At 45.9% G+C, this 129,370-nt stretch overlaps 16 protein-coding genes and 2 long non-coding RNA genes across 25 annotated transcripts; 9 read left to right on the forward strand and 9 right to left on the reverse strand.

Annotated features, from left to right (window-relative positions):
- Positions 1 to 24,099: 24,099 nt before the first annotated feature.
- LOC4339423 (RGG repeats nuclear RNA binding protein A) lies at positions 24,100 to 27,226 on the forward strand. The gene is made up of 6 exons (XM_015784583.3): positions 24,100 to 24,598; positions 24,871 to 25,243; positions 25,322 to 25,463; positions 26,163 to 26,321; positions 26,406 to 26,468; positions 26,799 to 27,226. The coding sequence occupies exons 1-6, from the start codon at positions 24,394 to 24,396 to the stop codon at positions 26,985 to 26,987; spliced, it is 1,131 nt and encodes a 376-aa protein (XP_015640069.1). The 5' UTR covers positions 24,100 to 24,393; the 3' UTR covers positions 26,988 to 27,226.
- LOC107277309 (uncharacterized) lies at positions 27,054 to 29,166 on the reverse strand. The gene has a single exon (XM_066310500.1). The coding sequence runs from the start codon at positions 28,986 to 28,988 to the stop codon at positions 28,215 to 28,217; it is 774 nt and encodes a 257-aa protein (XP_066166597.1). The 5' UTR covers positions 28,989 to 29,166; the 3' UTR covers positions 27,054 to 28,214.
- Positions 29,167 to 31,969: 2,803 nt separating this feature from the next.
- LOC4339424 (disease resistance protein RGA2) lies at positions 31,970 to 33,839 on the reverse strand. The gene is made up of 2 exons (XM_015782913.3): positions 33,421 to 33,839; positions 31,970 to 33,336 (listed from the first exon to the last, which is right to left on the reverse strand). The coding sequence occupies exons 1-2, from the start codon at positions 33,727 to 33,729 to the stop codon at positions 32,266 to 32,268; spliced, it is 1,380 nt and encodes a 459-aa protein (XP_015638399.1). The 5' UTR covers positions 33,730 to 33,839; the 3' UTR covers positions 31,970 to 32,265.
- A 1,893-nt stretch (positions 33,840 to 35,732) lies between these two features.
- On the reverse strand, positions 35,733 to 39,061 carry LOC107278434 (disease resistance protein RGA2). The gene has a single exon (XM_066310501.1). It carries the CDS (start codon positions 37,258 to 37,260, stop codon positions 36,283 to 36,285), a length of 978 nt encoding a protein of 325 aa, XP_066166598.1. The 5' UTR covers positions 37,261 to 39,061; the 3' UTR covers positions 35,733 to 36,282.
- Positions 39,062 to 40,076: 1,015 nt separating this feature from the next.
- Positions 40,077 to 41,475, reverse strand: LOC4339425 (probable serine acetyltransferase 5). Its single transcript, NM_001420758.1, has one exon. It carries the CDS (start codon positions 41,425 to 41,427, stop codon positions 40,405 to 40,407), a length of 1,023 nt encoding a protein of 340 aa, NP_001407687.1. The 5' UTR covers positions 41,428 to 41,475; the 3' UTR covers positions 40,077 to 40,404.
- Positions 41,476 to 45,824: 4,349 nt separating this feature from the next.
- On the forward strand, positions 45,825 to 54,130 carry LOC4339426 (probable starch synthase 4, chloroplastic/amyloplastic). 2 transcript variants are annotated; one of them, XM_015783519.3, is made up of 16 exons: positions 45,825 to 46,035; positions 46,531 to 46,639; positions 47,168 to 47,243; positions 47,333 to 48,278; positions 48,370 to 48,421; positions 48,751 to 48,873; positions 48,950 to 49,025; positions 49,114 to 49,298; positions 49,421 to 49,612; positions 49,701 to 49,769; positions 50,551 to 50,760; positions 51,039 to 51,164; positions 52,408 to 52,557; positions 53,089 to 53,150; positions 53,234 to 53,309; positions 53,381 to 54,130. In XM_015783519.3, the coding sequence occupies exons 1-16, from the start codon at positions 45,911 to 45,913 to the stop codon at positions 53,549 to 53,551; spliced, it is 2,748 nt and encodes a 915-aa protein (XP_015639005.1). In that variant the 5' UTR covers positions 45,825 to 45,910; the 3' UTR covers positions 53,552 to 54,130. The 2 variants fall into 2 exon arrangements, with proteins under 2 accessions (XP_015639005.1, XP_025881246.1); XM_026025461.2 differs by lacking the exon at positions 51,039 to 51,164.
- A 432-nt stretch (positions 54,131 to 54,562) lies between these two features.
- LOC4339427 (uncharacterized) lies at positions 54,563 to 57,218 on the forward strand. The gene is made up of 2 exons (XM_015783523.3): positions 54,563 to 55,039; positions 56,616 to 57,218. Exons 1-2 carry the CDS (start codon positions 54,660 to 54,662, stop codon positions 56,848 to 56,850), a joined length of 615 nt encoding a protein of 204 aa, XP_015639009.1. The 5' UTR covers positions 54,563 to 54,659; the 3' UTR covers positions 56,851 to 57,218.
- A 518-nt stretch (positions 57,219 to 57,736) lies between these two features.
- On the forward strand, positions 57,737 to 59,630 carry LOC4339428 (uncharacterized). The gene is made up of 3 exons (XM_015783530.3): positions 57,737 to 57,808; positions 57,927 to 58,122; positions 59,238 to 59,630. Exons 2-3 carry the CDS (start codon positions 57,932 to 57,934, stop codon positions 59,422 to 59,424), a joined length of 378 nt encoding a protein of 125 aa, XP_015639016.1. The 5' UTR covers positions 57,737 to 57,808; positions 57,927 to 57,931; the 3' UTR covers positions 59,425 to 59,630.
- Positions 59,631 to 60,617: 987 nt separating this feature from the next.
- LOC4339429 (CLP protease regulatory subunit CLPX1, mitochondrial) lies at positions 60,618 to 64,278 on the forward strand. 3 transcript variants are annotated; one of them, XR_010741368.1, is made up of 14 exons: positions 60,618 to 60,898; positions 61,123 to 61,181; positions 61,260 to 61,360; positions 61,444 to 61,523; positions 61,662 to 61,712; positions 62,031 to 62,105; positions 62,192 to 62,269; positions 62,506 to 62,562; positions 63,032 to 63,102; positions 63,184 to 63,300; positions 63,380 to 63,484; positions 63,569 to 63,631; positions 63,746 to 63,868; positions 63,935 to 64,278. XR_010741368.1 is itself a non-coding variant. In XM_015783526.3 (14 exons), the coding sequence occupies exons 1-14, from the start codon at positions 60,695 to 60,697 to the stop codon at positions 64,253 to 64,255; spliced, it is 1,488 nt and encodes a 495-aa protein (XP_015639012.1). In that variant the 5' UTR covers positions 60,618 to 60,694; the 3' UTR covers positions 64,256 to 64,278. The 3 variants fall into 3 exon arrangements, 2 of the variants coding, with proteins under 2 accessions (XP_015639012.1, XP_015639011.1); XM_015783526.3 differs by having other exon boundaries at positions 63,201 to 63,300; XM_015783525.3 differs by lacking the exon at positions 61,444 to 61,523 and having other exon boundaries at positions 61,260 to 61,443; positions 63,201 to 63,300.
- Positions 64,279 to 64,498: 220 nt separating this feature from the next.
- On the reverse strand, positions 64,499 to 66,740 carry LOC4339430 (pentatricopeptide repeat-containing protein At3g49240, mitochondrial). The gene has a single exon (XM_015783524.3). It carries the CDS (start codon positions 66,643 to 66,645, stop codon positions 64,723 to 64,725), a length of 1,923 nt encoding a protein of 640 aa, XP_015639010.1. The 5' UTR covers positions 66,646 to 66,740; the 3' UTR covers positions 64,499 to 64,722.
- An 887-nt stretch (positions 66,741 to 67,627) lies between these two features.
- Positions 67,628 to 70,264, forward strand: LOC4339431 (uncharacterized). The gene is made up of 2 exons (XM_015783529.3): positions 67,628 to 68,325; positions 69,745 to 70,264. The coding sequence occupies exons 1-2, from the start codon at positions 67,678 to 67,680 to the stop codon at positions 69,904 to 69,906; spliced, it is 810 nt and encodes a 269-aa protein (XP_015639015.1). The 5' UTR covers positions 67,628 to 67,677; the 3' UTR covers positions 69,907 to 70,264.
- A 25,472-nt stretch (positions 70,265 to 95,736) lies between these two features.
- Positions 95,737 to 97,949, forward strand: LOC4339432 (calcineurin B-like protein 4). Of its 2 annotated transcripts, none has more exons than NM_001420871.1 (8): positions 95,737 to 96,095; positions 96,288 to 96,370; positions 96,497 to 96,556; positions 96,677 to 96,785; positions 96,871 to 96,923; positions 97,050 to 97,130; positions 97,235 to 97,347; positions 97,443 to 97,929. In NM_001420871.1, the coding sequence occupies exons 1-8, from the start codon at positions 96,017 to 96,019 to the stop codon at positions 97,495 to 97,497; spliced, it is 633 nt and encodes a 210-aa protein (NP_001407800.1). In that variant the 5' UTR covers positions 95,737 to 96,016; the 3' UTR covers positions 97,498 to 97,929. The 2 variants fall into 2 exon arrangements, with proteins under 2 accessions (NP_001407800.1, XP_015637955.1); XM_015782469.3 differs by having other exon boundaries at positions 95,874 to 96,095; positions 96,277 to 96,370; positions 97,443 to 97,949.
- A 55-nt stretch (positions 97,950 to 98,004) lies between these two features.
- On the reverse strand, positions 98,005 to 101,987 carry LOC4339433 (protein SODIUM POTASSIUM ROOT DEFECTIVE 3). The gene is made up of 3 exons (XM_015782471.3): positions 101,480 to 101,987; positions 101,271 to 101,346; positions 98,005 to 98,930 (listed from the first exon to the last, which is right to left on the reverse strand). Exons 1-3 carry the CDS (start codon positions 101,723 to 101,725, stop codon positions 98,770 to 98,772), a joined length of 483 nt encoding a protein of 160 aa, XP_015637957.1. The 5' UTR covers positions 101,726 to 101,987; the 3' UTR covers positions 98,005 to 98,769.
- Positions 101,988 to 104,681: 2,694 nt separating this feature from the next.
- Positions 104,682 to 111,960, reverse strand: LOC4339434 (protein MLN51 homolog). Of its 2 annotated transcripts, XM_015785062.3 has the most exons (11): positions 111,447 to 111,960; positions 109,603 to 109,705; positions 109,110 to 109,516; positions 108,252 to 109,012; positions 107,815 to 107,929; positions 107,534 to 107,656; positions 106,547 to 106,590; positions 106,384 to 106,429; positions 106,128 to 106,299; positions 105,246 to 105,328; positions 104,682 to 105,170 (listed from the first exon to the last, which is right to left on the reverse strand). In XM_015785062.3, the coding sequence occupies exons 1-9, from the start codon at positions 111,947 to 111,949 to the stop codon at positions 106,272 to 106,274; spliced, it is 2,130 nt and encodes a 709-aa protein (XP_015640548.2). In that variant the 5' UTR covers positions 111,950 to 111,960; the 3' UTR covers positions 104,682 to 105,170; positions 105,246 to 105,328; positions 106,128 to 106,271. The 2 variants fall into 2 exon arrangements, with proteins under 2 accessions (XP_015640548.2, XP_015640549.2); XM_015785063.3 differs by lacking the exon at positions 105,246 to 105,328 and having other exon boundaries at positions 104,682 to 105,245.
- A 3,046-nt stretch (positions 111,961 to 115,006) lies between these two features.
- On the forward strand, positions 115,007 to 120,044 carry LOC4339435 (uncharacterized). The gene is made up of 11 exons (XM_015784874.3): positions 115,007 to 115,263; positions 116,389 to 116,450; positions 116,613 to 116,700; positions 116,790 to 116,851; positions 116,935 to 117,028; positions 117,128 to 117,535; positions 117,895 to 118,326; positions 118,417 to 118,560; positions 118,629 to 118,745; positions 119,395 to 119,533; positions 119,642 to 120,044. The coding sequence occupies exons 1-11, from the start codon at positions 115,165 to 115,167 to the stop codon at positions 119,752 to 119,754; spliced, it is 1,758 nt and encodes a 585-aa protein (XP_015640360.1). The 5' UTR covers positions 115,007 to 115,164; the 3' UTR covers positions 119,755 to 120,044.
- Positions 116,681 to 117,498, reverse strand: LOC112938972 (uncharacterized). Its single transcript, XR_003242247.2, has 3 exons — positions 117,356 to 117,498; positions 117,149 to 117,284; positions 116,681 to 117,058 (listed from the first exon to the last, which is right to left on the reverse strand). It is a non-coding gene; the product is annotated as an uncharacterized lncRNA (long non-coding RNA).
- Positions 117,940 to 120,780, reverse strand: LOC136356564 (uncharacterized). The gene is made up of 2 exons (XR_010741482.1): positions 120,584 to 120,780; positions 117,940 to 119,781 (listed from the first exon to the last, which is right to left on the reverse strand). It is a non-coding gene; the product is annotated as an uncharacterized lncRNA (long non-coding RNA).
- A 216-nt stretch (positions 120,781 to 120,996) lies between these two features.
- On the forward strand, positions 120,997 to 126,594 carry LOC4339436 (pentatricopeptide repeat-containing protein At3g16610). 3 transcript variants are annotated; one of them, XM_066310664.1, is made up of 6 exons: positions 120,997 to 124,090; positions 124,187 to 124,262; positions 125,038 to 125,075; positions 125,158 to 125,294; positions 125,676 to 126,054; positions 126,157 to 126,594. In XM_066310664.1, the coding sequence occupies exon 1, from the start codon at positions 121,124 to 121,126 to the stop codon at positions 123,770 to 123,772; it is 2,649 nt and encodes an 882-aa protein (XP_066166761.1). In that variant the 5' UTR covers positions 120,997 to 121,123; the 3' UTR covers positions 123,773 to 124,090; positions 124,187 to 124,262; positions 125,038 to 125,075; positions 125,158 to 125,294; positions 125,676 to 126,054; positions 126,157 to 126,594. The 3 variants fall into 3 exon arrangements, with proteins under 3 accessions (XP_066166761.1, XP_015640810.1, XP_015640809.1); XM_015785324.3 differs by lacking the exon at positions 125,038 to 125,075; XM_015785323.3 differs by lacking the exon at positions 125,038 to 125,075 and having other exon boundaries at positions 125,158 to 125,286.
- The last annotated feature ends 2,776 nt before the right edge of the window (positions 126,595 to 129,370 follow it).

The following is a 129,370-nucleotide window of genomic DNA, read 5'->3' on the forward strand; positions in this document are numbered from 1 at the left end:
CTGGCCGCGGCCCCTACCCATGAGGCGACGCGGCGGGCGCGATGGTCGGAGGTGGCCCTCACCTTCGACCAGACGGACCACCCGCCGTGCGTTGCCCGGGGAGGACAGATCGCGATGGTGGTTTCCCCCACCATTTGCAATGTGAAGTTGGGGCGTGCCCTCATTGACGGGGGTGCAGCCCTCAACATCCTTTCTCCCGCAGCCTTTGACGCCATCAAGGCCCCGGGGATGGTGCTCCGGCCGTCCCAGCCAATCATCGGTGTGACGCCGGGGCACACTTGGCCGCTAGGTCATATCGACCTCCCGGTCACCTTTGGTGGTTCCGCCAATTTCCGCACGGAGCGGGTGAACTTTGATGTGGCGGACCTCAGTCTGCCCTACAACGCGGTCCTGGGGAGACCCGCGTTGGTGAAGTTCATGGCGGCAGTCCACTACGCCTATCTCCAGATGAAGATGCCGGGCCCTGGTGGCCCCATCACCGTCCATGGCGACCTCCAAGTCGCGCTTGCTTGTATGGAGCAGCGTTCGGACCAGCTCGCCGCGGCGTCCAAGCCCGAGGGTGGCGACGAGAGGCTCAGCGCCCCCGTCCCGGCTGCCCCGAGGCAGCGGATGGTCACGTGCGACGAGGTCCCGGTCAAGGAGGTTGCCCTGGGCGACGGCCCGTCCAAGACCACATGAATCGGTGGTCTTCTGGACGACAAATAGGAAGACGCGCTCGTCTCCTTCCTGCGGGCAAACGCCGACGTCTTTGCCTGGAGACCGGCGGACATGCCCGGGGTCCCCAGGGAGGTGATTGAGCACCGTCTCGCCGTGCGGCCGGGCGCAAGGCCGGTCCGGCAGAAAGTGCGGCGGCAGGCCCCGGAACGTCAAGCCTTCATCCGCGAGGAGGTGGCGCGACTTCTGGAGGCCGGATTCATCTGTGAGGTCATCCATCCGGAGTGGCTGGCGAACCCGGTCGTCGTCCCCAAGGCGAACGGCAAGCTTCAGATGTGCATCGACTACACCGACCTCAACAAGGCATGTCCTAAGGACCCTTACCCCTTACCACGTATAGATCAGATTGTCGACTCCACCGCGGGGTGCGACCTTTTGTGTTTTCTAGATGCATACTCTGGTTATCATCAGATTCGCATGGTTAGGGAGGATGAGGAAAAAACTGCATTCATCACCCCCATAGGAACTTATTGTTATACGACAATGCCCTTCGGGTTAAAGAATGCAGGTTCTACTTTTCAACGTACTACTCGAATTTCTTTGGGTAGCCAGTTAGGACGCAACGTTGAGGCTTATGTTGATGACTTGGTTGTGAAGACGCGCAACCAAGAGACCTTACTCTTGGATCTAGCGGAAACTTTCGAAAGTCTCCGCTCCGCCCGCATAAAGCTGAACCCCGACAAGTGCGTGTTCGGCGTGCCTGCGGGCAAGCTTCTCGGGTTTTTGGTCACTGCCCGAGGCATCGAGGCCAACCCCGAGAAGATACGAGCTATAGAGCGAATGCGCCCCCCCAGCAAACTTAGGGATGTGCAATGCGTCACCGTCTGCATGGCCGCCCTAAGTCGGTTCATATCGAGGCTGGGAGAGAAGGCGCTACCCCTGTTTAAGCTCCTCAAACGTTCCGGGCCGTTTACCTGGACGGAGGAGGCTGAACGGGCCCTCTCTCAGTTGAAGGCGTACCTCAGTTCTCCCCCGGTCCTGGTCGCCCCGAAACCAGATGAACCGTTGCTACTTTACCTGGCGGCAACCCCGCAGGTGGTCAGCGCGGCGTTGGTCGTGGAGCGCGACGAGGACAACCCTCGCTCCGCGCACCCCCACCCTGTGTCGGTTCGACCCGGGAGAGAGCAGGGAGGAGAGGCCCCCGAGCCGAACGGCGGCCCGAGGCCCCCGACGGCCGGAGCTGGCCCTCTGCCCGCTTGTCCGACGTTGCCAGGCGCCCCCGACCCACAGGATGGCCCCGGGGCCACTGCGGGAAGGCCGCGCCCGTTGCCCTCCGACCCCGAGGTCGACGACACAGAAGCCGAGTGCGCCCCGCGCGGCCTCTCGGACGAAAAGCGCCCTGGAGATGCGGCCCCTGACGAAGGGGATCGGCCCCGCCGAAAGGTGCAGCGGCCCGTCTATTTCGTTAGCGAGGCCCTCCGGGACGCCAAGACCTGATACCCTCAGGCCCAGAAGATGCTTTACGCTATTCTGATGGCTTCGAGGAAGTTGCGCCATTATTTTCAGGCGCATCGGGTCTCGGTGGTTACGTCTTACCCCCTCGGCCAAATCTTGCATAACCGAGAGGGTACTGGACGGGTGGTGAAATGGGCAATAGAACTCTCTGAGTTCGATTTGCACTTTGAACCACGCCACGCGATCAAGAGCCAGGCCCTCGCCGACTTTGTGGCAGAGTGGACCCCAGCTCCCGAGCCCGTCTCCGTCCCCGAGGCCAGCTCGGGCCCCTCGCAGCTGCCTCACACCGCCTACTGGGTGATGCAGTTCAACGGGTCCTTGTCTCTTCAGGGTGCCGGTGCGGGAGTCACATTGACCTCACCGAGCGGAGACGTCCTCAGATACCTGGTCCGCCTCGACTTTCGGGCGACCAACAATATGGCACAGTACGAGGGACTCCTTGCGGGACTCAGGGTGGCAGCTGGACTGGGGATCCGCCGCCTCCTGGTGTTAGGCGACTCCCAACTGGTCGTTAACCAGGTCTGTAAGGGGTACCGGTGCTCTGACCCGCAGATGGACGCTTACGTGCGTCAGGTGCGGCGTATGGAGCGCCATTTCGACGGGATAGAGCTTCGGCACGTTCCCAGACGGGATAACGCGGTCGCCGACGAGCTCTCAAGGCTCGCTTCCTCGCGAGCCCAGACCACCCCGGGCACTTTTGAAGAAAGGCTTGCCCAGCCGTCGGCGCGACCCGACTGTCACGCCCAGAAATTCTCGAACCAGAATTTCTAAGCTGAATGTGCATTAAATCCCTGTCCAGGACCAGCCAGGGTACACAAACGACAATTGTTGACATACAGATCCACGTCTTACAAAAATAGAAAAGATTACAAATGCAGCGGAAAAGATAAAAGCGAGCTAAACCGGGAAGCTTGACTTCAGCAGCGGGCGACTCCACTCCACAGGCAATCCTTGACGGCAGCGACGAAACCAACTTTGACAAAACAGCTCCAACTAGGAAGATCTTCAGCTCTGGTGTGGGGGAAAAGAGAGCAAGACTGAGTACTACCCACTGTACTCAGCAAGTCATACCGGAAGAGGAGGTATGATGCAAGATATAACCAAAGGAAGCTAGAGGTTCTTTTGCATAAAGCTAGCATTTAAAAACGGTAGTTGAAGGCAGTAAAACAGTTGTAGTAATTAATCAACATTAACCAAACACTGTCCAACGCTACACCACGTTGCAACAGGCCCAACCAACCACCTGAACTACACCAGTTCATTAAGCTAAACTAGGGGTGAGACTAATCACGGTGAATCTGGTTGATCGCCCATAACCGCGGGCACGGCTATTCGAATAGTTTTACTCTGGCCAGAGGTGTACAACTGTACCCACAAGACACGATTCCACACATGTCGCCATGCCCCGAAGTATCACCATGATACTGCAAAGGGGGAAATCGTGACAAGACCCTCCACATAACCCTCCCCTAACCATCCACACCACGCTAAGGTTTCACCCCCACTCCTCAAAAGGCAGTGGGCGGTCCCCTCTTGCGCCGCGGTGAATCCGGCAGCTGGACAACCGGACACCCCGGCCGACCCAACTCCATCACGCCCACCCTCGCCACCGGTGCCTAGGAAAGGGTCGAGCTATACTTCAGATCAAGCAGTTACCCACTCCCGCTTGTGGTAAGCACGGTAAGTCTCCCAGGGTTTCCCGTGAACCGGTCCTTAACTGCCATGGGTGCGACCAGCAAAACCATGCACCCACAGCCCACCATTCAGTGTATTTTAATTAACTCACACCATTGCGGTGGCACCAATCCAAAGCTATGCTCATAGTCAAAGTCTATGTAATAATGTGATCCCCATGTGTGTGCTAGTTGAACTAAGCATGGCTAAGTATTTCCTAAACCAACATCTAGTCATTTTGATACCCAAGTTATCAATGGCATAAGGTAAACAATAAATGGCTGAGTATTAGGACCTATCCCACATGACATTGTAAAAGGATGCAACATTTAATAGAAATGCGGGATATTTGTAAATTGGGTACAATATGATCAAACGTATTGCATGACTTGCCTTGCTCTCGAACTGATGAGACCTCAGCAACGTCTTCGAGAAACCGCGGATCGACGAAACGGCCGAAGCCTACGCGACAAACAAAGCACACAAGCAAAACATGCTATAAGACTACAGAAACAGGAAACAAAACCATTTTTAATGGATTCTTTGCATTTTTCTTGATTTACTGAGACTTGAATGGACTTAAACGGAGCTCGGATGAATTACTTATGAATTTTAGAAGATAAACTGTGTTTTTACTAATAAAGAAAAGTCCTTAATCAATTTATTGCGCAATAAAGCCCAGGGCTGACGTCAGCGGAAGGGGGGGCGGCGCCGACAGGCGGGGCCCGCATGTCAGCGGTTCAAGAGAGAGGAAGGGGGCGCCGGCAAGCGGGCCCCATGGGTCAGCGGCACAAGGTGGCCGGTCCACCGTGGACCGGGACCACGCGGGGGGGGGGGGGGGCCACCGCCGGTCCCCGGGCCCGACGGTCCGGATCGGCCGGGAGGCCGATCGGACGGCACGGCGGCGGCTAGGCACGGCTCGGCTCGGCTTCAAAACCGGCCGGCCGGCCATGGCAACCGGCGGCGACACGCACGGTCGCCGGCGACGGCAATCGGCGGCGCGGGAAGCGACGGCGGACGGGGCGAAAAGCGGCGGCAGCGGCTGAAGGCGACGGCGCACGCGCGAAGGACGGCGGCGCACACGGGAGAGAGGGAAAAAGGGGAGCGGAGGGGAGCCTCACCGGTGAGCACGGCGACCAAAGCGGAGGATGAAAGGCGGCGGCGATGACCGGCGACGCGGAGGCACGGACGGCGGCGGCGACACCCTAGGAGAAGATGGAGAGGCGTTAGGAGAGGAGACGACGACCACGGCGGCTTGAATTGCCGGCCGGAGATGGAGGGGAGGGAAGAACTCACCGGCTCGCGAGGGGAGAAGCGCTCCGGCGGGATTCCGGCGACGCGAGGCGGCGGCCGGGAAAGCTCTTGCGGCGGCGAAGCTAACGGCGGCGGCGGTTTGGCGCGGCGGCGACTCTAGCGGCGGCGGCTCGCGGCCGAAGGCGGCGGCAAGCGGCGGAGCTCGGGTGTGACGGCGCGGGCGCGGTAGGGGGCGTGGGAGAGGACGGCAAATGGGGGAAACGAGGGAGGGGACTCGGGGGAGTGCTTTTATGGGCGAGGGAGGGGAGGACGTGGCCGGGAACCCTCCCGATTTGGCCGGCGACGTGGGGAGGAGAGAGAGAGAGAGGTGGATTCAAATCGATTCCCGCCCATTTGCGGGCGCGCATGCGGGCCGGGAGATGCGGGGGAGAGGGCGGCGACGTGGGCGCGAGGTGCGGGCGGAGTGGGGCGCGGAGAACGGCGGGAAACGGCAGCGGCGACGAGGGCGGTTTCGACGGCAGCAGCGGTTGCCGGAGGAAGGAGACGACCGACAGGTGGGGCCCACCTGTCGGCGTCCCGAGAGAGGAGGGAGGGGCGGCTTGGGCCGGCCCAACAAAGGGGAGGCCGGGCGCGGGAGGGAGTGGGCCGACGGCCCAACAGAGAAAGAAGGAAAAGAAAAAGAAAAGGAAGAAAGGATTTTTCCTGGGATTAAAAATTGCACTTTGGTGATTTTTAATTGGTAAAAATTATTTCCAAGGCTCTGAAAATTCCACTAAAAATCCTGTTAATATATTGTGACATGTGGAACCCAAGAAAAATCCCACAATGCCAATTCCAATTATTAATTGCATTTATTAATTAGGGAATTAGCTCTAGGTTAATTAAGATAATTTCTTCGGACGATTTATTTAGCCAATTTTTAAAGCAAGGAGAGGGGGAAACTTCAGGGCGTGACAAACCTACCCCCCTTAAACGGAATCTCGACCCCGAGATTCGGAAGGGCTGGCGAAGAGGTGCGGGTGGGTGGCCTTCAACTCATCTTCTCTTTCCCAAGTGGCCTCTTCCTCTGAGTGGTGGCTCCACTGAACCTTGCAGAATCTTATTACTTTGTTTCTGGTCTTTCTCTCGCTGGTTTCGAGGATACGAGTTGGCTTCTCCACATACGTCAAGTCTTCCTGAATTTCGATGTGATCCGGACTTGCCTGTTCCTCAGGAACTCTCAAACATTTTTTCAACTGAGAGACGTGGAACACATTGTGGATGCCAAGCATGTTGGAGGGAAGTTCGAGCTGGTAAGCAACTTCACCTCTACGTTCCAAGATCCTGTATGGTCCCACAAAGCGTGGTGCCAACTTTCCTTTGGTTTGGAAGCGATGTACTCCCCTGAGCGGAGTGACACGGAGATACACATAATCCCCTGTTTCGAAAGCGAGCTCCCTTCGGCGGTTGTCTGCATAGCTTTTCTGCCGAGATTGCGCGATTCTCAATCTTTCCCTGACAGCTCTGACTTTCTCTTCTGCCTCATTTAAAACTTCTGTACCAAACAACTGGCGTTCCCCTGTCTGATCCCAGAAGAGCGGAGTACGACACCTTCGTCCATACAGTGCTTCAAACGGTGCCATCTGCAGACTAGCTTGGTAACTGTTGTTGTACGAGAACTCAGCATACGGTAAGCTTTTGTCCCATGCTCCACCAAAGTCAAGCGCACAGGCTCTCAACATATCCTCTAGTATTTGATTGACTCGCTCGGTCTGGCCATCTGTTTGTGGATGGTAAGCAGTGCTGAAGTTTAGACGGGTTCCCAATTCTTCTTGCAATTTCTGCCAGAACTTTGAAGTGAATTGACTTCCTCGATCAGACACGATCTTCTTAGGTACACCATGTAAACACATGATTCTTGCCAGATAGAGTTCTGCTAATTTCTTCCCTGAGTAGGTAGTGTGCACCGGAATGAAGTGAGCCATTTTGGTGAGTCGGTCAACGACTACCCAAATAGAATCATGCCCCGATGACGTCCTGGGCAAACCGGTGATGAAATCCATTCCGATTTCTTCCCACTTCCATTCTGGAATCTGAAGTGGCTGTAGCAAACCTGCTGGCCTTTGGTGTTCTGCCTTTACTCGTTGACAGACGTCGCAGAGTGCTACGAATTCAGCTATTTCCCTTCTCATGCTGACCCACCAGAACTTTTCTTTGAGGTCTTGGTACATTTTGGTACTGCCGGGATGAATGGAATATTGAGTTTGATGAGCCTCGGTTAGTATTAGGTCTTTTAATTCCTTGTTTTCGGGTACACACAATCTTTCTCCCATCCAGATTGTTCCTTGTTCGTCCTCAACAAAACCTCGGGCTTTTCCAACCCTCATGTTCTTTTTGAGCTCTGCTATTTCAGGATCACTTGCTTGAGCTATGCGAACCTGCTCCACCAGTGTGGGCTGTGCCTCTAGGGCAGCCACGAATCCGTGCTCAACTATACCAAGGTTCAAATGTCCCAAATCACGTTGAACCTCACAGCATAGTTCCTCTACCCATGCGACGTTGCAGTGACTCTTCCTGCTCAAGGCATCTGCAACCACATTAGCCTTGCCGGGATGATAATGTATTCCCATATCATAATCCTTGATCAGCTCCAACCATCTTCGCTGTCTAAGATTCAAATCAGGTTGAGTAAAGATGTACTTTAGACTTTTGTGATCTGTATATACCTCACAACGGTTACCGATGAGATAGTGCCGCCAAATCTTTAAAGCATGAACAACTGCGGCTAATTCCAGATCATGCGTCGGGTAGTTGCCTTCATGAGGACGCAACTGCCGTGAAGCATAAGAAACCACTTTGCCATCCTGCATCAACACACATCCTAGCCCCTGGCGAGATGCATCACAATAGACCTGGAAATCTTTCGTCTGATCAGGCAGGATTAAGACTGGTGCAGACACCAACCGTCGTTTGAGTTCTTCAAAACTCCTATTGCATTCAGCAGACCAGATAAACTTTTCTTCCTTCTTCAATAGCTGTGTCATTGGCTTAGCAATTTTAGAGAAGTTCTCAATGAACCGGCGGTAATAGCCCGCAAGTCCTAAGAAACTCCGAACCTGAGTGACTGTCCTTGGTGGGGTCCATTTGGTAACTGACTCCACATTTGCTGGATCCACAGCTACTCCTTGAGCATTCACGATGTGACCGAGAAACTGAACTTCCTTAAGCCAGAAGTCGCACTTGCTGAACTTGGCATATAGTTGGTGCTCTTTTAACTTTTCAAGTACCAGCCGAAGATGCTGCTCATGTTCTTCCTCGGACTTGGAGTAGATAAGTATGTCATCGATAAAAACCACGACAAACTTGTCTAGAAATTCCATAAACACCTTGTTCATCAAATTCATGAAGAAGGCAGGTGCATTAGTGAGTCCGAAAGACATAACTGTGCATTCGAACAACCCGTACCGAGTGATGAATGCTGTCTTTGGAATATCCTCTTCGCGGATCCTCAACTGGTGATAGCCTGACCGAAGGTCTATCTTAGAGAACACAGTAGCTCCTTTCAGCTGATCGAACAGATCATCAATCCTTGGCAAAGGATACTTGTTCTTGATGGTGACCTCATTGAGTGCGCGGTAGTCAACACACATCCTCTTGGTTTTGTCTTTCTTCTCCACAAAGATAACCGGAGCACCCCAAGGCGACGTGCTCGGGCGGATGTATCCCTTCTGTAACTGTTCATCAACTTGCTTCTTGACTTCCGCCAACTCGTTGGCTCCCATTCTGTAAGGCCTCTTGTGGATCGGTGCAGTTCCAGGTACCAAGTCAATCCGGAACTCGATATCCCTTTTTGGTGGCATTGTGGTCAGATCGTCCGGAAAAACCTCTGGATACTCTCTGACTATGGGAATATCCTCCAGCTTCTTAGTGGTTTTCTCCACTGCTACCTCTTGTTCTTCACCAGCAGCCTGGTTTAAACTGATCCTTGGCTTCTGCGGCACTGGGGACTGGAAGGTTACCACCTCTCCTTTTGCATTGGTCAACTTGATGGTGCGGCTGGCGCAATCAATCACTCCTCTGTGCCTTGTCAACCAATCCATTCCAAGTATGACATCTAGGTCCTTGGATTCGAGAAGAATGAGGTTGGCTGGAAAAATCGACCCTTGAATTTCAACTGTCACAGATGGGCAGTAGTGAGTTGTGGTCATGCCACCTCCAGGAGTATGAACTCGCATTGGTATCTTAAGCTTCACTAAAGATAACCCATGTGCACCAGCAAAACGCTTGGAAATGAAGGAATGGGTTGCACCAGAATCAAACAATATTACTGCCGGTGTCGAGTTGACGGGGAATGTGCCCAATATAACCTCTGGTGCTGACTGCGCCTCCTCTGCAGATGCATGATTAACACGGGCCTGAACGAACTTGGGTCCAGCACGTCTTGGCTTCGGGCACTTTCCAACCGTGTGTCCGGGTTTGTTACAATTGAAGCAGAGTTCGGGTTTTTCTACCAACCTCTTGGGCTGTTCTGGCAGAGCTGGCTGAACTGATTGAGCTGGAATCTTTAGTGAACTCGGAGTAGGGTTGAGACTGTGCTGCTCACTGTTGTTGTGGCTGCCACTATGGTGGTTCTTGTTGAAGCTACCCGGGTGGTAGGGACGGTGCTGCCGGATAATCATGGTGGAAGGTCCACCGTGATGTCCCATCGTGAACCGAGGCTTCTGACTCTTCCCCTGGGGAGTCCTGAACTGAGCTGCCTTCCTCTTACGGTTTATTTTGTTACAGTGCTCCTCCTGACGGATAGCCTTATCCACCAGCTTCTCAAAGTCCTCATAATCTCTAGAGATCAACTGGTTAGTCAATTCATCATCAAGACCAGACAGAAACTTCTCCTGCCTCTCGGCATCGGTACGCACGTCCTCAGGGGCGTAGCGCGCGAGGCGGTTGAACTCATGCAAATACTCTATAACTGTTCTGGTTCCTTGTTGCAGGGAACGGAACTCTCTCTTCTTTTGTGCCACAATTCCCTCGGGAACCTGTGCTTTATTGAAACTATGACAAAACTCTGTCCAAGTAACTTCTGCCCCAGTTGGACGGGTCACCATGTAGTTGTCCCACCAAATAGAAGCGGGACCTTGTAGCTGGTGTGTAGCAAAAGCAACCTTCTCCTGCTCGTTGCATTGCAAAAGATTCAGCTTCTTCTCAATGGCATGAAGCCAGTCGTGGGCCTCGATTGGGTTGGTGGTGCTTGAGAAAGTGGGCGGCTTGACACGAAGAAATTCTAACAGTTTGGACTGAGGAGGTGGAGGACCAAACTGCAGGTTCTGCTGCTGCAGCTGTGCTTGCTGCTGCACCTGCTGCAACACCTGATGGTACTGTTGCTGCATCTGTTGCATCATCATTGTCATCATCTGAGTCTGATTGTCCAACACCTGAGCAATTGTTGGGTTCTCGGGCGGTGGGGACGGACTGTTGTCAGATGCACCGTTGGCACGTGCTCCATTGATCGGCTCTTCGCTGCCATTGGCGTTGTTCGAGTCGCGTGAACCATTCCTTATCTCCATCTGAAGGGGATAGGTAGAAATATGAGAAAAGGAAGAAAAACAGGGGGCTCAGAAACTAATCTTGCTTATGAATTTAAGTGCAATTATCTTAATCTTGATTAAAACACTGAAAAAGAGGCACGCAACTCCTAATTGAGGCAGTCATACCACTGACACATGATATCGACCGCCGACTAACCCACAAGCAACAAACCTAAACACGAAAACTAGCAAGCAAACAGACTAAGAAGGCGATAAAGCTAAGGGCGGCGACTCTGAAGCTCGAGGCGGCGCTTGCAAACGAGGGATAGGACTGACATCTAAAGTAGACAAGGGATAGGAACCAACTCATGCTCAAATCCAAATTAAACAAAGCAAAAGAAGACTCAAATAAATAACCGAGCATGATGATTTTTATGCATAGAACATTTTTCATGAACTCAAATAAAGACACTAATGCAACTAAACAATAAATTAATGCATAGACTAGTTGCATGGAAAATGATGCGCATAACATTGCCCCCATCGAATATAGACACGACCTAATGCATAACCCCCAATAAATTCCCGACTGACTGTCGAATAAACTCCAACTAAAATTTTTCTAAAGCCCTAGACTGAGCTAATTTTTTTCTTTTTTTTAAAAAAAAAATCCGATCCGAAAGAACGACCAAGATTTTTCCCGCAAACCAAAAAGGCAAAACTCCAAATTTTCCCGAAACAATTCCAGGTGCAAAAGGGCATATGCATATGAAAAAGGGGTTCAGAGGGCTCTTAGGGTTTCCAGTTGGCTTGTCCTACGGTCAAGGTCGGCTCTGATACCAACTTGTCACGCCCAGAAATTCTCGAACCAGAATTTCTAAGCTGAATGTGCATTAAATCCCTGTCCAGGACCAGCCAGGGTACACAAACGACAATTGTTGACATACAGATCCACGTCTTACAAAAATAGAAAAGATTACAAATGCAGCGGAAAAGATAAAAGCGAGCTAAACCGGGAAGCTTGACTTCAGCAGCGGGCGACTCCACTCCACAGGCAATCCTTGACGGCAGCGACGAAACCAACTTTGACAAAACAGCTCCAACTAGGAAGATCTTCAGCTCTGGTGTGGGGGAAAAGAGAGCAAGACTGAGTACTACCCACTGTACTCAGCAAGTCATACCGGAAGAGGAGGTATGATGCAAGATATAACCAAAGGAAGCTAGAGGTTCTTTTGCATAAAGCTAGCATTTAAAAACGGTAGTTGAAGGCAGTAAAACAGTTGTAGTAATTAATCAACATTAACCAAACACTGTCCAACGCTACACCACGTTGCAACAGGCCCAACCAACCACTTGAACTACACCAGTTCATTAAGCTAAACTAGGGGTGAGACTAATCACGGTGAATCTGGTTGATCGCCCATAACCGCGGGCACGGCTATTCGAATAGTTTTACTCTGGCCAGAGGTGTACAACTGTACCCACAAGACACGATTCCACACATGTCGCCATGCCCCGAAGTATCACCATGATACTGCAAAGGGGGAAATCGTGACAAGACCCTCCACATAACCCTCCCCTAACCATCCACACCACGCTAAGGTTTCACCCCCACCCCTCAAAAGGCAGTGGGCGGTCCCCTCTTGCGCCGCGGTGAATCCGGCAGCTGGACAACCGGACACCCCGGCCGACCCAACTCCATCACGCCCACCCTCGCCACCGGTGCCTAGGAAAGGGTCGAGCTATACTTCAGATCAAGCAGTTACCCACTCCCGCTTGTGGTAAGCACGGTAAGTCTCCCAGGGTTTCCCGTGAACCGGTCCTTAACTGCCATGGGTGCGACCAGCAAAACCATGCACCCACAGCCCACCATTCAGTGTATTTTAATTAACTCACACCATTGCGGTGGCACCAATCCAAAGCTATGCTCATAGTCAAAGTCTATGTAATAATGCGATCCCCATGTGTGTGCTAGTTGAACTAAGCATGGCTAAGCATTTCCTAAACCAACATCTAGTCATTTTGATACCCAAGTTATCAATGGCATAAGGTAAACAATAAATGGCTGAGTATTAGGACCCATCCCACATGACATTGTAAAAGGATGCAACATTTAATAGAAATGCAGGATATTTGTAAATTGGGTACAATATGATCAAACGTATTGCATGACTTGCCTTGCTCTCGAACTGATGAGACCTCAGCAACGTCTTCGAGAAACCGCGGATCGACGAAACGGCCGAAGCCTACGCGACAAACAAAGCACACAAGCAAAACATGCTATAAGACTACAGAAACAGGAAACAATACCATTTTTAATGGATTCTTTGCATTTTTCTTGATTTACTGAGACTTGAATGGACTTAAACGGAGCTCGGATGAATTACTTATGAATTTTAGAAGATAAACTGTGTTTTTACTAATAAAGAAAAGTCCTTAATCAATTTATTGCGCAATAAAGCCCAGGGCTGACGTCAGCGGAAGGGGGGGCGGCGCCGACAGGCGGGGCCCGCATGTCAGCGGTTCAAGAGAGAGGAAGGGGGCGCCGGCAAGCGGGCCCCATGGGTCAGCGGCACAAGGTGGCCGGTCCACCGTGGACCGGGACCACGCGGGGGGGGTCCACCGCCGGTCCACGGGACCGACGGTCCGGATCGGCCGGGAGGCCGATCGGACGGCACGGCGGCGGCTAGGCACGGCTCGGCTCGGCTTCAAAACCGGCCGGCCGGCCATGGCAACCGGCGGCGACGCGCACGGTCGCCGGCGACGGCAATCGGCGGCGCAGGAAGCGACACGGACGGGGCGAAAAGCGGCGGCAGCGGCTGAAGGCGACGGCGCACGCGCGAAGGACGGCGGCGCACACGGGAGAGAGGGAAAAAGGGGAGCGGAGGGGAGCCTCACCGGTGAGCACGGCGACCAAAGCGGAGGATGAAAGGCGGCGGCGATGACCGGCGACGCGGAGGCACGGACAGCGGCGGCGACACCCTAGGAGAAGATGGAGAGGCGTTAGGAGAGGAGACGACGACCACGGCGGCTTGAATTGCCGGCCGGAGATGGAGGGGAGGGAAGAACTCACCGGCTCGCGAGGGGAGAAGCGCTCCGGTGGGATTCCGGCGACGCGAGGCGGCGGCCGGGAAAGCTCTTGCGGCGGCGAAGCTAACGGCGGCGGCGGTTTGGCGCGGCGGCGACTCTAGCGGCGGCGGCTCGCGGCCGAAGGCGGCGGCAAGCGGCGGAGCTCGGGTGTGACGGCGCGGGCGCGGTAGGGGGCGTGGGAGAGGACGGCAAATGGGGGAAACGAGGGAGGGGACTCGGGGGAGTGCTTTTATGGGCGAGGGAGGGGAGGACGTGGCCGGGAACCCTCCCGATTTGGCCGGCGACGTGGGGAGGAGAGAGAGAGAGAGGTGGATTCAAATCGATTCCCGCCCATTTGCGAGCGCGCATGCGGGCCGGGAGATGCGGGGGAGAGGGCGGCGACGTGGGCGCGAGGTGCGGGCGGAGTGGGGCGCGGAGAATGGCGGGAAACGGCGGCGGCGACGAGGGCGGTTTCGACGGCAGCAGCAGTTGCCGGAGGAAGGAGACGACCGACAGGTGGGGCCCACCTGTCGGCGTCCCGAGAGAGGAGGGAGGGGCGGCTTGGGCCGGCCCAACAAAGGGGAGGCCGGGCGCGGGAGGGAGTGGGCCGACGGCCCAACAGAGAAAGAAGGAAAAGAAAAAGAAAAGGAAGAAAGGATTTTTCCTGGGATTAAAAATTGCACTTTGGTGATTTTTAATTGGTAAAAATTATTTCCAAGGCTCTGAAAATTCCACTAAAAATCCTGTTAATATATTGTGACATGTGGAACCCAAGAAAAATCCCACAATGCCAATTCCAATTATTAATTGCATTTATTAATTAGGGAATTAGCTCTAGGTTAATTAAGATAATTTCTTCGGACGATTTATTTAGCCAATTTTTAAAGCAAGGAGAGGGGGAAACTTCAGGGCGTGACACCGACCCCCTAGGGGAGACGGACGCGCCTGAACGGCCCCCGAGGCCCGTCGGAGTCCAGGCCTCGGGACCCGAGGAGAGCGCTCCCAGCTCTCTTAGATTGATCGCTTGGATCGTTGAGATCCAGGCGTACCTCACAGATAAGACTCTACCCGAGGACCGCGAAGGGAGTGAACGCGTCCAGCGCATCTCCAAGCGCTACGTGCTGGTGGAAGGGACCCTTTATCGGCGCGCGGCTAACGGAGTCCTCCTGAAGTGCATTCCTCGGGAACAAGGCGTCGAGCTTCTTGCCGATATCCATGAAGGCGAGTGCGGAGCCCACTCCGCCTCACGCACCTTGGTTGGCAAGGCCTTTCGCCAGGGTTTCTATTGGCCAACGGCTCTCAACGATGCGGTCGACTTGGTCCGGCGGTGCAGGGCGTGCCAGTTCCACGCCAGGCAAACCCACCAGCCGGCTCAGGCCCTGCAGATCATACCTCTTTCATGGCCGTTTGCTGTCTGGGGGCTCGATATCCTGGGTCCGTTCAGGCGGGCCCCGGGCGGGTTCGAGTATCTGTATGTCGCTATCGACAAGTTCACTAAGTGGCCCGAGGCTTATCCGGTCATCAAGATCGATAAGCACTCCGCGCTTAAATTCATCAGGGGCATCACTGCTCGGTTTGGGGTGCCTAACCGTATCATTACGGATAACGGCACCCAGTTCACTAGTGAGCTCTTCGGTGGCTACTGCGAAGACATGGGCATCAAGCTCTGCTTCGCCTCACCCGCCCATCCCAGAAGCAACGGCCAAGTGGAGCGCGCCAACGCGGAAATCCTTAAGGGCCTCAAAACCAAGACCTTCAACATCCTCAAGAAGCACGGCGACTCGTGGATCGAGGAGTTGCCAGTGGTGCTCTGGGCAAACCGAACCACGCCAAGCCGAGCAACTGGGGAAACGCCTTTCTTCCTCATCTACGGCGCGGAGGCGGTTCTCCCATCTGAGCTCACCCTGAGGTCCCCTCGGGTCACCATGTATTGCGAGGCTGATCAAGATCAGCTTCGCAGAGATGACCTCGACTATTTGGAAGAGCGAAGGCGGCGCGTGGCTCTCCGAGCCGCGCGCTACCAGCAGAGCCTGCGACGCTACCATCAGCGCCACGTCCGGGCCCGATCACTCTGCGTCGACGACCTCGTCCTACGCCGCGTCCAAACGCGTGCTGGATTGAGCAAGCTCTCACCAATGTGGGAGGGTCCGTATCGAGTGGTCGGCGTCCCCCGGCCGGGCTCCGTTCGGCTGGCCACGGGTGACGGCACAGAGCTGCCTAACCCGTGGAACATCGAACACCTTCGTTGCTTCTACCCCTAGTGGGGGTCGGGTGTTAGGTCTCGGGCTCGGGCCAACCCCGCACCCCCCCCCCGGGCGTGCAGGGTTGGCCGGGGGCTACCACATGCATATACTTATCTTTTTTCTCTTCCGTATTTCAATAAAAGCATTCTCGATTTCCTAAGGACTGTGTCTGTGCCATCGTTTCCTTTTGAAAACTCTTGGCTTGAATTAGCACGCTCGTGCTCGATCCTGCCCACGGTGGCCCGGGCCGGCTAAAATCGCCAAAAGGGGCCCAGAACCGAGCCGTGCCCCGGGGCGTGGTGAACTCCGGGGGGGAATCGGCAAAGGCCCACAATCGGGTCATCCATAACCCTCGGTCACCACGCTCCCGGCCTGGCCAGTCTCGACATGTGGATTTCCCCAGGCACTGGCTCCGACCCGTGCCGTTTGAGGCTGGGACCTGGGCACGAGCCCTTGTTCAAGCCAAGACACAGAAGGACCGCGGCACAGACCATCCTCGTCTCATACACACAACAAATAGAATTGACACAGAAATTTCCTCTTTATTTGATTGCAGATTAAGTTAGTCTATACAAGAAGGGGGCCCGAAGGCCTCGGAAGAAGAAAGGAAAAACTATATAAAGATTGGCAGGGGCCTGGGGGCTCATTCCGACACGCCCGGGTCGCCGGCCTCATCACCGCCGTCACCGCCCTCTTCGTCGGAATCGAGGGCGAATGCGAGCCGGGGGGCCGTACCCTCGAAGCTGTGGACGATGTGGTCGGCGGCGTCCCGGACCTGCGCACGCGCGTCGTCCTCGGTCCCGGGAGGAAACTCGTCTAGTGCTGCCCACGGGGAGAAGTCCGGGTCCCTGGCCTGGTAGCTTGCCAGTACGAGCTCCACCACCCCCCGGGCGAGGTCCCTCGAGGATGACTTGATCGTCTCCTCAAGCTCCTCGGGGAGCCGCTGGAGGGTCCCGGCCATCTCTGAGAGGCGCTGGGCGAGGCCCCCCTGGTTGGCGGCATACTTCACGGTCCGCCCGCCCCAGAGGCCCGCCTGTCGCCCGGCGCGGTCTAGACGGGAGACGGCGTCCCGAAGCATGCCGGGACCTACCTCGTTCGCCAGGCGGAGGGCCTCGACCTCCCCGGCGGACGAGTCCAACGCGCCCTGCAGATCGGCGATGGTGTGTTCGGCAGCTGCGAGGCGGGCGGCTAGGTCGCCGTCGCCCGCGGCCGCCCCGCCGCTGCGCGCCCTCGCGTCCAACTCCTTCACCCGCGCCTCGAGCTCAGCGGCCCGCTGATCCAGTGCGGCCCTCTCGGCGCGGGCGCCTTCCAGATTACGGCGCGCCTGCTCCTCCCGCGCTGCCTCGCGGAGGGACAGGCTGTCCGCCAGCCGCTGCGCCGCGGCCTCGGCCTCCTCGAGAGCTCGCTCCCGCTCGGTGAGCGCGTCCTCGCGGAGGCGGAGTGCGGACTCCTCTTCGGCGCAGGCGGCTTCGTGCGCTGCCAGCGTTGCCTCCCGGATGGCGACGGCGGCCTCGCGGTCCGCCAGGTCCCTCTCCCTCGCGCGGGCGCGCTCTTCCAGCGCCTTGGCGCGAGCTTCAAGGGCCTCTTCGCGCCGCTGGGACGCCGCCTTGTTCTCCGCCGCCCGCCGTTCCCGTGCAGCGGCGGCGTCAAGGACTCCCCGGGCGGCGTCGAGTTTCTTCTCTAGCTCCGCCGCCCGGCTCCCGTATTGGAGGCGGAGATCATCCCGCGCCTCGTTGAGCACGGCGGTGGCGATGAGGGCAGTCTCCCGCTCCTCCTCCACCTCCCTAGCGATCTCCGCCAGCTCCCTCTGACGGGCCTCGAGCTCTGAGGCGTGCCGGCGGTGTGCCTTGCGGCCCGCCTCCACCATGGCTTCCACCGAGCGCCGCCCCTCCTCGACGCGCGCCCACGCCGCGTCGAGCTCCTTCCGCTCTGCCTGCAGGACCTCCATCTGGGCACCTAGCCCGTCCAGCACCGTGGTGTTCGCGGCGGCTAAGGCCTGCAGGAGGGGCTCCGCGTTCAGTCGGGCAGCGGAAGGCAGAGGGGAGAGCCGCCTCGGTGCGGGCGCCGCGTGGCACGGCCCGCCGATCGACGTGCCGGACTCGGGAGCGTCTCCCGAAGCTGGCACGTCCCGAGCGTCGCCCGAGGGGTCGGGCCCGAGCGGTGCGCCCGTGGCCTCGTCGTGGGTGGCCTCGGAAGTCGTCGTCGCCTCGGGTGGAGTCGGGTCGGGGGCTTGGCAGGCCGCTTGGCATGCGCGCGCCTCCTCCGCCTCCCGGACGGACTCCTCGGCCCGGCGGAGTTTGGCCTCCTCCCGAGCGGCTTCCTCAGCCTGGCGAGCCCGGACGGCCTCCTGGGCAGCTTCCTCGGTTTCCCGGAGGCGGTCTGCGTCTTCTCGCCGGTCAGCCTCCCGCCTCCGGGCCTCCACGGTCGCCGTCTCCTCAGCCTCGGACTGGCCGGACTTGGAATGGCGGGGGGGGGGGGGGCGACGGAATCTCGCTGAGGCAGAAGAAAAACCAGAAGACAAAAAGAAACGGATGAGTGAAAACTTGCCTTGGGAGATAGGAGAATGAATACAGCCGCAGTGGGCGCGGGGACGAACCTGCGAGGAGGTCGGCTAAACGACCACCTTGGGGGGGAGATAAGGTTTCCCCGGCGTGGTTCGGTCTCCCCCACCTTGCGGAGCCGCTTCTTCTTTCGTTCCCCCTCGGACTGCGACGTCGGCACGGCACCCTCTGGGCGCCTGCTGCTGGCACGCGCCGCCCCGCCCCCTCGGGGAGGAGATGGGGAAGGGGTTCCTTCTTGCTTCCTCTTCCCCCGGGCGTCGGTAGGGCGGCTGCTTCCCGGGCCCCCGTCGCGGGGCCCAGAAGCACGACCCCCTCCCGGGGTAGATTGTTCCCCCCTGTGGCTCCCGCCCGCGCCATCGTGGCCTCGAGGAACCCGTTCCTCCGACGCCCTGACCGCCTGCATGATGGTCAGGATGGTGGTGCGATCTGGATCGCTGCAGAGGGGAAGGACTCCTTGGGGGATGAGGGATGCTTCCACGGAGCTGAGATTCAGCACCCGTTGGACCACTATCTTGAAGTCATCAGGGGCCCAGTCCCATCTGACCCCCTGGTGGGTCCTCATGCAGTCTTCAGACCCGGTATACTCCCAGGCGCCCCGGGCGCGCCGCTGGAGCGGCGCAATCCGGCGACGAAGGTAGTCGCCGTACACCATGGCCCCCGTGAGCCCCTGGGATCGCAGACCCGCCAGGCGGTCAAGAACGGCGTCGTAGCCGTCTCCCAGATCTACCGGCGCCCGCCAGCTGGAGACCTGCGCTGGGGGCTGGCTCGGAAGTCGGAGGCGCGCTTCGTCGGCGAGGGGGATGTAGAACCAGTCGCTCTTCCAGTCGTCCCATTTCTTGCGGAGGACGCAGGGAATGTAGCGGCTCAGCACCGGCCCCCGCGGCTAGAAGTAGCAGCCACCAACTACCGACGGCGGCGACACTGGCTGTACGGTGAAGAACCACCGGAACAGCCGAAGAGATGGGCGCACCCCGATAAACATCTCACACAGGTGCGCGAAGATGGCCAACGTCATTACTGCGTTGGGCGTAAGGTGCACCATCTGGAGATCATAAAACTCCAGAACATCCATGAAGAAAGAAGAGAATGGTGGGACCAGCCCTGCCATTGCGAAAGGGAGGAAGAAGACGGACCGCCCCGGGTAGTGTGGTGCCGGGCGTCCCTCGCCCAGCTCGACCGCCTCCCGGCCGGCGGCAGATGCCGGCATGAATCGGCGCGGCAGCCCGGCCTGCCTCTCGCTCACGATGCGGGAAGGCGGCAGCACGCTACCGTCGAGCGGTGCGGAGCCCCGTGCCATGACGCCGGCGGAGGAGGAGATTGAGAACGAGTGAGTGCGGCAAAGGTAGGGCACAGGAAACGAGGAGTTAGGGCGCAAGCGGCGAAGGCAAGGGGAATAATGGCGAGAGGAAGGAAACGAATCTCTTCCTTGGCACCCTTATACCCTTGCCAACGCTATTCCTGGCTCCTCGTTTCCCGCGCCCACTATCTCGCCCCCTCGTTTCTCGCGCCCACGCCTCCACTAATCCCACTCGCCCGTTTGCGGCGCACGAGGCGGATGTGCGGCCGTGGCAGTCGAGATGGGACATATCGTGCGCGCGTTAACTACGCTCGCCGACCGAAGCGTCATCATCATATCTCCAGGCGAAATGAACCGGCTCGTCCCGATTCGCGCGCTATTTCGAGAAATGTAGCGGTCTCGAAGAGGCCACTCATTATTATCGGTCATTTTTCCCTAGCCGATGCGCGCGATTTGCGACCGCTGGGTTCCTGCCCGCCTGTAGAGGCCGGTCCCACCGGTCACCAGACCTAAGGAGTGGCGTCACGCCCGAGCGCTTCCCTCGAGGGGGGCGATCGCCCTGGCATAACGCCGGGGGCTACTGTCGGTGACATGGGATCGGGGGTATCGTGACTAGAGGCTTGGGCAGCCGCGGTCACCCACGTGGCCTGACCCCCTCGGGGGGGTCGGGCCCGAGGGAGACTTGGCCACCCCCTCCTCTGTCTCCCCGAGGGGTCGGGCCGCTCCTGTTTCGGCCCCGAGGGCTGGGGCGCCCCGACCCCCTGTGGTATTGGCGCCACGTGTGTGGGTTAGGTGGGCACAGCGGCGCTCACCTAACCGCATTTATTGCGGGATGAACAAGCGCGCCACGCCGCATTTAATGCGGCATGGCGCACGCATATCCGGTCCGTGACCGGTCGCAGTGTGTGACCGGTCACAGACCGGTCAGATCGCGGGTTAGATGGCAGCAGGCAGCCTGTCATACGCCTCGCCCCGTTCCGTCGGAATGATGAGAGCCTCTTGGCACTCGTCCCTAGCTGGAGCCAGCATGGTAACTCCTGGGATTAGCACGTCAGTCCCGGCTCGATTCATGCCAGGCTTCATCGCAACCATTGCAAGGAAGGCACTGTATGAAGAAGGGCAGGTGTGTGGCATGCCGAACTGACGCGTGGTGGACAAGAATGACCGGTCTGTCACTGGTCCGACGCCGGTCACGTCATCAGCAGACAACCGTGCTCTCATATTGCATCAGCTTCCGGCGGAGTGGAGGCAGGTATGACCCATCCCATCGGAGGGTCATTCGAACAGCGGCCATTGCAAATCTCCGCCGGAAGATGAAGAAATGACAGGGTGATCCCCTGTGTCTGACAAGTGACGGCGCTGGGCATCATTCAAAGACAGGCGTTGATTCAGCTTCAAGGCGGAGGCGCGTGTCAAGATTTGGTCAAGATAGGGTGGGTCTCCACCCAAAGGAAGAGTAGTTAGAAGTGGTGCATGTGGTATCCCCTTGAAATATAAAAGGAGGACCTTGCCCACGAGAAGAGGGGGAGAAAAAAGGAAAGAGAAGAAAAAGAGGAGGAAAAGGAGGAGGAAAAAGGAGGGGTTCTAGAGCTGGAACTCTCTTGCTTGCCGGCTCTCTGTAACTTTTTCTCACACATGCCCACCAGAACACAGGAGTAGGGTATTACGCTTCCCAGCGGCCCGAACCTGTCTACATCGCCTGTGTCTCGTGCGTTTGCTCTCTCGCGTACATTCCACAGATCGAGGGTGAAGAACCTCACTCAGCGCCCCCGGCCGAACCGGCAAAGGGGGGCCTGCGCGGTCTCCCGGTGAGGAGCCTCACGCTCCGTCACTAACATTGAACAATGAGAAACAATTAACAAATCACAAGCCCTTTTTAATTTCATAGGCCTCATACTTAGGGATTAGTAATTTATACCTTAACTTTGCTGGTTGAGACCGTCGCCTACCCTTTCCTCCTGGGCGACGCCTGCTCAAGCTTCTCTCCGGCCTGCTACACCCTCCCATCGCTCCCTCCGGCACGCACGGCGACCCAAGGGGTGACTCGCGGCGGCGATGGCGATGTGGTCCTGATAACAATGAAACAACAGCTCGACCGGGTCGGACGCGCCTTTAAAAGGGCCTGTTGAACTCCCATTGTTCGACAGGGGCGGTGGAGAGGACCTGTCGAACGCCCCCGGTTCGACAAGCCGCGCGGCGCCAGGTGGTGGGACCAGCCGAACTCCCTCCGTTCAATACGCTGCCCTGTTGAATCCCCAGCATTCGACTAGCCCTAGTCGAACGCTTGCCATTCGATAGGTGGCCTATCGAAGTGCAGCTATTCGACCGGTCCCCAAATTCGCGATTTCCTCCGGATGGCCACTAATTTTGTGATTTTTCATTAAAATAATATTATTTCTAAAAAAAATTCTGCTGGGGAGTAACTGATTGGTGGAAAGTTAGTTTTTTTTGGATGATTTGGTGCTGCATGTTGTTGATTTAGCTAGGTTTGTTATCTCTGGATGCTTTGAGCTCATCTGGGTGAAACAAAGACCCTAGCTACTGTGCCGATTACGCTGTGTAACAAAAACTCTTTTCCTTCTAATATATTGACGTGCAATCCTTTTGCGCGCTTGAAAAAAAAAGACCCTAGCTATTGAGCTAGATGTTAACAATATATATAAGCTGTATTTAGTTCACACTGAAGTTTGGAAGTTTGGTTGAAATTGGTACGATGTGATAGAAAAGTTGTGTGTGTATAAAAAATTTGATGTGATGGAAAGTTGGAAGTTTGGAAAAAAAACTTTGGAACTAAACAGGGCCATAGTTTGATGTTATTTGGATTGCAATACTGTCTGTCATCAGGCCCAGAAATAACTGCGAGCAGTTGTGGTTACCCTGTGTTATAATCTATAGTGCATGTTCATCATTGTTTACTAGGTAGGCTGTTTAATGTTTGTGATAAGCTGTTTTAGGACAATCGTGTCTAGTTCTATGTTGAAGGGGATTTTTGTTCCCTATCGAAATACAGGATTAATCTGGGAATTGTCTGAGAAATTTAATACATGTGAGATGCAATCATGGGATTTATGTTTACTCTCTGACTGGTAAGTTTGGGACTCTGTTTGTACCTTGTATTGCAAAATGCTTCAACAGCTCTGAGGTCACCAAATATTGTTTGTCTGCGTGTTTTCTCCTCAAGTGCCTTATGTAGTTAGTCCTAAAGGTTTACATTTTGGACACTACCTTTGTTGTTTGAGGCTAATTACTTAAGATAAAGTCTGTTGTCAACTTCAACTCTTAATTAACCAAACCAATAGTTCTAGTTTGTTGTTTTGACTGTTCATAATATCTTTCAGTGTCCAAGATGTCTATCAGTGTTGTACTATCAATTAATCCTGATTTTTTTTCCCGTGCTGCAGTTTTTCTTATTTGATACTCCTTCCGTCCCATAATATAGCAACATAGTACCGGATGGAACATTTCATAGTATAACGAAACAGTCCTAGATTGCCATTGACAATAGATATTATGGGACGGAGGGAGTACATTTTATCCTGACAAACTATTGACAAACTTATCTGACTGGCACATCAAAAATTGCACTGAAATACAAGGATGGTGTGAAACTTGAGCATTATTCTTTCGTTCATATTAACAAGGCAGCCTATTAACAACCGGGACCACCTATACATTTGACGACAATTTTTCTCCTAAAAATTTGACAGAAGTAATTACACTACACTGTAACTTATATGTAATTACACTGTAACTTGCATGTAACTAGAGTGTAACTTGTATATAAGTTTCACGTAATTTTGAATCGTTAAATCTATTACAAGATTTATTTTGGTGAGGAAGAAAAAAAATCACAGCACACATATATATGTAAGGATTTGTTCCCACAACCTCCATTTTATCGAAATAACATATTACAAAGAGATTTTTGAAAGTTACATACAAGTTATACTATAGTTACAGTGTAATTACACTACAATTATACTATAATTATATCTGTCAAATTTGTTAGAGAAAATTTGTCGACAAATATATAGCAAAATCGTTAACAACCTTAGGAAAGGAGGGAGTATAATTTCCTCAGCTTGGACACACCACAGAGGATCCCGTTCCGGCCCAATAGACCAACGTACCCCCCGGGTCCGGCCCAGGATGGCAGCACCCCCACCCATCCGTAGGGCCCACACGAAAATCAAATTCCATAACTACCCTTCAAAACCCACGCCTAAACTCGCGTAAACGTCGCGTTGAAGGTAGGGGCAGCGAGGTAATTTCACGCGGGCGAAACGATAGCGAGAGGATATGGACTCGGCTCGGCGCGGCTAGTGGGCAAAAAGAAAAAAAAAAAAGAAAGCGCGATTGCGGCTAGGGTTTTATTCCTTTCCTCACAAACACACCCTCTCCCCCCTCACTACGTCTCTCTCCTCTCTCTCTCCGCCGCCGCCGCCGCCGCCGACTCTTGCCTTTCCCACGCCCTCGATCTTGGCGGCTGGAGAGCCATGGCGATGCAGTCCGGCAGGCGAGCCTCGTAGCCAGGAGGGGTCAGTTCCCCAGTCACCCACCCCACACACGAAGATAGCGAGCTTGTAGCGTGATTTTTTTTGTAGGCCGTCGAACTCGCACCTATGGCGACCGCGAACCCCTTTGACCTCCTCGGCGGCGACGACAACGACGACCCCGCGCAGCTGCTGGCCAAGGCGGCCGTCGCGGCGCAGAAGGCCGAGGCGAAGAAGGCCGCGGCGGCGGCGGCGGCTCCGGCCGCCGGGAAGGGCGGCGCGCAGCCGGCCGCCTCCAAGTTCCCCACCAAGCCGGCTCCCCCTTCACAGGCCGGTGAGTTTTGTGGTTGAGGTTCTGGAGTTCTAGATCTGGGGGATACGCGTTCGCTTTTGTTCCTGTTCTTATTCTCTAGGATTATTAAATGATGGGTCTTGTCAACTTATATAGGATTCTTCTAACGATTGTTCCGTACAGCATAAAATTTTGATTCCATGGATATGTAGGTTGTAAAGATATGAGTTTTGATTTCATTTTACCATTTTCTGGTATGTAAGGCTTCTTTTTACTTAGTGAAATGGTTATGTTTAATACATGTTTTGTTTCAGTGAGGGAGTCTCGAGATGGCAGTGCACCCTCACGCGGAGGGTATGGGCGCGGAGAACGCGGCCGAGGCAGAGGTGGGCGAGGCTATGGTCAAAACCGAGACTTTGGAGGTGAAGAAATGAATGGCTTCCAGGGAGGATATGGTGGAGGCGGTGGTAGCAGAGCTGGAGGTGAAGAAGGCGCTCAGGACAGGGAGAGGGGCCCTCGGCCACCCTTCCAGGGAGGAGGTCGACGAGGTGGGTATGGTGATGACTCTGAGAGGATGTCTCGGAGGCCATATGAGCGCCATAGCGGCACTGGCCGTGGGTATGAGATGAAGCGTGAGGGTTCGGGGCGTGGGAACTGGGGAACTACCACTGATGAAATTCTCGCCCAGTAAGTGGCTCATCATTTAAGCTGTTCATGTCCATACTATGGAGATATAAGTACTTATTGTGTTGTTTGATTGGTCAGGGAAACTGGGGAAGCCCTGAAATTGGATGAGAAGGCCCCTGTTACTGAGAAGCAAGGCGCACCGGAGGGTGCTCCACAGGCAGATGAGAACAAGGATAACAAAGATGTCACTCCAAATGAGGAAGAAAAGGAAGAGGATAAGGTATACTTCTGATCACTTAAATCAATATGGAATGCAGATTTTTAGATTTATACTATATCTTTAGTATTATAGAAAGTAAGACACGTTAATATAATTCGTTTGAACTTGCCAATTGGTAAGGTTTGTGAACATGACTTGTTGCTGGCTTCAAAAATGTCACTTTTCCTTGCCTGATTAGTCATAGTTGGATTTATGTGTGAAAATGTTCCTTTTATTGTTAGTCACTGTGGTCCCAAAGGGTACTTGCACAATTTTTAGTTTTCCAGCAGCCACAAAGTTGAGATGGCTTAATGACTTCCTTTTTCTCTGAGGAAATGGCTAAAAATGAGAGTAGCAGATCTTCTAAAGACTTTGAGGGCTCTCCATTTCTGACTACAAACAACTGTCCAATGAAGTATTGATTTTGATAGCCATATGGCCATAAGTTTGTCATAATTATTTTGTAGGTTGGCCACAATATGAAGTAACAGTACTCTAAGCTGAAACCATTCTGGCTGGTTACTTGTTTTCTTTTGATTGCTTGTGTGCTCATATGTGAGTACTTTTTGAACAAATAATTTTGGTGCATACTAATTTTTAGGTGAATTGTGCCCTTGTTTTCTGAATTACTCCTATAACTTCCTTTTACAACAGTCGTCTAGGAGTGTATTATATTTGTCCATACCTCCTCTCTTATGATTCAAATGTTTGATGATATAGGAAATGACTCTTGAGGAGTTTGAGAAATTAAGGGAGGAGAAGAGGAAAGCACTTCTTTCTTTGAAGACTGAAGAGAGGAAGGTTGAAATTGACAAGGATTTGAAGTCTATGCAACCACTTTCCAATAAGAAAGAAAATGATGAAGTTTTCATCAAACTGGTACCTTTGCCATTTACGCCTTGTAATCCTTCCATTCTCTTCAACCGATGGAAATATTGATGGACTGATAATTTTTCGCTGTAGGGATCTGACAAGGATGCTTTGAAGAAGAAAGAAAATGCTGAACGTGATGAGCGTGCTAAGAAGGTATTACATGTTCCCATCTTACCTTAGATATCTCTACCTCTCCCCTAACAAGCTAATGGATTTTTACTATTAATATTCTGGCATAATCAACCACTTGTTACCATCAGCCTGTTTTATCTGGTCATGGTAAATTTACTTTGCCTTTTGTATTGTATTCATTTTACACTCCTGAAGTCTGAACTGCTGTTACAACTTCATTTACATTTTGTCTGATCTGCTGTTAGCCTATTATCTGTTCATTTGGGATTCTTCATGCTTTGGTGCTTTCAATTAGAAGAAATGCTTTAATTATGTACTCAGTGTTTACTGATTGGGGGTCAATTTTTTCAGTCTGTGAGCATCAACGAGTTCCTAAAACCAGCTGAAGGAGAGAGGTACTATGGCGGCCGTGGTCGTGGCAGGGGCCGCGGGGATCGTGGCGGTTTCAGGGGTGGATATGGTGAGGGCCATCGCTCTGCAGCTCCACCAGCTCCAGAAATCAAAGACCAATCCCAATTCCCCACTCTTGGTCGGAAGTGAAATGCATGTACTGCCTGCAGTATCAAGTTATGTTTGCGGTCAACTTTGAATTTTGTCTATCCGTAAATCACTGTGCAAGTGCTGATCTGATCAAACAAATAATGGTGTCGCATTTGGTCAAGAGTCCCCGATATGTCAGTCGAATTTGTATATCGGAGTTGCTTGTTACGTTTCAGAATTTTGTAGGCTGTTATTGAACTCCCTTCTGTTACCAGCAAAGCGTTTCCTACGTGCTGCCAGCTTTGGTTTCGTTTGTGATTTGATTGGGCTTACCTTGTTCGTAAAGCTGTTTGGCTGGCACAAGCAGATTCAGGTTCCTCTGAATAAAGTGACAGCTGACAGCTGGTTCATATGTACTGCAGAAGCCCGACGTGATTAACAGAAAGCTTTACTGTGATGCAGATTCTATAGGGTACAAAACAAAGGGATTTTGCAGACAAGGAGCTTAACCATCTGAAAATGGATTTATTCTGCAATTATTTGCTACCTAAAGACCTAATTGCCTATTATTTGTCATGGTATATATTATCTGGGCAAAACCATCTGAAGGAAAAAAAAATTTCTAGACAACACAGCTGCAGATGTGGCTACAGTATGGTGGCATTTGAGATTTCCAGAGCAAGATATCAAATTTCCCCCGACCTGAAGCTTCTCCAAACAGCAGATCCTGAATTGTAATATTTGGAACCTCAGCGTTTTCAGAACCTTTCTGGTAACTGTCGTAGATTAGAAGGGATTTGATAGGCTTTGGTTCACTAATTATCCAAGCGTATCGAGGATGGTTCTTGTCCGTCTTCAGATCATGAGGGTATTCGCTTGCCAAGATAAGATTCTTCTGCATGTACTCTCTGGTGCCTTCAAGAACCCTGCGCCAGAAATGGGCGTCAAGATGAACCCTTAGCAAGGCACCAACAACATGAGCACAAAATAGAGATCTTCTCAGCTCTGCTGCAATCTCCATAGCTATTGATGTCAACTTTGGATGCTCATCAGGATCTGCACTTCCAAACACAAACACCTTGAAGTAGTACCAGTAGGCTTCAGTTGGCAGGCATTTCAGCCTAAGAGCACCTGTCGTACCTCTGATCGGCTTGTGATTATGATCTTGCTTCCACGGGGAATGCGGTTTTCGGAGGAGTAATACAGCTCCTTCCATGTATCTTCATCCACATCGCCTAAGATTTCGATGACGAGCAACAGTGTTTTCGGTGATGAGGTACAGTTGTTTTAGTGCTTGATGATACATCTGTCTCTGAAAGTGGCCACTGTCTCATGCTTCAGCTCGTCTCCATTGTAGAACAAGATCAGAGAGAAGTGGCTCTTCACCCTCTCATCTCTGCAGACATGCTCAATCAGTGTGCTCTTCCCGATTAACGCGGGACCAATGATCGGAAGAACACCTATGTCATTACAACTACCATGAGGATCAGGATCAATCCGCAGCAAGAAATCGATGACTTGTTCTCGCTCGATCTGACGGCTGAACATACACTTGTCCAGATAAAGATGCGTGCTGAAAGGTTGCCGGTACATAACCGGAGGGCAGCTCATCAGAAACACGATGAACTCCTTTGTGTCAGCAATGGCGTCTTCCAGGCTACGAATCATGGACTCCAAATCCTGAAAGCTACTAGTTCTAGCACGAGAGAAACGGATTCGCTTGGCAGGATTGAGCCTTGACATTGCAAACGAGCTTCTCACCTGTTCATCTTCTTTCTCCTCCTCTTTCTGGAGGAGATCAGCCCGGTGTCTGAAGGTGTCGAGGACGTAGTGGCCTCTGAACAGCTCGTCTCTCATGGCCTTGAGCTGCGGGAGCATCCCTTGGTTGGTGATATGCCTCCCTTCTGCCTCCTCGACGATGGTGTGTGTCCGTAGAAGCAGCCGGCGCAGCTGCCGTACGCCGTCGTCGATCGCCGCCGGCTGGTTGCTGCAGTATCTGTCCATGACGTAGGAGATGGACCTGCTAGTGAGGTCACCGAGGATTGCAGAAAAGAGCTCCATGGCGAGGTTTTCTTCAGAGTTTAGACACTGTTAGGATACAGACTACAGTGATCATCGATGCAGCGTAGGTGTAACTACATTAATTACTCCCTCCGTCCCCTGTTACAAGGGATTTTGAGTTTTTGCTTGTAACGTTTAACCACTCGTCTTATTCAATTTTTTTTGAAATTATTATTATTTTGTTTGAGACTTACTTTATTATCTACAGTACTTTGAGCACAACTTTTCGTTTTTTATATTTGGAAAAAAAATTTGAATAAGACGAGTGGTCAAACATTGCAAGCAAAAACTCAAAATCCCTTATATTATGGGACGGAGGGAGTAATTAGCAAGCTAGTGCATTTTCACTTGGTCAGGTCTTGGTCTATGGTCTAAATTTCCGGGCGGAAATGAAGTGACAGAGAGTCAAGTTAAGACCGAATTGAAGACTTGATCGGCAAAGTGTCCCTCGTTTTTGCATGTCGTAAAAAAAGATCTGAAGAAAATTTGACGGATCAACACAAGGGCTTCGGTGATCGGTGGTGTGCTTGGGTCGCTATGCTTTTTTGAACTGCAACAACAAGAGTGTTAATCAATGGCAATCCCGGGAATGAGATTCATCACCGCTGAGGAGTCCGCCAAGGCGACCCAATCTCACCAATGATATTCATCCTCGTGATGGATTTTCTCAGCCTTCTGTTTCAAAAGGCGGAACACGAGGGGCTATTGCAGGATTTGGGAATCCCTCACATAATCTCTCTTTATGCTGATGATGTGGTCGTTTTCATCAAACCGACGATTGAGGAGGTTAAGGTCGCAACTGAAATCCTAAGCATCTTCGGTGAGGCCTCTGGGCTCCGGACAAATTTTGGCAAATGTTCAGCCCTGCCGATTCAGTGCTCTGAGGAGTTGCTTGCTGAGATACAGCCAGAATTGCCCTGCCCTATTGCTTCCTTCCCCTGCAAATACTTAGTCTGCCCCTTTCCATCTTCCGGTTGAAGAAGGAAGACCTGCAGCCATTCATTGACAGCATAGCCCAGCGGCTTCCAGCTTGGAAATCCAACCAAATGTCGTCGATAGGTCGTGTAACAATGGTGCAGGCTGTACTCAGTGCAATCCCAATCTACCTGCTGATTTCTGTCGACGCACCCAAGTGGGTGATCAAAGGAATTGACAAAATCCAGCGCGGGTTTCTCTGGGCAGGCAAAGTGCAAGCCAATGGAGGTTGCTGTCGGATCGCTTGGTCGAGGGTGTGTGCTCCTAAGAACTATGGCGGTTTAGGCTTGCCGAATCTGGAGTTGATGGGTATTGCACTTCGCTCCAGATGGACTTGGCTACAGCGGACTTCACTAGGTAAACCATGGAAAGGCCTAGACATCCCGGGGTCGCAAAAAGAGAAGAGCTTCGTGGCTGCATCCACAGTCTGTCAGCTGGGAGATGGACAAACGATCCTCTTCTGGGAGGATAGCTGGCTGCAAGAGGGCTGCATCCGGTCCATTGCTCCTAACATCTACGATCGCGTTTCGCCTTGCATGCGCCGGCACCGGACGGTGGCTGAGGCACTAACGGATCGTAGATGGATCAAGGATATCGCCGGGGCACTTGGGATCCAAGCCATCCTAGAGTATTTGAAGCTTTGGTCGCTACTTCATTTGGCGACCTGTATCCCTACCACTCCTGATTCTTTCAGCTGGAAATGGGAAAGCTCGGGTCAGTACATCTCAAGATCTTCTTACAAGGCTCTGTTCTTTGGTCGGATCTCCTTCCTCTCGACCCCGATTTGGAAATCACTTGCTCCACCTCGATGCCGCTTTTTCCTGTGGTTGGTAGCAATAAACAGATGTTGGACCGCCGATCGTCTGCGAAGCCAGGGGTTGCCTCACCTGGACCGCTGTGTCCTTTGTGACCAAAAGGAGGAGAGCATTGACCACATTCTGGTAGGCTGCCCAGAGTCGAGGCAACTTTGGTGGTGGACATTAAGAGCGTTAGGCATTCCAGATTGTCTACCCATCAACGAACCATCCTTTCACCTCTGGCTTTGTGGAAGCCGGATGAAATTGAGAGAGCAACATCGCTGGGGCTTTGACACCATTACAACGCTGATGGCTTGGTCGATTTGGAAGGAGCAAAATAATCGGATCTTCAATCAGCAGTCCAAGTCTTGGATCGAAGTGGCGAAAGCAATGGTGGAAGAAGCCGTACTTTGGAAGTCGACAAATGCAGGGGTCCCTTCCATTTTACCTCTGTGAGGTCGTGGTAGCCAAATCTAGCGCCAGATATCATGTTAGATCACTAGTCTCCAGTATCGGTCCCGTGCTTGTTTTTCATTTCTCACTGTAAATAACTTTTATTTCTCTTAAGGGAAAAAATGCGCTCCTTGTGTATTCCCCAAAAAAAATTTTGATGGATCAACGAGTCCTTGTTTTGCTGTAGCGCGTCGTCTGCATGTCTGGCCTACAGTACACGAGGAAAATCCACCTCGATTTGATGAGCATATACTCCCTTCGGTTTTGTATTATTAACGTTTTAAATAAGGTTAAGGTTAACTTTTTATAATTTTGATTACCAATAACTTTAAAATATATAATTTAAAGACACTATCACGCCATATGTAAATTTATTTTACAAATCAGCATAATAAAAATAAAATCATATTTATTATATATATTATATTACAAAATCTAGTTAAAGATATATTTTAGAGACAGTGTTATTATTGTTTAATTATCGAATCGGAGAGAATACTTACTATAGTCACTGTAGCTCGTCTGCATGTCTGGCCTACACGAGGCATATACCCCAGGGCCCAAGAGAAGACCGTGACGAGGCATGCACCGCACGTGACGTCATTCCCGACCATCGCCGTCGTGTGTTCTAGGCTTCTAGCACACGTCTAAACGAGATTACAGGACACTAGCCACGTGTTTTTATCACTTAACACACCTGTGTGTATGTACTGTGTCCTGAGATTAAATACTGGAAAATGTGATCGAGCAACCGTGTCACTTTTCAACAAGAAATTTATAATTTGATTGTTGGTCAAACAAACTGCCAGTATTTAGTGCCGATTCTTAGTACAGCTAGCATCCTAGTAGTAGTTATACTGCAGTCGGTATATTTTTTGAACTCAAGGAAAATGAATTCAGTATCACAGGAGAGAAAGCAGTCTACTGCACTCTGCAGTGTCAACCTTCAGCATCTAAATCAGTTCAGAAGTTAAAAAAAAAAGGAAATCCATAATGCAAATAACCATTCCATGCACCAACCTACTGAAAGCCTGAACCACATGTCATTTAACCTAGTACATAACACAATTTGATATGTAGCTGTAATAAGGAGGAATCCGAGATTTCCACACCAAAACCTCGAATTTCCCTCGGCGCCTGACGCGTCCAGACAGCAAATCAACCAGCTTAATCTTTGGACCATCATCTTCAACAAGAGCCTTCTGGTAGCTATCACGCAGTACAAAGTAATTTTCAGGTTTAGGTCTCACAATTACCCAACCGAACTTAGGATGATCCTGGCAATCACAAGGCATAAGGGAGTTAATTTCGTCTCTGTACTCTCTGACGAACGCAACAAACCTGCTCCAGAATTTGGAGTTGAAATTGGCTTTCAGTAGAGCTCCTCCGATGTGTGCACACAAGAAGCAGCCTCTTAGCACTGTCGCGATCTCCATCGCCATGGATGCAAGCTTTGGATGCTGCTCTGGGTCTGTGGCTCCAAATGCAAGAACCTTGAAGAAGTACCAGTAGGCTTCGAATGGCAGGAAATTCAGCCTCAGAGCTTGTTTGGCTCCCAACCTGATGATCTTCTCTGATCGGCTTGTGATCATGATTTTGATCTCATGTGTCATTTGCTTTCTGAAAGAAGAGTGGATTTTCTTGAGTGTTCTTTCATCAACATCTCCTAAGAGCTCAATGATAAGCAGCAATCTTCCATCCATGGCATCGTTTGATTCATTTCGATGCTTGGTTTGACAAATTTCACTGAAAGTTTCTGCCTTCTCATATCTCAGATCATCTCCACTGTAATACAAGATGAGAGAGAAGTGTTCACGCACTCTCTGATCACGGCAGATATGTTCAACGAGAGTGCTCTTCCCGACGAATTCCGGGCCAACAACCGGCAAAACCTGAACAATTTCTTCTGCAACTGCAAGAGGCTCTCTCTGCAGCAGGAAGCTGATGGCATTTTCTCTCTCCATTTGACGGTTGAACATGCATCCATCCAGGTACAGATGCGTGCTGTAAGGCTGGCGATACACAGGAGGATAGCTCATCAAGAACACGACGAATTCCTTGGTGTCACCGATGATTCTCTCGAGGCTAGTGACAGTCTGATGCAGATCGTTCGTGCTTCTTGTCTGAATTTGAGTGTTGCTGCTGCTGTCAGAGAAGCGGATACGCTTAGCCCGGTTGAATTTGGACAGAGCAAAACGTGGTGTTACCTCGTCCTCCTCCTCATCTCTGAATCTGAAGGCGTCAAGAACGCAGTGGCCTCTGAACATCTGCTCCCTGAGCAGCTCGAGCTGACGGATCATCCCATGGTTCGTGACATGCCGCTGCTCAGCTTCCTCGACGACGGTGCGGATCCGCACAAGGAGATGGTGCAGCCTCTGAAGATTTTCATCGACCGATGGCCGCTGCTTCGGGTACCTGTCGATCATGAAGGTTATTGATCTGCTGACAAAATCGCCAAGAATTGCAGATAAGAGCTCCATCAAGAACCCTTCTCTGAAGAAAGTAGTGAGTGCCATGGATGCAGAGATGAGAGCAGAGAAGTGCAGTTTTGCAGGTGGTGTTGTGTTGTTTGCTTGCACAAGAGTAGCAGGACTGACCAAACGCCTTATCTAAGGGCAGAGTCAATGCCGTGAGGATTGGGTCACGAAGTGCAGATGATTAGGCGTACAGAAACTGTCAGGTCAGATTCATCAGACCAAATTTACTAACCCTTCCTGTTCCATAAGAAATCACAGGTCTTTTATCTCTGAGATATCACATCTTTGACAAAGATTGTGATTTGTGAGTTGAAGTTTGGTACGGTGATAACAGGGGACTAGGTTATTTGCACCATGTAGCTACTAATAATAAAAAAAACAGAGGTGTTATGCATTCTTGCAGAAAAAAATGGCACAAGTCGTTGCTGGACTCACTAGCTGTTGACTGAATAATAAAAACAGCGGGGTTATGAATTCTACAGAAAAAATTGGCACAAGTCGTTGCTGGACTCAGACTGAAAGCAACATTTTTGTTTTCTGGAACGAATAGTACCAAACAATGCGAGATTTCATATCGATATAGCAAGAAAAAAAAAGATTATAGGCCTGGGACTATGAAAGCAACGGAATTAGCACAGCACAGTTCCGTTCTGTTCAATGCCTGAACCTTTTTGGGAATACGCGAGAAGCACATCATTGTATTAAGAAGGAATAAATGTATGTACAAAACGGTCCGAAAAATTAAAACCGAAAGGGACAAGATACAAGAGGGGGAAGAAGAAACAAAAGCCTAATCTCCCAAAGAATTTGGCGACCCATCTCCATTCATAGGAACTACCATGACCAGTATTGCGGCTCTAGCCAGTCGCCAAAGATCCGCTTCACCCGTCATAGCCCTAGCAATCTCTGTCCATGGTCTGCTATTCTAGTTGAAGACCCGATTGTTTCTTTCCTTTCAAATCGTCCACGCTACCAGTGCTGTGATGGTGTTGAACCCCCGGCGATGTTCCTTGGCCATCTTTTTGCGACTGTGATACAACCAAGAATGAAAAGATTGCTCGTTGAGTGGTAAACACTCAGAATGCCCAATAGCTCTAAGAGCAATCCACCACAGCTGGCGAGACTCCGGGCATGCGACCAAGAGATGATCAATCGTTTCGTCGTATTGATCACAGAGAAGACAGCGAGCCGGGTGCGATATACCACGACTCCGAAGACGGTACACTGTCCAACAGCGGTTAAGGGCGACCAACCAAAGGAAGTACCAACAACAAGGGGTGCCACCGTGCCAAAGACTTCCAGATTGGCTTGTGTTGGAGGCGAGTTCTTCCAAAGAAGAGGACACGATACGCCGAGCGGGAGAAGTACAGTCCCGAGGTCTCCCAGCGCCATGAAAGCGTGTCGGGTTCCCCCAAGAGTTGCATAGATCGAAGGAGGTCCCAAAGCTTGAAGTACTCCAGGATCGCTTGCACCTTCAACACCACACAGATGTCTCAAATCCATCTCATGTCGTGCAATGCCTCAGCCACTGTACGCCTGTTCTAGAAGCGGGCGGGGACAGCTGCGTAGAAGGCCGGCGCCAGCAATTGAATTAAAGAGCCCTGCAGCCAACATCCCAGAACAACACCGAAATCCCGTCTCCCACCGAGAATACCATAGACGAGATGAGGTTGCCTTTCTTCTGTGAAAGTGGAATATTAAACCCCTGCCATGGCTTGTCCAGCGAGGTCCGTTGCTGCCAGAGCCATCGCGACCTCAACGCAACTCCCAACCTCTCGAGATCGGGGATACCCAAACCACCATACTCTTTGGGTGAGCAAACTCAACGCAACTCCCAACCTCTTGAGATCGGGGATACCCAAACCACCCTACTCTTTGGGTGAGCAAACTCGAGCCCATGCGACCTGACAGACGCTGCCAGTGCCTGAAACTGACAGGGCAATGCAATGACTGAACAACCAGAGCATTCGCTCAACTAAGGAAAGCAAGCCATTACTAATCTCGAACTTACAGAAATGGACAAGCATAATACAGCCAACGTATGCTTCTAAGATCTTATAGTTCAAATAGACATCAGAATATGGCTCAGATAGAGTACAAGGAAAATGTAGGTTATAACTAAAAAAGAGGAGCAAATAAACACACATCAAACACCAACTCGTCTACAACATGCTGTGATTCGTGAAGATTGTACCACACATCGTGAAATAAAGTTATGGTAGGGTGGAATCTGGGATTTCCATACTAAGATTTCAGAATTGCTTCTAGCCTTAGCTTTTCCACATAGCATATCTTGCACTGTTGTATCTGGAACATCATCTTCAAGAGAACCTTTTGGGTAAGGTTCATACATACAAAAGTGTTTGATAGGCTGAGCTATTCCCTTGATATAGGCAGGATGGTTCATTGTAACATCATCTGGATATTCACTGTACAAATTGAGGTTATTTGGGATGTGCTCTCTGGTCCATGCAAGAACTCTGTACCAAAATTGAGCATTGAAATTTGTTCTTAGTAAGCCGGCAAAAACGTTTCCATGCATGAACGATCCTTCCATCTCCTTTGCTATCTCCATGGCTATGGATGCTAGCTTCACATGCTCTTCGGATCTATACTTCCGAAGATGCGTACCTTGAAGAAATACCAGAATGCTTCACATGTCAATGGTCTCAGTCTAAGAGGTCGCGTGGTCCCGAAACTTGTGATGTTCTCAGATCGACTTGTGATTATGATTTTAGTACCATGTGGCATGCGCAGTTCTGAAGAGTATAATCTCCATTTCTCCTCATCAGCATACCTGGAGAGTTCAATGACAAGTAGCAATCTTTTGTGGAAAGCATTACCCCGATGCTTAACGATAAAATTCTCTCTCAGAGTGGTTGGTGTTTCATCCTTCATGGAATTTCCACTGTAAAAGAGAATCAGAGAGAAGTGATTTCTGACTCTCTCATCGATGCAGACATGTTCAACAAGAGTGCTCTTTCCGATATGTCTTGGACCGATGATTGGGAGGACACCAAGATTTGAACTACCGGGTGGTTCCATCTGTAGCAAGAACTCAATGGCATGTTCAAGTTCCATATGTCGATTGAACATACACTTGTCCAAAAACAAATGCGTGCTGTAAGGTTGGCGATACATAGGACGGTACTGCACAAGAAATTCAATGAACTCCTTCATGTCAGCTATGAGGATTTCTAGCCTATGAACCATCTTCTGCAAATCTTCTACCTCCCCACCACTGAATACCGTTTGTTGAGGTTTACTAGTTGGGAAACGAAGACGCTTAGCAGGATTGAATCTGGACAAAGCAAATGAATGGCTCACCTCGTCATCTTTGGCCTTGTCTTGAATAGCTCGGTATCTGAAGTTATCGAGAATGTAGCAGCCTTTCAACATCTCATCTCTAAGGATCTTGAGCTGCTGGAGCATCCCTTGGTTTCTGACGTGCCGCCCTTCAGCCTCCTCGACGATGGTACTGATCCTCATAAGCAGCTGCCGTAGCCTCTGTAGGTTCTCCTCAGCAGTTGCCTGATTGCAGTTGCAGTACTTCCCAACTAAGAAGGACATGGACCTCTGATAAGATCCCCAATAGCTGCAGAAATGAACATCTCCATTAACTGTGACCTGGAAATGGACATCTTGATCTCTCCTAGAGTCCCACACACACTCACTGAAGTCTGAAGATGATACTAATCGAGTCTGAAGGTTCTTGGGAGCTTTGTCACTTGTTGCAGAGTAAAGCTTCAGCGCAGGATTTGGATAATAAACTGTGTTATCTGCAAGACTGCCACTTCGTTATATATTATTCTTGTGACCCAGCTCCAACGATTGCGGCAATTGTTTTGTTGGTGGTTGACTGGCTGTGTGCTATTCAAAGCTTATCTGTCTCGAGGAAACAGAAAATATTTGCCACTGTGCTCCAGTTCGCCCAGGTGTGCAGACGTGTGTGTTGCGCTTGACTTCCAAAGTTTCAAGCTCGATAATGCCTCCTAGTTGAACCTGTCACCATCTGCAAAAATAAGAGCTATACCTGTTGCCTTGCCAGTCGCCGGCACACCGGTATCCGGACCCCGAGAAGTTGCTCATCGCTGCAGGTAGGCTGATGCAGTGAAACGGAAGCTGGGAAAATGGGCATCCTTTCGTGATAGCAGCAAATCAAGTTGGGCCAATGCAAACCTGCCGTCGCCGTCATCGATCAGCAGTTGGGAGCACCGGCTGCTGACGAGACCCAAGCCTGGAGCAATCTGCACCTGCATCTCAAAGTACTTGTAGCATGCCTGAAAATATATGCAGGGAATTCGCAATTTGGGTTAATAAGATGAACACCAGTTCATCAGCAGAGTGAATGCAACCAGATTCTCTACAGGTGCTGAAAAGAAATAAATAAAAAAAAAACCCTCCGTCCCAAAAAAAGACCAATCCTACCTACGAACCTGGAGACATGTGTATCCAGGTTTGTAGCTAGGAATTCGTTTTTTTTTTGGGGGGGGGGAGGGGGGGGGACGGAGTAGTACTGTTGATTTATGATTTGAACTGTTGATCCAACTTCAGAGCAAAATACTGTCAAACAGTGTATGATGGATGTGACTCATCTACTTGCCACAAGTGAAACAGCATATAAACACCTAGAAGTTCTAGAACCCATTGAGTTCTATGGTTGTTTATAGCTAGACAAGTCATGGCAATACAGAAGATTCACTCCTTCCCTGAAAGCAACCTACCACACTAAAACCAACTCAAGACTGTTTCACCAAAAGGGCACAACTACCTAATATGAGCACTTCCTCACCACACATCTCAAAACAGACAGAATAAGATACAATGGGCAAACCAGCAAAACAAGACCAAAGGTCAAAGGATAGCACTCTCAAGAAAAAATGGTGCCCAAGACTGAGTAAAAGAATCTTAGCTTTAGCGAAATATTTAGAAAAGAATTACCAAATAAACATCCTTTCCTCAGATCCTTTGTGAGGAAAAAGACATTTCCTTTCCTCACATCCTTTGTGCTAGTTTCCGTATCAGTTCTTTAATTCAGATCTTCGTCGAAACAGGGCTTAATGCTTACAGGATGTCTTAAATATTAAGTTGCTAGTATGGCTTAAATATTAAGTTGCTAGTATGTTTCCCAAAGAGCAAATTCACAGTATCCAAACATGTCCGCGTACGATCTTAAGGATGTCTTTTACTTTCTAGTAGAAGATTGTGGTCCACATTTGATCTCCAACCCCAGTGGTTTCCCAATAATGCAGTTTAGCACATTCACAGGCCTTAAGGCACACGAAAAATCCAAGTGGCATAAAATACAACTAGCTCCAGTAAGCAATGCATCTGTGGCTAGTACACCAATGATTTCTGCAAGTAATTGTAATTCAGAATTTGGTTAAATCAATAAGTTATGAACTTTTTACAATGCAAAGCACCGTGTTGTCCTATGCGAACTGCAATGTCACACATGCTATTTTAAGCAAAGTACATGAGTGTTAACTAACTGTCCCTAGTCATAATCAGTAGACATGCTTAAGAACTATTCACCATGTGCAAGTAGCGAAAGACAAGATATGTAAAAAAAAAAAGGATGGTGCAAACATAAGTATATGCAGACAAGATAAAGTGCAAAGTTGAGCTCATCACTTATGGAAATTTTACTGAATTGAGAATAAATAGGTGATGAAACTGAGACAAGGTTTACTATTTACCTGCTGTTTTTTAAGGAAAGTTATTCAATGCTCTTATTTAGTTCTGTTAATCAAACATATGTACAATTATAAGTATCTGCCCAAGAGATTAGAAGTTAGGAACCGAAGCATATGAAAAATAACAGATTTAAAAGCAACTTCTGCAAGCACACAAGTGATTCATCACAAGAGTTTCAAGGCTCGACAGATCCTCAACAGTCTTGAAAAACTAATGGAATGCAATTATCACAAAAGTTGATGCAAATACGACATAATCAATAAGGATAAAAAGGCTTGACTTCAATAACGTAACTGCTTGTACAGATAGGCAAATCAAGGTGTACACAGCGAAAGCGAAACACCACCACATGACGAGTTTCCACATATCAATGGATAAGTAAACATATGGAAAGTAATGAAAATGATCCGTCACCAGATTCAACCTGCTAGAAGAAGAACCTTTTATGTGCAAAAATGCTTTCAGAAATTCTCAGGAGACATTCATCAACCCCTTCAAAAGCTTCGAACAAATTCTTGCAATAAGAGCTCTTGTAAACTGACATTTCGTTTAATTTACCTAATGTAAAGAAAATGACACTGGGGATGGGGGGACAATGTGACACCTAAACTGAATAACAACTCCACAAGTTCAGAATATGCATTGTGACATCAGTCATTGTGGTAAAATTAAATCACGCACACAGATATAGCACCTGGAGTTGCATCATATAAAATAGCAGAAACATCATATGGAATCTTTACACAATAAAAAGTTAAAATCGCAATCTAATGTGTCCTTGAAGCTTGACTCATCTGGCAAATGATAAAATCAAAAGTTATACAACTTTTATTTGACTCATCATTTCATCAATCACCAGTTATCAGTACATGAGCATGGGCATTCGACTGATAAAACGGCTGATGATACAACACTACAGTACAGATTACCCAAAGCACGACAAGTACATCAGTTTTTGGCATATCAACACTACGGATTATACAGAGAGGAAGAGAAATAGACCTCGGCGCGTCGCCCTCAAATGGTGTAGTCCGACCACTGTCGAATGAAGGATGTGTGATCCATGGATTCCCCGGGCATGTCCTCATCCTTCTCAACCTCACCGTTCTTCCTGCCAATCAACCTGGCTGGATTCCCCACCGCCGTGTTCCTCGCCGGCACATCTATCAGCACCACTGACCCGGCACCAATCTTGGCCCCGGCTCCAATCTTGACGTTGCCAAGAATCGTCGCCCCGGCGCCAATCAGAACACCATCCCCAATCTTGGGGTGCCGGTCACCGACAGCCTTGCCTGTGCCACCCAGTGTAACGTGGTGGAGGATGGAGACGTTGTCGCCGACGACGGCGGTCTCGCCGATGACGACGCCGGTGGCGTGGTCGAGGAGGATGCCCTTGCCGACGACGGCCGCGGGGTGGATGTCGACGGCGAAGACGTCGGCGACGCGGGACTGGAGGGCGAGGGCAAGGGGGCGTCGCTGCTGCGCCCAGAGGACGTGCGACACGCGGTGCGCCTGGATGGCGAGGAAGCCCTTGAAGTTGAGGAGGCACTGGGAGAAGCCGACGCAGGCCGGGTCGCGGGAGCGGGCGGCGAGGAGGTCGGCGACGACGGCGGCGCGGAGGGAGGGGTGCGCGGTGAAGGAAGCCAGGAAGAGGTCGTAGAGGAGCGTGGAGAGGAGGGTGGAGGAGCAGAGCTTGTTGGCGAGGTGGAAGGAGATGGAGCGCGGGAGGGAGGGGTGGGAGAGCACGGTGGCGTAGAGGAAGGACGCGAGCGCCGGCTCGGCGTCGGCGTCGCGGCGCGCCTCGGCCTTGATCTGGGACCAGACCCAGGACTCCTCGTCCTCCGACTCCGGCGGCGCGAACGCCGGGACCACCTCCGCGGGGAGCGACGGCGGCGACTGGGGCCGGCGGTGGCTCGCGCCGCCGCCGTCGGGCTCGTGCGCGTGCGGCTGGCCGGCCGGCATCGCGGCGCGGTGGGATCGGGTTTGGTGGGCGGCGACGCGAGCGGAGGAGGAGGATTTGCGGGCCACTACCACTAGCATCGGACGCCGAGAGGCCAAGGCGTATATAGGCGACAAGTGGAGCGATTGCCTACACAACTCAGCCATACAGACACAGTGATACAGATTATATACTGGGTGTCGCTAATGCGCGCGCGCGCGACTAGTCCAGCCCTTACGTACTTTGTATACCAGTTTTATACGTATACGTATAAAATTTATATTTACTACTCCCTCCGTACCCTAATATAATGGGTTTTAACATTTTGCTTGCACTCTATTTGTGTAAATATAAAAAACAAAAAGTTATGCTTAAAGTACTTTGGATAATAAAGTAAGTCACAAATAAAATAAATAATAATTCCAAAATTTCAAACAGTGAAAGAAAAATGTCAAAATCCCTTATATCAGGGGGGCGGAGGGAGTAGAAAAAAAGACCCGTGCGTTGCAACGGGTAAATGATATTTTAATCGTATTATTGTTATACTATTTAGTTAGGATAAAATTGATTGTGGAAATTTGCTTGAATATTTTTTTTAGAAAATTATGAGCTGCAATTAGGAGTCTGACTTTATCTCAAGTTAGCATGCGAGTTTTTTAAAAGTTTCTTATACAACTCATTTTGTATTTAAAAAAGCAAACGAGCTTAAAATCCAACTCAAATACGGATTTGTATTTGCAAAAGCGAACGAACTTAAAAACCGACTCAAACACGGATGATGTACCAAAATACCGGCAAAAACATCTTCAATTTTTATAATAGTAGAGATAAATGTAAGTGTATTTTTATGTATGTATCAAACAGAATTATATGTGTAAATTTTATATGTATACATATGTATTTTGGATATAAAAAGTTTGCTCGCATATATACAAACTTTGTATATATATGTGTATAAAGTATGTATATATACATATACGTGTACATATATATATGTATAAAAAATTTTGGATAGCACATGAAAAAATGCAAACAAGCCGAGTTCAATACAATATGAAACTTTCTACTTTATAGAAACTTTGTATAGATAAATTTCGTAAACAAGAAATCAGCTGTTTCAGATTGGGCCACAATTTTTCTTAAATAAGCCCAAAAAAAGAAGGTAAAAGAAAAGAAAAAAATCAATAAAAAAGGAAAAGAAACGAGAAAACAGTGAACTAGTTGCGCGGGTGGAGACGCGTGCGTCTAGTCACTGCTCCCTCCGTCCCAAAATAAGTGCAGCCATGAGTTTCCGTGTCCAACTTTAATCGTTCGTTTTATTTAAAAAATTTTTGAAAAAACTTTAAAAAATAAGCCACGAGTAAAGTACTATTCATGTTTTATCATATCATAACAACAAAAATACTAATCATAAAAAAATTTCAAATAAGACGGACGATTAAAGTTGGGTGCGGAAACTCATGGCTGCACTTATTTTAGGACGGAGCTAACTAATTAGCATTCGCGCAGATTTCTACATAGACCTTGTGGCATAACTCCAAGTCAGATATCTACGTATGATTTAAAATTTATATGATACTTCCTCCGTTTTACAATTTAAGACTTTCTAGCATTGCCCACATTCATATAAATGCTAATATATATATATATATATATATATATATATATATATATATATATATATATATATATATATATATATATATTATAGTATCTATATAAATGTGTGCAATGCTAGAAAGTCTTACATTGTAAAACGGAGGGAGTAATTATAATGATTTAGAATTTTAATATTTTATTTGAAATGAGAAAAATAATTTATTAAAATGTTATCAACGAAATTAAAAATCTGTTTATATAACTAGAAATACCTAACTCTGGTCCGAATTGGAGCTAAACAGGACTTTAGTTGAGCGGTTGAGCCTGGGCTGTAAATATTTTATTTTATTTTAATTTCCTTTTGCCGTTGATGTAGGAGTAGGAAAAAAAAATGGACTACCTTACATCAGTTGATGCTCTAGGAGTTGACACGTGGGATTCCAACTGCTGCAATCTTTAGGCAAGTGTTGATGAGATAGTGTGGCCATGAACCTGGACTGAATCTAGGGAACATACAAGTGATGCAATCTCTGGAACATGGTTATCCATCATCCATCCCCTAGAATTTGAAGGTCAACTGTTTTGTTTTAGTATCATAGTAAGCTATTGTGGATGTTGCATATCATTGTTTTAAATAATGTTGATCTTTTCTGGATTGAAGAACATGGATAGGTTCAATGAACATTTGATTGCGCTTTATGACAAAATACGACCATAGGTTTAATTTGTTTGGAGGTAGCGAAGCCATCTACGTGTTACTTGATGAAGGAAAACTACTTACCAGCAAGGATACCAGCATGTCTATCCTAACAATGCCATTAAAAGTCATCAACAGAGAAGTTTGCATTAACGGTTACTTGTAATTTATAAGGTCTTGAAGGCTATTTTTTTTTCACAATTTAATAAATTTTGCATGTTGTAGGACACTGTCACTTATTTTGCACGCTACTATCTATTTTGTATCTAGTACTTCTCTGTAAAAAAAAAGGTAAACTCTAGCTACGAATCTGAATACGTGAATTATGCTTTTTCTTTTAGACGGAGGGGTATCTTATAGCTTTATTGTCAAGAAATTGATTTAAATGTAATAACAACTAGAGTATATTCGAAGAGTCTCTATGTTGGTTTGCCCGGCTAGAAACTGAAAATCAAGTATTAATTTGATGGGGGAAAAATCCTACACTTCTCATTTGGATGACTTATCATTTGGATGACTTATGAGTTCTGTTTATAACCATTGCAACTAAAGAAACATCATAAATACTTCTATAGTTCAATGAGAAGTATGACTAGGATTTGAGTTTAAACTAAAAATTAAAATACATGTTCAATAGAAAGAGCTATGAAAACCATATTCTTTAGAGCTATTTCCTCTGTTTCACAATGTAAGTCATTCTAGTATTTCGCATATTTATATTGATATTAATGAATCTAGACATATATATCTATCTAAATTCATTAACATTAATATGAATGTTGGAAATGCTAGAATAACTTAAATTGTGAAACGGATGAAGTACATGACAAGTACAACTATGCTAGTATCTTTTAAGTGAAAATGCTTTGCATATGACCATTACTATCGTATATATGACCACGGCGAAGGCGTATTGGACGTCCGCGAGTTGACCTTTTTGGGCTGTGATCCGAATCTAAATCTCATTGGGTCTTCCAAAATCCTAGTTACAACCGTGGCTAATTACCATGTCCGGCCGTGCGCGTCCGTGGAATTAACAACAAACAGATTCCGTGTGTGCATGGAATCATCGTCTTACATGAGATTTTAATGGGTCTTCTTCAGTGCTAATTTTCAATTCTTTTCTTAGTTTCTTCTATTCATCAGTACATTGTATAAGTCTGTTAAGACAAATTGTTTGTATATTACAGCTGTGAGAGTATAAGTGGGTTTTCACATGCTATTGGAATGCTTATGGTCCTCAATTAATCATGCATAGCTTAATTGTTGACATAAGCACAATCGATAATTGATAAGCTAGTTATATGAACTGATATTGGTGGTTATACTACATAAAAGAGTAAAAAAAAAAGAATTTGCTTTACCTAGTTATGTGAATTGATCTTGATAACATCTGCTACACTGTAAATAATACTAGAATGTTGAGATCAAGTTGACAGTCAGTGGATTCAGAATTTCAGATTGACCTAAAGCTTCGGCAGAAACAGCATGTAGTTGTGGCCATGTTGACATGATATGGTGGGTTTGGACTTGTAGATGGGCATATGTACGTACTCATAGAGGCACCATACCTTTGTCACTGACAGGTAGACTCAGGGTTCATCGGACCCACATGTTAGTGACAAAGACACATATCTTTAAAGGTAGAGGAGCCTGATCCGGAGTGTTACGGGCTTATGGCGCAGGTCCGATCTAGAGCATCACTTCACACCGTCGCCCTTCACCGTCGGATCATTTCGACAGACGTATAGCAGGTCTCATTTTTCCATAACTGTAATTGCACTGGAAATTCGTATAGTGGCACTGGAAAAATACTAATCATAAAAATTTTTCAAATAAGACGAATGGTTAAACGTTGAATATAAATAGTGCAAAACTGTACTTATTTTGGGACGGAGGGAGTACTTATTCTTTTTCATGCTGTACTGTAACAGGAGCCGTTCCTACGGCTACGAGCGAATGCAGCGCCAGACGCAGACGGTCCATCTGTCCCACACTCACTGTCGTCCGGGCCCCACTCCCCCCCCGCTCCGCGCCAACGCCGGTGGGGCCCAGACCACCGCCAGATAGCCCCCTCCGTTCGTTTGGCCCTCCGCCTTCCCGGATTGGGATTATGCAGTCGACTGCACCGTGTGCCATTGTCACTGACATGTGGGCCGCGCGCGGCGCACGAGACACACGCCGCCCTCCTCCTTCCAGTTCACTCCACTCCGCTACTTTTTCCAACCGTCGCCCCACGCGAACCCCGACGCCGCGCCCCCCTTCCCCAGCCTCCGCATCCGATTCCCATGGCGTGCTTGGCGGCGGGCGCCGAGGCGGCCCCTCTCCTCTTCCGGCGGCGGCTAGCGCCGTCCCCAGTCGCCGCGCGCCGCCGCCTTCTCGTGTCGTGCCGAGCTCGCCGCCGCGGTCTCAGGTTGGTAGCCCAGAGCGCAGGATCGCGTGGTTGCGGCGTGGTCGGTGCACCCGGTTGTGATTACTGGTGTGTTGCGTGGTCTCGTTCGTTCGTTCTCAGTAGTCTGCTCCTGCGGCGAACCGGGGGAATGGCCTTTTGGGGTTTGGGTTGGGTTGGGTTGGGTTGGGTGACAGGGGATCGAGGAATTCAATTCCCTTGGTGGTGCGTGCTTGTATGCATAGAATGCTTCGATCGTGACCAAGTGGGGATCATCAACCTCTGAATGCTGCTCTCCTAATATTGTTTGGCTTAGGTTCTGAAATGCTTCTTAATCACCGGAATGTTCCACCTATCTGAGAAAATATCCTAGCTTATGTTGTGTAATCATGATCATTGATCAAATCATCAGAAATCGATACTGTCGGAACGCTTTATATTTGTACATTTTTGTTGTTTTGATTCATAGAATATGTCAAGAAATTCTGTTAAGCTTAGCTTCATTTTTGCGGGTTCTAGGACTGCTGCAGAACTTCCTCGGAAGAGTACAAGTAATGATAAACACCATAATAGGGTGAATATGCAGAGAGATGAAGCATCTGTTTCCAGTGATAAAGAACGGCAAGAGGTACCACAGCACATTCATTAGCAATTTCATATGTTTTCCGATTTTGTGAGATTGATATAATATTTGGGCCAATTTCACGATACTATGTATGTGGTGTAGATTGAAGTCCCCAAACACTCAATATCCCCCTTTTAATACAATTTTCTGTGTTTTTATATTATTTTTACATAAGAAACTGAAGTGAAACACATTGTCACTAAACTAGCTAAACAATTTAATATCCAAAGGCAATACCTGATATTGGCAGGCTATCTTCACAGAAAAATGCCGGGTCGGCCAAAGGTTGGCCGACCAATTTCTTAAGATTGGGGAGAAAAACAAAGGAATGTTACAGCGACATTACAATGTCGCGCTAGTCCGGGAGAGATCCCAGACACAGCGTGAACAAGCGAAAGAGAAAGAGACACCATGGATGCAGTAGTTATCATGAAGTTACTGTTTGCGTCAATTTCGTCTTTATTTTTATGTATGCTCCTACTTGTTCACTGTTGCTTCTTTTAATATTTTGGGCTTTGTGTGTTTCAACAGAAATATGGAGATGAAAATGGTATATCAAACCTTCAATTGGAAGATTTGATACAAATGATACAAAACACTGAGAAGAGTAAGGGGCTCCTTTCTTTTGGATAAATGATATTTATAATGTTGTAGGCATGCACATAATAATCATTATCTTCAAACGTATTTGTTTAGATATAATGCTTCTGAATCAAGCTCGTCTTCAAGCATTGGAACATGTTGAAACAGTTCTTAAAGAAAAAGAAGACTTACAGAGGAAGTTGAAAATTTTGGAGACGAGATTGTCAGAAACAGATGCACGGCTTAAGCTTTCAGCTGAAGGGCAGTTCGGTACTGAGATTAATGACTCTCTACCAGTACTGGAATTAGATGATATAAAGGAAGAGAATATGCTACTGAAGGATGACATACAATTTCTGAAAACAATGCTTATTGAGGTTGCTGAGACAGAGAACAGTATATTCACATTAGAGAAGGAGCGTGCTCTTTTAGATGCTTCGCTTAGGGAGCTGGAGTCTAGATTTATAGATGCCCAAGCAGATATGTTGAAGTCTGATCCTAGGCAGTATGATGCATGGTGGGAGAAAGTAGAAAATTTGGGGGACTTGCTTGAGACTGCAACAAACAAAGTAGAGAATGCTGCTATGGTTCTGGGACGCAATCATGATTTGGAAGATAAGGTCGACAAACTAGAGGCATCGTTGGCTGAAGCAAATATATCAAAGTTCTCTTGTTATTTTGTTGATCTTTTGCAGGAAAAGATAAAATCAGTAGAAGAGCGCTTCCAAGTATGTAATCATGAAATGCATTCTCAAATTGAACTCTATGAGAATTCAATAGCGGAATTTCACGATATTCTTAGCAAGCTAGTGGAGGAAACTGAGAAACGATCACTAGAGCATTCAGCAAGTAGCATGCCTTCAGAATTGTGGAGTAGGATATCTCTTCTGATTGATGGTTGGTTGCTCGAGAAGAGAATATCCTACAATGATGCAAATACATTACGGGAAATGGTCAGGAAAAGGGATAGTTGTCTTCGGGAAGCATACTTGTCATGCAGAGGTATGAAAGATAGGGAAATTGTGGACAATTTTCTAAAGATCACATTGCCAGGGACTAGGTACACTTTCTCCTTTGCTAGTAGGAGTAAAGCCTGTTTATAGGATAATACTCTGTCTTTATTTAGTTTTACAATTTATTGATTAATGTAGTTCTGGCTTGCACATCATCCACATAGCAGCAGAGATGGCTCCTGTTGCAAAGGTGATCCTTGGTACTCCCTTCAACCTTTCATCACGTGCATTTCATTTCATTACTACTCCTGACACAAATACATTTCTAGTTAGTATATTTTGATATGGTTCTGCTGATTAGATGTGAAACTACTGATGTGATAGTTGACTAAGGGTCTAATTGGTAGCCTGGGCTGCGGCTGTGCTGCAGTCAGCTGCTACAGTCCCTTGCATGCAGCATGGCCCACTGCTGCTGCTGAGGCTGCAGCTGTAGTTTTGGAATTTGATTTGTTGTTAATGCTGATTAATTGAAATCCTATCAGTTACTCTTTAAGTTTGCTTATATGCATGATTCTTTAGGTTGGTGGTTTGGCGGATGTGATATCTGGTCTTGGCAAGGCACTTCAGAAAAAGGGCCACCTAGTAGAGATTATTCTTCCAAAATATGACTGCATGCAGAATGACCAAGTTAATAACCTTAAGGTATATAGTTTGTTTCTCACCGAAGTTTTTGGTCGCTTCTTTTGTTTGTTTAAGATTTTATTTTTCTATCATGCAGGTTTTAGATGTTGTTGTACAATCCTACTTTGAAGGAAATTTGTTCAACAACAAAATATGGACTGGGACTGTTGAAGGTTTGAAGCATCCCTCAGTTCGACCTTTCTGTAAAATTAAGTCATAACATTGAATCTTCATCGACCTGACTAAATTTAGCATATGCAGGCCTTCCAGTCTATTTTATCGAGCCACAACATCCAGCAAAATTCTTTTGGAGGGCACAATACTATGGAGAACACGATGACTTTAAACGTTTTGCATACTTCAGCCGTGCAGCACTGGAATTACTTTACCAATCGCAGAAGAAAATTGACATCATCCATTGCCATGACTGGCAGACTGCATTTGTGGTACGTGTCAAATGCACTTGGCTGTATTGGCTAATTGACCACTGAAAATGGATCATGCTCTTCTTGGTTGATTTGCCAAGTTAAAGATATTAATTTGCTCATCTTTTACTTTGAAATTCCAGGCACCTCTTTATTGGGAAGCATATGCAAATCTGGGCTTCAACTCAGCTAGAATTTGCTTCACCTGCCATAATTTTGAATATCAAGGAGCTGCTCCTGCTCAAGATTTAGCATGCTGTGGCCTTGATGTTCAGCAACTTGATAGGGAAGACAGGATGCGGGACAATTCACATGGCAGAATAAATGTTGTCAAGGTACTGACCATTGAAACCGTGCAATAGATTGAATTCAAATTTCACCTGTATGATACCAACAAGGTTGTTTTGGGTTCATTGTTTTCAGGGTGCAATTGTGTATTCCAACATTGTGACAACTGTATCACCAACATATGCACTAGAGGTGCGATCAGAGGTAATTTTCTTGTAACTTTAGTTGTGTGTATTTGATTAACTTTAGTTTCAGTAGTACCTTCTAATGGCGAGATTAGTGTTTCTCAAAATTTATATACCAGTTTTTTTTTTTTGTGTGTGTGCATGTGTTTTATGTGTGTGTGTGTGTGGTGGGGTGGGGGTGGGGGGGGGGGTGAGAGAAGGGAAGAAGACCATAAGTTGATGCACAATTCATGGGAAACTACCACACTACCTTGTTGTTCATTATGCAGTTTATTTATTCCAGTGGCATTCCTACATGAACTGAAATAAGCTGCTGCATCATAACATAGGGAGTTGTTTAAGAGCTTGACTGCTTGATAAATCCCTTTATATGTAATGCTATACATATCACTACATCAGCATATCCATAGAATGCCTCAACTATCCTGGACTCCTGGTGTTTCTAGTTTCCATTATTCAATATGTCTTATACCCTATATTGTTACAAGTGTTCTAAAAGCAGTACACTAGGCACCAGGTAGCTGCCACGATTAGCATTTAATGGTGCATTAGGCGTCTGCCCAGCTTTGGGGGCTCCAGTGTTGCTATATTAATGTTCTATTGTCTTTCTTTTATGTCATATGCTAATTGCTTGGAAGCCCCTTGTTAAGTTGATCCTAGGCGCACCTAGGCACTAGGCAGCGTCTTGCCGACCATCTAACGTCTAGTGCCTTCTCTGATTAGAAGTTCATTGTAGTAGTTTCAGTTTGTAAGCGAAGTCTGTTGGCATTCTGTTATTGACAAGCTCTTCTGGTGCTCAGGGTGGACGTGGACTACAAGATTCACTCAAATTACATTCCAGGAAATTTGTTGGGATACTTAATGGAATCGACACAGACACATGGAATCCTTCAACAGATAGACATCTCAAGGTTCAATATAATGCTAATGATCTCCAGGGTAAGGCAGCAAACAAAGCAGCTCTCAGAAAGCAGCTAAACTTATCTTCTACAAATGCTTCTCAACCACTGGTACGATTTTTAATCCCCTCATCTACTGCTAAACTGGATACAGAAATTATGACCATGTACCTGTACTTGAATTAAGAATTTTCCCTCTTGTCAGCTTTGCAGTTTATTTTAGCTATCTGGTTTTATTATATTCCCTTTTTTTTTTCAAGTATGGTTTACCTATGTATATTGATAAAACAGAAGTGAAATATTTACAAGGTTTATTGCTTTCTTTCATTTGTTATAGAAGTTTCGCTTTCAATTCAAGACTAACTACACACTAAAGTTTCCTTGAGCAGGTTGGGTGTATTACAAGGCTAGTTCCTCAAAAGGGTGTACATCTCATCAGGCATGCAATATACAAAACAGCTGAGCTAGGAGGACAGTTTGTTCTTCTGGGCTCAAGTCCAGTACCACACATTCAAGTACATTTTCTTCTGAACTATAGTAGGGTCAGCTAACATGATCATATTTGAATGTAGAGAAAAGGAAATAAAAAAAAAAACTTAACTAGCTCGTGAACAATCTATATATCTAAAGCTGGCGGGTCTCCCCGCCAGCTGATTGGTGGATTTTGCCACCATCAATCTGTTGACACGTGTCCATTTCACATTGGCGCGCAGTAAACGGATCCTACTAGGCTTCGCTGGTCTTGCGCATCAGCCCACGCCGATTGGCTTGCCCCGCCTGGACGCTCTATTGATTTGCTGACAGATGGGCCATCCTTAAAATATCCTAATTATTAATCCTCTGAAAAAACAACTGAGATGGGCCATCCTTAAGAGCTACGGCAGCACGGTTAGAAGTCATTGGGAAAAATATATGCATGTAAAAACATGCATGTGAAGATATATACGTGCACCAATTTGAAATAGGAAATTTTAATATATATGTGTATATATAAGCCCTATTTTATTATTCGTACATATGACAAAATTATACTACCGTCACATAATAAAGGATGACAATATCACAAAAATAATTCTTATTCTTACGTAAAAATAACAAATGTATAAAAAACAATCCAAAATAATTTTAATGTAAAACTGCATACCTCTAATCAGTAAAAAGAACAAAGACCAAAAAATACAAACTATGAAAAAAGACACAAAATCAATCTAAAAATTATGTTCTAAAATTTTAAATTTTTAACAAATAGGCTATGAGAGTGCTTACCAGTTTACAACTTCCTTTAATACTATTAGTCCAAAGTATTTCCTCCAGTTCCATAATTCTTGATGTTTTGAAAAAAAAATGAGATCAAATAATTAATTTGATGACACTAAAACTTGGTGTGGTGTACAGATTGGTTAAAATACTTTAGTAAAATTAAATATTGACCTATTTATTATTTATATTATTATAGAAATTAATAGTAAATTATAGATATATATTTTGAGGTCCATTTAATTGTCCAGGGGTACAGAGTCCCCGTCAAATGTAGCATTTTTAATGAATCTTATATAAAATAAATAAATTTGGGTAAAATCTATAAAGAGAAATAGGCTAATCAGCCGGCGTGCCAAAAGGCACGCCTATTTTCTAGTCTGTTTATATGGATGGAGCTTGTTTTTTATTTGAAAAATAGTTGCTCTTGCTCCTTTTGTTGAACACCTCTTTACTTATTGTTGCTATAGTGAACATGTTTGGTGCTAATTTACTTTGCAGAGAGAGTTTGAGGGTATTGCAGACCATTTTCAGAACAATAACAATATCCGACTGCTTTTGAAGTATGATGATTCTTTATCCCATTGGATTTATGCAGCATCTGACATGTTCATTGTTCCATCCATGTTTGAGCCATGTGGCCTCACACAGGTGTGCCTTTACATACTTATATTACGTAGTTTGTATTAAATGTAAATACTGAAACGTGCCATTTAGCATTATCCGTAATCTGTTTCTTTATTTACTATGCACTCTATGATTGTCTTGATAAATTATATTCCTAGATATAAATATGCAATGCAAGCAATTTCTCTGATCGTACTTCCATCTTTTTTTTCCTATTTGGTAGAGGATTTATTCTTGCCTTATTTTTTTTGAGGTGTATGATATATGATCCAATACCTCATAATATGATCATTGAAAACTTTTGAACACAATTCAGAAGTACAGAGTGAGAAAAATAAAATGTGCCAAGATGTTTTTCCAATTAGTCAATGAAATTCTGCCCTTTACCCTTGAAACCCACAGTAGAATATGTTCTCAGATTTGAAGAATTTCATCAACACAAAAATAAACATGTTTCCAGAGCTTTCCAAAATTCATGAGCACAAGCTTGCAGTTCTGCAAAGCTGTTCTTGGTTCATTCCTGTTGAGCAATTCTGACATGTTCTGTATCCACAGATGATTGCCATGAGATATGGTTCTGTGCCGATTGTTCGGAAAACCGGTGGATTGAATGACAGGTAAATAGTTATTAATTAACCAACTATCTCCCAATATTATTCTCCTTAATAATGTAAAATGCCCCCACTCACCTGCTTTGCAGTGTCTTCGATTTCGACGACGAAACGATACCTAAGGAGCTGCGGAATGGCTTTACGTTTGTGCATCCTGATGAAAAGGTGGATGTCGTTTCAGTTCATCTCTCCTCTTTTGGTGGACACAACTCATGTGGGTGTTCCTTTTTTGACAGGCTCTAAGTGGTGCAATGGAGAGAGCGTTCAACTACTACAATAGAAAGCCTGAGGTCTGGAAACAGCTGGTGCAGAAGGACATGAGGATAGATTTCAGCTGGGCCTCTTCAGCTTCCCAGTACGAAGATATCTATCAAAGAGCAGTGGCTCGAGCGAGGGCAGCAGCATGAACTCTGGCGGTTTAGTGAGACCTGAGCCTTTCTCTGACGCGGCGCTTGATGCCACAGGCACAGATTCTGCCTTCTGAAGAAGCCGCACCATGCACCTCTCTGATGTGCGAACATGGCTTCATCTGCAGCTTCGATTCTTGGAATGGAACCCAAGATATTTAAAGACATGATCCGTCAGACTCATGCAGGAAGCCGAGATGTTCCATAGTGCAGTTATGGAATGGTCGAAGAACTAAAATCTTGGCACCCATTGTCGTGTCCCAGTGACAGTGTGGACTATACAGTTATATAACTTATAGTACGTGATTGCTCAGTCGTGAAATTTCACTAGCCTCGATATATTTATCATGCGCTACGGTGAAATGATAAGTTTTGTTCTTTGTATCACTTGCAGTGTGCTTTGTTATTTGTGCAAAGTCGTGTGTGTTGTCTATAGAATATTCTTTCGTCAAAAGCAAAGAGATGAGAGACAGACCCTGTTTTTTTTCCTGTTTGAACTCTGAAATGTAGAAAAAAATTTCATAGGCTCTTTGAAATTTTTTTAGAGAACACTACAATTCATGTAGAAAATTTCATGTTTTTCTTCTCTGATGTACTCCCACCGTTAAGGAAAGGGGATATTTCCATTCGGTCACAACAGTAGTCAAATTTTAAATTTTGAATTGATTGGATTTCTCTTCTATAAGTTTTATTGGCTGAAAATACCTAGATTTCTGTGCATTAAATCAGTATCCAAAAAAAATATGTATGAAAATTGAATTCCAGAAATATTTATACTCCTAGATTTAGGAACCAAGAGAACAAAAATAGACCAAAGGTAGCGGAACCAATGGTCTGGGCCTGGTCCTGGGCCTGGGCCTGTTCCCATATGGGCCTCACATTTCGCTTCGGTAAAACCGCCTCATCATTCATCACGTCCATCTATATTCTGCCACGTGGCACAGACGCGAGCCGACCAGACCAGTCAACTTTCTAGTTTCTAGGAGTACTGCAGTGTGGAGGCGTGTCCCCGCACCGCTCTCCTCCCCCTCCCCCCTCTCGCCTCGCCGACCTCTCCACCTCCCCGGCGACTCGGACTCGTCGAAGCCGCGCTCGCCTACGACCACCCATGGCGCTCCTCCCCCGCGCGGCGCGGCTGGCGGCCCTCTCCGCGCCGCGCGCCTACTCGTCCGCCACGGCGGCGGCGGCGGGCGCGGGTGGCTCCGCGTCGCCCGCGCCATACGGCGGGGCGCCGCCGCCGGCCGCGAACTCCAAGGCGGCGGAGTTCGTGATCTCCAAGGTGGACGACCTGATGAACTGGGCGCGCCGGGGCTCGATCTGGCCCATGACGTTCGGGCTCGCCTGCTGCGCCGTGGAGATGATGCACACGGGCGCCTCCCGCTACGACTTCGACCGGTTCGGCGTCATCTTCCGCCCCTCCCCGCGCCAGTCCGACTGCATGATCGTCGCCGGCACGCTCACCAACAAGATGGCCCCCGCGCTCCGCAAGTCCGTACACTTGCGCCCTTTACCTTGCGTTCTTCTTTACATATAACCATCAAATTTGTGATTTATTTCGTATCGTCTCTGAGAGAAGAGTAGCAATTTTCTGTTAGGATGCTCTATTTTGCACTTTGAATTGGTTGGTGATGCTGCTTATATAGACTTCGGTAGAGGAGGGCGATTGGATTGGGGATTTTTTTTTTGTCATGTCAAGTTGCATACGATGTTTAATACTTCATTGTGCAGATTCTTTTTTGCCGGGTCGGCCGAACGAGGCCGACCAATTTCATTAAGAATGATTCTGTGCAGATCAATTTTTTTGCAGATTCTTTTTTTTATCCTTATAGGCGTCAATCCCTTGCGTGTTCCTCATAGGAGTAGATAAATTTGCGCTTAGTCTGAGCTTCCCATGTGTTCACAGCTTCGGTTTTGTATGGCATATGCCGTTGAACTATTTTTCCTCTTAGATTATATAGAGAATTGTATACTGGTTTAGCATGCGTTTGTAAATCAGAGGCACGTGCATTTTTTAGTGTCAGGAATAGAACAGTGTCGTGCTTGTTCAAATATCATAAGGGTTCATTGAATAGAATAATGGTTTTCCATATCAAAACATGAGCCATGTGTCTTGTGAACATGGTTGATGTAAGTACAACTGCTAAATATGCATTCATATCCACTTCTGTTAGTTGAAAGTAGTTAAGTTTTGTACTTAAAGAGTGATTTCCCTTCATTGTTTCTTTTATTTGTAGCTATGTAGTACCAATATTAGAATTGGTACTGTTTCTAATGCATTATTAGGACTTAGGATATGGAGAGTGCAATTCGTTTAAATACATTTTGAATAAAATTCATAGGTACTTCGATGAGTTTAAACACCTCATGAATAAAATTCATAGGTACACAGTACAATAATATTTTGTGTGCTTTATGTGTTACATTCCAACTTTCTATGCTGAAATAAAAACATGTCCATTTGCTTACTCAGAGAATCCCATGAAAGCAACAAATCTAAATGTATGCATCTTGTAGAAGAAAGATTGCTGGTTCCTTAGTGGAGTATGGTCACATACTTTAATTAATTGTAGTACTTCGTCCAAAAAAAACCCTTCAATTGTAGTACCTTTGCAAAATGTATGTATATGGTTATCCTAGGGAGTATAGCTATTTTTCTTATAGGAATTTGGTTTAACCTCTGCAAGTGTGCCTATATGGTTACCCTACGGAGTAAACCTATTTTCTTATGAGAATTTGGTTCTGATTGCCGACATGTTTATTGCTTTTTGAAAGAACAGTGTTTTTTGTGTTGATGATCTCATGGTTCTCAAATCTCAATGTGCGTGTATTATGGGAATCATAAGGAATAAGGACCAACAGTAAAAAACATAATATTGGTTGGAGACCTTTAAAACATGCGTACATGTAATTTTTATGTGAACTACTAACTGACAGACACCTGTGTAAACTTGGTGACCTTCTCCTTAGTGGTTGTCTTTTATTCACTACCAGCTCAATACCGATAGTCGCACAGCTATAGTTTGCAATGTTGCTGACATTTGTAGCTGTCTGTTGTTCTCTGCAGGGTTTACGATCAGATGCCAGAACCTCGATGGGTTATTTCAATGGGCAGCTGTGCCAACGGTGGTGGATACTACCACTACTCCTACTCCGTTGTGCGCGGATGCGACAGGATTGTTCCCGTGGACATCTACGTCCCTGGATGCCCTCCAACTGCTGAAGCTCTACTGTATGGCGTCCTGCAGTTGCAGAAGAAGATCAACAGGCGCAGGGATTTCCTTCACTGGTGGAACAAGTGAACCAGCACTTCTCTGCTTTCCTATCTGCTACGAATACGATCCTGTCAAAATGTTATCGAGCTTCTGTGTTAAATAAAGGAAAGCGTGTGCTTTCCGATCATCAAACTCTCTGTAGTAGATGCAGTGATAGTGAGCTCCTGGCTACCTTGATCACCGTTCATGGACAAAAAAACAATTGGTGATGCTGTTGCGGTGTTGCTGCTTTAATACTATGTATAATATTTTGTAATTTGTGTTGTCTTCTACTAGTGATGTAACATTGGGTATGACGCTCAATGGCGTTGTGATGCTGTATACTTTACCAACTTGTGTAAATAGAAGTGATGATAATATAAAAAAAATTAATAGAAGTGATGATAAATTGTTAATGGCTGCTATATGTTCTGATTTCTTTACTCATCAGTCTATATAACTTGTATATTGGAGAGTTCAGAAGTTAAGTCATGCGTACTTTTTGTTTTTTTTCTTTTTATCCCAATTTCTTTCTTTTTAACTACAGTAAATATAAAGATAGAATGTACAATTGCTGACCTTGCACGATGACGTGATATGTCCACATGACGTTTTTATGGCGTTTCTTTTGGACCGAAGGACTATGTTAAACCAATTGATAAATCTTGAGTATTTGTTTGGATAATTTAAAACATCAAAGACTAAATTGACCATGGGGCAAAATTCCAAAGCCTATATCACTATATGGGCTATTCACCCGCAGATAAAGTAAAAACTATCCGGGTAACAAACGAATAGTAGATAGTAGGAAACACCTGAATAAAAATACTCCTAAATCAAATCGTGATTTACCCAAACTAAACCGGCTTTGACCCCTTCCCCAAGCCTAAAAGCCCCAACCCTTTTATACCTCCCCACAAGAGAGGCAAAATCCGCTCGCTCTCAGACTCGCGACGCCGCCTTCTTCTTCGATCCCCTCTCCCTCCGATCTCCCCCTCCCCCGCAGGTAAATCAGAGAAACCCCCACTAGATTTCGAATCCAAATCGAGGCCTCTTCCTCACGATCTCACCGCATTTGCTGTTGCGATTCCCACCTCGGGGTTTTGTGGTTCGGTTTGGAGCAGATCTAATGGCGGCGCTGGCGTCGAAGCTGGCACAGATGCAGGCGAAGGCGTGCGACGCGGCGAGGTTCGCGGCGAAGCACGGGTGCGCGTACCACAGGGCGCTCATGGAGAAGAACCAGAAGTACGTCGCCGACCCGCCCACCATCGAGAGGTGCCAGGAGCTCTCCAAGCAGCTCTTCTACACCCGCCTCGCCAGGTCGGTCCACCCTCACGATCTCCCTCCACCTTCTCCACGATCTCTTAGTCCTCCACATCTGAATTATCTCTATTGTTTAGATTGCGCACTCCATTAGAACACGATCTCGATCACTTCCACATTATGGAAGGCCGAATATGGGATTCTAATCATCTATGGCGAAACCTAATTATGTTGCCTAATTAGATAGACCAGCAATTTTGGCTGATTGTTTTAATTGAATAAATTAGCAGCACATCATGTAAAGTGACAATGCAGGAAATTGGTACCATTGAAAGTCTGGAAATTGCAGTGTTGAAAAGTGTGTTATTTTTGGTGATGTTCTCCTGCTATATCGGAAGTTAGAATAATGATCAGCGATGTCTATTCCATCCATCCTAATAATGGAATCTATGCTTCCCGTCTCTTAGAAGCTGAGCAATGCATAATGCATAATGGTCATGTTGTGAACATAGTCCATAGTGATGCATTGCAACCGTGTTTTGAGGATGTTAAGTATTTTTGCTGAACAAGTTGTCACGTTGCATGCAATTAGCCATGGAAAACAAGTTCCTCCTAAATTCTATGTAAATGAAGACGCAAGAGATGGGTAGTGGGTTTATATGGTAATGTGGGTTGAAAGTCACTGATCTTGGCCTTAGCAAGATTGATCTGATGAGAAGCAAGCTTTATTTGAGTTTTTTTTAACTGTGAGAAATTACTTTGTTTTGAGCCAATGCTTTTCTCTTGGACAGAGTCCCAGGGATGTAATTGTTCCTGATCAGCCATTTTGTCTTCATTTGTCTTTTGAGAAGACCGATACTAGTTATTTGTTTGAGCTGCATTTTGCTTGTACTTCATAGAGATAGAGTAGTAGTTTGTCTATTTCACCATTATTATTCATCCGTGTTGTGCTAAAAGTGCGCCTTCAGTGCACATTCCTCTGGTTGTCTTTGCCAGTGCTATTATGAATTATAATATACATCTGATATGGTGCCATAATTTGATGATTCATTACATAGGTGACAGAAGATACTTGATCATTCATTTGATACCATAATTTCACTCACATTATAAGGTGCATTTCGTATCTTCAATCTCTGTGTCTTTACTGACTAGTGACACATTTCTTGCAGCCTTCCTGGTCGCTATGAGGCATTCTGGAAGGAAGCGGATCAAGTGAAGAACTTGTGGAGAAACAGAAAGGATCTGAACGTTGAGCATGCTGGCGTTGCTGCACTTTTTGGCATTGAGTTGTACGCGTGGTTCTGCGTTGGTGAGATCGTTGGTAGAGGATTTACTTTCACTGGCTACCATGTCTGAGTGCTAAGCAACCACATTAGTCGCCGACTCGCCGTTTCTCATTGAAGACTCTGCTAGAGTGTTAGGATATCAGTTTTTTGAGATGGGATGACTGATTGATTCAGAGTTTTGTTTTCCGAAATTTCTCGATGCTGGTGTAACAGACGGCTCAGTTAAACCAACATGACGAAGTTCAATAATTCAGTGAATCGTAGTTGAAGTATGCAGTAATTTTTCTCCGATATTTTATTGAATATTGATGCCATTGATTGTTTTATTTTGCTGCGTGTTTGATGCCAGTTCTCATTGTCGCAAGCATATAGTTTCTCTGTCTCTCTGTATGTGGACATGCACTTTTCTCCTTATCTTTCAGTTCAGTGACCAAGTCTGCTTTTAGCAAATTTCAGTTTAGCCTCTGTTCTTGATAATTGTCGATTAACATTAGCACCAAGCTTATTGGTGTGCTTATACCTATATACACATTACATTTTGATGGCTTATCTCATACTTATTTCTTCTGAGTTTTGAGTTTTGACTGACAAGGATTTGCATTGCAAACTCGGTTAGTTGATCTCTCCCTGTTTTATGTAGGTTCTTATCCATTACCGTGAATCTGTGATGTAAATGTATGTAACTGCATTACACTTGTCCATTTCTCAGTTAAAGTTTGTATCATTATGTCTCCTCTTCTTAGTTTCAAGGTCTAATATAGTAATCAAATCCAGCTAGATTCTGAACGAACGACTGATGGTAAATTTTCTATGAAGACCATTTGTAAAACCTTATCCAACGTAGACAGCTTGATCAAACACCGGCCGCCCAGATCAAGGATAGATGTGCGGGTAAATTTTTCAAAAAAGAGCCTTGCTAAACGTAACTCTTCAATGTGGGACCCTATTTGGATCGCTATAATTGACAGCGACCCTACCTTGGGCCACCGGACATCGCTTGATCGAACAAAAACGGCCCAGATTAAAACTAAGTTGGGTCCACCTTTCAGACTTATCGAGGAGTAAGGCCCACATCGGACCATCACGCGGTACCGATATTGGGCTGCATTTATATGGGCCTAAATAGTAGCTGCCATGTGGACTTTTATGATGGGCCTCATTTATATGGGCCAACGAAAATTATACTCCGCATTTGCGGTATAATCTAGTATAATTTCGAAGGTTCTGAAGCGAATAATAACGCGCAGGCGAAAAATCGGCAGCGAAGTTAGCTAATCGGCGAACAGATCGCCGTCCGGTGACTGCTCCGGCGACCGGGGCCGGCGGCGGCGGGTGGTCTCATGTACTCCGCCGCTCGCCGCCTCCTCCTCGCCGCCCGCACCGGCGCCGGCGCCGGCGCCGCTTCGCGGTTGTCCGCGGCGGTGTTTGCGCTCCGCTCCTACTCCTCCACGGCCCAGTCCTCGTCGCCGCGTCGGTTCCCGACGCCTAAGGAGATCCGCAGGGGCCTGGACGAGTTCGTCGTCGGCCAGGACAAGGCCAAGAAGGTTAACGAAACCTCCCTCCTCGTTGGTGTGGTGTGTACTGTGTAGCTGATTGGGGGTGTGACCAGTGATGACGCTATGAGCTCGAGTTTGAGCATGAGTTACTTTGCTTTACTACATATATGATCTATCTGCTAGCAATTTACAATTGTGCAAGTTCGATTGAAATTATGGAACTATGTACAAATTTCGCGGCTAGGTTTAACAAGGGTGCTTTGCTTATGCAGGTGCTCTGTGTTGCCGTGCACAATCACTACAAGAGGATATACAGTGAATCTTCAAATTGGTTAGATTCTGGAAATTTCATTTGGTGGTTCAGTTATGCATCACGATTTTGACTTCAATTTCATCTGTGGTGATATAGTTCTATGAAGAGCTCGGCATGTGGCGATGTTAGTATGAGTGGTGATGATGACATTGAGCTTGAAAAAAGTAACATCCTTCTGATTGGGCCGACAGGGTCAGGTGACGCGAACACATACGTGGTTCATCTGTACTGTGAAAATGCTGTTTGCTTATCTCGTTCTTTTGCTATGAACCTATGGCAGGTAAAACACTGTTAGCAAAAACTTTAGCTCGATTTGCCGATGTTCCATTTGTGATTGCTGATGCAACTGCAATTACACAGGTAGGAAAGGCTGGTTCAAGCATTCTGAAAATTTCTTCTATGTGTGCTTACTCCAGCGTGTCATGGCTATCGTGGCAAAAAAAGCTGATTGTGTATGCTATTTTCTTCTTTCTGATGCCAAAACAACTTCCTTTTCAGGCTGGGTATTCAGGTGAAGATGTGGAATCTATAATCTGCAATCTTCTGGCGGTATGTAACAGCCTATCACTCTCTTTCTGGCCATTTATGTACTCTTTTGGGCTATCTAGTGTTCCTAATATTTTAGTTGAATACTGTTTTACATTATTTTCCTAAGCTACCATGCTACTAACAGTTCTCCTGCAAATTGTTAATAACCAGTTCCTTTTTGTGTATAATGAATCTTGGATCACCTATCATCTGCAAGAAAATGTTTTGGTGCCAATAGCTACGTTGGGCATAATCTGAACAGGATCAAGCTTATATATTAAACTATTAACCATTAACCATAAACCATATATTGCTTTTCTGACATGTTCTTCCTTTTAGGCTGCTAAGTTCAATGTGGAAGCCACAGAGCGCGGGATTGTTTACATCGACGAAGTTGATAAACTCATAAAGAAGGTCATTGAACAAATTAGTTTTGAACTACTTCCGTGCCTAGCGAATGTTTCTGCACTTGCAATAATTGGATACATTCCCACATCCAGGTTGAATGCAATGAGGACAGGAGGGATGTCTCTGGAGAGGGTGTCCAGCATGCTTTGTTAAAAATATTTGAAGGAACAGTAAGTGCATATATTAATCTTCTGCTCTGTAAAGTAAATTTATCTTTGTATTTTTCATACTTGGTAATTACACTAGCCCTTCTGAAGAGAGTGAGATCTGATTAACAACACATGTAAGTATATGTCAATTAATGCATGTGTGACTGATGCTGACCATAATTTTTTTTTCTCCCTGAATGTACATTCAGTCATGTTCTGTCTCTGAAATAAGACCCATTTGTTGCTATCATTCTTAGGTCATCAATGTACCAAGAAAAAGAAATCAAGATAGTATATCCGATGGTTATGTCGAGGTATTGATTCTGAATCTTTTGATTAAGTTGTTAAGTCAGTTAAATTGTTTTGTTAATAGCTACCTTATTGTTTATCAGCATGATAGTTTTGCTACAGAACGAAGTTATGGGTTCTTGATTTCAAATGTAATTTATCATTGGTGTTGTCGTACTCTGCAAATTGCATTTGTGGTTCAAAGTCGAAGTAATTACTAAGTTCCATCTGTCTCTAAATATAGGTTGTTGTGGGATTTATATAGGTAACCTTTTACTTTGATCATTGCTGAATTGGAAATATATAGAATAACTGCCTGTTTCTTCCCTATCTTAATGAAATTGGTCAGGCCGGGCAAAAAAAGAATAACTGCCTGGAAATAATAAAATAGGATTTTTTTTTCTTGCAAGATACTTTTTATAGTTCCAGTATATTATGATCAAGAACACTCAAAGTAGGTTGTTAGAATTTAAAAAGACTTATTTTGTGTTGCAGGTTAATACCAAGAATATACTCTTCATCTGTGGAGGTTCCTTCTCTGGCTTGGAAAAGATAGTATCAGAAAGGTTGTGCACTTACAAATAATACAAACTTCTATAATTCTCTGAATTGTCCATCTTTATCCAGACTTATATATTGCCTTAAAGTACTTGTGCTATTGAAGACACCGAAACTGTCATATGGGGTTTGGACTTCCAACATCTGGTGATCTGCGAAACTGTGGTTGGACAAATGCTATCGGGGAATCATGCTGTGTTGAAGCTGTAAGATCAGTTGCTGACATTTGTCAAACACATTATTTTAATTCCACATAGAGATAATTTTCAACGATTTCCTACTTAGATTGAAAGTGATGACCTGATTGCATACGGCCTCATACCAGAATTTATTGGGAGGTTGCCAATAACAGTTGGCTTGAATGATCTCAGTGAAGCTCAATTGGTTCAGGTAGCAATGGTTCTATAAATTTGTAATTTTATGCAATTTATTTTTGACCACATATTCCTAAATGAATCTACTTTATCTCTTCAGGTTCTCATGGAGCCAAAAAATGCAATAGGAAAACAATACAAGAAGTTGTTTAAAATGAATGATGTGAGTCTGGTTCTGTTGTATTGATTGTTTTGATTCAACTGCAAGTTATGATTAAAAACACCGTCTTCTGTGGTATGTTAACAACAAACTATTTTCTCATTTTACCCATGTAAGGTCAAGCTGCATTTTACTGAAAATGCTTTGCGGTTAATAGCAAAGAAAGCAGCTTCACGAGAAACAGGGGCTCGAGAACTGAGATCTATAATGGAAGATATTTTGACAGAAGCAATGTTTGAGGTGACTTGCACATGCCGTAACTTCTATCAACATCGACCAGCACTAATTTTTTCGTTCTATTTGCAGATTCCTGATGCAAGAGAGGGAAAAGAGAAGATAATTGCTGTTCTTGTTGATGAAGAGTCTGTAGGGTCAGTGCATTCTCGAGGATGTGGAGCCAAGATTTTCCGGGATGATGGAGCCTTAGAACTATATGTTTACCAGAATAATATTAGACTGCCAGGGTTAATCCCTGGGAACCCTAAACGTACTCGCATTGTCAGCTTCTGCCTTTTGGTCGCTTTGTCAGCAACTAAGCTGTGGGTTTACCATACATTTCACTGCTTCTCCTCGATATACGAATGGGTTGTGTCGATACTATGTAAAGCCAACATTTTTACACAATAAAGCATAGCATTAAGCTTTATTTTCGTCACGGTGTCATTGTTGTCTTTTTGATAAATGGGATGCAACAAATTTGAGCCTGGAAATATCTGGGGCTCACGGTTCACCTATAATATTTTGATATTTTTCACAACTGCCAAGGTTGGTCTCCGTAATACAGAGGAGAAAGAATTGGTGGCAAATTGAAAAGGAAAGTTGGCAAAATATTTCACACTGCACAAATAGAAAAGGGCCTTTAAACCGTAATGCATCAAAATTTTGTGGCCGTCATTTTATTCGTATGCAATAATTGCAGTTACAAAAGACTCAACCAGAGTTACTGCCGTTTACTCATTTGACACCAAATGTTGAAATCTTCAGGCTTCTGAGAATTTCAATTTACTGATCGATGCTCTTAGAATCGATATAAAATGACGGGGTTATCAGATCCACAGGCAGACTAAGACATGATTTCCTGTGGTCATCAAATGTTAGTGTCCATCTCCTTGTTTAGTTTCACCTCCTGAAGAAGTGCCTTGAAGCGCACCATCTCCAGCTGATGTGATTCCAAACCTACTCTGAAACACACCATCCAGTGAGTTTGCATCAGGTGCAGGTTCTCCTGTTACATTTTCAGTCTTCCTTTTATGGCCAAGGATGGCTTCAATGGCAGCGGCACTAGCTCTAGCTGCAGCCTCGTCCTTTGCAGCAGCCTCTGCCCTCCTCTTCTCCCTTTCTTCCCTTGCAAGAGCTTCTGCCCTTGCCTTCTCTTCTTCTGCCCGAGCCGCTGCCTCAGCTTTTTTCTCCTCCACATCCTCGTATAGTTTGGTTATGTCACCTTCCCTCCCTGCTTCACGGAGTGCGCCTTCCAATAGGTCCCTCATTTCATCGCTGAACACCACCTTCTCATCCAAAAGAATATCCTTTGCGATGTCGATTGATTTATCCAAACTAGCTTCACCAATGTACGCCTTTAGCAGTGCCTCATAGCTTGCAATGCTTGGGCTAATTTCTTTCCCCCTCATCTTATCGAGATACCCATGGGCATTGTCCAGCATACCAAAACCAATTAGGCCATCAACAATCTTATGATAGGCAGTTGCGTCGGGCTTCAACCCCAACTCAGCCATTCCGTCAAAGTAATTAATGCCTTCATCGATGCGATCAACCCTAAAGCACCCTTGCATCAGTAGCACATATGTTTCCTCGTCTGCCTTAAGACCACTTTCTCCCATCTCCTTGTATAGCAACTCGGCCTCACTTACCAACCCTTGAAGACTGAGATGCCGGATCAAATTATTATATGCTGCAACATCAGCAACAACTTCCCACTCCCCCATCCTCCTGAACCAAGAAATTGCATCACCGAACCTACCAGCAGCGCAGTAAGCATCCACAATCACACTGAAGCTTCTCACATCAACAGCAATCTTTAGTGGAGGATCATGCTCCCGAAGCATTCTTTCAAACAGCTCGATCGCATCATCCAACCTTCTGTTCCGCCCAAACGCATCAACCACACCATTATAACTCTCAGCTCCAAACCTCACCTCCGACTCTGCACCGAGAACCTCTTTGTAACACTCCATTGCCTTCTCCTCCATTCCCATAAGGAAGTAAGCCTTCATGAGGCTCCCATACACAATGCCATCAAGAATCGGCTCGCGGCCAATCTTTTCCTTCAATTCTTCGTACAATTCCACGGCTTTGGCGCCATCACCGGCTTCCACGAACCCAGCCATGAGAAGGTTGTAGACCTGTGGATCGGGCCCGACGAACCCGGAGGCCAGCATCTCATCCTTGAGCTCGAGGGCATCAGTGAGGCGGCCATGGTCGACGACGAGGGACTTGACGACAACGCGATACGCGGTCGGGGACGGGGGCACGGGGGATCCAGGGCGCGAGATGAGGCGGAGGTGGTGGAGCGCGGCGTCGGGGAGGCGGCGCGCGGCGAGGGCCGAGAGGTAGAGCGCGTAGGTGGCGGCGGTGGGCGGGACGGCGGCCTGGAGGGCGAACCGGTGGAGCGCGAAGAAGTCGTCGAGGCGGCGCGCGCGGAGGAGCGCGGCGAGGACGGCGGCGCAGGTGAAGGAGGAAGGGCGGCAGTTGGAGTGGAGCGCGTGGCGGGTGAGGAGCGCGGCCTCGGCGAGGTCGGCCCCCTTCTCCCCGTCCTTGGAGGAGGGGGACAGGAGCGCGAGGATGCGGTTGTGGAGCGCGAGGCGCGACGGCGCGAGCGACGGGAGGGGCTCCGCGAGGCGCACGGCGCTCGGGGACGGCGGCGGCGTGGGGGGCGTCGCGACGAACGCGTCGCGGCGCCGCGCCCGGCGGGACGCCGCGGCCGAGGCGGCGTCGGCGTGCGCGAGCGGGAAGAGCGCCGGGACGAGGCGGCGCGCCGAGAACGGCTTCGACAGCGACATCTCCCGCGGCTGGGCCGGCTGCGGCGGCGGCGGCGGCGAGCGGCGAGCGAGGAGAGGGTTTTGGGGACTCTGGGGCTATGGGAAAATCGCAAGGCGGTGGCCCGAAGGCGGTGTTTGGAAAAAATACGCCTTCTCTACAAAGAAACGGATTTTCGAGCCACACTTCAAAATACTTCTGCTTTTCTCGGGGATTGCGAAAAAAAAATACCACCTTCATTTCATATTATAAATCACTTTGATTCTTTTAGTCAAATTTATTTAAGTTTTATCAAATTTATAGAAAAATTTAATAACAACTATATAAAATACCAAATTAGTCTTATTAAAATAATATTATTTATTTTTTGATAATATGTTTGTTTGTGTTGAAAATATTTTTATGTTATATATATATAATTATTTGCAAGAAATTCATGCTGGGGGGAGAAAAACGAGCAATTTCGAGCTTCGTATCAGCATATGCTATTCCCTATTGGAAAAAAAGAATATGCTTGTGGGAATAAATGGCCATACATCACTCTTGCATTTCTTTGATTGCAAATTTCCAAGGCAGAAGAAAATATGTGCCAGGTGGAGCAGTATGTCATTGTCAGGAACAACAAAGAACACAAGAAAAATTTCCCAAAATCCATTTCTCACAAACAGAAAAAGGAAAATTTCCGAAGCTGCCACCACAAGCCAAGCTCAAAAACTCCAGTGTCGACTCGAGCTCACTGGGTCCAAGACCCCGACCGCACTGGCCGCTCCGGCCACGCGTCCGCCGGCGATTGGCCGCGCCGGACGCCGAGACGGCGACTCCGACCACCCGAGAATCTTCGCAGTAATATGCCACCGTGGCGAATTCCCCAAAACAACCCCTGCAGCATCTACCCCTCCCATGCCACCAACCACGGTAATAACGTAATAACGCGAGAAAACCAGGGGTAATTTTGTCCAATGTGACATCGGTATAAAATAACTGAACCACCTAATCGCCATGGCCACACCACCACTCTCCAGTCTCCACCTCCGCGGCGATGCGGAGCAGCAGCCATGGAGGTGCTCAGCTCCAGCCGCTTCTCTAGGGTTTTCCCCAGCAGCCTCCTCAGCCCCGTCTCCAAGCCGCTCAAGCCCCCGCGCCACCGCCGCCGCCGCGTCCAGACGCTATCCTCCTCGTCCTCCGATGCCGCGGCGGCGCCGTCCACGCCGCCGCCAGTGTGGCCGCCCGCCTCGCTCTCCCGGCTCCTCGCCGCGGCGCTGCGGGGAGGGCGCGCGGGAGGGGAGCTCCCGGACCTAGCCGTGGGGGCGGGGGCGGCGGCGACGGCGGCGGGGGGAGGGGCGAGGATAGGGACGCTGCTGATGAGCACGACGGCGGCGGCGGTGACCAAGGCGCGGGAGAACCCGTACATCCTGGCGCTCGCGGCGAACCCGACGTTCGTGTCGGGGCTCGTGGCGTGGGCGGTGGCGCAGGCGGCCAAGGTCGTGCTCACCTCGTTCGTGGAGCGGCGGTGGGACCTGCGGATGCTGTTCAGCTCCGGCGGGATGCCGTCGTCGCACACGGCGCTCTGCACCGCGCTCACCGCCTCCGTCGCGCTCTGCCACGGCGTCAGCGACTCGCTCTTCCCTGTCTGCCTCGGGTTCACATTGATAGTCATGTATGACGCCACGGGCGTCAGGCGCCACGCGGGGATGCAGGCCGAGGTGAGCCAATGCTTCGATTGCTTTTGTCCATTTCTGTATTGCATTTAGATGTATGTGATACATTTTTTTTTCTGAACTTTTGATTTTGATAGCTAATTTGTCAAAATGATTCAGAGATTGCTTGTTATTTGGGGTAGGATACTTTTTGTTCACATTGTTCAATCATCGATGAATGACTGATTCGATGGCCCTTGTGAGGTTTGAACTTGCGGCTGGTGGTATATTTTACATTTTTACCCAATGTTGGAGTGATTATGGGATTGCATACTCCTATGTTGTTACTTTCAATGTGGTAGTATTTGTGGTGTACATACAGATTGATTGCTTATGTTATCATTGTTTGGGATAACATTGGTGTTCATTTTACTCTGCTTTTATGGTTTTCGTCTCTCAGCAGTAAGTGTAATGGTTACCATTTGCAAATGATTGTAAATTTGTGATATGACTTACAACTGAAAATCTGAAGCTAACATTCTGAACTCAATGGGGACTATGATTTCGCGTTGGCATCATTGCGATACTATTATGAATTGTGCTACATATATAAGATTATGGCTGTCCTGATATAAAACAAGCCAGCCAAATTGCAAAAGTTAATCATGTGCGAGCTGCTGTTATTTGGGCTTTAGAAGTTGTTATATGGCAGTTTTAGTATCTTTTCGCATAAACAAATTTTGGCTTTGTCTTAGCTTTCCAGTGGCCCCAGATACTTTTTTCACCATATGTTGAACTACAAACTTGAGTGTACTTGTTGGGGGCAATGGAACGGTGTTAAATAGTTTTGTGATTGTTTAGTATTTAGCATCAAAATAGATTTCAGGCATTCAAGACCAATGTCTTGCTCCTTCCAAACAATTGCTGTAGTTTGGTATGAAACTTGTGTGCTACATTCACCTTATTTAGCTCATTATCTTTTTTGTAAATCATAAAACCAGCTACTCAAATATATATTACTTCCCTGATTGAAGCTTCACATATTACCTTAGAATAACACATGGCACAGACCTGAGACCTGCAATCATTTTGCCAATATGCTTTTCTTTATCAACTTACTTTAAGGGGTAGTGGTAACATTACTGTTTTATCACATGGAAACTGATAGCAAGCAGCAAATCCAGTTAAGCTTGCCGTACATATCATCTAAAAAAATGCAGTCCAGATACTTTTTTTTGGAAAGGGGAAAATCCTGATAATTATCACGATTGCATTCTGATGCTCGAGTTTAGATTCAGGACCATTTGGATATTGGTTTTGGATAGCCATCACAACAACACAGTAGCAATAGTGTGTTATATATGACTTGTGATAGGGTGCTTATTTCCTGAATGGTAATACACAATAACACCAGATGCACCAAATGCTGTCAGTTTTATAGTACTCGCTTATTGTTACTTGATATCTTCCTTATGATTGACACAGGTACTCAATAAGATCGTTGAGGACCTGTTTCAAGGCCATCCAATTAGTGAAAGAAAACTGAAAGAGTTGTTAGGGCATACTCCATCACAGGTTTTTGCCGGCGCTTTGCTAGGCATCATGGTGGCCTGGTTCTGTTGTCAGGGCTGTATTGTTCCCATTTGACTGCTGTTGTACTTCAGAAATGGAAAAATCGTTTTGACACGAAGATTTTTGGTGCATCTGGTGTAACCATTGTTCCAGGAGATAGCTAATTTTATTTCCTGGCCTGTTTGCCTGTACATATATGTAACTCAATAGCAGGGATAGCCACGAATTTGATATTCTCAATTCATAGTTGAGATTTAAGTCCTTTTCTGATCTGATTGACATCATTGAATGTAGGAGTGTTTTGCTCTTAGATCTGAAAATTCTGGAGTTACCCTGTACAACCACTGTGATCAAGAAGCCATAATTTGGGCATATTATCTCTGTATCATATAGTGAAACCAATGCTGATTGTTACTGGCTTCAGTCAAACAAATTCTGTCTGGACAATTAACTGTTACTAACAACTAGTATTGGTGTATTACCAGCAAGTACAAATTGGTCTAGCTATGTTTGGCAAATTGGGTCATGCTAAGTTGCTGCTTTGCTAGGGCACACGTGCTGCTCAATGCTTTTGTTTTTGGTACTACTTTACTTGGCACTTTGGCAGTTCGCACCTTTTCAATTGAGGGATCTCGCTCCAAAGTCGACGATGGTATCGATTTTTTATCACATGAAGCATGGCATTGTCGGTTGTCAACGACGAGATTTCCGTGAAACTCAACATTGACAAGAGCCCAGTGGTGCGCCACGAATCCTGACGATGCCTCAGGGCGTGCTGGTTCACGAGGCCATATTGCCCTATTCGTGACAAGGTGGAGGTATATAACATTCTACAATTTTTTTATTAAAATACTTTTAAATTGTAGGATAATTACATTGTAACTACTGTAATGCAACTACTGTATAATTTGCTCATCTAACATCAAAACGTTAGACTAACTTAGCGGATGAGGTGCGCTTTTGTGAAGCACTGACATGTAAAGCGAGTGTAACTGAACTGATTAGGTGTTTTTTTGTGGAATATGTTCATCCAGATTTAAGTTCTAGATTTAGATCCCGTTTGAATCATTTAGTCCCTGGATTAAAATTTTAATCCCCTACTATTTGGATCCAGGGACTAAAAGGGACTAAAGTCATGTGTACCGAAGAAGAGAGGGGTTGCCACTATAGTCCTATAAGTCTCAATATGCACTTTTAGTGCTTTTTACTCACCCCTGTTTGGATTCTTAAGGATTAAAATAGAGTGACTAGTGGATTAGTCCCACGAACCAAACAGGGCCTTAGCACATGTGCTCATATTTACGATTATTTATTTTTTTTTAGGGGTAGACAACATTCATGCCAATAATAACTTAATAAGACGTCTATAGTTAATTTATGAACTTCAAGATATAATGACCTAATTTTTAAGAGGTGTTTATAGAGTCCTAGGAGTAGGGTATGTATGTGTGCGTTTATATAGGTGAGTTTGCACACATCTATATGAGCGATTGCGTCCATACCGTGTTTTGGAAAAAAAAAACACTGATTTTAACCAGACACGTTGCTTAATCAGGCAAAGCATGACACATTTTTCACTTTGGTGCTTTAGGTAAGGGCGAAAACCTGAAAACGGCTGGAAAGTGGAAACGAGTGAAAAACCATGTTTTGCCATATATGTTTATCTTGGTTGATAAAAAACTGAAAATGATAAAGTTAAAAACGAAAACGATATTGGGACCTTATAAAGGTGTGTTCGGGAGGAGAGGTTAGGAACCCCTTCTTTTTAACACGTAAAAGGAAACACACATTAGCGCATGATTAACTAAGTATTAGCTACTACTTAGTCTCGAAAAAAGATAAACCATGTGTTCAAATTCGTAGCTAGGATTAGGTTTTTTTAGGACGGATGGGGTATCTTTTAAAAAATAGATTAATATGATTTTCAAAACAACTATATATACAAGTTAAAAAAATGTATTGTTTAACGGTTTAGAAAGTGTACATGTTAAAAAGGAGAAAGGTAAAGTTAGGAACATAGATAAGAGCATACTCCCTCCGTTAAAAAAAACCAAAAAGTAAAAACATACTCTATGTCTAAATTTATTATATTAAGATATGTCACGTTATAATAATAGGTTATGTTTTCAGACGGAGGGAGTAGCCAGTAGTGGTGATAGTACATTCAGCCCAACTGACCATTAATCCTAGTCAACATAATAGACAAGACGTGTTGCTCCCTGCTTGTTCACCATCTTTGGACGAATGACTGGGGGCGTGACTGCGTGTAATAATTCTGTACAAAATAACAGATTTTTCAAACACAACTCTTAATCAGGCAAAGTATGACGCTGATTCCACCTTGGTGCTTTAAGAAAATAGAGGTCAACATGGAAAGAAACGGAAAGATGGAAATTCTCTAGATTCAAAGAAAGTGAGATAAAGCAGCTCCTTGGAATGCTCATGTCATGCTTGAAGGTGTCTGCCACTCATTAGAGTATCTAAGATAATAGTGTCATCAGTAACACACTTTAGTAGCGGCAAACAAGGCCGCATGTCTTGTTTCCAGCAAGTATAAATGCATGTAATAGTCATGGCTCCTGCCCTTTCGTCTTTTTGGAAAAAAAAGATATCAATGTTAAGTTGTTTTTGTTACGCAAATGTACCTGGTGATAGCAAACCGCACACCATAATTGTGATGAAAAGAATATAAAATGACATGCTTTCAGGGGTGTTTCTGTTAGGTACATTCACGTGCATGGACATTCGCAATTTCACACGCATATTCAATCAGAGCATACCATGATGCAGTGAATGGAATTAAATGTTAGCCATATCATGCACGGGCCATTGCTATCACCGTGCTTTGATCAGTTGAGCTGCGTCTTAAAAGGAGAGAGAAACAAGCAAAAATTAATTTATAAGTTACTCCCTCCGTCCTAATATGTAGCAATCTAGAATGGGATTAGATCCATAACCCACCCTAGGACTACGAATCTGGACGGAGAGAGTAAATCTTTATATCTGTATTAGAAGTTTACATATATACAATTTTCGCAAAAATCATAGTTTAGAAGCTCGTAAAACATGTCACGTTAATCTATTGCTATGTTTTCTTAAAAAAGAGAACCAAAATAAACTCTAAAGCGTGACTTGAGTTCCAAAATTCAAAGGCTACAGTTAATAATATTTGGCTTTGGTTTTTTTCAAAAAAAAAATATTTGGCTTTGGTTAACATACGGTGGGAAAGTCATGCATCTTTCAAATACATAATAACTCAAAATCCTGTGCGCACGTGGTGTCGTGGTGAAAGTACGCTGTGATTGGAAAAAAATAATGGACGTTTTAGACTGGATACAATAATAGATGGTAGATAATCCATATAGGATTTTTTATGAGCTAAAGTAGAGAGGGGAAGAGAGAGAAGGAGCGAGCGACTAATTAGTCACCCAACTGTACTCTCTGTCCGAGACGTCGGCCCACCAGGTGTACTCTCTGTCTGAGACGTCGGCCCACCAAGAACGATGGGTGCACCCGCGCAAGCCGCCGTTGCCACGTCCGCGGGCGTCGCGCTCCACCAGATTGCCGCTGTTGCAGTCCTCGTCCGCCATGGCTGCCCTTGCCATCGACTACGTTTATCGTGACCGTCGCCGCTGCCCTCGTCCATCATGGCTACAATCGCCATCGACTGCGTCCGTCGCCGCTACCCTCATCCGTGTCCACCATCGCCACCATCGCTGTCGCCATCAACCGTGTCCGCCGCCGCCTAGTCCGTTGCGGTCGTCGGACTGCTGGCCTTATCCTCCACGCTCATTGCCTGCATCCGCCTCGGCTACAACCTCATCCACCGTGGCAGCCCGTGTCCGGCTTGGCCGCAGCCCTCGTCTACGGCGGCCGCCGCCATCGCTCTCTTCTGCTGTCGTCGTCCTTGGTCCACCATGGTCGTCATTGTTGCGTTCTTCCGCCGCAGCGGGCTCATCCACTGCGTCGTCGCGTCCTTCTGCCAGTGTCGCCTTGTCCACTGTGGCCGCGGCCGTCGTGTCGCCGCCATTGTGTTGTCGCCATCTTCCACCGCAATTGGCGTCTTCGTCCGCCCCAGCCACCGTGGGCACTAGTACGCCACCGTCATCCACGTGCGTCACCGTAGTCCGGAGGACTAGAGGAGAAGAGGTGAGAGGAAAAGATTGGGAAAGATGGTGGGTCCCATGAAGATAATAAAATATATATATGTTACAGTTAATCTATTACTCCCTCCGTCCTAAAATGTAGCTATTTCTAGCACAGTGTCTTGTCCCAAAATGAAGCTATTTCTTCACCTACCTCCTCCTCTCAACCAATCACAACCATTCTTCTTCACACACTTTCTCTTTTCAACCAATCACACACTTTCTCTAATCATTCTCACCTACTTTTTTAATACCCGTGTCAACCGTAAAAATGGCTTTATTTTGGGATGAAGGAAGTATAGACAATAACTATACTGTTTGTTATAGATGATATTACTATCTATTATAGTCAGCACTCAGCAGTGGACTTTCTCTTCAAACCCAATTCACCTCTTCTTCCGCCCGCCGTTGGCTGCCCCGCACGCGTAGCTAAAAGCGGGTGCACCGAGAGCGGCCACGTAGTACTAACTTCTCTTTATCGAGCGTCAACGTGAGCCGACTGCACCAAAATCATCAGTGGAAGCGGAGCACTTTTCCCCAGCGAAAATCGAGCGACGAATCATGGCAAAAAGCTTGAACCCGGTCCTGCTTTCTCTGAATTTCTAGCTATAGCCACTCACAGGATTTTGCTCATGTGCAGTCGTTAGTGTGACTCATCTTAAACAGTCACGACCATCCAAATTGCATGTAAGTATGGGTGCAAGCGGGACGGGCAAGTTGATTTTTTATTCTCACTTCCAGTTCATTTTTTATATCACCATACGAGAAATAAACTAGCAAACGGATTTTTATGCGGGTAGTGAGACTACCCACTTGCATCTCTACATGTATGGGTTGAATTCTTTATTCTTGGAGCACTGTTTTACATAGAAAATAGTACCGTACAACCACTGTAGTGATGGTGCTATAGCACTTGATTTACGTCTTTGATCTAAAAATAAAAAATGAATGATAAGATACCATACCGTTATTAACTTACAGTTCTAGTTGTGACTGCATGTAATCTCAATCCACATTTTTCTCATCTTTGCAGAAAATAAAGGAAGCGAAAGGAAAGGAAACTTAGTCCTATTTAAAATAGATTATTAACTGAATTATCATAGTAGATTACCAATAAAATTATAATTATAAACTAAATATTTCAACGATAAACTTAATAAACACTTAGAGATCTAACTACTTTTGAAAAAAAAACATATTTTAAGAGACGTGAAATAGTTAAGCGAAGTTCTGAAAACAACGGGACCTTAGTGACACTGTAGTGTAGCACAGGCCACATAGGAATCAGGACAGGGCACAAAGTCAGCTGGCGTCGGCAAATGAAGGGTGTGTTGGTTGCCGGTCACACTCACACTTTGTCACAACTAACATTAGGTAAATTGTGGCAGCCACAAAAGTGTGGTGGACAAATTGCTAGTCACAAAGTGTGGCAAAGTTAGCAAGAAAATTAAGTCTATGACATATGAGACATGCTATTGAAAAACTGTGGCAAGCCACAACTGTTGCAGTGAACCAAACACATGCCTAACAAACTGTGCCAACCACGAGTATGGTGTGGCAACGTGTGGCCAAGTCTCATCTCAAGCGAGCTAAAAGAAAATCTCAAGGGAGCTACTCCTATGTGCAGTTGAAACCGCAAGCTGTGGATACATAGTAATACTAGTTTAGTCCATTTTAAGCGGAGCGATGGATTTTCGTATCTAATATTTAACTGTTCATTTTTTTAAAAAAATATTAAATATTAAATAAATAGTCACATATAAAGTACTATTCATATTTTATTATATAATAATAATAATAATATTTTTAAAAAATAAATTAAACTATTAAACGTTTGATATAAATAGTGTAAAATTGTGGTCTTTCTAGGCGAACATAGTACTGAATACTGATGTCGCACAGTTGGGGCGAAACGAGTTGTCCATTACCATTAGCGAAGACGACGATGCTGCCTCGCTCCAAGCCCCCAACTTGCGTGCGTGTGATGGCACTAGCTCTCTCTGATTTTTTTTGTAACGAATCAGACAGCCGTCAATTTCATTTAATAGAGAATAATAAAACTGTACAGAAAACACAGACACTAGCTCTCTCATCTCACAGAAACTTACTTTTTACCGCTCATGCATGATATCGAATGGCTGGGAGCTGGCTAATCTGAATCTCGCTCGCACTTTGACCCGGCTCTTGCATATGCATATGTAACATTAGTGGTAGATTGCTGAATGTACTGAGATTATTAAGGCGTGATCTTGTTCTGCCGTGGTCAAATCAAACACTGCAACAATCTTTTGCCCGAACGAAGCAAACAATTAATCTTTTTGTGAGTGTGCGAAGAACGCCCTTATCTTTTTTTTCATGGCTTTATTCAGGGATTTGTTTTATTTATTTGCGATATCTTCTGAATCTGGATACAAGCTGTTATTATCAGAAATTATCACAAAAAAATTTCACATATATCTGAGATCGTTAGTAGTTCATGTATATACTCTCTACATTCCCAATTGATCGTCGTATATAATTTTTAAATTATTTCTAAATAATCATCATATTAGTATTTATTTTCTAAGTTTATTCGTTATATGTGCCTAAAAGATACTCCCTCCATCCTATAATATAAGGCGTGGTCAAACTTGGCACTATCTTAGTAAATAAAATTTAATTTATAATATAATAATTGTTAGCTAAATATTTTTAAAATTAAATATTAAAATGTGTGCACGCTCTATTTATAGGAAGATGGAGTATTCCTAAATAGACATTGATGCTGTATTCATGCACATAACACACATAACAGTGTTTTGGTTTATTATCGGTTAATTAGTAAATGATACGAATGTTGTATGGATTGAGTTTGTTACCGAGCAAAGTCATTATGAAAGAATTTATTATGTACTCATGCAATATAATGATTAACTGAGAGGGAACGGATGGAGTATTTTCCATGAGAATCTGCTTGTCATGAAGAAAAAAAAAAAAGGCGCCATGTGTGCGCACGGTGAAGAGCCAGCTTGATGTCGGAAGTAAGCGAAAAGGAAATAAAATATCCGATACTGTGTGTCTGTCGCCGGCTTGCCGAGCAAACCCATCATCCGTGGCCGTCAGCCGCTCTCGCGGCACGGCGACGCGCGTACGCACGCACACAAAAGCTGGGGAGCACCGCCGCCGCCACCGCCACCGCCGCACCGTGCATCATCGTGTGGACTCGGCGCTCGCTCACGAGTCACGAGCGCGATATAGAAGTTAAAAAGGTGACATAAGTGAGCTGTATAAGTTGTCACATTAAATTTATACGTAGAGAAGAAAAATAAAAGAAAAAAACAGGGATTATAAATTTATAGCTAACTGTAACACGAACTTAGATAAAGTACTCCATCTGTTTCTTATTCCATCTGTTTCTTATTATGAGTCGTTTGTCTTTTTTTTTCTAATCAAATTTGTGATCAAGTTTGTAGAAAAATACAGTAGCATTATCAATACAAAACAAACATTATATCAAAACTAGGAAGGTGGCCCGCACGCGCATGCGCGCACACTTATATTATTGAAAGGTAAGATTATTATTTGTTCAAAATTAAATTGTCAAATAGATTAAGGGCAAACTAAAGTTGGGATAATGGCATTTTATAATAATTTAAGGGTTCTATTTTTCTTAAGGTTTCTTAAAAAACCATTCATAAACATTTGAGTAGGAGATGAATTAATTACTTACCACTTTTGAATCATGTTTTTTTCTCGAGTAAATAAGAAACTATTGCTTAATTATCATACAATCCATCCATATACATATCATGTAGTATGTCCACAAATGAATAGTGCGAGAGCAAATATTCAAAATTCTTGTGATTAAATCGCCTCATGAAGACGTATGATATAGTAAGAAAGGGAGGGAAGCGTATGTAAGGAAAAAAAGAAGAAAGGGGAAAATGAAAAAAGGGAGGGGAAGTGTATGTACCCACGTACGTAGGTGCGCACCTATGCCGTGGGAGGAGAGGTGGGACCTCATAGTATTTAGTGTTTTCTAAGATCAATTTAGTCTAACGGTTTATAATATTGGATGTGCCAATTTAAGTGAAAATCAAGTAATATATACTTTGCTTTTTTTTCATATAATTTCTAATATTTGCTCTAATTTATTAGAGCACCACGTGACAGCTCGAGAGCATTTTAAGAAATTTTATAGGACTTAACACATGTAATTAGAATATTAACCATGTAATATATATGTATGGGGTATATGGTAATATTTGTTCCAGCTTCGTCGATGTTTATATACATGTAGAGAGAAGCCATTAGATGTCTAATTAATAGCAATTAATTTTGACACCTATTTACCGTTGTTCATAGTAGCTCTTACATATTCATCTTATGACTCTGAGTATCCATTGATCCCCAATTTACTGTTTACGATGACTCGCATGAAAAAAATGTACTACTTAGGGTTTAGGACAACTGAAATTGATGAATTATCTGATTTATGTGATAGCTATTTGAGGGTATAAACGAATGAATTGACTTCTAAAAGTTAAAATGTTGTTTAAAAAAAGACACAATTTAGAAACTTGGAAAGCATGCAAATGAAATTCAAACTATGGAATCGGGAAAAAAAAAGAGGGTCTTAAACTCCCTTGTCTTAGAAGAGTTCCATTGATATTCGTTAATATTGTGCTCACATTTATAATATAATGATTTCTTTCAACTGTACGGACAAATAATACAAAATCCAAATACAACGTAACACAATACATTATAATTATTCTGTAATCAACTCTCGGTTCAGCTTAAACGGAGCTAAGTGTTCCAAAAACACAACCCACAGTGCTTAATTCTTCTCTCGCTGCATCACACCTCTAATTTTCTTTTCATGTTATTAACAAAATTTATCATCTCCATATATGATTTGACATGTAGCAAAGCGGTAGCGCTGCGGCGATCGTGATCACCTTATGCCTCAAACACGACGCTTTGTCACGCGTGCAAAAGGCAAATGTGCATACGTGCATTGTGCAGCGGGCCAAAAAGGGAACTTTGGATGCTTTATTTATTAGCAAATAATAGATTTGATGATTTAAATAATATCCACTGGTTTTAATGTAAGTGTAAATTAGTTGATATAGATTTTAAATTGTTAATTTAATGGGTACACAATATAATGTCATAGACTGTATTTTGAAACAATGCATTATTTGAGAATGATAGTCCAATGTAATAAAAAATAGATCCAATGATTTAAATAATGGGTTCATCGGTTTAAGTGCACGTATAAATTAGTTAATATAGATCTTAAATTATTTATTTGATAGGTACACAATATAATTGTGTAAACTTTATTTTAAAATAGTGTATTATTTGAAAATAATAGTACAAAGTAATGAGTACGACGGTTTAATTAAGTGGAAATTATCTTACTCCCTCCGGTTTCATTCTAATTGAAGTTTTGGATAATAACACGGTCTACAAAATATATCTTTGACCTTATTTTTCTATTATAATATATACGATAAATAAATATATGTTTCTATTATAATATATAAGATAAATAAATATATGTTTACTTTTATTATAGTGCTTTGAGAGATAAATCTATATATGTTGTTCTAGTTCCTTTAAACTAAATATTTTTAAAGTTATTGATAGTCAAAGTTATAAAAGTTTGACCTCAACCTTGTCCAAAAGGTCAATTATTATAGAACCGGAGGGAGTACATTATTAATTTAATGGGTAACATATAATGGTGTAAATTTTATTTTCAATAACTGTAAAGCTAATTTAGTTACATGTGAGTTGTTTGATGGTAGATTCTTTGTTAGTAAAATTATGATTATTTAAAAAATATATATCCATTATATAAATGGAAAAGGAAGAAAAAAAAAGAAGGGATGGAATGTACGTACATATACCTACACATGTGCGGAGAAGAGGAGAGGTGGGACCCCATAGTATTTAGTTTGTTTATTCTTAGAATTTCTATGATTTTCTCTAATTTATTAGAGCGTCACGTGGCGGCTTGAGAGCATTTGTAGGAAGTTTAATGGACTTTTAGTATACCTACACATGCCCGGGAGAAGAGGAGAGGTGGGACCCCATAGTATTTGGTTTGCTTATTCTTAGAATTTTTAGGATTTTCTCTAATTTATTAGAGTATCACGTGGCGGCTTGAGAGCATTTGTAGAAAATTTAATAAACTTTTAGTATATAATAGATATATAGATATATTTTATTTTTTAAAAAAATATAGGAAATCCTGTCGATTTTCTTTCCAATGATGGTATTACGTACATATGTTTCTTTGACTTTATTTTCTTCTGTATATTGTATAAGTACATGTATATGGTTTTTTTTTTCTTGCGGCACAGTAGGCCAGCTTTATTTTTTTTTCCTTTGAATCGTACTTAGTACAAACAGTTATATATTTCTTGTGTGGGAGGAAGGTATTATTTTTTTAATAACAGATCTAATATAATGGTCAAAAATATAGGGGCCACCAATTTAAGTGAAAATCGACGGTGAGATTAGATAGTGCCATGTGGCGGTCTAGGAGTGTTTGTAGGAGTGCCACATGGCGGCTTTAGAGCGTTTGTAGGAAGTTTAATGGACTTTTAGTATATAATAACTAAGAAGGTAGTCCGCGCATTCGCGCGGGCATGTATCATAGGCTGCATTTGAGATACCTATAAGTAATAGGCTGATTGTGTTAAAATGTCGTATTTGTTATATAGCAAACTATATATAGGCATATGGATCTTATATCGTTGGTTTGGTTATAAACATATCAATAGTTAAAGATTAGAAATCAGACGTGAAACTTATAATTATAGATTATTTATCTTTAGTTAAATAGGAACGTGAGAGGAATGAAAAGCGTAGAGCTTGAGACAGAGAGGGGAAGGAGTGGGTGTGTAGTGATGGGCGCATATGGAGCGGATTTTTTTTTGTATTTTTTCTAAGTAATTTAAGTGAAAGCAAATTATCATATGTTAATTTCCTACTATTTGCAAGTTTTTTTTCAAGATGTGACATGTCACTGATTTGATAGATTTTTTTTTCTAAAAGTAGATTTGATAGTTGAAAATAATATTAATAGGTCATCGATCTAAGCAAAAACTGTTGGGTAGATGTTTTATTTTTTCTTTGAATTTATAAGTTTTACTAATTTTTAAAATGTGATACTTGGTAGTTTAGCATGGCTCTAAAAGGTCATACATGGTGACTTTGTATTTTTCTAATTTTTATTATGTACAATGATTAAGATGACATAATACATGTTGTCACTTTTTTAATGTTTCAGTGTTGTTTGCTTGTTGGTCTATGTTCAAATTACGTATTTTAAATTTTACATAGTAAAATATGAGCAATAAAATCAACAGTGTAAATAAATTAAAAATCGGATGTTATCTGGGTTGTCATGTAAAGAATAGATGGCAGTTCAAATAACATATTTTATTTTATAGTAAAATATTGGTAATATTGATTTTAAATTATTTAGCTGTCTAATTATGAAACAACCGTTCAAATAAACTAAATAAAAACATATATACTACCTCTGTTTCATATTATAAGTCATTTGTCATTTTGACTTTTTCTTGTCATTTTTTTACGTTTGACCAAGTTTATAGAAAAATATAGTAAAATTTTACAAAAAAAAACATATTATGGATATATATTGAATGTTATATCTAACAAAATAATTTTGTGTGATAGATGTTGTTAAATTTTTTATATGTATTGGTCAAACCTAAAGAATTTTAATTAAGAAAAAAGTTAAAAGGACTTATAATATGAAATAGAGGGAGTAACTTTTTAGAATTATGATTATTTTGCTATGTAACTATTATCTTTTTTCTAAATTGTTAGTTAAAAATAGATTTGTTATTTATAAAAGCATGCATCTAATCATTAATATTTTATATATTTAGGCATGGGACACGCAATCAAGAGTCCACAGCCATTCTCGTGAGATAGAAGTGTAGAAATTAATTATTAAGTAATAAAAGAAAAATCTTAACTACCATACATAAAAAAAGGAAAGAGATGAGGAGAAGGAGACGAGAACTTACGTAAGGTAGTAATTGAGGAAGGATATTTTTTTATGAGATAAATCTAATTGGCCCATCAGTTTAAATTATATATTTTTTCTAATTTATTAGAGTGCCACGTGGCGGCTTAGAAGCTGACGGAGCTCGTGGCTCCTCACCGGGAGACCGCGCAGGCCCCCCTTTGCCAGTTCGGCCGGGGGCTTAGGGTGAGATCTCAAGCTCTCTCTGTATGTGGAAAGATTGCGTGCCCGGAAGAAACGCGAGACACGGACGATGTATACAGGTTCGGGCCGCTGGGAAGCGTAATACCCTACTCCTGTGTTTTGGTGGATTTGTGTGTGGAGGAGCTACAAAGTCTGAGCCGACCTATCCCTTGTTCTAGGCTCTAAATCTGGAAAAAATCAATCCTCCCTTCCCTATGGGCAAGGTCCTCCTTTTATACTTTAAGGGGATACCACATGCACTCTTCCCTTTCCAAACTGGACTTTTCTTCTTTACATAAATGGACGGAGATTTGCACGGTTGCCCTCCGAACGTCCTTCTGATGGGACGGCACATACCTACCTCCACTTCTGCCGGGGGCAGGCGCGTCGTGGGAACGTGGCTGTGAGCTGACGACATGAGCAGTGTCAGACCGGTCACAAATCGGTCATCCTTGTCCACCGCGTGTCAGCTTAGCAACGTGCATGTTTGCCCTTCTTCACACAACATCTTGCCTGTAATGGTTAGGATGAAGCCTGGTATTCATCTAACCAGGGCTAACGTGTCATCTCTAAGAGGTAACACGCTAGCTCCGGCTGGAGACGCGTGCCTAGAGGCTCTCGTCTTGACGGGACGGGGCGAGGCGTGCGTCAGACCGCCAGTCGCCACCTAACCGTTGATCTGACCGGTCTGTGACTGGTCACAGACCGGATAAAAGAGCGCGCTGCATTGCGCTGCATGCAGCGTGACACGCTTGACCAGACCGCAATAAATGCGGTTAGGTGAGCCCTACCGTGTTCACCCAACCTATGTACATAGTGCAAACCCCACAAGGGGTCGGGGCACCTCGGCCCTCGGGGCCGGGGCAGGAGCAACCCGACCCCCCCCTCGGGGAAATCAGGAGGAGGGCGGACACCTCACCCTCGGGCCCGACGTCCCCGAAGGTGCCAGGCCACGTGGGCGATTCCATCTGCCTCAAGCCTCCGGGCGCAATACTCCCGGTCCCATATCACCGACAGTAGCCCCCGGCGTTATGTCAGGGCGATCATCCTTCTCAAGGGAAGCGGTCGGGCATGACGCCACTCATAAAGCCTGGTGACAGGTGGGACCGGTCTCCGTGATTGGGCAGAAACCCAACGGTCTCAAACCACGCATATCGGTAACGGTGCCATGGCCGTCAGTCATGGGCGGTCTCTTCAAGACTGCCGCATCACTTGAGCAGCGCTCGAATCTAGGCGTGCAGATTCGTTTCGTCTGGAGATATGGTAACGTCGCTTCGGTCGGCGAGCGTAATTAACGCGCACACGATACGATCTATCTCGACTGCCACAACCGCATATCCACCTCATGCGCCGCAAGCAGGCGAATGGAATTAGTGGAAGCGTGGGCGCGAGAAACGAGGGAACGAGATAGCGAGTAACGAGGGAGCGAGATAGTGGGCACGAGAAACGAGGAGCCGGGCTCAGCGATGGGAAGGGTATAAAGCCATCAAGGAAAGGACTTGCTCCCTTCCTTTCGCCACTATTCCCCTTTCCTTCGCCGTTTGCGCCCTAAACTCACTCTTTGCTACGCCTCACCTTCGCCACACACACTCGTTCTCAACCCTTTCTTTCTCCGACGACATGGCACGGGGCTCCGCTCTGCTCGACGGTAGCGTACTACCGCCTTCCCGCATTGTGAGCGAGAGGCAGGCTGGGCTGCCGCGCCGCTTCATGCCGGAATCCGCCACCGGCCGGGAGATAGTGATGCTGGGCGAGGCGCGCCCAGCACCAGATTACCCGGGGCGGTCCATCTTCTTCCTCCCCTTCGCGATGGCCGGGTTGGTTCCTCCTTTTTCTTCTTTCTTTATGGATGTTCTGGAGTTCTACGATCTCCAGATGGCGCACCTCACCCCCAACGCAGTGATGACTTTGGCCATCTTCGCGCACCTGTGCGAGATGTTCATTGGGGTGCGCCCATCTCTTCGGCTGTTCCGGTGGTTCTTCACCGTGCAGTCGGTGTCGCCGCCGTCGGTGGTCGGTGGTTGCTACTTCCAGCCGCGGGGGCCGGTGTTGAACCGCTACATCCCCTGCGCCCTTCGCAAGAAGTGGGACGATTGGAAGAGCGACTGGTTCTACACCCCCCTTGCCAACGAAGCGTGCCTCCGACTCCCAAGCCAGCCCCCGGCGCCGGTCTCCAGCTGGCGGGCGCCAGTAGATCTGGGGGATGACTATGACGCCGTCCTCGACCGCCTGGCGGGCCTGCGATCTCAGGGGCTCACAGGGGCCATGGTGTACGGCGACTACCTCCGTCGCCGGATTGCGCCGCTTCAGCGGCGCGCCCGGAGCGCATGGGAGTACACCGGGTCCGAGGACTACATGAGGACCCACTGGGGAGTCAGATGGGATTGGGCTCCCGATGACTTCAAGATCGTGGTCCAAAGGGTGCTGAATCTCAGCTCCGTGGAGGCGTCTCTTATTCCTCAAGGACTCCTCCCCCTCTGTTGCGATCCAGACCGCGCCTCCATTCTGACCATCATGATGGGGGTCGGGGCCTCAGAGGAGGTGGCTCCTAAGGGCCACGACGGCGCCGGCGGGAGCCGCCAGGAAGAATCAACCCCAGGAGGGGGCCGTGCTTCTGGGCCCCGCGACGGGGGCTCGGGAAGCAACCGCCCTGCCGCCGCCCGGGGGAAGAGGAAACAGGGAGGAACACCCCCCCCATCTCCTCCCCGAGGGGGCGGGGCGGTGCGTGCCAGCAGCAGGCGCCCGGAGGGGGCCGTGCCGACATCACAGCCCGAGACGGAACGCAAGAAGAAGCGGCTCCGCAAGACGGGGGAGACGGAACCATCCCGGGGAAACCTGATTTCCCCTCCAAGGTGGTCGTTCAACCGACCCCCTCGCAGGTTCGTTTCACGCCTTTCACAACCATCTTCCCTTTATCCCAATCAGCAAGTTTTCTCTTATCCATCTTGTTTGTCTTCCGGTTTTTTCTTCTGCTTCAGCGATGTCCCGTCGCGTTCCTCCCGCCATCCCAAGTCCGGCCAATCCGAGGCCGAAGATCCGGCGGCCGCAGAGGAACGGAGGCGAGAATCTGACCGGCGAGAGGCCGCAGATCGCCTTCGGGAAGCTGAAGAGGCCGCCCGGGAGGCCGCTCGGGTTCGGCAGGCGGAGGATACCGCTCGGGAGGAGGCCGCCCGGGCTCGCCAAGCCGAAGAAGCTGCTCGGGAGGAGGCCGCCCAGGCTCGTCAGGCTGAAGAAGCCATTCGGGAGGTAACCGCCCGGGCTCGCCAGGCTGAGGCGATGGCGTCTTCCGAGGCGGTTCACGACAAGACCGCCGGCGCGTCGCTCGGGCCCACTCCCTCGGGTGACGCTCAGGCGACAACCTCCGGGGCGGCTCGCGACAAGGCCGCGGGCGCATCTCCTGGGCCCGCTCCCTCGGGCGACGCCCAGGACCAAGCGGGTCCGGGGGACATCCCCGAGCTCAGTGCGTCTTCTGGCGGGCCGAGCCGCGTCGCATTTTCTCCAAGGCGGCTCTTCTCCTCGTCTTCTGCCGCCCCGCTGAGTGCCGAGCCCCTTCTGCAAGCCTTGGCCGCCGCAAACACCGCGGTGCTAGATGGATTCAGCGCCCAGGTGGAGGCCTTGCGAGCGGAACGAGCGGAGCTCGAGGCCGCATGAGCGCGCGTCGAGGAGGGGCGGCGCTCGGTGGACGCCATGGTGGAGGTGGGCCGTAAGGCTCACCGCCGCCACATCTCGGAGCTTGAAGCCCGCAAGGCGGCGCTGGCGGAGATCGCCCGAGAGGTGGAGGAGGAGCGAGAGGCCGCCCTCATCGCCACCACCGCGATGATTGAGGCGCAGGACTCCCTCCGCCTTCAACACGGGAGCTGGGAGGCGGAGCTAAAGAAAAAACTCGACGCCGCCCAGGGGGTCCTTGACGCCGCCGCTGCCCGAGAGCAGCGAGCAACGGAGGCTGAAGCGGCATCCCGACGGCGCGAAGAGGCCCTTGAGGCCCGTGCCATGGTGCTGGAAGATCATGCCGGCGCCGTGGAGACCAGCTTGGCGGACCGCGAGGCCGCCGCCGCTATCCGGGAGGCGACGCTGGCGGCGCACGAGGCCGCCTGCGCCGAAGAGGAGTCCGCGCTCCGGCTCCGCGAGGACGCGCTTGCTGAGCGGGAGCGAGCTCTTGAGGAGTCCGAGGCCGCGACACAATGGCTGGCGGACAGCCTGTCCCTCCGCGAGGCAGCGCAGGAGGAGCAGGCGCGCCGCAATCTGGAATGCGTCCGCGCCGAGAGAGCCGCGCTGGAGCAGCGGGCTGCTAACCTCGAGGCGCGAGAAAAGGAGCTGGACGCGAGGGAGCGCAGCGGCGGGGCGGCTACGGGCGAAAGCGACTTAGTCGCCCGCCTCGCAGCTGCCGAACACACCGTCGCAGACATGCAGCGCGCCCTGGACTCATCCACCGGGGAAGCCGAGGCCCTCCGCTTGGCGGGCGAAATAGGGCCCGGCATGCTTTGGGATGCGGTCTCCCGGCTGGATCGCGCCGGTCGGGAAGCGGGCCTCTGGAAAGGCCAGACAATTTCGCGCTCCACCAATCTGGAAGGCCTCGCCCCGCACCTTAGGAGGATGGCCTGGGCTGTCCAACAACTCCCCGAGGAGCTCGAGAAGACCATCAAGTCATCCTCGAGGGACCTCGCCCAAGGAGCGGTGGAACTCGTGTTAGCGAGTTACCAGGCCAGGGACCCCGGCTTCTCCCCATGGACGGCGCTGGAGGAGTTCCCTCCCGGGACCGAGGACGATGCGCGCGCGCGGGTCCGGGATGCCGCCAACCACATCGTCCAAAGCTTCGAGGGGTCGGCCCCTCGGCTCGCGTTCGCCCCCAGCTCCGACGAGGAGGGCGACGCCAGCGGTGAGGACGACGGTGGCGACGAGGCCGGCGACCCGGGCACATTGGAATGAGCCCCCAGGCCCCCGCCAATCTCCAATTTTTTCTTTTTCTTTCTTCTTTTTGTATAGATCAACTTAATCTGCAATCAAAAATGATGAAAAATTTCTTATGTTAACTTTATTTTGCTATGCATATGAGTTGAGGATGATTTGTGCCGTGGTCCTTTTGCATTTTAGCTTGATTTAAGGGCTCGTGCTCAAGTCCCGATCCTCAAATGGCTCGGGTCGGGGCTAGTGCCTGGGGAGATCCACATGTCGAGACTGGCCGGGCCGGGAACATGGTGACCGAGGGTTATGGGTGACCCGATTGTGGGTTTTTGCCGATTCCCCCCCGGAGTTCACCACGCCCCGGGGCACGGCTCGGTTCTGGGCCCCGCTTGGCGATTTTAGCTGACCGAACCGAGCCCCCGAGGGCAAGGTTGAGCACGAGTGACCTTATTTCAAGTTAAGATTCTTCAGAAAAAAACGGCACAGATCATCCTTTAGGAAATTGAAACTGCTTTTATTGAAATGCTGAAATAAGAAAAGTAAGGCTGTGCATGTGTGGTAGCCCCCGGCTAACCCTGCACACCCGAGGGGGGTGCAGGGTTAGCCCGAGCCCGAAACCTGACACCCGACCCCCCCCCTCAGGGGTAGAAGCGACGAAGGTGTTCGATGTTCCACGGGTTTGGCAGTTCAGTGCCGTCGCCCGTGGCCAGCCGTACGGAGCCCGGCCGGGGGACGCCGATCACTCGATACGGACCCTCCCACATTGGTGAGAGCTTGCTCAGTCCAGCACGCGTTTGAACGCGGCGTAGGACGAGGTCGTCGACGCAGAGTGATCGGGCCCGGACGTGGCGCTGATGGTAGCGCCGCAGGCTCTGCTGGTAGCGCGCGGCTCGGAGGGCCGCGCGCCGCCCTCGCTCTTCCAAGTAGTCGAGGTCATCTCTACGAAGCTGATCTTGATCAGCCTCGCAGTACATGGTGGCCCGAGGAGACCTCAGGGTGAGCTCGGATGGGAGAACCGCTTCTGCGCCGTAGACGAGGAAGAAAGGCGTTTCCCCGGTCGCTCGGCTTGGTGTGGTTCGGTTTGCCCAGAGCACCGCTGGTAACTCCTCGATCCATAAATCGCCGTGCTTCTTGAGAATATTGAAGGTCTTGGTTTTAAGGCCTTTGAGGATTTCTGCATTGGCGCGCTCCACTTGGCCATTGCTTCTGGGATGAGCAGGCGAGGCGAAGCAGAGTTTGATGCCCATGTCTTCGCAGTAGTTGCCGAAGAGTTCACTAGTGAATTGGGTGCCATTATCCGTAATAATACGGTTAGGCACTCCAAAACGGGCCGTGATGCCCTTAATGAATTTAAGAGCAGAGTGCTTATCGATCTTGACAACCGGATAAGCCTCGGGCCACTTAGTGAACTTGTCGATCGCAACATACAGATACTCAAACCCGCCCGGGGCCCGTTTGAACGGTCCCAGGATATCAAGCCCCCAGACAGCAAATGGCCATGACAGGGGTATGATCTGCAGGGCCTGGGCCGGCTGATGGATTTGCTTGGCGTGGAACTGACACGCTCTGCATCGCCGGACCAGATCGACTGCATCATTGAGAGCTGTCGGCCAATAAAATCCTTGACGAAAGGCCTTGCCAACCAGGGTACGCGAGGCGGAATGGGCTCCGCACTCGCCTTCATGGATGTCAGCAAGAAGCTCAACGCCTTGTTCCTGAGGAATGCACTTCAGGAGGATTCCGTTAGCCGCGCGCCGATAGAGGGTCCCTTCTACCAACACGTAGCGTTTGGAAATGCGTTGTACGCGTTCACTCCCTTCGCGGTCCTCAGGTAGAGTCTTATCTGTGAGGTATGTTTGGATCTTAGAGATCCAAGCAATCAATCTAAGGGAGCTTGGAGCGCTCCCTTCGGGTCCCGAGGCCTGGACTCCAACGGGCCTCGGGGGCCGGTCAGGCGCATCCGTCTCCCCTAAGGGGTCGGGTCGCGCCGACGGCTGGGTAAGCCTTTCTTCAAAGGCGCCCGGTGGGGTCTGGGCTCGCGAGGACGCGAGCCGTGAGAGTTCGTCGGCTATCATGTTATCCCGTCTGGGCACATGCCGAAGCTCTATCCCGTCAAAATGGCGCTCCATACGCCGCACTTGGCGTACATAGGCGTCCATTTGCGGGTCAGAGCACCGGTACTCCTTACAGACCTGGTTAACGACCAGCTGGGAATCGCCTAACACCAGGAGACGGCGGATCCCCAGTCCGGCTGCCACCCTGAGTCCGGCAAGGAGTCCCTCGTACTCTGCCATATTATTGGTCGCTCGAAAGTCGAGGCGGACCAGATATCTAAGGACGTCTCCGGTCGGGGAGATCAACGTGACCCCCGCACCGGCACCCTGGAGGGACAGAGAACCATCGAACTGCATCACCCAGTGGGTGGTGTGAGGCAGCTGCGAGGGGTTCGTGCTGGCCTCGGGGATTGAGACGGTCTCTGGAGCCGGGGTCCACTCTGCCACAAAATCGGCGAGGGCCTGGCTCTTGATAGCGTGGCGTGGTTCAAAGTGCAGATCGAACTCAGAAAGCTCGATTGCCCATTTTACCACCCGTCCTGTACCCTCTCGATTATGCAAGATTTGACCGAGGGGGTAAGACGTAACCACAGTGACCCTATGTGCCTGAAAATAATGGCGCAGTTTCCTTGAGGCCATCAGAATAGCGTAAAGCATCTTCTGGGCCTGAGGGTATCGGGTCTTAGCGTCCCGGAGGGCCTCACTAACAAAGTAGACAGGCCGCTGCACCCTTCGGTGGGGCCGATCCTCTCTGCTAGGGGCCGTATCCCCGGGGCGTTCTTCGTTCAAGTGGCCTTTCGGGGCGCACTTGTCTTCTGTGCCGATGACCTCGGGGTCGGAGGATGAAAGGGGCGGCCTTCCCTCAGTGGCCTCGGGGCCGTCCTGAGGGTCGGGGGCTCCTGGCATCGTCGGACAAGCGGGCAAAGGGCCAACTCCGGTCGTCAGGGGCCTCTGGCCTCCGTTCGGCTCGGGGGCCTCTTCTCCCTGCTCTTTCCCGGGTCGAGTCAGCACAGGGTTAGCCTCGGGGTCAGAAGGCGTTAAGTGCGGCCTTCCCGCAGTGGCCTTGGGGCCCTCCTGAGGGTCGGGGGCACCTAGCACCGTCTGACAAGCGGGCAGAGGTCCGACTCCGGTCGTCTGGGGCCGTAGGCCACCGTCCGACTCGGGGGCCTCTGCTCCCCGCTCGCTCCCGGGCCAAGTTAGCACAGAATGGGGGTGCACGAAATGAGGATTGTCTTCATCGCGCTCCACAACCAACGCTGCACTAACTACTTGGGGGGTCGCCGCTAAGTAAAGTAGCAGGGGCTCATTTGGCTCCGGGGCGACTAGAACCGGGGGAGAGCTGAGATATGCCTTTAACTGAGTAAGGGCATGTTCAGCTTCCTCCGTCCAAGTAAACGGCCCCGAGCGCTTGAGGAGCTTAAACAAGGGTAGCGCCTTCTCTCCCAGCCTTGATATGAAACGACTTAGGGCGGCCATGCAACCGGTAACGCATTGCACATCCCTAAGTTTGCTGGGGGGGCGCATCCGCTCGATAGCTCGAATCTTCTCGGGGTTGGCCTCAATGCCTCGGGCAGAGACCAAGAACCCGAGAAGCTTGCCCGCAGGTACACCAAACACACACTTATCAGGGTTCAGCTTTATGCGGGCGGAGCGGAGGTTCTCAAAAGTTTCCGCTAGATCTGAAAGTAAAGTTTCTTGGTTGCGCGTTTTTACAACCAAGTCATCAACATAAGCCTCAACATTACGTCCTATTTGGCTACCCAAAGAAATTCGAGTAGTACGTTGAAAAGTAGGACCTGCATTCTTTAACCCGAAGGGCATTGATGTATAACAATAGGTTCCTACGGGGGTAATGAACGCAGTTTTTTCCTCATCCTCCCTAGCCATGCGAATCTGATGGTAACCAGAGTATGCATCTAGAAAACACAAAAGGTCGCACCCCGCAGTGGAGTCGACGATCTGATCTATGCGAGGCAGGGGGTAAGGATCCTTAGGGCATGCCTTGTTAAGGTCGGTGTAGTCGATGCACATCCGAAGCTTGCCGTTCGCCTTGGGAACGACCACCGGGTTCGCCAGCCACTCCGGATGGATGACTTCACGGATGAATCCGGCCTCCAGAAGTCTCACCACCTCCTCGCGGATGAAGGCTTGACGTTCCGGGGCCTGCCGCCGCACTTTCTGCCGGACCGGCCTTGCGCCCGGTCGCACGGCGAGACGGCGCTCAATCACCTCCCTGGGGACCCCGGGCATGTCCGCTGGTCTCCATGCGAAGACGTCAGCGTTTGCCCGCAGGAAGGAGACGAGCGCGTCTTCCTATTTGCCATCCAGAAGACCACCGATCCGTGTGGTCTTGGATGGGCCGTCGCCCAAGGCAACCTCCTTGACCGGGACCTCGTCGCATGTGGCAATCCGCTGCCTCGGGGCGGTGGGGGCGGAGGTGCCAAGCCTCTCGTCACCACCCTCGGGCTTGGTCGCAGCAGCGAGGTGGTCCGCGCGCTGCTCCATGCAAGCGAGCGCGACTTTAAGGTCGCCACGGACAAAGATGGGGCCACCGGGGCCCGGCATCTTCATCTGGAGGTAGGCGTAGTGGACCGCCGCCATGAACTTCACCAACGCGGGTCTCCCCAGGACCGCGTTGTAGGGCAGACTGAGGTCCGCCACATCGAAGTTCACCCGCTCCGTGCGGAAGTTGGCTGATCCACCAAAGGTGACCGGTAGGTCGATGTGACCTAACGGCCATGTGTGCCCCGGCGTCACACCGATGATCGGATGAGACGGCTGGAGCACCATCCCCGGGGCCTTGATAGCATCAAAGGCCGCGGGGGAAAGGATGTTGAGAGCCGCTCCTCCATCTATGAGGACACGCCCCAACTTCACATTGCAGATAGTGGGGGAAACCACCATCGCAATCTGCCCTCCCCGGGCGACGCACGGTGGGTGGTCGGTCTGGTCAAAGGTGAGGGCCACCTCCGACCACCGCGCCCGACGCGTCGCCTCATGAGTAGGGGCCGCGGCGAGAAGCTCTCGCCTCATGGCCTTAAAACTCCGGCGAGAAACGTGAGCACACGCTCCCCCGTCGACAGTGGCAATGGTGGCCCCAGGTTCCTGGAAACCTAGGTCATCATCACCGTCATCGACGTCAACGGCGGGGGCCTTCTGTTTGGCCTCACTTCGCCGTTTACCGGAGGGAACTGCCGCGGACTTGCCCTCACGGCGTTCCTGCCTCCTGTCCTCCTCCCACTTCCTCGTTCGCTCAGCCAAGTTTTTGACTGCGCGACAGTCCGCGAGATCGTGGAGGGAGGTGTTGTGGACGGAGCACCACTTGCTGGCTGGGCGCTCCCGGCTGGGAGTACCAGCCTCTTTCTTTTTGTCGCTCGCAGGCCTCCCCTTTCGGGTGGCCCGCGGAGCGCCCTCGACGGCGAGGACGTGACCCTCGTCGCCGGAATGGACCGACCTTTTCTTCCTCCTCCTGTCACGCCGCCCTGTCTGAGCGGCGGATCCGGGGGCGGCCGAAGCTGCCACACCGGAACCGGAGGGGTTCCAGGTCCAGGCCTCCTCCTTACGAGCCACTCGGTCCGCGAGCTGAAAAAGCTCTGCGGTAGTCTGGGGCTCTTTGGAGGCAATCTTTTCGAGCATGCGGTTGTGCCGCACACCCCCCCTGAACGCGTAGATCACCGCGTGTGCAGGGATGCAAGGTATAGTATTGCGGACTTGGCAGAAACGCTGAATGTACGAGCGAAGGGATTCATCATCCCCTCGCTGTACTGCGTGCAAGTCCGCTTCTTCACCTGGGCGTGGATAAGTGCCTTGAAAGTTCATGGTGAACTGCTGGCACAGATCCTCCCAGGAGTGGACCGACGCGGGTGGCAGGTTCATTAGCCAACCCCGTGCCTGTCCCTTCAGGGCCATGGGAAAGAAATTCGCCATGACCCTGTCGTCTCCCCCAGCGGCCTCGATCCCGGTCGTATAGACCTGGAGAAACTCGGTGGGGTTGACGCTCCCATCATACTTCTCGGTGATGGTGGGCCGGAACCTTGGGGGCCAACGGACATTCCGAAGACTCGCCACAAAGGCTCTACAGCCGATACCACCAGCCGGGGGCACGGAGGGCTGGTCCTCACGTCCATGTCGAGGTGACACTCTGGACGAGGAGGCGCCCTCCGTTGCACGGGGAGTACGCCGGCTATTACGCCGGCGCTCGATGTTGAGGCGGGCATCCGGCTCCCCATGCTGATCCTCCCGAGTCGAAGGTGTCGACGAGGGAGTGGCAGCCGAATGCCGTGCAGCCGCCGCCGCTCGCCGCGCCCTCCGCCTTGATGACACGGAACCGGTGGTGGCGGCGCCGGAGGTCTTGGTGGTGGCGGACCGTCCACCAGCACCCAGGCGCTGCTGGGCCGTCATGACCAAGTTGGCCACGTCGTCCAGCCATCGCTGAGCTGGAGACTCAGGGTCATGGACGACGGGCGGGTGACGTAGGAGCGCGCCAGCAGCCTGAAGCGCGCCCTGAGGCGTGCTGCCGTCGCCGTAGACGAGGAGGCGACGCTCCCCATCTCGCCGTTCTCCTGCATCACCCGCGACCGGTGATGCTGCGGATTTATCAACCCTCTCGAGCGCCTCCCCCTGCTTAGGACTTTGGTGTGGAGGTGGGGGAGTACGAGCTCGACGGCGTGGGTTTGGCTCCCCGTCGTCGCCGCTCACACTCGGAGAGAGGTCGTGCGCCTTTGCTTGCTCGGCCATTAGGCAGAACAAGGGAAACTTGGCGCACACGGAAGAGTATGAGAGCTCAGAAAACACACGCTGAGCCCCCTACCTGGCGCGCCAGATGACGGAGCTCGTGGCTCCTCACCGGGAGACCGCGCAGGCCCCCCTTTGCCAGTTCGGCCGGGGGCTTAGGGTGAGATCTCAAGCTCTCTCTGTATGTGGAAAGATTGCGTGCCCGGAAGAAACGCGAGACACGGACGATGTATACAGGTTCGGGCCGCTGGGAAGCGTAATACCCTACTCCTGTGTTTTGGTGGATTTGTGTGTGGAGGAGCTACAAAGTCTGAGCCGACCTATCCCTTGTTCTAGGCTCTAAATCTGGAAAAAATCAATCCTCCCTTCCCTATGGGCAAGGTCCTCCTTTTATACTTTAAGGGGATACCACATGCACTCTTCCCTTTCCAAACTGGACTTTTCTTCTTTACATAAATGGACGGAGATTTGCACGGTTGCCCTCCGAACGTCCTTCTGATGGGACGGCACATACCTACCTCCACTTCTGCCGGGGGCAGGCGCGTCGTGGGAACGTGGCTGTGAGCTGACGACATGAGCAGTGTCAGACCGGTCACAAATCGGTCATCCTTGTCCACCGCGTGTCAGCTTAGCAACGTGCATGTTTGCCCTTCTTCACACAACATCTTGCCTGTAATGGTTAGGATGAAGCCTGGTATTCATCTAACCAGGGCTAACGTGTCATCTCTAAGAGGTAACACGCTAGCTCCGGCTGGAGACGCGTGCCTAGAGGCTCTCGTCTTGACGGGACGGGGCGAGGCGTGCGTCAGACCGCCAGTCGCCACCTAACCGTTGATCTGACCGGTCTGTGACTGGTCACAGACCGGATAAAAGAGCGCGCTGCATTGCGCTGCATGCAGCGTGACACGCTTGACCAGACCGCAATAAATGCGGTTAGGTGAGCCCTACCGTGTTCACCCAACCTATGTACATAGTGCAAACCCCACAAGGGGTCGGGGCACCTCGGCCCTCGGGGCCGGGGCAGGAGCAACCCGACCCCCCCCCCCTCGGGGAAATCAGGAGGAGGGCGGACACCTCACCCTCGGGCCCGACGTCCCCGAAGGTGCCAGGCCACGTGGGCGATTCCATCTGCCTCAAGCCTCCGGGCGCAATACTCCCGGTCCCATATCACCGACAGAAGCGTTTATAGAAATCTCACGTGGCAACTTAAGAGCGTTTGTAAAAAGTCTAATGGATTTTTAGTATATAATAGATAGATATATTTAATGCTGAATTTAATGAAACTAATTCTGTATTATAGATGTTGATTTTTTTTATAAACTTGGTCAAATATAAAGAACTTTGACTGAGAAAATAGTTAAACGATTTATATAATATAAAACAGAGGAAGTATGTGAGAAATAGATGAATTATGTATTAATAATATAGTATATATCTATAACTAACTAGTACTATTGTGTAAGTAGGTTATAAATGATGTTTTAATTTTTAGAACTAGTAGCTGATTATAGGCTGTGTTTAGTTCACACTGAAATTGAAAGTTTGGTTGAAATTAAAACGATGTGATGAAAAAGTTTGAAGTTTACGTGTGTGTAGGAAAGTTTTGATGTGATGAAAAAGTTAGAAGTTTGAAAAAAAAATTGGATCTAAACACGGTCTATATTACGCTTGCTATAAGCTGTCACGCTCACGGAGCGCAGAGGTCCACAGTCCACACGATCGCCAAATGCACGCAGGAAAAAACGCAATCTTTTTTCTTTTTTTGGCGACATATGCTTAGCGAATTTGACTTGGAGCGCCGGAGAACTCGCTATAAAAAATAACGGTGGGCTTGCGTAAGCTGCGACACAGCGAGACTCCAGCGAGGCGCCGAGGCGGAGGCGTGCGTGTCGCCCACAAAATTTTTCCGCACGCTTCTCCAGAAAATTTTCGGCCTCTTCTTGTCTTCTCCTCTCCCCGTAATCTCAGGTCAGAATAATTCAGATTTCACCTCGCGCGAATACGTGTGTGTATGGATGATATCAAGGAGACAAGGAGAGAGAGGGAGAGTAGCTGAGTAGGCTAGTTTCTTCTCGTCGGCGAAGGCATCGTTCGGATTTCACGGCGAGGTCGCCATGGGATGCGCGTCGTCGAAGCAGTTCAAGCGGCCGCCGGGGTACGAGGAGCCGGCCGTCCTCGCCGCCCAAACCACCTGTGAGCACCTCTTCACCTATGCGTTTTTTTTTTCAAGATAATGGAAGCTTTATTGCACTCGTTAAATACTTTAATTACATCACCGATGCATATGCAACACCATTGATAGTTAAGCAGTTATTGTTACAAGTTACAACGGCTGTGTGTTTGTTTTGCCTCTGCATTGTGGATGATTTTGCAGTGTTCTTGCAGTTACGGTGAACGAGGTGGAGGCGCTGCGCGAGCTGTACAACAAGATGAGCTATTCCATCATCAAGGACGGCCTCATCCACAAGGTGATTTAAGCAGAGTTGATTAGATAGCTGCCTCCAATGGCGTTTCTGGGATGCCAATCTTCTTGATGATGTACTACCATTGTTCCTTCTGAATGCGCTGATCATGGTGTGTTTTTTGTTGAGCAGGAGGAGTTTCAGCTTGCCTTGTTCAGGAACAGCAGAAAGGCGAATCTCTTCGCAGACAGGGTTTGTTCTTGTTCAGTCCTGATTCTGTCAGCAGGCAGGAGATGGCCAACCAAATGGTCATCTTGTTTGATTCTTCTCTGAACAAAGAATGATCATTCTGTTGCATGTTTTTCATGGCAGGTGTTTGATTTGTTTGATCTGAAGAGAAATGGGGTAATCGAATTTGGGGAGTTTGTACGGTCGCTCAGTGTGTTCCACCCAAAAGCGCCTAAATCAGAGAAGACTGCGTGTATGGCCCTGCCTCCTGTGCATTCATCTTCTTATTATTTTCAGAAATAGGCGTATTCAGTTTATCTTTCTCCTCATCTTGGCAGTTGCATTCAAGCTCTATGATCTAAGAGGGACAGGATATATTGAGAAAGAAGAGGTGAATCTGAATCACTCTCTTTCACGGCAATTTGTACTTTTCATTATTAACCCTGAACTTCAATTAACAGGTTGATTTTGTTTCCCTTTCAAGAAATTAACAGATTGTGTTTGCTTACTGAAACAGCTCAGGGAGATGGTCTTGGCACTTCTAGATGAATCAGACCTACATCTTTCCGAATGCGCTGTCGAGGCAATTGTCGATAATGTACTGTAGTTAACAAAGATCCTTCTAAGCATTTACTCTCTCAAATATAATTTTCAGATGATTTTTCTGACTCGATCCTCATGCTGCTCCTTTTTGTCTTGCAGACATTCAGTCAAGCAGACTCAAATGGAGATGGCAGGATAGACCCTGAGGAATGGGAAGAATTTGTTAAGGCGAACCCGGCATCACTAAGGAACATGTCACTTCCCTATTTGCAGTGAGTAGTGAAAATACTGAATTCTCACTAGAAACATTAGAACTAGAAGTGTACTTTTTTCCCAATCTCAATTTTGTGTTATTGATTATTTTCAGGGACATTACCATGGCGTTCCCGAGCTTTGTAATGCATTCAGAAGCCCATGACTGAAAATACAGATCCCATTGGAACGTATTACAAGCAACCAAAAGTTCTCCATTGTTGCTGAAGCTCGAGGCAGCTCAATTTGTTGGATGCGCCGGAGTTCAGAAGCAGGCTGCAACTGAAATGCGTTGACCGTCATCGCATGAGTGAATGACGCCATGAACAACAGAATGGCATCTGATAATAAGTATCAGAGTGGCTTTTCTTCTGCTTATGCGAGGGATACAGAGGGCCCAGCAGCAAGATTGTTCAACGAAGCAACACAAGCAAAATTAAGCACTCTGACCTGCTGAAATGCCTTCTTTTTTTCCCGTCTTGTATGTATAGTTGTGAGTCAGAAGTGACACTGGTGACCATTGACCTATAGTTGAAGAGATGCAGGAGTGTTCATTTTTCTTCTTGAAAGTGATTTTGATGGCCCAAAGCGGCCTAGCAGAATCAAAACATGTCCTTGTAAAGTGTTTGTCGGGTGAGAAATCTGCTCCCACCATACGCACAACGACGGGCGGAAAATACTCAGAAAAATAGATCGACCAATCTCATAGCAAAGCAAACAGTACAATGTTTTTTTTTCAGAACACGAGTAGTACAATGTTTACAAGCCTATTTGGAGCACAGAAAATCTCGTAAAATTCTGCAGAAACCTTCACCTTCCCCATGAAACAATTCATTTTCCACACAAGCTATAAAGTAGTATATCCACATACTCTCTCCGTTGCACAGAAAACAAATCTAGTATCGGATGTAACATATTCTAGTACTACGAATCTGATAGTAGATTTGTAGTATTAGGATGTGTTACATCCGATACTAGATTGATTTTTTAAGGGACAGAGGGAGTACATACCAAACAGCCTCTAGTAGTTATAATTCCCTCTTCATTATTCCTAGTGCCAATATAGATCGCCGTGAAAATTCAAACGTAGCTTGATTGACTAACGCGTCAGCCTTAGATTACCGTGGCATGTATGCATATGGAGCTATTCTCTTCGTTCTAAATTAAACCAACCTAAAATAAAATGAGACATTACCTTAGTATAACAATTTTGAACTTGTGCCGTTTCAACTTATTTTAGGTTGGTTTATTTCCAAACACAGAGAGAAGCCGGCAAGAGGGTGCAGTAAAAACGATGGTTGCCTGGTTGGTCTCGGTAACAATGCCAATGCATCGCTGAATCTGCAATTTCCCCGCGTGAGCGCGATAATATTACGGTGGCACACGACGCGCGGTTGGCTTGGCTTGGCCCCCGCCATTTTGAGATGGGAACGGATCGAGATCTAGGCGGAGGAGACGGTGGCTGGTGCAGCAGGTTGGGGGGGAAGGGGCCACAGCTGCGCGAACTTCACCTTGGAGATGCTCTGCAACACCTCCAATGGCGTCACGTCCCCCGTCACCACCACCTTCTTCTTCTCCAAATCCACCTCGAACCACGTCACGCCTGCAACCCAACAAAAACGCCACAAGTTCAACACACCCGCATATATATTATCTAAAAAAAACACACCAGCATATAAGTCCCTTCCTTCTAAAATACTCCCTCCGTTTTTATATTATATAAGTCATTTGACTTTTTCTTAATCAAACATCTTTAAGTTTGATTAAATTTATAGAAAAATATAGTAGTATTTTTAACACCAAACAAACGTGTTATAAAAATGTATTTAATGTTAGATTTAGTTATACTAATTTTATATTTTATATGTTGTTAAATTTTTCTATAAACTTGGTTAAGCTTAACAAAGTTTGACTAGGAAAAAAGTTTTTTTTAAGGAAAGTGACTGGGAAAAAAGTTAAATGTTTTATAATATAAAATAGAGGGAGTACATAACATAGTATTGTATAAAACACTGTACTGATTCGTAGTAGAATATGTCTCATCCAGTATTAGGCTGCTATATCTTGATACGGATGAAGTATTCTCTTTGCCAAACCACAGCATAGACTTGTTGAACAATTTTCATGTCACATTTCAAGTTTGAAATGGATATGCTAACATTATAATTTTTTTTCTGGTTGTCGCGTGTGGATTCGAAGGATCAATCATGCACCACAGCACCAGGGGGAACCACACATGTACCCAGCGCGAGCATGACACTTGGATCCACCCCCCCCCCCCCCCCCACCCGGGCGACGAGCAAGCTCGATCGAGCGACACGAGAAGCACGCAAGAGGAGGGTGATTTGATCGGTGACGGTGACAAGAACACCGTGGTTTTTGATGAAATTGATGACAGCCTGCGAATTCATCAGCGTACAGTATGCAGGAGCAATAATAGAGCAAGCGAGTACTGTACTGCTAATGATCTATGGCGTCTCTGAATTCTGAATTGCCAAGATTGAGGATCACTGTGAACTGTTACTACTGCTGTGGCCATGATCACAGGATCATGGGTTGATGACAGGAAGATCCAAATGACAGTTGCGAGTAGATCCATCCAGATTGGGGAACAGAGGAAAGGTGAAAGGATTGTGTTCGCATTTTATGCTGCCATCCATGTTCCATGATCCATCCTGACTACTCCCTCCGTCTAAAAAAAGACAAACTGTGAGTTCTCATGCCAACGTTTGACTGTCCGTCTTATATAAAATTTTTTATAATTAGTATTTTTATTGTTGTTAGATAATAAAACATGATTAATACTTTATGCGTGATTTATCTTTTTAATTTTTTTCATAATTTTTTTAAATAAGACGGACGGTCAAACGTTGAACACGGTAACCAAGGTTTGTCTTTTTTTTAGTACAGAGGGAGTATTTTGCTGGTAGAGAGTATCAAGATCTGGAGTAGTACAAGGACAGTGAAGCACAGATGCATAAAAGCAGCCGAGTTAATGTTCACCGTACCATGCGTCTGTGGCCTTGGTCTGTACGGTGTTTTTCGGTTCATCGGTTGTACTACAGACTACAGTACAGCCAAGAAAATGCCCAGGCCATTTACCTAGCAAGCGACTGGAGAAGATGAATTACAGTCTAAACTACTCTTAGGGGGTGGTTAGATGGGGCTAAAACTTTATAGTCCATATCACATCAAATGTTTGGACACTAATTTGGAATATTAAACATAGACTAATAAAAAAACTAATTTTATAAATGAGAGCTAATCTGCGAGACGAATTTTTTAAGCCTAATTAATCCATAATTATAAAAAGTTTACTGTAGCATCACATTGTCAAATCATGGCGTAATTAGACTCAAAAGATTCGTCTCACGAATTAGTCCAAGGTTATGGAATGGGTTTTGTAATTAGTGTATGTTTAATACTCTAAATTAGTGTCCAAACATCCGATGTGAACAAGGCCCTGTTTCCCAAACAGGCCCTTACATGGCAAGCTCTGAAAACTGAACTGATCTTTGCAGAGTGTTGGAGAGGGGCAAAAGCAAAAAAAGAAGAAAGAACAAAGAAGGGCACTTTGTCCGTGACTGAAAAAGGGTAGCAAAGTACAGTGTATCTTAGGAAAGTTCATGAGGTGAGTGCAAATGTGGAGTTCAGCTTGGTCTGGAAAATAAAGGTATTACCTGGCCTGAACCATTTTGGAGGGGATTTATGTTTTGGATTCTCTAACGTTAGTTGAAATGATCGAGCATTTGGATAAAACCGGTTAACGTATATGTTCGATGAACCGATGAAGGTAGGGAGAGCAGACTCTCAAGACGATAGCAGAAGAGTTAACATTCTCTACCTATCAAACAGTCTGAAAACTGTCCGGAAGAAATAAACTGTTTTTCTGAACTGAGAAGTTCGTCATAGAAAAAGCTAAAAGATGATGATGTTTTGTTACCTTCCATCCTTGAGATGTGCTTCTGAACTTTCTTAGCACACCCATTGCAGTGCATGGACACCTTGAGCTCCACAGTCTGCATCAAAACACAACCAAAAAGACAGAGAATGCACATCAACCAATGGCACAGGCACACAATGACACAAGCACGTTGATCAATTGCACTTGGATATCTGATGGAAGACGAAGACGAAGAAGATTTTGCATACCTTTGGTTCTAGATGGAACCCGAGTGTCCTCGTGCCATCAACAAGATCGCGAAGCCTGATCACCTGGTCGACCTGGCTACTACTGCTCACCAGGGACTTCCTCTCCATGGCCGCCTCCTCGTCGCCGTCTTCCTCCGACGCGCGCAAGCAGAGGCAGCCGCTGCTTCTCGCGCAACACATGGAGAAGGAGAAGCAGTCCAGCACCTTGCCAATGCGTAGCCTCCTCCTCCTCATTGCCCTCGTCATCCACTGCCTCTCCCACACACACACACAACCAGTGACAGAGACAATCTCTCTATTTATCTATGACCTGACCTTATCTCTGTGATCGAATTGAAGTTGCTATGAACAACAAGCACAGGGATGTTTAAAATGGCAGCTGACATTCCCTTCTTCTCTATCACCAAGATTGGATGAGATCTAGCAAGTTGTGCCCATGATAAATGATGGTGATGGTACCGTTGCTATTTGGCTGTGCTATTGCAAGGGAATATCCATGAGAGTTTGTACAAGAGCTAGCTAGTACTGGACTACTACTAGTAGTAGACTTACCAGGTTAAGGTTAGTACTATCAGTACTAGGGTGAGCAAGATGAGGGCCACAGAGTACAGAGGCAAATTTGTTCGTCAGTGCGCTCCTCTTGCTCAAATACGTTTGAAAAGTTACAACCAAAGGACAGGTAGGTATTTTTGTCCAATGTCCAATGATAAGAGATAGTACTCCCTCCATACACAAATGTAAGTAAAATTCTGAGCTTTTTTAAGAGGGATTAAGGATGAAGAGAAAAAAAAAGACTGTGATGAATCTTATTAAATGAGAGGTTGTTGGGGGTAGGATGAGGTGAAAATTAAGGCCCGGTTTAGATGGCAAAAAAGTTTGTTTTGGGGTGTCACATCGTATATACGTACATACATTTGAAGTATTAAACATTGTCTAACAATAAAATAAATTACAGATTCTGTCAGGAAACTGCGAGATGAATTTATTAAGCCTAATTAATCCGTCATTAGCAAATGTTTACTGTAGTATCACATTGTCAAATCATGACGCAATTAGGCTTAAAAGATTCGTCTCGTAATTTACACGCAAACTGTGTAATTGGTTTTTTTTCACATTTAATACTCCATGCATGTATCCAAATATTCGATGTGATGGGTGAAAAGTTTTTATTTTGGGAATTAATAAGGGCCTAAACCATAAACGGTTGGGTTGGGAAAGTAATACTACTGTAGAAATGCTTATATTTATGGATATATTTCAAATAACAGAAATGGTTATATTTTTTTATGGATGGAGTAGATGTTTTTCTTGCTAAGGTCGAGTTTAGTTCCAAACTTTTTCTTCGAACTTCCAACTTTTCCATCACATCAAAACTTTTCTACACACACAAACTTCCAACTTTTCCGTCACATCGTTCCAATTACAACCAAACTTCAATTTGGTGTGAACTAAACACACCCTAAAGAGTTGTTGCAAACAACACTATGGTTGTATTTAGTTCCACGTCAAAATTGGAAGTTTGGAAAAATTAAAACGATGTGACGGAAAAGTTGAAAGTTTGTGTGTGTAGAAAAATTCAATGTGATAGAAAAGTTAGAAATTTGAAGAAAAAAAGTTGGAATCTAAACAGGCCTATATAGCATGCCGTGCTGGATGCTGACAAGTTTTGGCTTGATAGGTGGGAGGAGACAAGCAGCTGGGCTCTCCATGTGACAATGTGCAACCTTGGCAAACATGCACTAGTGGCCACTGATCAGTGATGTGCTACTGATACTGGAATCGTGTAGTTGTTCCATCATAGGAGAGAAGCTAAACTGGAAGATGCAATGGAGGACAATATGTTGTGCAAAAAAATAGAAAGGTCGAATCATTGGTGCCAATTGCCAAAGAGTAACCAATCATGCTGCCAATAGACCATTGGCCATTTCTTTTAATATATTGCAATTGTTCTACCTTGGCATGGCATGGACATAAAAATTCAGGAAGCAGAGAAGAAGAGGCGTATATGCAGGCATCAGATTATGAGTGACAGATCGCCGCGTATGGTTCTGCCATTTTCTTGCCATGCCCATGCGTTTGTGGATCAGAAAGATCAGAAAAGAGAAGCTTCAGGCATATGCATGGGTGACCAATGGACCAGCGCAATTGCAGAAGAATCGTTGGGATAGTGCAACTGTGCAAGGTGATAACGGCACGCAAACCAATAAGGGATTGTGCGTACGGCATGGTACTGCTCCTGCGTACTAAATGCAAGATAATGATAGAAGTAATTCCTTTCGGAAGAGGAAGTATTAGTATTATTGAACTGCACAAGATAAAGTAGTAGTAAAACTACGGCTGTGTTTAGTTACACGTCAAAATTGAAAGTTTGAAAAAATTAGAACGATGTAATGGAAAAGTTGTTCATTTATGTACCTATGAAAGTTCAATGTGACGGAAAAGTTGAAAGTTTGAAAAAAAAAGTTGAAATTATACAGCCATGTCAGGGACAAGAAATCAGGTCGTGTTTAGATTTAAACTTTTCTCTTCAAAATTCTAACTTTTCCGTCAAATCAAATGTTTCGACACATGCATAGAGCATTAAATGTGGACGAAAAAAACCAATTGCACAGTTTGTATGTAAATCGTGAGACGAATCTTTTGAGCCTAATTATGCCATGATTTTATAATGTGGTGCTACAGTAAACATTTGCTAATGATGGATTAATTAGGCTTAATATATTCGTCGCACAGTTTATAGGCGGAATCTGTAATTTGTTTTGTTATTAGTCTACGTTTAATGCTTCAAATATGTGTCCGTATACTTTAAAAAAAATTAGCACACGAACTAAACACAGCCTCAGACGTCTGATGAATTTGTAATGCTTGCATTTGCTTGTTTGGGGGCATGCGCATCGCGCAACAAAGGCCAAAATTAAAACTATTAGTATAGCTACCTTTTTTTTTTTTTTGAAACGGCATAGCTACCATTTTTATGTGTTAGAGGTGAAATTCTTTTTATTGCTGTAGCATACAAGTTAAAAGGGTCCTTTTATTCTCTTGCGTAATAAGCCTGATGATTTCTTGAATACCCGGCACTAGTTTTATTGGAAGAGAACGTGATCCGACCAGATGCATTTGTGATGCCCTGACCACCTAAACTTATAGGCCAAAAGACAAGGTAATCATGTCTGGAAAGCGGGGGGTCAACATGGATAGCCAATGACCAAAATAAATAAATATTTTTTTATAAGACGTGCATGTACAACATTCACATAAGTTTCTCACTTTTACATCTTTCTACGTAGTAGTTGTTAATATCATACTCCACTATAAAGGGAAACCAATGGTAAAATTGTAGTAATTCAGAAGACCTGGTGCTTACACAGTTACAAGTAGTATGAACTGAACAGAAAGAACTCTGTGTAACACTAACACGTACCGAACTAGTATATCGCGACAATATCTTCAGCAAAGGGAACACATCACATAGCAGATCTTCAAAATGTCATAACGGATTAACCGACAGTGATCAAGTCAGCTGAGCAACACAAGCAAACCCAACACCACCTTGTATTCCCCCTCTTTCACCAAGAAAAGGAGCTTACAATAACAGAGACCTCACGTATTCTCCATCGCGCATTATTCATATATGCATGCCAATGTGAAGATGATCAATAGCAACATGGACGGTGTACCATGTAAATCTCACCTGACAGGGTAACAGGGTTCAGAACGTCCATCAAATAGTAAGGATTCAAATGGCGTCAATTGTCGAAAATCATACCTAATTACACAATAGCAACTGCCCATCAGAATAATCACTGCAAATGACTATAGTAAGGATATAAACACCTTCAACTGTCAAACCTGAAAAGGAGCAGCACCAACTTTGTCAAATCAAAGCATATCCTACGATTCTAAAATGCTCATGGGCACATGTAGGAGCACAATATACATGACAACTGCCTATCCAAGGTTGAGGTACAAGAGCAATACAAACATCTAGCCATTTAAAGTGTCTTGCTGAAATATCTTTTCTCGTGGAAAAATGGCCAGTCACTCATCAACCAAATGCAGTTAGAAGAGAGGAGACATGTATTCGTTTATGAGTTGTGACGAAGGAAATGGAGAAAAGGACAGATTCAGGGTATACCACAATTTGGACTTAGCATGCCAAATTAAGAAACGGACACACTATACTTCCAAAAGCAATTGCAAGTTGTTAAGCTAGTTTTAGCTACGATTCAATTACCTCCTTTAATTAGAAAATATCAATCTCATATTTATTCACTAAAATACTAGATATCTATGGAAACACTGCAGAAATTCTTAGTAGCTCACTAAGTGATAATAAACTTGGATAATCAATAGAATAAGACTCTGAACTAGCTTCAGAAGCCTTAACAAATGAAAACATGTTCCATACTTGGTTGCCACTGTGAATCTACCATAAAAGAATTATGAAGTGAATGCCAGAAAATAAATTTCCTTATTATACATAGTAAGTGAAAGATATATATGAATAGAAAGACAACAGACATCTAATGTCTACTGCTAAAGGATTTTCCTTATGTTACCCTCAAGGGATCAAGGTTTGGGTGAAAGGGCAAGACCACAGAACAACACCAGTCTAACACAATGAAAGAACAACAGAAGTCATGCGTACCTGGCATTCATTCTGGATACAGCCCAAAGTGCTACAGATCAGACACTGAAGTGTTGCAAGGACCCAGAAAGGCCTTGAGATAGAAGTCTTGCACAGACCCAAATCTAACAGATGAAGTCCTCATTAACACCATCGTCACTATGTTCATTTGCCAAAGTTCATTTCCGAATATCTGTAACAAGACACAACATGGTATTAACACATAGTATTAGAACAGAAAGCATACAGCAAACAGAACACATAAACTTTAACATACCTCCGAGGTTTATGTTGGCGTTGACTAAGTTCATCATTTAAAGCCTCTGCAAAAGAGGAAAAGGCCTCGGTACATTTATGTGGCAAAAATAGGAGAAGATACCCCAAAATAAATACCAATTGAGAAGACAAAATAAATGGAAAGGGATGGAAGATGCCTTTACCAGTTATTTCTTGTGACTTCAACTGAGAAGAGGCACTGGGTTCTCTGTAAAAGAAACAGAAAGAATCATTACTATCGAAAGCACTAGGATGATTGAAGCACTAGGATCCTTTGTATTCTCATTAACATTTTTCTGTTTGTGCATGTTGTGTTGGTGGTTGGTGATGAAGGCTGGGACAGAAATCAATGACGATCATTTGTTCAATTAGACTACGTATAATAGGAAAATGCTAGGTGCATGCATAATGATTGTATCCCCATGCCATTCAAATTGCCCCCTTGCAGTTGCACAAGACAACAAAACAGAAAAATCGCAGCAAAACAATTATTATTCAACCTAAATAAAGTAATCATCAACCTCTCCAGATCAGGAGAGTAGTGTTACTCCAATTATCTACCAAAACCTATTCTGATGATACGGCTGGTCAACCAGTACGGCAGTACCCACAGGAAGACAGCTAAAGCAAGCACATTGGTAGAGGGAAATCATAGAATATAAGTCCTCAGATTAGGGCTATGTAAGGGCATTAACTACTACTCCCTCCGGGTTGATATTACTTGTCGTTTTAGACAAGGGTGAGATCAAACTTTAGAATATTTGATTATGAATCATTTTTAAAATATTTGTCTTTCAAATATGGTGACTACATGTATAGATTAGTCTTAAAAAGTACTTTAATAAAATCATATATTTTTTCACACTTTTATACATATTATAATGGAAAATAATGGTTAAAGTTTTTTTTTGGAGACCGTGCCCTTGTCCAAAACGACAAGTATTATCAACCCGGAGGGAGTAGTTCATAGCATATTATTTATTGTCGTCAACATGTTGGTAATAGGTGATCATACCTCAGAACCAGAATTTAACAAAAGGATGAATCATCATTAAATTAACATTATCTCAATTCTCAACAGTATATATGCCTTGTGTGCGAAATCCAAATTCTTGCAACATGAATCATATTAGAGTATTAGACTAACATACCTCAAAGAAACTGATGAAGATGCATGTTCAGAAGTTCGGGGATAATAGCTGCCATCTACAGTAATATAAGGTGAACCATACGTTGCTCCCAAAGCTCCAGAAGCACCAGCCAATATCGGTAGCCTAGTTTCATTCAGATACAACCCACAAAAAAATTAGGCCTGAGCAAACAGCAGTGTGCTAACATCTAAATGAAGTACAATGTGATAACCACATCATACCAATTGGAGGTAGAGAAAAATAAAGCAAACAACTATTCTAAGAGTTCAAAGAGTCATTACCAAGTCATTTCAGAATTGCTCAGACCAAGTTGTTGTTGAGACACAAATCCTGGTAGAGCCATGCCAATTGAGGGAACGCCAGTCCCACCTGGATGCTGGCCTCCAAACTGCATAACTGTATGGGAAAAAAAAAAGCTAAAGGCATATTGCAGAATGGTTTTGGAAACAAAAACTTGGTTCAGTTCACTCCAATGGGGTGGCAGTCTACTGAAAATAACACTACTTTTCAGAAATCAAACCAGAAGTTCAAAGTAGATTATAAATCCACTAACATCACTGTAAACATTTTCACTCAAGGCACATAGCATGCACCCTCTAATCAATGGAGGAATAAGCCTTTAGAAATTGGATTATTTCTTTTCCCCTCACCCATGTAATCGTTTACTCATTTAACACTCTGGTTACTATATTGCCGTGTGAATAGTAAAAATACGAACCTGGAAATAGTGCAGGGGTTCCATGGAAATTTTGGTCACCAAGTGATCCTGTAGTCCCAAGAACTTGAGCTCCACCATACATAAAAGAAGCATGTTCTTCTCCCTGGTCACTATGTTGTCCCTTTGCCATCAATCTAGTATTAGATTTGTTGGAACCATGAGGTGAAGAAATTTCAGTGCCTTCAGTCAAAATTGTTGATGTAGATTGCATGGAAGATGGCAATTTATCACTGCTAGCAAATTGCGCAGCAAACATCTGACCAGGCATCTTTGGTGTGGATTGATTAAATGATTGAACCAACCTTTGTTGGACAATTGGGTGTGGGGACTTAGCCGAATTTCCAGTGACCTGATTAGTAGCTATAGGAAATTGACTAGTTGATGATGATGTAGATGAATGAAATGAAGGATGATCCATGCCCTTTATAGGAACTTCAGCATGCAACTTGCCATGCCCAGCAGACGGTACAAAGGCTTTCCCTCTTAAGAGAGGGCCATACTGTGGGGTTGGAGAGACATGCTCCATACCAATGGGGGATGAGAAGTGTCTAGTAGTGGTACTGGGTTGTCCATCCCCCCTCTGACTCACTGGGAGTTCCTGATGAGATGGCCTAGAAGGGTAAAAGGGAGGTGAAGCTGAATTCAAATTTGATGCAAAGCTCTGCTTCATCGGAAATCCTCGTTCTGGTTGAGAATTTGAAGCTTGATGTTGGTGTTTTCCCAAGTTTGCATTTGAAGAAGTGTTTTCAAGATTTTGTGATCTGAAGTATGAGCAACAAAAACAAAAAGTACCACAGTAAGTTCTATATTAACAAAACAAAGACACAGATAGCACATAAGAAGAAACCTTCCACTCACTTATTATTATGCTCTGAAGATATCTCAGCGGTACTCCTCCAATGTGGTTGGTAACGTTTAGAGCCTCTTCCTCGAACTACTCTCGGTGCACTCTTATTACTTTTGGCATTGCCATAAAGAGGGCGAGACTCTTTTCGAACAAAATCGAAATTGTTGGCATCGCCATCACGAGGATTAGGTGGTTTGATGGTTCTATTCTTGCCATTATCATTCAGAACCTGTTGAACCTTCTTGGTGTTATCATGGTAACTATGAGGTTCTTTCGGAACGTATATGTAGTTCTTAGCACCATCACGATAGTATGTCTGCGACCTGTTGCCTCTGAAATTATCACGGCTACCACCACGAACTTTACCAACAGGTGCACCACCACGTCCTCTAAATCGACCTCTGGGCCTTCTTCTTGTCTATAGTACAATCAATAAAAGAAGCATCTTGGTAAGAAAGATGAATCAATAGTTCAACACACAGAAAAAGACAATATGATACTCACGTAGTCATTATGGAAATCATGTAAATTCATTTCATCAAATCTGTCATGGACCCACGCTTGATCCTCTTTAGCATTCCACAGCCGTCTATCACCCACCATTCTCCTGAAATGACAACATGGGTAGCAGAAATTAAAATATAGATCATGGATGTCCAGAGAATGAAACAGAGTATCATATTGGATTCCTTAAAATTGAGATAAAGCATTCAACATAATCAAACTTGTCTAGCTTAGTTGGGTTCAGCATCCAGTTTGTACACTGGAACACTAGCACACCAGTCAAACAACTACTTTTAAAAGGGAAAAAAACAGTAAATACAACCTATTATTCAGTTCGTTGAGACAAATTTTCCAGTATTTGTTCAATACACTTCAATTCATTCTACCACACTATCAACAATTTTTACCACAAATCATAATTATTGTGTATAATTATAGAATGATGTACAGTATGGAATGGTCAATGGAGTGTTTACTGGTTTAGTATCTGATGGGCTTACTTCTCTTTTTTCTGTTGGTTGACATTGATCTAAGCAATGCCCAACTTGGTAAGATTCATGCTTCCCAAACTAGGGGAGCATGCAAAAGAAAAGGTAAAATTTTGGATTTGGTTCAATCCAAGCTATTTGCGATTGGCCCTCCTCAAAACAGATGATTTCAACTATGCTTGAATTCAACTGTGATGCATTCGTTCATCTGATGCACTAAAACTGATTAATCATTTCAGGTATGAGGTAACTAGCATTAAAAAAATGTAGTATAAGATCCATAAGTTAAACTTAAGAAAATGATAAATCTAAAATTTTTTAGACATGACTACGTAAAAACGATCAACAACCTACATGATAATAGTGTATTTTTAGAAGATCTACAATATTATATTTTTTTAAAGTTCTTGCAAACTATATCTAACCTGAAAAGATCTTCTAGAGTACTTGTGGGTGTAGAGCTCGCCATTATACACAACTTTTCTTTTTAAAATAGTAAAGAGATAATGTATCATGGTATTGGCATAGCCATGCCATACCTTACCAGTCTCATCTATATTGTAGTAGTGTATCCTAGTAGACCATGTTTCAGATCATGTAGGTATTGTTCTAGTAGAAACACTTGAACAAGATCAGACTTCAAAGTTAAACGCTTCTACTTTTTAATAAGTGTGTCCAATTTGCATTAATACTAAATCAATTTCACATGAAACACCAGATTTAAAAACTTGTAGGCAAAGTTTCATTTTTGTTTCATGTTTGCGACTTGGCATATAACAATCAACTCTGTAAAGTAATGCCTGTGAATACATGACTTCGTGTTGTTATTTTAGCTCATGTTTTGCGTGCTTTACGAGTTATAGTTCAATGTTATAAACCCATGTATTATCATATGCTGGGGAATTACTCAATAAGCTACTCACAGACCTTGGTTATCCTGTAAAGGAAACTTAGGCAGGACATCATAACGAAGAGATGCAACAACGAGCAACCGTACCAAATCTAGAGAACCAAAATAGACCAATTGCGAAAATAAATACATTTAAGCCGTTTTATGACTTGTATCTATCAAATACTACACTACTACTGCACATATAAATATCAAACTTTAGCCTCTTCTAACAATTCCACAGGACTAGTTAGCATGACACACTCGTGTTATCAACTTAGATGATATTAATTGAACTATTGAACACGCAATGCACTTAAGCAGTGGTTTCAGAGAACACTAATGGTTACCAAACTAGTGAAGGTTGAAACTAGGCTACCAAGTTCTCTAGATCATATCATCATACCCTAGATATATAAGGAAACAACAGCAAATCAAGCAGCAATTGAAGGTTGAAAGGCCGGAACCTTTGGCGCCCATGGCCACGGGCCTCCTGGAAGCGGTCGTCGTGCATGTAGAAGGCGCCAGCCGTCGGGACGGCATAGGGCTCGCTCCCCTTCTTCCCCTCCTCTCCCTCCGCCGCTGCCGCCGACGCCTCACCTTCCGCTTCCCCCTTCATACCCATCCCCGCCTCCTCCCCCGCTGCGGCCACCGCCCCGGTGGCCACTCCGCCCGCAACGCCTCGCCCTTGCTCGAACTCCTCGTACACCTCCCCGTATTCCTCGTACCCTTCGTCATCTTCGTACGCGTCGTCGTCGTCGTACACCTCGGCGGCGCCTTGCCCGTCGGATTCCGCGTCGGATCCGGCCTTCGTAGGCGGAGAGGGCCTCGCCCCTTCCTCCTCCTCCTCCTCCTCCTCCTCGTCGTCGTCGCTCGCCGCGTCCCGGCGCCGCACCGCCGGGAGGGGCGCGTCGTCGAGGTCGCTCTCGTACTCCTCCTCCGTCTCCTCCGCCTTCTCCCTGTCGGCCATTGGCAGGAACCGGGAGGTCGCGGGACGAACCGCGCGAGAGAATTAGGGCTCCGGGGGGGGGGGGGAGGAATCTGGTGGAATCGGGATTCTGGAAGCTTCGAGAGGCTTCTCGTGTTCTTCCGTTTGTTCTACGATATCCACGGTCTACGGGAGGGAGAGGACTGGAGGAGAGAAGTTGGATACGATTAAAAAAATATTTAAAACCATTAGATTGTCCAAATCCACGAGGTAAAGACATCCTTTTTGTGAGGCTGACAGGTATGGCCCACATACTGCGCGTGGGGGCCTAATGGCAATGTTCCCTTTTCGTAAAGAAAGGTGATTTTGCAAAAAGAGGCAGGTGATTTTGCTAAAGGCTAAAGAGGCTCTCTCTCTCTCTCTCTTTTGTACGATACTCCTTTTGTTGAAGATACGATTCCTAGGAATGCCCTTCTTTTGAAGAAATTGTTGGGGGTTTGAATTTGAATTCTTATCTATTTCGAATTTTCAAACTTTTTTACATAAAGTCTAGGCACCTCTTTATATGCTTGGGCCTTACTTAGGAGGCCCGCAATCCCAGTCCTTCTATATGGGGGACTTGACTGGATTGCAAACCAGCCCAAAAAAGAAGGTTTTATGTGCTTTGCCTCCTTCAAAGTTGAATGAATATTATAGTACTCTGTCAGTCCGAATTAGAATTTTAAAGTTAGACACGGTTATTAAGAAAAGTAGATAAAATTAAATAGGAATGGGTTATGATTGGTTGAGAAGTGGAGGTAGGTGGAAAAAGTGAACGGTGAAGGGTTATGATTGATTGGGAAGAGAATATTGGTGGAGAATTTGTTATTATTTTGGGACAAATCTTAAGTGCCTAAGGATCATTTAGCCCTAGACTAAAAATAGTCTCTGGACTAAAAACTTTGGTCCCCTACTGTTTAGATCCAAAGACTAGAAGGGACTAAAAGCACATGGACCGAGGGAGAGAGAAGAGAGAGGTTGTCACTTTAGTCCCTATAAGTACCTTCAAGAGGGCCTAATGTATTTTAGGCCCTGTTTGTTTCAGCTTAAGATTATTGTAATCTAGATTATTAAATCAGATTAATGTAAGCTGGATTATAATAAGCTGGCATAAAATAAGCTACAAGTTGTTTGTTTCTCTGGATTATTAGAGGCATCTAAGAGTAGTGGGTCTTTAGACACTCAATAATCTGGAAAAAGCTCCTCTAGAGGAGATTATTGGATTATAGTAATTTGGCTTATAGATTATAATAATTTAGCATAATAATCTACTTGTTTGTTTCAGCTTACTCCTAATAATCCAGATTATAATAATCATAAGCTGAATCAAACAGGTCCTTAGTCCTCATATACACTTTTAGTTCCTTTTAGTTATCCCTGTTTGGATTATTAGGAACTAAAATGGAGGAACTAATGGATTACTCCCATAAACCAAACATTGCCTAAAAGTTGTTATATTTTGGGACGGAGGGAGTATAAAACAATAATTCCCTTGTAATTAGTATTATATAAAAAAGTAGTATTATTCATCAAAGAAAGTGTGGTTACTAATCTGCCAAGAAAAAGATATTCATGTCATCCGTGTAGTGGGTGCTTCCTCTGTCAAAAAAAAAAATCATATGATCCAAACGGGGCCATACTTTTGTGTAGAATTTGCAAAACTAGTTGCATGCTCTGTTCGTTCCTTTTTACTGCTTTTTAAGGATAAGTTGGCGCATACCTGTGATTTGTGAATTGTTAATATAACAATATAATTATTTTCTTGTGATAAACAATACATGTATTCTCATATAAACAATGGTGGTAATTTTGTTAACAGTGGACAACATGTAAAAAGAAGGCAGTTGTACGTTGCTTTCCTGAACCACATGAAAATAATTAGTAATATAGTACAAGGTCAAATTAGTTTTCTAGAACAAAATGTCGGTATCAGAGAAGAAAAACATCCCCATTTGCCAGCCATTACAGCTATTAACCAACCATTCCAGAACTAACTAATCATTTTCCTCGTATTGACCGTGCGTTTTTCCAATGTTGATTTCGCCTTCTAACAGCGGACGCGTACCGAACACGACGCCGCCTCCTCTTCTCTCGACTGAATTGGTCGTCAATTCCTCTCCAATCTCTGAATCTGACGGCTTGTTCCCATTATTTTCCTTCAAAAATTTATATCTAGAAGAACCAAATCGTGTTTTTCTTATCAGGCAATCTCCAATTCTCTGAATTCCGAACCCGTTCGAGAGTGTCATGCGTGATGCATGCGTGCCCATTTGGAACAGAAATGTACCGATAATGCCCTCGGGAGTGGATGTTCAGGCAATCAGACTTCAGAATTCTTTTCTTTATCAGATTTCAGAGCTCTGCTTTGGTTGTCTTCTTTATCTAGAAGGCTTTGATTGCTCCTCTTTTCAGTTTTTAATCTACTCAAAAGTAGCTCAACTAAGTGATCACTGGAGATTATGTCACTTTAACTAACTTTAGTTAGTGAGCTAACCACTTTATCCATTTTTGTGTAATAACTCTTGAATCATACTGTACTGAATGCTCATTTCATGGGTACCGGAACACTTGTCACATCATTAAGGTTGATGGTTAGCCCGAGCTAATCCTACCAAAATCAGCATACCCTTTTAAGAATAACAACAACAATTTTAACCACTGATCTGTCTGGAATTAAAATGACAGATAATTTTATAGCCTTATCGATTGGCATACGCTTATCAAAGAAAAAAATATAGATAAAACCTTTTTATATATGTTCTTAGAGATTTTTAAATTAATGCTTAAAAAAGTAAACTACGATCATCAGCTTCAAAATTAAGTTTTAGTAGAAATTAAAGATAAACGATGAGGGCTGTTAATCACCATAGGGAAACGGGTAATCTACTGTGATCCACTAATCAGGTTCTTTAATCAGAGAAGGGCATTGTGGTAATTAGCCGGAGCACGCCACATGTCAGCACCCACGACCACGGCCACGCGACCAGCCAACGAGGCGAGGCGAAGGTGACCGAGCCCTTCAAAGCCTCCACGCCGACGCTGACCTCCCCTTCTCTTCCCACCTCCTCCACTCCTCCGCCTCAAAGCCGCCAAGAACAGCAAGAAAAGTTGCCAAACTCCATCGAGAAATCTTCGAAGCATCTCGCTCTTGGAAGTCGGAGCACCACCGCCGGTTCGTTGTTGCTGCGGATCGAATCGCGGAGCAGAGCAGGGGGTGGATGGGGAGCAGGGTGAAGGAGGAGGAGAGGAACGAGAGGGCCATCCGGGCCCTGCTCAAGCTGCCCGGCAACCGCCGCTGCATCAACTGCAACAGCCTGGTGAGCTCGATTTTTCTCTGAGAAAAGTTTTGAGAATTTTGATCTTTTGGGTGGACACAAAAAATGGTGTGTTAGGAAGGAAGGTAAAGGTACTGTAGCTTGCTCATCTTGTGAGGAGGGCTAAGGTTCTGAGCTGCTCTGTCTCTGTATGTCTTCAGGCTTTGCTCGGCTTATTTCCTTCTGAATTGTTGCTGAAACTCTGAAATCATATGGGTTAGGAATTTTTAGGATGGTGAAACTGTCATTACGGAAATGAATTATTAATGGTGGTTAATCTGATTCTTATTTCCTCAGTTGTATATGGGTTAGGAATTTTGAGGATGGTGAAACTGTCATTAGGGAAATGAATTATTAATTACTAGTTTCTGTTTAGTAACTAGTACCTGGTCATATGGATTTACACGTTATTAATACTAATAACACATTACCACCATTACCATATGCGGGAATGTGCGAAATAACGAAATTTCATTTTGGCTCCAAGAGATCATAACACAAGTGCCTGCGATGTTTGATATTATTACAGATCTCGTGCTCTAAATTCATAATAGATGCCTTTCCCAGTGTATGGATTCATATACCAAATTGACCACATCAACATTGAGTTAGTAACAAGGTAGTAACAAACAAAATGAGCTCTGGGTGAACTTTTGTAGAGTGCACAGGATTGCAAAATGGTTGCCGATTAGTAATAGGTACTTGTGGTTTGGATCAATAACAATAAACTAGATAATTATGACAGTGATACTGCCTAATGTTTTTCACTAGCTTTAGATATCTGCTGCAGCAAAATATGCCCACTTGGCCACTTTATAAATAATACTTAGTTGTCTTCTTGATGAACTGAGGAGGTTGAACTGCCTATCAAACATTGGCTCACCTCATAAGCATTTTGAATATTATCTCATTATCAGTATGTATAATTTTGTCTGGAAAATTATATGATTTAACCATGTTTCTTTTCTAGAATAAATGATCTGGTGAGTAGTTGAGTGAATGCAACAATGCATTGTTTCTTTAGCAATGAAATGATATATTGTTAAGTGGTAGTAATACGATGACAGATGAAAAATGTATAATATTCCTTCATGACATAAATAACCAAACAATATTCTTCATCATCAGGGACCACAATACGTATGCACAAGCTTCTCAACTTTCGTCTGTGTTAGTTGCAGCGGAATACAGTAAGTGGTGAAAATATCCTTCTAGTGTTTCCTCTGTTTCTTACTTTAAAAATGCAATTCCACAACTACTTGTGATTGACTATGACAATTATGAATTTATGTGCAGAAGTAATAAACTCCTGATAAATGTTGTCTAATTACTGAACTTTAATTATTCTTCAGTCGGGAGTTCACTCATCGTGTAAAATCAATATCAATGGCTAAATTTACTTCTCAAGAAGTTTCTGCTCTTCAAGAAGGGGGAAACGAGGTTGGCTTAATACCATTATTTATAATTTAAATCCTGATATGCTTGGTGTCTGCTTTTAAGTCTTACAACATATATTTTTGATAGTTCAGCGTGGTAAGGAAATATATTTGAAACATTGGGACTTCCAAGGACAGCCTCTTCCTGACATTAGGTCTGCCACTAAACCAGATGATTATCATAGACTCTTAATGTATGATGTGAATCTGCTGTTGATGTTTGAGTACTGTCATATAGTGATGTAGATAGGCTCAGAAACTTCATCAAGATTGTATATGTTGACCGAAGGTTCACAGCAGAAAGAATTGGTAACCATCAACCACAAGCGAAGGTATTTGTCATTGGCTTGCGCTAGCCATAACTGTTAAACACATAGCATTAGTCTCTCCCCTCTTTTTGTAACACACGAAACATCTGAATGAAAACTCAGGGTAGTCGGGATGACACTTACAGAAACAACAATATAGATTCATCCAGGGGAGTTCAAAGAGGCCCATATGGTGGAACTTCTGAAGATAATCACGGTCCACAGCATAGCACAGCAAGCACCTCAGAAGACCAAAACAATCTCAATAAGCATCCAGTACCTGCTAAAGTGGATCAAAAGAATAGAACCACTACAGAAAGGGAAAATGCCAACACTGGGAAACATCAATACCTGGATGGACTTCAAAAGACAGGTGGAAGCTCAGAAAATAATCTTAAGGATACGACCAAATCAGTATCTTCTGTGGTTGAACCTTCCAAAGAAACTAATAGAAAAGTTCTGCCTATAAGGCTTCCTGACCCTCCTAGATCTCATAAAGCCACAACATCTACCACTCCTGCTGAAATACAGGTAATCCAATTCCTGCTGATCTTACTTTTGCTGTTTGCATGCTTTGCCCATAGTTTCTCTTCTTGTTTCCTCTTACATAAGGTCCTATTCTTGATTTCAACTTTTACCAACAATATGTCATATTGTAAGCTAGCTCACAGGTTTTGCCATGCTCTTCTTATCTGGTTTGTGGAAACATTATTTTAGGTAGCTAGGGAGGGATTTCCATATTTATATTCCCAAGTCCTAACAGTGGTCTTGCCTCTTGAGAATACTTGTCCTATTTCAGAAGTCAGACGAATTCTATGTCACAAAAAACAAAGTAAAAATGGAATGATATCTTTAACTTAAAATATTTATGTGGAAGTCCTATTTTGCAGAAAGTAGTGCCACCGAGGGCTGCTGATCCCAGTTCAAAAACTACAACAGATGTTAAATTAGAAATATCGAAAAGTTTGATTGACTTTGATTCAGATTTCGAGCCTCATCAAGGTTTTGGTCAAACTGAAGTGCAGAAGAGCTCACCTTTACCTGATGTTGGTTGGGCTACTTTTGATGACACTACTCCTAAAAACGCTACAGCCACTTCAATTTCCAGTACCAATTCTTTGAACGGTCCGCTGGTTCAGATCCTAAATTCTGTCTCAGCACCTCAAATTAGTTTTCCAACCAGGCAAAGTACCAAGTCCTTGTCTTTTTCCCAAGCAAATAACGGCAGTCAGCAGAACCAGTTCTTTTTCCGCCCCACAGATAATATCCAGTCTTACAGTTCTCCACTAAACAGAGCTAATAGTGCTCCGGTTAATAGCCAGGTTAGCTCTCTGCTTGTATATTGTGTAAGAAGAACTATTTCCATTGAGCAATTGTATTAGACCTTTGTTTTGCTGCATGATTATTTTCAGTTGTGGGGAGCCGCATCGCAAGCATCAATACAAGGGAGCCATGCTCTTCCTTCAAATCATGGCTCAAATATATTGGCAGGAACACTAGCATCACAGAGACCTGCTGTGGACACCACATCTAGTAGAGGAAAGGCACTTCCAGAGGTAATAGATGCTCAAAATAACTTACTGTGCTCCATATTTGTTTTCTCTAAAACGAGAACAATTTGTAGGATATTTTTACCATGAGTTACCACCCATATGCTGCAAACTGGGATTGGAGAGCAAATCCTCAGTTAAATATGGGATATGGACAATACAACATGCAATATCCTGTAGGAGCTGCCAATGTAAGTTCTATGATGTCATACTCATACCAGTTCACAGATTCAATTACTTGTTTCTTTTCTTTTTCTAAAAAAAAAACTTGTTCCTTTTTTCATCTTGTTGATTAGGCCCTTTCAAGACATTCATTTTTTCATCCAAAGTTCATTGAATTTGGCTAACATGCCAAAGGTTCCTTGCTAGCTCATCTTCTCATGCATCGACAGTATGACAGAGTTTTACCTCTTGTTTGAGTAGTAAAGAATTAGATAAGATCTGGGTGGTCCGGATGCACTGGGGCCATACAATATGTTGACTCATTTGCCACATAGGTTCTGCGTATTGTTGACATCATTTTTCCTTTGATGTGGGAATTCCCAGCTCTTTGATCAAGAATTGTTCTAAACAGGCCCAGCGAGAAAGAATGATTCTGAATGCACTGTTGACTTGCCTTTATGGTCCTTAACCTTGTATCTCCTTCCTGAATGTGGTTGCATTTCTTCTGTTGAGTTTTATATTGTATTGTTACACATCTACTTGTGTCACTTTCTTGAAATTTACTGATCATGGTAGCACATGATGGAATCACAATGTCTAAGTTATCAAGAAGGATACCCATTTTTACTGTTTTCTATTAGGTAAATGAAGATCTTTTTTTTTTCCATCTATGTACAGTTCCCTTCTTTGTCTTCCATGCGAGGAGCATTACCGCATACGGGTAGTACTTCAATGCTGCCGCGTGCTCCATTCACAGGATTTGTTAATTCTGATCTGATAACTCCACAAATTCTGCCACCAATGACGACGAACAACCGTAATTTTTTTTACTTTGTTTCGCCATCTTCTGAATTCAATTTAACTCCATCGTGATTTCCCTCTAAACCTTATTATATCATGTCATGCTACAATAACTATTTTGCAGATCAGTTCATAGTCCAACAACATGATGTTAAGGTTACACATCAGATGCAGAATGCCAGTTTCCCCATCAACCAAAGTCATTTGCCCCAAGTTGGTGGAAACCCCTTTTTTTAACACTTTTCTGATGCCTCCTGTGTTTAGCTGCGTATTTTAAGCAATCTTATGTCAAGTGTAAGTGTTATGGAAATAGTAAACAATGGAAGAGTGAAGCATATTGCCCTGCATTTCTAATACCGAAATGGCAAGAAATAGCCAATCGAGTTCTTGTGTGACATCCAAAATGTAAAACCCAGATAGTACTGTAAATTGAATTCAGTTTTAGTCTCTCCCTAGGGGATGTGGTTGTATATTGTATCAGCACTCCAAATGTTCAGTAAAACAAGTTTTGGTCATTTTAATGTTCATTTTTCCGTGTGCCATATTCTTTGAGGAACTTATCCTATTTTTTGCGCAACCATAGCAGTTGTGCCATCCAAGTGCAACCACAAATTAGGAGGACACAAATTAGGAGGACTGAAATATAGTTAGAATCAACCACAAGTGCAACCCCGATCCTTTCTCAAGGCCGGAGGGGCGGGGCTTGGATCAGATTTTAAGACGGAGGACAGTAGATGATACTACCTCCGTCCTAAAATAAGTGCAGCCATGAATTTCCATGCCTAATTTTGATCATCCGTCTTATTTGAATTTTTTTTATAATTAGCATTTTGTTGTCATGAGATGATTAAAACATGAATACTACTTTACTACTCGTGACTTATGTTTTTATTTTTTTTCAAAAAAATTTTAAATAAGACGAACGGTTAAAGTTGGGCGTGGAAAACCATGGCTGCACTTATTTTGGGACGGAGGAAGTACACAATCTATAACTAGACAAGTAAACAGTGATCCTTCTGAAGCATTTTCATCAGAAACAATAAGAAAACAAGGCTCAAACTTTTACCATGGCTGAGGATTTGCTGTGTACACAGCGCAAGAGGCGGCTTCTACGGTCTTGGATTTGCCGCGGTGGCCGATTCCGCCGCCAGCGCTGATACTGACGCAGCCGCCGCTCCTTCTGCATGGACAGTAGCCGCTTCAGCGTCGGGAACCCCATCTCCGTCTCGGTTAATTTGCTGGATTAAATCTCGATTTTTGATTAAGAGGCTACTAGAACCGGACTCCGTACGGTTTGGGGGAAGAAGATGATGACGTCACGAGCCAGGGCATCTAAAGAATCCCTACCGTCCAAACGTGATCGAACGGTCACGGAGAGATTTTAGTTGGCGGTTTACGAAATTACGCGAGCGCAAGGCAAGAGGCGTAGAGCGTTCAGCGAATCTGGGGACTTTTGGGAGTGGTGTCTCTGACGAAGGTGGGCCCACATCTCTAGGCTCCAAACCCCTCTCGCCGCCGGCGACTATGCCCGTGGCGATCCCGTCCTCCTCCACCGCCGCCGCCGCCGCTGTCGCCCATCTCCGGCGACGCATCCACCGCCTCTCTTATGTCCCGGTCTCTCCCTCTGCTACTCCTCCATTCCGCGCTCGTCTCCAAGCCCGCACCATCTAGGCTCCTCTCTTCCTCCTCCTCCTCCGCCGCCGCCGCCGCCATCGCCGCGGCCTCTTCTGGTGCCCGAGTCGGCGGGGGGCATGGGATCGTCTCCGCGGTGCTGGAGATCGTGGGCCCCATCGAGCTCCTCTTCCCGTCCTCCGAGGCGCGCCTCTACGTGCGCCTCCTGCGGCGCTGCGCGCGCGACGCTCTCGCCGCGGGCGCGGGCGCCGTCCACGGGCACGTCCTCAAGCGCGGCTTCGCATCCGTGTCGCTCGTGTCCAACGTCCTGATGGACACTTATGCCAAAGGCGGTCTCATGGCTGCCTGTCGCCACCTGTTCGACGAAATGCCGAACAAGGACATCGTGTCATGGTGTACCGTCATCGCGGCGCACGCCAGCCGCGGGCACTGCTTCGAGGCCATTGGGCTGTTCAAGGAACTCCTGTCTTCTGAGGTGAAGCCAAATCGGTTCGTCATCTCATCGGTGCTGAACGCCTGTGCTCGGTCTGGTGTCATAGAACAGGGGCTCATGGTTCATGGAATGGTGGTCAAGTCTGGATTGGGTGCTGATAGGTTTGTGGAGGTTGGATTCGTTGATATGTATGCGAAATGTGGCAATGTTGGCTATTCATTCAGGATGTTCAATGGAATTCCGGTGAAGAGCTCAGTTGCTTGGAATGCAATGATTTCAGGTTTTGTTGAGAATAACTGTTTCATGGATGCCGTGGAGCTTTGTCAGGATATGCATCGAGTTGGCATGGCAATGGATGTGGTGACATTGAGGGTAGTTGCTAGCGTCGCTGCTATTCTGGGAGCATTTGAGCTTTCTAGGAACATTCATGTTTATGCACTTAAAGCGGGGTTGGGAAGAGACTGTTTTGTTGTGTCTGAACTGATCAAGTCAGCTGGGAAGGCAGGTGAGACTCAGTACATCAAAAAGCTTGTTCCTGCAGTTAGAAGGCATGATGCGTCTTTGTATTCTTTGGCAATCTCAGGTTATCACTCAAATGGTTGTCAGGGTGAAGCTGTGAAACTCGCAGAGGTTCTTCTTTATTCGGGTCTCAATTTAAGGGAAGGGGATTTGGTTACTGTGATAAATATCTGTCAGACCAAAGAGGAAGTTCAACAGATGCATGCTTATACTTTCAGAACTGGGGATTTATCTTATACTAATGTTTGCAATTCTCTTATATCGATATACTCTGAAATTGGATCGTTGATTCACGCGGAATCAATCTTTAAAACTATGCAATCCCGAGATGTCATATCATGGACTGCAGTCATGGCAGGCTGTGTCAAGAACCTACAATATGAAAGAGCATTTGGTTATTTTTTAGAGTTAAGAAACTCTGGAGAACCATTAGATCAGCACTGTGTTGCTAATCTAATAAATGCCTGTACAGGACTTGAAGACATGTACAAGGGAAAGCAGATTCACTCTTTAGCTCTTAAACTTGGGCTACTTGTTGATTTCATCAGTGCATCCCTAGTAAACATGTATGCAAAATGCCATCACATTGAGTGGGCTTCTCAGTTATTCTCTAGCACATTATTTCCACGAAATCTAGTGATAATCAATGCCATGATCTCTGGATATTGCTGGAATTCACTGCCACAGAAAGCTCTTCTACTCTTCTGCAGAGAATATCGTTCTGGTCTGCGTCCTGATCATTTCACCTTCTCAACTGTTCTTGGGGCATGTGCTGATATAGGAGCAAAGGAGGCTGGTGAGCAAATCCATGGCCATCTTGTGAAGATTGGTTCTGAATACTTGGATGTTGTTGTTGGAAACTCTATCATAAACTTTTATGTCAAGTGTGGGTGCATTGCTAATGCTTGTAGGTTTTTCCATAGCATGAGGAGTCGAAACATCAATTCATATGCAATGTTGATGTTGGGTTATATTCAAAATAGATGCAGTGATGAAGCTCTTCAATTTTTCTCCATGATGCAACAGAGTGGGTTGCGTGCAAACCGTGTTACCTTTGCAAGAATCTTGAGGGGGTGTGCTGATCTTTGTGCTATTCATTTGGGAAGGCAACTGCATGCTTCCATTATAAAAATGGGCCTGATTTCTGATGTATATGTGGCAAATGCACTTGTAGGAATGTATAAAAAATCTGAAGGTTGGGTGGAATCAAAAAGAAATTCTAAAGAAACTTTGGCTCCAGAACAGGATGCCGAAGATAATTGCTATTCAGAACAAAGAGATATAAGAAGCACACTTGAAGAAATTGGATTATTCACATTGGAAGAAGAGAAAGACAAAGAAACTTTTGCTGATGAGCGGAAGGTCTACACTAGTGCTGCTTCTGTGTTTGGACGTGATCTTAGGACCGATTCTATCATTGGGAATTGGAAGAATGGCAGGTGCAATGAAAGCGGGCATTTGCTAAATTACAAGAGTGCAGAATATCAGGAAATTGGAGGTGAACCTTTTAAGTTGTTTGCATTGTTACAGGAGGATAGCAGAAGATCTGACAAATTTGTCCTGCTGGTCATCACTGATAATAGTCACTTAAAGACGAAGGGTGCAGGTTTTATTAATGCAGAACTAGCGAGACGACCTGGTTTTGCACCAGCACTTGACTTTCCTCCTTGACAAACTATAGTGCAGTATGAGAACTACCGGATCCATATTATGCAGCAAATCTGAATTGTCATGTTTACATATTGGAAACACATGCAAGAAAACAAACTATGAGTTTGCCTCATAGTTGCATCAGTAATCCCCCCAAATCAATCATTGAATCTATGAATTTCACACGGTGCACTTCCTGGGACCATCCAACTCAGTCTCTCTCTGCATTTACATAAATGATGTTTACAGCATCTTTAAGCAAACCAAATTCTGCTATGAAGTTTTTTCAAATGTTGGATGGCCTAGGTGCATGCAGGATAGATCAAGGATGTTAACCAGGTTAGAATAAAATTCTAGTATATTTTATTTTAGTGGTACTTGATTCCAGTTTTTTAGTATTGTGAACAAGCCATTCAGGCAGTTTCTTTCATGCAGGGATGCCTACTCTTCAAATATTCCAAAGAGAGGGGAAGTAGTCTGGGAAAAATCAGCTTAAGTTTTGATCACTGATGTGAGTTAATGAACTTGAGCTTTAGACCTTTGACAGTGCTTGAACAGCTTTTACCAATACCTTGTATAGTGTAAAAAATACTTTACCTGGTTGTCATAACTTCAATGTGTGAAAATAGAAATTAGTTTTTCGGACAGTTATTTTGGATGATTTCATGCACTTCATTGGTATAATTATGGAGCTAACAAAGCTGAAAAGCAAACCAACCAATTATTTCCCACAAGAGTGCACACTTATTTGACTCTTGAATCTCTTTCTGTTTCCCATTTTTCAAAATCAAGGCTATGTTTTACATGCTCAGACCTATCTAGACTTGCCCTTGGTCAGTCTCTACCATGTTCCTGGTGTCCATACCTAGATATATTTTTCCTTTTTAATGAAATGATAAGATACTGGTTTGATATAGCTATCTGTCACTGACATTGTTGAAGACCATACGTTTGACGCTACCACCTAGTAGTTGCAGGTTCAGGGTGTGTTCGGCCGGCCAACTACAGCGGCTGTGCAGCACTGCTGCTGCAGTGACTACAGTAGAAATTGTATATTGCTACCGTAGCTGCTGGCTGCCATCTAGTCACACCGAACAGGGCCCTCAATCTCAGGCAAACTGGAATAACAAAGGCTTTATGTAGACTAAATATTCTAAATTAATTCTGTTAATATTTGTGCTATTACATAAAAATATAAATGATTGCTATTTTGAGGCTTGCAAGGCTATCACATCTAACGGAATGCTTTATTTCTAGCTTAGCTCATTTATGTTTCCTTCTGACAGGTACTAATTACACTTGAATGAAATGAGTGCTACAGAGGGTGTGTTTAGTTCACGCTAAAATTGAAAGTTTGGTTGAAATTGGAACGATTTGACGGAAAAGTTGGACGTTTGTGTGTGTAGGAAAGTTTTGATGTGATGGAAAAGGTTGGAAGTTTGAAGAAAAAGTTTGGAACTAAACAAGGGCAGAGTACAGAAGAAATTCCAAGGATATGTATTCTTTTTTTTCGTGATTCTGCCCATCGTCTGAAGGTGAGATTGTAAGTGTTGTGCTGCTGTTGGCCTTTTTCCAGTAGTATCTCCTCTGTAGACTCCCCTATAGCAGTATCTCCTCTGTAAATTCTCTCTTGTTGAAAAGTTTATATCCTTGCTAATGACACTGCCAGCATTTGCATTGCCAGATTGTTTTGCTATATAGTATTAGATGTGTTCTATAGTGGCTTCTGATCTGCAGATCCAAAAACCTTTTATTTACAAGTTTTGCAGCTTAAAGTAACATTCGTTGAATTATGGTGATGTGACACTTTTCATTTGTAAACCAATCTCAGTGTTATTTAGTGGGACAAACAACCAGTTGAGCATCTTTTTAAATAAACAAAAAAAAATCATATGCTGATACTTTTTTTTTCCTTGATCATCAGGGTCTGACGAAGATACAAGCTAAAGCAGCGCCATCCAGTGAAACAACACCGTTTCCTTTTCTGTATGTCTGGAGCAAGAAGTATCAAACTGTTTTCCTTTCATATAATCTTTACTCCTGCGCACCTTATTTTTTGGCTGGTGCGACATGAAATATACTGATACTAACTTGATACTAACTTGAAGCCATTAGTTGTCCATAACTCCATATAGAACCTGAGCTAGAGGCTAAAGCCTAGAGGTTTAGTGACTTCTGTACGAGGTACCATACGGTATATCCTGGATTCATTCCATGTTCAGCTGTAGGATATCCTTCAGAAATTAGTTCGACCAATAATGCTGGGATCTCCCATTTATCAGTCACCAATCCTGCTAACCCAGGTTAGTCTTCTTTCTCATCAGAACTTGGTACACGTCTAACTGATTTTTTCTGCAATATTCGTTTCTCTTAATCTTTTCCTGATGCCAATAAATCTCTAGCAGAAATTCCTTCGGCTGCTACTTTCATCATCCATCGACATTAGAAAAAGGCAGATCCATCAGGACGTGCATTTGACAATTTGGCCCTGCTTCAGGCTGAAACTGATTGGTCCCATCAACTTGATGAGGTTATGAAATTTCAAGATGTGATCCTGAACAAGATTGGGACATCAAACTTCTGTAGCATTACATCCAACAGGAGCTATCAACTACCAAGTGACTTTTTTTTTTTTTTGCCACCATCAGTTCAGTGGAGTAGAGGAGTCCGCCTCATGCAGATGTTATCTTACTGTAGTTATACTGATTTTAAGTTGCCAATTTTGCCACATCTTAACTACCATGCTGTAGACTACTATGAAGTCTGGACACCCCGGCAACTTCAATTTTGCTGTAATGACAAGAGGAGCCCTGCGTTTCATGTGAATTTGATGATTTGATCAATGTTTTTACCTGTGACTACTGCAAATGAATGGAACAAGAAACGCACGTCTTCAAATTTTTTCAGGAAGCAACTGGTTCTCCTTTCCTTCGTTTCTTCAATCCTGTGTTTTGTCAGAACAAACTACCATGAGAGCTAAAACCCTATCGTTCTACTTATAATCGTAAGATAAAACTTTTATACATGTGTCATTAGCGCATGATTAATTCAGTATTAACTATTTTAAATTTCAAAAATGATTCATATGATTTTTTAAAACAACTTTCCTATAGAAACTTTTTTTTAAAAAATACATTGTTCAGTAGTTCGGGAAGCGTGCGCGTGGATAACGAGACAAATCTCCTCTCAAGCTCCCACTGACGTAATTGAGTTCAGTAGTTCGGAAAGCGTGCGCGCAGAGAACTAGACAAATCTCCTCTCAATCTCCCACTGCCGAATGCAATAATTGAAAAGTAAATGTTGCATTGCACCCACAGTGCATCAGTTTGGTAGGTGAGTGCAATTTGGTGTAATAACTTGAGAAATAAGCATTCTAGTGCAACAACTTGACAGGTATGTGCAATTTAGTATAAGAACTTTATAAGTGATCGTACAAATACAACAACTTGCAAGGTAGGTACGATTTTGATACAATAAATTAAGAAGTAATGCGACAACTTAATTATAAGGAGCATTTTTATATAAATCCAATTTTTAAGTACTTATTTTGACAATATACTAGCATGGATTTGTGTAAGCATATTTATATTTTATCCTATTAACTAATAACTGAAAGTCTATTTAATTGGATGTAGAAATTATTATTTTTCTGTTGATATTTGAGAAGGAGAAAAAAACAAAAAAAAATTCTTAAAGGTATTTGGATGTAAATTGTATGTTCAATATAATTCTTAAAGATTAAATTCAATATTATAAGGTAATATCCGTAGGATTACTATGTAATGACATATTGGCATCGTGAAAAGAACTCACCTAGCATATGCTTAGCCAAGTTGATGCACCAAAATACTAAATTATTAAGTTTCTGTACTAGAACGCACCCACTTGTCAAGTTGTTGCACTCAAACGTTCAATTCTCAAGTTCTTACACTATATCGCACCCACCTGACAAGTTGTTTTACCATGGCTGCAATTACTCCAAAATAAACTACTATGTCCTTTGCGATCTCACGGGCTCTCGGCTTGTCATGCCAAGACGGCCCATTAGTAGGCTTAAAACTATAAGCGCATTTTGGCCCAGCCAGATCCTTGGATCGGATCCATTTCTCGTTGGGAAAAAGTCCACATTGACTCCCTTAAAATTACGTCGAATCTAATTCATACCCCTTAACCAGAAAACTGGGTAGGATGACTCCTCCAACTATTAAAACCGGTACAATTTGACTCCCTCAGAGGTTTTAGAGATGGTTTCACTGACATGGCGCTTTGACTCGGTCCAACTGGCTGACTCAGCACGTGGGACCTACATGTCATGTCACATTTTCTTTCTCACTTTCTTTTCTCTTTTTTTCCCCTCTTTTTCTCCAAGGCCGAAAATTTCCCCTCTGCCTCCGAACGCCACCACAAACCGCCGCCGTTCAGGGGGGGGGGCTAATGGGCGATCGGTCCCGCCCCCCCTGGCTCCCTTCTCCCCCTTCCTCCTCCCCTTCTTTCCCTATTACAGTACACCACAAAAAAATTTAAAAAAACAAAAAGTTAGAAAAATTTATGTATAAAAAATTTGAATTCAAATTCAAATTTGAATCGGGTATATAAACTTTTGACTTATAAACTTTGGATCTATAAACTTTAGATGTATAGAAATACTATATATAGAAAATATTTGAATTATTTGAATTCAAATTTGAATCGGATATAATTAAAATTCAAATTTAAATCGGGTATATAAACTTTAGGTCTATAAACTTTAGGTGTATAAACTTTAAATGTATAGAAATACTATATATGAAAAATATTTGAATTCAAATTCAAATTTGAATCGGATATATAAACTTTAGGTGTATAAACTTTAGATGTATAGAAATACTATATATAAAAAATATTTGAATTCAAATTCAAATTTGAATCGGATATATAAACTTTTGTCTGCTACTATTCAAATTCAAATAGAGAGAGATAGCATCGCATTGATCGATCTGTTTCTTTTGTCTGCTACTCTGCTTTCCTCCTTTCCTCACTTGTTATTTTGCTTGCTTGCTTTCTCTGCAACGAACGCAGACTAGCAGTATCCAAGCAAGCATCTTCGTTCTTCATCAGTCAGTAAATTGCAACAAACAACAAGAAGAAGAAATTGGAGAAGATGAGGTGATGTAGTTGCAGGCATTAGTTGGATTGGAGTGGATGATGGAGGATGAGTCCTTGTTCGTGCTGGTGTGCGCCCTCCACCCAAGCGTCGCAGTCACGGGGTTCTGCGCAGCCGCGGGGACTGCCCAGGCGGAGCCGCGGCTGGGCGACCCCGCGACGCGCGGCGGCGGACCGGCCTCCAGCGGAGCGGCGGCGACCTGGCCATGAGGCGGAGCGACGGGACGGTGGCGTGGTCTCGGGGTGGAGTGGGGGCTGGAGCTCCGGCCCGTACGCGGGGAGCGGGGGCCGGATCGGCGGCGGAGAGCGGATGCGCTGCTTCCCGGCGAGGAGCGGCCTCCGGCCTGTGGGGTGCGCTCGGGCAGGCGTCGAGCGTGGCGCAGCTGGTCGGCGTGGACGCGTTGTGGCTGGTATCAACGGTCGTGCAGGCGGCGTTGGCGGTGCGATGTTCACGGACACGCCGTCCCGTGTGGCGGA

The sequence above is a fragment of the Oryza sativa genome, chromosome 5 (assembly GCF_034140825.1).
Source record: "Oryza sativa Japonica Group chromosome 5, ASM3414082v1".
NCBI classification, from domain to species: Eukaryota; Viridiplantae; Streptophyta; class Magnoliopsida; order Poales; family Poaceae; genus Oryza; species Oryza sativa.

Excerpts from the sequence above, each read along its gene's own strand:
- LOC4339424 (XM_015782913.3), bottom strand. The coding sequence starts at position 33,729 with ATGGCACTCACTACTTTCTTCAGAGAAGGGTTCTTGATGGAGCTCTTA. Across the intron at positions 33,337-33,420 it reads GAGATGAGGAGGAGGACGAG|ACAAGAAGCACGAACGATCT; the intron begins GTAACACCACGT and ends ACTCAAATTCAG.
- LOC107278434 (XM_066310501.1), bottom strand. The coding sequence starts at position 37,260 with ATGTCCTTCTTAGTTGGGAAGTACTGCAACTGCAATCAGGCAACTGCT.
- LOC4339435 (XM_015784874.3), top strand. The coding sequence starts at position 115,165 with ATGGGGAGCAGGGTGAAGGAGGAGGAGAGGAACGAGAGGGCCATCCGG. Across the intron at positions 117,029-117,127 it reads ACCATCAACCACAAGCGAAG|GGTAGTCGGGATGACACTTA; the intron begins GTATTTGTCATT and ends ATGAAAACTCAG. Across the intron at positions 119,534-119,641 it reads ACCAATGACGACGAACAACC|ATCAGTTCATAGTCCAACAA; the intron begins GTAATTTTTTTT and ends ACTATTTTGCAG.
- LOC4339431 (XM_015783529.3), top strand. The coding sequence starts at position 67,678 with ATGGAGGTGCTCAGCTCCAGCCGCTTCTCTAGGGTTTTCCCCAGCAGC. Across the intron at positions 68,326-69,744 it reads ACGCGGGGATGCAGGCCGAG|GTACTCAATAAGATCGTTGA; the intron begins GTGAGCCAATGC and ends TGATTGACACAG.
- LOC4339425 (NM_001420758.1), bottom strand. The coding sequence starts at position 41,427 with ATGCTAGTGGTAGTGGCCCGCAAATCCTCCTCCTCCGCTCGCGTCGCC.
- LOC4339428 (XM_015783530.3), top strand. The coding sequence starts at position 57,932 with ATGGCGGCGCTGGCGTCGAAGCTGGCACAGATGCAGGCGAAGGCGTGC. Across the intron at positions 58,123-59,237 it reads TTCTACACCCGCCTCGCCAG|CCTTCCTGGTCGCTATGAGG; the intron begins GTCGGTCCACCC and ends CATTTCTTGCAG.
- LOC4339436 (XM_066310664.1), top strand. The coding sequence starts at position 121,124 with ATGTCCCGGTCTCTCCCTCTGCTACTCCTCCATTCCGCGCTCGTCTCC.
- LOC4339433 (XM_015782471.3), bottom strand. The coding sequence starts at position 101,725 with ATGACGAGGGCAATGAGGAGGAGGAGGCTACGCATTGGCAAGGTGCTG. Across the intron at positions 101,347-101,479 it reads GGTTCCATCTAGAACCAAAG|ACTGTGGAGCTCAAGGTGTC; the intron begins GTATGCAAAATC and ends GTTTTGATGCAG. Across the intron at positions 98,931-101,270 it reads GCACATCTCAAGGATGGAAG|GCGTGACGTGGTTCGAGGTG; the intron begins GTAACAAAACAT and ends GTTGGGTTGCAG.
- LOC4339429 (XM_015783525.3), top strand. The coding sequence starts at position 60,695 with ATGTACTCCGCCGCTCGCCGCCTCCTCCTCGCCGCCCGCACCGGCGCC. Across the intron at positions 63,103-63,200 it reads GAAAAGATAGTATCAGAAAG|ACACCGAAACTGTCATATGG; the intron begins GTTGTGCACTTA and ends GTGCTATTGAAG. Across the intron at positions 63,869-63,934 it reads TGACAGAAGCAATGTTTGAG|ATTCCTGATGCAAGAGAGGG; the intron begins GTGACTTGCACA and ends TTCTATTTGCAG.
- LOC4339430 (XM_015783524.3), bottom strand. The coding sequence starts at position 66,645 with ATGTCGCTGTCGAAGCCGTTCTCGGCGCGCCGCCTCGTCCCGGCGCTC.
- LOC4339434 (XM_015785063.3), bottom strand. The coding sequence starts at position 111,949 with ATGGCCGACAGGGAGAAGGCGGAGGAGACGGAGGAGGAGTACGAGAGC. Across the intron at positions 109,517-109,602 it reads ATGATTTCCATAATGACTAC|ACAAGAAGAAGGCCCAGAGG; the intron begins GTGAGTATCATA and ends ATTGTACTATAG. Across the intron at positions 107,657-107,814 it reads AGCAATTCTGAAATGACTTG|GCTACCGATATTGGCTGGTG; the intron begins GTAATGACTCTT and ends GAATGAAACTAG.
- LOC4339423 (XM_015784583.3), top strand. The coding sequence starts at position 24,394 with ATGGCGACCGCGAACCCCTTTGACCTCCTCGGCGGCGACGACAACGAC. Across the intron at positions 26,322-26,405 it reads ATGAAGTTTTCATCAAACTG|GGATCTGACAAGGATGCTTT; the intron begins GTACCTTTGCCA and ends TTTTCGCTGTAG. Across the intron at positions 26,469-26,798 it reads GTGATGAGCGTGCTAAGAAG|TCTGTGAGCATCAACGAGTT; the intron begins GTATTACATGTT and ends CAATTTTTTCAG.
- LOC4339432 (XM_015782469.3), top strand. The coding sequence starts at position 96,022 with ATGCGCGTCGTCGAAGCAGTTCAAGCGGCCGCCGGGGTACGAGGAGCC. Across the intron at positions 96,371-96,496 it reads AGGACGGCCTCATCCACAAG|GAGGAGTTTCAGCTTGCCTT; the intron begins GTGATTTAAGCA and ends TTTGTTGAGCAG. Across the intron at positions 96,786-96,870 it reads TAAATCAGAGAAGACTGCGT|TTGCATTCAAGCTCTATGAT; the intron begins GTATGGCCCTGC and ends TCATCTTGGCAG.
- LOC107277309 (XM_066310500.1), bottom strand. The coding sequence starts at position 28,988 with ATGGAGCTCTTTTCTGCAATCCTCGGTGACCTCACTAGCAGGTCCATC.
- LOC4339427 (XM_015783523.3), top strand. The coding sequence starts at position 54,660 with ATGGCGCTCCTCCCCCGCGCGGCGCGGCTGGCGGCCCTCTCCGCGCCG. Across the intron at positions 55,040-56,615 it reads ATGGCCCCCGCGCTCCGCAA|GGTTTACGATCAGATGCCAG; the intron begins GTCCGTACACTT and ends TGTTCTCTGCAG.
- LOC4339426 (XM_015783519.3), top strand. The coding sequence starts at position 45,911 with ATGGCGTGCTTGGCGGCGGGCGCCGAGGCGGCCCCTCTCCTCTTCCGG. Across the intron at positions 46,036-46,530 it reads GCTCGCCGCCGCGGTCTCAG|GACTGCTGCAGAACTTCCTC; the intron begins GTTGGTAGCCCA and ends TGCGGGTTCTAG. Across the intron at positions 46,640-47,167 it reads GTGATAAAGAACGGCAAGAG|AAATATGGAGATGAAAATGG; the intron begins GTACCACAGCAC and ends GTGTTTCAACAG.